The 129,648-nt window shown below is 46.6% G+C and overlaps 3 protein-coding genes, 1 non-coding gene and 2 pseudogenes across 15 annotated transcripts; 3 read left to right on the top strand and 3 right to left on the bottom strand.

Annotated features, from left to right (window-relative positions):
* Positions 1 to 2,459: 2,459 nt before the first annotated feature.
* On the bottom strand, positions 2,460 to 4,110 carry LOC120680592 (annotated as a pseudogene).
* Positions 4,111 to 40,231: 36,121 nt separating this feature from the next.
* On the top strand, positions 40,232 to 40,338 carry LOC120684133. The gene has a single exon (XR_005679115.1). It is a non-coding gene; the product is annotated as a small nucleolar RNA R71 (small nucleolar RNA).
* A 12,410-nt stretch (positions 40,339 to 52,748) lies between these two features.
* LOC120683001 (uncharacterized protein K02A2.6-like) lies at positions 52,749 to 65,702 on the top strand. Of its 2 annotated transcripts, none has more exons than XM_039965015.1 (2): positions 52,749 to 61,133; positions 65,033 to 65,702. In XM_039965015.1, the coding sequence occupies exon 1, from the start codon at positions 59,323 to 59,325 to the stop codon at positions 60,319 to 60,321; it is 999 nt and encodes a 332-aa protein (XP_039820949.1). In that variant the 5' UTR covers positions 52,749 to 59,322; the 3' UTR covers positions 60,322 to 61,133; positions 65,033 to 65,702. The 2 variants fall into 2 exon arrangements, with proteins under 2 accessions (XP_039820949.1, XP_039820948.1); XM_039965014.1 differs by having other exon boundaries at positions 52,762 to 56,873; positions 65,033 to 65,632.
* A 1,328-nt stretch (positions 65,703 to 67,030) lies between these two features.
* On the top strand, positions 67,031 to 85,119 carry LOC120681825 (protein MICRORCHIDIA 2-like). Of its 11 annotated transcripts, none has more exons than XR_005678102.1 (22): positions 67,031 to 67,291; positions 67,403 to 67,532; positions 67,607 to 67,696; positions 68,416 to 68,450; positions 68,562 to 68,640; positions 68,787 to 68,876; positions 69,204 to 69,279; positions 69,371 to 69,464; positions 69,547 to 69,675; positions 70,719 to 70,817; positions 71,643 to 71,747; positions 71,824 to 71,973; positions 72,261 to 72,353; positions 73,549 to 73,600; positions 73,679 to 73,790; positions 74,103 to 74,302; positions 74,912 to 74,976; positions 75,894 to 75,976; positions 77,350 to 77,392; positions 77,476 to 77,582; positions 79,888 to 80,105; positions 84,800 to 85,119. XR_005678102.1 is itself a non-coding variant. In XM_039963456.1 (21 exons), exons 2-20 carry the CDS (start codon positions 67,412 to 67,414, stop codon positions 77,578 to 77,580), a joined length of 1,821 nt encoding a protein of 606 aa, XP_039819390.1. In that variant the 5' UTR covers positions 67,031 to 67,291; positions 67,403 to 67,411; the 3' UTR covers positions 77,581 to 77,582; positions 77,978 to 78,389. The 11 variants fall into 11 exon arrangements, 9 of the variants coding, with proteins under 9 accessions (XP_039819390.1, XP_039819385.1, XP_039819386.1 ...); XR_005678103.1 differs by having other exon boundaries at positions 79,888 to 80,117; XM_039963456.1 differs by lacking the exons at positions 79,888 to 80,105; positions 84,800 to 85,119 and adding an exon at positions 77,978 to 78,389.
* Positions 85,120 to 88,845: 3,726 nt separating this feature from the next.
* Positions 88,846 to 96,081, bottom strand: LOC120680639 (UDP-glycosyltransferase 92A1-like). The gene is made up of 3 exons (XM_039962143.1): positions 94,960 to 96,081; positions 94,893 to 94,902; positions 88,846 to 89,443 (listed from the first exon to the last, which is right to left on the bottom strand). Exons 1-3 carry the CDS (start codon positions 95,990 to 95,992, stop codon positions 89,050 to 89,052), a joined length of 1,437 nt encoding a protein of 478 aa, XP_039818077.1. The 5' UTR covers positions 95,993 to 96,081; the 3' UTR covers positions 88,846 to 89,049.
* Positions 96,082 to 99,108: 3,027 nt separating this feature from the next.
* LOC120682827 lies at positions 99,109 to 103,175 on the bottom strand (annotated as a pseudogene).
* Positions 103,176 to 129,648: the final 26,473 nt, after the last annotated feature.

The raw sequence follows: 129,648 nt of genomic DNA, 5'->3' as shown, positions 1-129,648 counted from the left end.
ACTAAAACAACCTATCTAGATGTGCAACTATGGTTGTTCTAAGTGAAACCCCTATCCCAAAAGAGTTTAGCAACCTATAACCTTTCCTATCAAGAAACCACTCTATGAAAGTAAATGCACACAAATTGCTAGTATAAAATGCGGAATCTTAAAGAGCGGGATAGGAGATAGCAAACTCTTGACGCGGGTGTTTATCCCGTGGTTCGGTTAGCCACAAAGGCATACCTACATCCACGTTGTTGTAGCACTCACTAAGAGTATTGCTACTCGGCCACCAAGTCTCTTCCGTGAACACAATCACGATTACCTTGGCCCCGGGTTCCACTAAGGAGCTTCTCCACAAAAGATGGGGGTCTCCACGTCCCCCGCACAAAGTGTCGTCGCCGCTCCACACCAAGTCGGAGGGTCGATGACGTGCCGGCGAGCCACCAAGGCTCCAAGGATACCGGCGTACCTAGGTACACGTTTGGTTCACTCAAGAACCACAGCACAAAGGCTCAAGGCCTTGCAATCTCACTCACTAAGAGCTAACCTTTACACAACACTCTCAAAGTGTGCTAAGGACTAAATGATCAAAGTGTGCTAAGGACTAAAGGATATGATCACTAAGCTCTTGTATGGCTTGGATGTGTTCTTGGATGTGTATGAGTTGTCTTGGGACTCCAGCAATCTTCAAATGGCCGGGGGAGCTCATATATATAGGCCACCAACTCGAGCTAGTCGTTACTAGCCGTTAGCCAGTTTCTGCGTAGGCATCGGAACATCCGACCATAGGGCATCGGTTCTTCCGGTCACTCACAGGCTGAAACTAGCCGTTGGCTTCTCTGATGCTTCTGCAACTGAGTTGGCCACCACCGGTTTAACCGATGACCTAGTGTCGGTTCAACCGATGACCTAGTGTCGGTTCAACCGGTGCCTCTTGATCTCCAGTAGCCGTTGCCCTTGCTGACGTCATTGCACCGACGCCTTGCTCCGACGCACCACCGGTCAACCGGTGCTGAAGGCTTGGTTCCTGCGGGCTTGACATCGTCTCTGAAACATAGTACATCCAATGCACCGACGCTTGTCTTGAAGCCATCGGTTTATCCGGTGCTGTACTTCTTTCTTCACTTGATCTCCAGAGGCTCACAGGCTTGTGCCAAAGCCAGGGCGTCGGATCTTCCGATAACCATCGGATGCACCGATGCTATGGGCATCGGTTCTTCCGGTGCTACTGGTTTCAGTAGAACTCGTCCAATTCAGCGTTTCTTTGAGTTCTTTCTTTGTGTTTTGCTTTGCATGGCCTTTTTACTTCATCCCTGGGATCTAGAAATGTTCTCTTAACAAAACCATTAGTCCCATTGATTGCGTTGTCATTCGATCACCAAAATCACTCGAAATGGCATAAATGATGCCATATTCATTACACCACCCCATAGGATCATCGCTTTTTTTTTTTGCCAACCACAACCAATAAACCACCACCACCAGCCGAGGAGTAGGGTATTACACGATTTGGCGGCCCCGAACCTCGTAAAAACCTTCGTGTCCCCCGCGTGCCTACCATCACGTTGCGATCTCGTCGACACCCGCCGAACAAATACACTACGCTGGTATCCCCGTCGTAGGCTGTTGAACGTGCTTTTTCAACAGGCAGGCCCTCCTCATCCTCCCTCGCCGGCGCGCGGTAGGTGGCCGCCGGCTGCTCACGACGACCGTAAGCGCGGAGGGCGGCGCTGCTCCTCCCGGCAACTGGAGGTGCGGCGGCCGTCTCTAGCAGGCGCGTGGAGGTCAACGGGCAGCGCGGGCACCGCGCCCCTCCACCTCCTCCTCCCTCACTGGTGCGCGGAGGGCGGCGGGCCCTCCTCCTCCTCCCTCGCTGGCGCGCGGCGAGCGGCTGGCGGGTGGAGGGCGTCGCGTGGCCAGCGCACAGTGTGGCAATGGGGCACGACCTCGGCGGCGACTCCCGGAGCGACGTGCGGGGTGGCGGCAGTGACGCAAGTCGACGGTGGCATCTCCCGCAGCAATGCCGAGGATGGAGGAGGACGCGTCGAGGATGGAGGAGGGGAGGAGGAGCTGGCCGTGTCGTGACCGTCGTCTCTCTCTCGATCGGCTTCTCTTACGGCGATTAACGGGAGAGACGACGGAAGGTCTAACAGAGGGTGACGGTAGGGCCATGGAGGGGACCGAAAATAAAAACAGGGTCATAGAGGGAAGTGTGAAATTTTCAGGGCCATAGAGGGGATGGTCATTTTTTTAGGGCCATATATACAGGGAATTTTCCCTAGATTATATGTTGGGATTGTTCATTAAATTCGTGATCAGAACAGAGCGTGCCATGCTTGTAAGATGTATCTCTGGTTATTTGTCTCGGATGAACTCCAGATTTTGTTGGCCACATTGTGGCAGATGATTGTAACCGTATTCAGAATTAATAAAAAATTCTATCTTTGTAGGGAAAAAATTGCACCCAAACTAAGTTAAAATGTTAATGAACATAGTCTTATCATTTTTTCTATGAAAATTTTCATCCAACTTATGTAACAGCCATGTGTGCATTTGTTATTACAAGTTAACCAAAGGCGAAAGGGATGCGAAGAAATGGCAACAAGTCGCACAGTTGGCATCGTTGTAGTTCCATTATATTATTCCATGCTGCTCCAGTGGTCCTCTTATTTCCCAGCTAGGCCCGGCCGGGAAAAAATTGAGACTGCAGCAGCGCGGAGTCATTTCACGAACGCCTTCATCTCCTCCATGAACGCCGGCATGTGCTCCTCCTCGACGCAGTGCGTCATGATCCGGGCGCCGGTCCTCGGCTTGGGCGGCGCGCTGATAAGGGCGACGGGCATGAAGGGGACGTTCGCCAGCTGCACGACGTGCGACGGCGTGCCCCAGGCCCCAGCCATAGGCGGCCTCCAGGAACCCCAGCCGCGTCCAGTCCGACACGAACAGCGGGTCGACCGCGAACCGCAGGTCGTAGGGATCCTGCTCCCCGACGAGCTCCCCCGACGCCCACCGCGCGAACTCGGAGCCCAGCCGCTTCTTGGCGTCCCGCACCATGCCCACCACGCCGGCCACGTCGGCGCGCTCCACCGCGGCGGCCTCGGCGGTCAGCGTCACCGGGTAGAAGCAGTTGCCGTAGAACCCCTCGGCGCCGGCGCCGTCCCTGCTGGGCAGGAGGTGGCGCGCGTTGGCGAAGAAGCAGAGCGTGACGCGCGCCGCCGGGTCCACGGTGAGGTACCGGAACTGGAACGCCCGCTGGAACGGAGGCGGCACGGCGTGCAGCTTCGGCGGGCTGGGGCACGATGTCGCGCGCCCAGATGGGGGCGACGCGGGGCTTGGGGAGGCCGCGGGCGTAGTCGGCGACGGCGTTGATGAACTGGCCGGCGCCCAAGCCGTCGGTGAGGGTGTGGCTGGAGCTCAGCCCCACCACGAAGCCGCCGCAGGTGAACTCCATCACCTGCATCATGAGCGGGATGTCGAGCGGCTGCACGCCAGGCGCGGCGTCCGGGAGCAGGTCACCGTCGTCCTCGTGGACGGCGAACGGCCGATGCTCGAGGCGGCCGACGTCCTCCAGGCTGCACTCGGCGACGGCCTCGACGAACCACGCGCCCTCGCCGGAGCACTCCACCCGCGCGTTGCAGGGCCCCTCGTCTCCGTCCACGAGCCGCCCGGCGAGCGGTTAGTAGTCCACCAGCGCCTTGCCCAGCGCGCCCCGGACCACGCGCGCCGGGGACGACAGCGGCTGTTCCTCCTCGGTTCCGCCGAGTGTTCCTCCGAGCTGAGGCTGCCGGGCCGCGAACACGTGCAGCGAGCGCACCATGTGGCGCAGCCCCACAACGCGGTCGACGGCGGACTGCTCCAGCGAGCCGGACGGCGTCGCCGCGGCCGGGCGCACGTACGAACGGCTCGTCCTCCACACGGGAAACCCCATCGCCACTACTCCACTAGCTCTCTAGGTGCGGACTTGCGTTCTCTCGAGTCTGGATCGACGCACGAGCGCTACAAGAAGGAGCGGGGCCTTCGTGTTCAAGTCAATTGCATATTTACTTGACTTGTGATGCGTCGACTTCCATCGTCTGAGGAATCGCATTGCTTGTGACCATCCCAAGGCAAGCCACATGCATGCTACGACTTAGTACTGTGTTTGTAAAATTTTATTTCCTAGTAGTCTAGTATATATAGCTGGCTAACGTGCTCAGTCAACTCTAGGGATGCCAGCGGGCTCCTCCGCGAACTCGTAAATAGGTTAAATTTTACGGTTCCCGCAAAGCCGCGAAAAAATGAACTGGTTCACAAATAGAAGCACTTGCACCCTTACCGTGTTTGGTTCTGGAACGAGTAGGGATGTGATGGTTCCATCTCTCGTTTTGGGGATGGAACCAACCCCTCTGATATTTGGTTGGAAAGGTTGGGTTCGTTCTTATTTTGTGTTTGGTTGGATGGATTCCACAAAAAACTTTTTACGACCCGAAGGTCGGGGTGAACGTGATGTCCAAAACTTTGACAGATGACATTTCATCTGAACCTCTGACCTTCTCTCGTAAGCACCTGAAGTGGATCGACGGTCAGATCGTGGAAAGTAAGGGAATTCTCCATGCTATGTCCCTAAAGATGGGACGTAACAAGGTTTTCCTAGACTTCCACATCTTCGATATCCCGGAAGGTGAAGAGTTTGTCTTGATTGGTCAGCCAATAGAGCCCCTTGTCAACCCAAATGGAGACCGAGCAATGCTCGAGGTCAAGGTTGGCAAGGAGAAGGTCCAGGTCAGCCTGGTCCCCAATAGAGCCCCTTGTCAACCCAAATGGAGACTGAGCAATGCTCGAGGTCAAGGTTGGCAAGGAGAAGGTCCCGGTCAGCCTGGTCCGCTCATGCAACACCATTGCTGAGACTAGGCCGGAGCAAGACCCATTGGAGGATGCAGTGAACATAAGCCAAGAAGAACTAACTCAGTCCATTCTTGAGGAAGATGTTTCACACTTCGTCCAGGAAACAGATCCGGCCGGCAAAAGTAATCTTGACGGAGAGGAGATTCCGCAACCTCCTCTACCTGAGCTGAAGCCGCTGCCCCCTGGTCTGAAGTATGCATTCCTCCACGACAACAGAGCGACCCCAGTTGTCATCAGCGACAAGCTGACATAGAGTGAAACTCGGCGGCTCGTTGCAGTCTTAGAGAAGTATCAGTCCGTCATAGGATACTCTCTCCAAGACTTGAAGGGGATCAGCCCCAATCTATGCACCCATCGTATTCCAATGGAGCCAGAACATAAGCCGTCATGAGAACATCAACGACGGCTTAACAATGCGATTAGGGAGGTAGTCATGAAAGAGGTACTCAAGTTGCTGCACGCGGGCATCATATACCCCGTGCAAGATAGCGAGTGGGTCAGCCCAGTACAAGTAGTCCCGAAGAAGGGAGGCATGACGGTAGTCCGTAATAAGAGGAACGAGCTCATACCTCAACGGACAGTGACCGGATGGAGAATGTGTATCGATTACTGGATGCTTAACAAGGCAACACGGAAAGATCACTTCCCTCTTCCCTTTATCGACGAGATGCTTGAACGGTTGGCCAAGCACTCATACTTTTGCTACCTCGACGAATACTCCGGTTATCATCAGATTCCTATCCATCCTGATGACCAGAGCAAAACTACCTTCACCTACCCCTATGGTACATTCGCCTATTGGCGAATGTCTTTCGGTCTATGCACGCACCAGCATCATTCCAAAGGTACATGATAGCAATCTTCTCGGACCTAATTGAGCACATTATGGAAGTGTTCATGGACGACTTTTCCGTCTATGGCAAAGACTTCGCTCAATGCCTTGAGAACTTGGAAAAGGTTCTCAAGAGGTGCCAAGAGACACACCTAGTTCTCAACTGGGAATAGTGACACTTTATGGTCAGAGAAAGAATTGTTCTCGGACACAGAGTGTCTGAGCGAGGAATAGAAGTGGACCGGGCAAAGATCGATGTTATCGAACAGTTGCCACCCTGTTGTCGGTCAAAACCCACCGGCGAGTAGTGACAGGCAACACGAGGAGCCGGGAGGCTGCTGGGGCGCTGGCTGGCACCGGTCCCTCGGTCAACGGCCCAGATCCTGGCACACGCCATCGCTTCCGGAGATGCAGGGCGTGCCACCTGATCTATACCCGATCAGGAGGGTGCGAACGTGCCTTTAACGATTTCCCTACAAGCACAGACACGTGTAAACATTAGTCCGAGCCGTGGTCGGCTCCTCGGGATGACTCTTGCATCGACTTTAAAGAGCCGATCGAATCCCGGTGTCAGATTGGATCTGCATATCCAGATGGTAATAGATAAAGCAAATAACTGCAAAAAACTGCTTCAATTAAATCTAGCTAATCTAATCCACGACGGTAAAAGCTTCACTGCTAGATCGGAACATCCTACACGTAGTTAGGCCTAACGTGCGTAAAAGATAACCGAACCTTGATCAGAAAAGAGGCCTAAGAACAAGCGAAAGCCGATTCCCGGATCAATCCCTATTAAGATCAAGGCAAAACATCTAATACGTCGCCGGATCATCCAACCCGTTTGCAAGGCCTAAACTAACAGATATTACGCCAATTCTTAATTATAAGAACTAACCATAACGGATTAGATCTACTAGATAAAAAAAAGCAGTGTGTTATCTCTACGCGACTAACTCTATGCAACGAGAATTTGTATAAGATTAAAACATGATCGCGTAGAGATGACATGATGTTCGTAGATGATGAGCAACAAAAGCACGATGAATTTACTAAAAATCATGCTACGAAAATCAGGATAACTAGCACTACTCGCCATCAAAAACGCTTCAGTACGAGTAATGCCAAGGTAAAAGCAAGAACAACGCTGCCCTGATCGCAAGAAGCGATTAGGGCAGCATGACGCTTACTTGGACGAAACCCTAGAATTAGGCGTGGCGGTGCGCCGAGAGTTGTTGTTTGCAAAACGTGATGACGTTCCTCTTTGACAAATGTCATAGAGTACATATTTTTAGTCCGGAGACTTGGACAACAATCTAAACTAACGTGTCCATATCGGACTCTATCTCTAACTCAAACTGAACTAAATCTAAAGATACATGGCCCACATGGCCCAAACGCTCACGCAGGAGCCGATTCGTAAGCCTCCTTTAATTTCTTCATTAAGCCCAACTCACTCGCGGCCCATTAATTAATCTGTTAATTTATGGCGATAACACATGCCCCCTGGTTTTGGCAATGATAATTCCAAAACCACTTTGTCGCTTCATCTTCCCGTCGATGCTCATTAAAACGCACTATACCCACCATGGAAGATGCAACATCTCTGCAACTGGCTCCTCGTGGAATGTGAATGTGCCGACTCATCTTCCATTTTTTTCTTATTTAATCTCACCCTGAACTGACTCCTTTCGCCACGAAATCATCTTCCTCCCTCAGCCAATAGCGCAGAAAACCCCAACTTCCTGTAGCCATGGCGATCTCCTCCTCCTCTGGCTCCAACTCAATCGGCTCTGCTCTCTCCCCCTCTTCCTCGAGTTCCTCTGCCTCTTCCCTCGACCCCATCTCCAAGAGCCGGGAACCGACGCCGGAGTATGATCCGACGGCGGCGCACGAGGCACTCGCTCCTCTGCATTGGGACACAGAGGAGTTCGACTTCGAAGTCGTCTCCGAGGACGACGAACCCAAGACCGACGACGAAGACCTCCGGCTCCTGTTCCAGGAAGAGCCGGAGGAGAACAGCGACGATTGCTTCTCCTAGGACGGAGCCGACTCCTCCTCGGAAGAAGAAATCGACTCCTCCTCTGTTGAGGAGGACCCGATGGCCGAAAGGGCCTTCCGGTTCCTTGGCTCCTCCGAGGAGGAAAGCAAGGAAAATAGTGATGGTGGCGGCGGCGGCTGGAGCGGCGACGACGAAGCCAGCAACGGCAGCAGCGCCGACGAGAGCAGCGGCAGCGACGACGACGACAGCAGCGGCGGAGACGTGCTGGCGCAAAGCCCCAAGCACCGTAGGCATTAGGCACCTACGGGTGGTAGGAAGTACTGTAGGAGTAGTATTGTAGCATAGATTGAGCCGAAGGATTCGTTCCTTTGTCAAATCGGCTCTGTCCCTTGTAAAGACTTTACCTTTAATGAATAAAGTCCCTCATCTCTTAGTTTCTTGCTCGGACAACCCTCCAAAAGCCTATGGCACCGCATCGAGCTTTACCAATAACCAAGAGCCGACGGAATTCAAAATTGGAAGCAACCAGTATAAGAACAGAACATCACCTCCACTTTGAACCCAACTCGAAACAGATATTCCAAATCCGAGCGCAATTCGAGAATCCCGCTTCATAAGTTTGAACGAAAACTCACAGCATCGAAAACTTGAACCAGAGCCCGCAAAACAACCAAACCCTAAGTATCTGAACCATGGCGGACTCTGAAGCTCAAACAGCGAGATCTCCAAACGTCGATACGGCAATCTTCAGCCTGAAGGTAATATTCAGCCCATCCTTTCAACTTTTTTCAGCTCATCAATCCTCCGAATAAATTAAGCTCTGAAATATGACACCATATACAAATTTTCGAATTTTTGAAACTCCAGGCTTCAGACATACTTTTGCCGCATCCTTCCAATCTCAACTCCTTTTTTTCTTGGTCAACGAACTTATGAAAATCCCACGGATCTGATCTCCTGTGAAGCGAATAGAATCCCTTTCATGAGTCAAGACATCAATTTAAATTCCTGGGCCGACTGCTTAAGAGCCTGGCCTAATCCACCTGAAAGCTGGATTACATGGTATAGCAGAGTAGCAAAAACCTATATGCCCTTGTGGCAAGAACTGAACATAGCTGATGCACTCAGTCTATCATTATCCCCCCCTAGATAAAGATGAAAACCTTCTGAAGACCATCGGCTATTTCTGGTCCGACGCTCTGAACTGTTTCCTCTTTGGTCATGGACCCATGACTCCTACTCTGCTAGATGTTACCATGATTATTGGCCTAGACATTAGGTCCCCTGATCCTGCAGCTCACAGAATGGTAGAAGTCCCCTTCAAACTTTCATCTAAAACAGACTGCACAAACTGGAGCACTTACATGAACCAGCACATGAAAACAAAAGGTCCAGTAGGTAAAAAGGAACACACAGCCTTTCTAAATCTTTGGTTAGAACATTTCATCTTCTGTGGTCCTTCCTTAGCCCCAACCAAGAATTATCTTTCTTTGGCTTACCATCTGGCCCATGGCAACCACACCAGCCTAGGCAAGCTTTTCCTTGGAGAAACATACAGATGTCTCCATTTGATGACAACTAGCTTGCTTAGCCAAAGGAAACTCAGAACTGGAGGCCCTTGGTGGTTCATTCAGTTATGGGCACAACTCTACTTCCAGCACCAGATTCCAAACTTTCAAAGCCTAGCCAAGAATTCCTTCCCTGACGAGAGTGGCAAGCCAATTAGATGCACCAGCTATGGCCAAGCCTTATTCAACCTCCCTGGCAGTAAACTGAACTCAACAGATGCAGTAAAATGGTTTAGAGTTTTCTACAAAGGCCTAGAGAATCCCCTCTACTTTCCATTCACTGAATCTGAAGCCTTTGAGAACCCAACCACCTTCAGGCTGGATAACTTTGCCGATGACAACAGCACTCGGCATCTATATTCTCTAATGATCCGACCTGGCTTCCTCCCTGTCGGCATAAACACTTCCAACAGAATCATCAAATCAGGTTATGAAACCTATCAACCAGTCATAGTAGCTCGGCAATTCGGCCTAAGACAAGTCCCTCCCCACTTCCATATTCATCACTTGGTGGAGAGTAGAGCCGATCTACCTGACGGTCTTACCAGTTCAAGATGCTACAACATGTTTGATAATCTCCACATTCCAATACCAGCCGATCTATCCTTTACTCCCTCGTCAACCGGCTTTAACACATGGTGGGGAATGTGGAAAACTCATGTATTCAGAAGAGCTTTAGGCCCTCTACTGCAACAAATTGATCCTGAATATACAATCCCCGAGGCAGAGGTAATGGCTCCATGCACCTATTCTTTCTAAGCCTTCTATTGCTTTACTTAGCTAACCTTGCTCACCTTGTTTACAGGAACAAGATGGTCCAGAACCCATGACCAGTAACGGGGAGCCATTCCACTTTCTCCCAACCGCCCCTGATGTTCTTTTTTGCAAGGGATCACCACCAATGAAGAAAGTGATAATGAATGTTCAGCCAGACTCACCCCAATCGGCCTCTAAGCGGAGACAAATCTCTAAAAGTGCTGCCCCCCGAGTCCCAACTAAGAAAAGGAAGATCTTCACACGACGAATCATCAAGAAGACAACACAGTCTCCCTCAGATCGATCAGAATCCAATACCAACCAGATAATTCACTCTCTGAAACTTTTTTGAAAAATTCCTTTCTTATGCACATGTACTCTGGTTGATTGTAATCTTTCCTCCAGGACACAGCTGAAGACATCCTTAGCACTGGAAGTCCATCACAACAGAGAACCGCCGCTCATGAAGTCGATACTGGAACAACTGAAGTCCAAGAACAGCGAGAACCACCCATCATCCCAGCAGAAATGCACAGTGAAGAAACTGCAACAGCCGATGTCGCTGTTGTTGCCCCAACTGAGCCGATCACACTCGGACCGACCATCGCTTCTTCCTCACAACAGGTAACACCGTATGAGCCGATTCTAAATCAGCCGATAACTCTGTTGATATACCTTGCTCCCAAAACTAACTCTGATATCTCCACAGGGCTTCAATATTTCAGATTTGCTCTCCTTTGACCCGGCATCAATGGGTTTGATCGCCCCTGGAGCGAAGGTACCACCACCGCAGCAGCCGATTGGCCTCGCGGATCAGCTTCAACATATCAAAAATCTGCTATCTGCTCCAATCAGTACCCTGGCCGATAACTCCAGCAAAATACAAAAATCCTCGAGCAGATAGAATCCCAACTCCCAGAGTCACTTCGGGTCAAGCTCTAGCCAGCCGGCCATCTTCCCTTCTTTCGGGCAGAGGTGAAAGCAGCGCAACAGAGGATAGAACTAAGGCATTCTCAAATTCCTCTGAAAGCCGACATCGCTGAAAAGTGCAAGATGCTAAACCAGAAGAAGGCAACTCTGGATGCCAAAGACGATATCTCTGCGAATACAAGGCGACTCAGCCTCCTGGAGAAAGAACTGGCAGAACTCGAAGAAAAAGTCTGCACCACACAGAGACTGATCCAAGAGGAGAAAGCCTCGATTGCAAACTCCAAGCAAGAAGCCCAAGAAATAACCGAGCAAATACGGGCAGAGTTTGCAGAAATCAACACCTTCAGTCAACAGATAGTAACGGGCGATGACAAAGACGACGAAGCAGTCATAGCAAGAGCCGACGCCATACGCGCAGAAGCCATCCATGCCATAGAAAGAATCCTGAACTAGTAGAATAATTCAGAAAACATTTAATGTCGCCTGTTACACTGAAACTTGTATCTATTAAAAACATCTTAAGTCGATGGTTACACATCGACTGCCTTGCTTCTCATATGATTTTTACTTGCTGGCCAACTCAACGTGTTGGCCTTTCTCACTTTTGCCCTCTTTTTTTTACTGGCCAACTCAACGTGTTGGCCTATCTCATTTTTGCTTTTTTTACTGGCCAACTCAACGTGTTGGCCTTTTATAATGCAGCCAGATGGATCTCATCGGCTCTTGTTAGTCTCCTTCCCACATGCTCGGAAAATATTTCTTGAGGTGTTGGCCATTGACGGCTACAGGAAACTTGACACCATCTAATTCTTCAAGCATGTACGCATTTCCAGGCAGGACCTGATCAACCTTGTATGTTCCATGCCATGTAAGAGACCACTTACCATACTTCCTGTCTTTAGTTCCTAATGGTAGCACTGCCTCCGAAACTAGGTCTCCAACCTGGAATTCTTTCGGCTTGACCTTTTTGTTGTATGCACGAGCAACTTTAGCCTTATTTTCCTTGATCTTCTCGAGTGACCAAAGTCTTAGCTCTATAAGATCCTCCACATTATCGCTCATCAAGTCTGCATACTCTTCAGCCGATAGATCATTCTGAAACTCAACACGCCTTGATCCGGCCGTGATCTCCCATGGCAACACAGCGTCTTGACCGTAGACCAGATGGTATGGTGACGTCTTGATGGATCCGTGACACGAAATACGATATGCCCACAAAGCCTCTGACAACACCTCATGCCAGCGTCTAGGATATTCATCGATCTTCCTTTTGATCAGCTTGATAAGGCTCTGGTTGGATGCTTCAGCCTGTCCATTAGCCTGGGCATAATACGGGGATGATCTGATCAGCTTGAACCCCGTGTCATCGGCAAACTTTCTAAATTCCTTCGATATAAAGACCGATCCTCCATCGGTCGTAATGGTCTGAGGAATCCCAAACCTATGAATGATGTGCTTTTTAACGAAACTGATCACATCTTTCGATGCCACCGACCTCATGGGTACCGCCTCCACCCATTTTGTGAAATAATCCATGACAGCTAACACCCATTGGTGACCTTTGCTAGATGGCGGGTTAATCTAGCCAATCATATCCATGGCCCAACCCCTGAACGGCTATGGCTTAATGATAGGATTCATTACTGATGCCGGCACCATCTGAATCTTGCTGAATCTCTGACATGCCTGACATCCCTTGTAATATTTAAAGCAATCCTCAAGCATGGTAGGCCAGTAATATCCCGATCGTCTAATTAGCCATTTCATCTTATGAGCCGATTGATGAGTACTGCAGGCTCCTTCATGAACCTCATGCAAGAGCCGATTCAACTCCGAAGGCCCCAAACATTTAAGCAGCAGTCCTTCCAAAGTCCTGTAGAACATGTCGTCCCCTATCAGAACATACTTCATAGCTTTGAGTCTTATCCTTCTGGGTGCCCCCCGAGCCGAATCCTTCAAATAATTGAAGATATCGGCTCTCCAGTCTCCAGGTTCTAGAAACTGAACCTCTACATCGACCTCATCGGCTATTTCCTTGTATCCGGAAGCTATCTGTGCCAAGTCATTGGCTTCACTATTCAAAGTCCTTCGTGTTCAGTGGAAATTAATGTACCTGAATTGTGACATCAACTCACAGCACTGCATCCATATCGGAAAAAGAAGCTCGCTCTCACATTTATATTCTTTCGTAGGCTGAGAAATCACCAGTTTCGAATCCCCAAATATTTCCACTGCTTCTACACCAGCTTCCAGGAGTAATTCCATCCCCTTGCGAACGGCCTCATACTCTACTAAATTATTGGTGCATGGAGTAGCCATCCTGATGGAAAAAGAATAAGTCGCCCCATGAGGCAATACCAAAAGAATTCCTACGCCGCACCCATCATCACAAGCCGATCCGTCGAAAAACATGGCCCAGGCACGTACAAAAAGTGCAGACACGTCAGTGTTGACCCTGTCTGCAATGAGATCCGCCAGTGCCTGACCCTTGATTGCCTTTGCAGGTTGATATCGGATATCGAATTCTGACAACGCAAATATCCATTTTCCTAGTCGGCCTTTTAGTATAGGAGCCGACAGCATATGCTTGATGACATCCGATTTACATATGACGATCGTTTCCGCCGAGAGCAAAATATGTTGAAGCTTTGTACATGTAAAGAATAAACAAAGGCAAAGCTTTTCGATCTCAGGATACCTGGTCTTGGCGTCCAACATGCACCTGCTGAGGTAGAAGACAACCCTCTCATGATCGTCATGTTTCTGAATCAGAACCGATGCGATGGAAGTGTCACTCATCCTCGGACTTGATCATCACCAGACCCATGAACGGCTCGATATGCCCAGACAAATTGGAGATAAATCATTTGACAAAGTTGATTTTGCCGATGAGATTCTGTAACTCCTTCATAGTAGGCGGCTTCATTGTCTTTACCGCTTCTTGACTCTTCAAGCCAATCTCGATTCCACGCTCATGTACCAGGAATCCTAAGGCACATTTCTTCGGGTTCATTTTGAGCCCAAACTTCCGAGTCCGCTCCAAAACCTTACGCAAATCTTCCAGATGCCCCCCAGCCGATGTGGACTTGACCACAACATCATCAATGTAGATTTCTACCAGCTTGCTGATGAGATCATGAAAAATGTAATTCATGGCGCGTTGATACGTTGCACCAGCATTTTTCAATCCAAAGGTCATAACCAAGTACTCGAAGAAGCCGACCGCGCCTGGTACTATGAACGCGGTCTTGCTTATATCCTCTAGGGCCATGAAGATCTGGTTGTAGCTAGCCGGCGTTACCATCCATAAAGCTCAGCATTTTATGACCGGCAGCGGCGTTGATCAATGTTTCTGCCACGGGCATCGGATATTCGTCCTTTGGCGTCGCTCTGTTGAGGTCTCTAAAATCCACGCAGACTCTCCATCGGCCATCCTTCTTCTGTACAGGGACCACACTGGAGATCCATTCTGCATACCTAGATGGCCTGATGAACCCTGCGTCCAACATCTTTTGCACCTCTTTCTTAACCTTCTCCAGGACTTCAGCCTTCATCTGCCTTGCTCGTTTTTGAAACAGCCGAAATCCTTTCTTAAGCAGGAGCCGATGTTCGACGATGCTTCTATCCAAACCAGGTATTTCAGTATAATCCCACGCGAAACAATCCCGGTATTCCTTCAACAGTGCTATCATCGGCTCATGCAGGCTCGGGTCTAGCTTCTTGCTGATAAATGTTGGTCGCGGCTTATCCCCGGGACCGATATCAACTTCCTCCAAATCGTCAGCTGATGTAAACCCATACCCCAACTTGCCGTCGCCTGTAAAATCGACTGTGGACGCAGGCGACTCATCATCATCTGCCACGTCGACAGCAAACACGGGGAGATGACAAAAGAAAATTTTCGGCCGACCGCACGGGCCGGCCGTCTCTATATTACCCATTAATTAACCAACTACCAAAGCAGGCTAAAATCTGTCTGCAATGTAACAGTTTCGACTCTAAACAAGAATTGTATATTTTTTTTGGGGCCGGTCGCTGGGACCGGCCTCTCTAAACCTGCTAGGCTCCGTAGCGTGCCAGGATGTGTTTATTCTGTGAGGCCAGTGGATAAGACCAGCCTCAATCTGTTTTTTGTCGCTTCGATCCGATCACAGTCTTCCAGCGCGATCCCTGAGATCGGCTCTTGCCCTTCCGTGTCCCAGGCGTTCATGTCTGCGAGTGAAACCTCGCTAGAGTCATCTGCACGGACCACCTCCACCTCATCGCCATCCCATTGGACCAAACACTGGTGCATCGTGGAAGGAACACAACAATTGGCGTGAATCCAATCCCTCCCAAGCAGCACTGTGTACGTACTCTTACTGTTGACGATGAAGAATGAGGTTGGGACGGTCTTGCTGCCAACTGTCAACTCCACATTGAGGACGCCCTGTGCCTCCGACGGCTGGCCGTTGAAATCATTGAGCATCACGTTGGTCTTGATAAGATCAGCAGCAGAACGCCCCAATCGGCGCAGTACTGAGTTCGGCATTAGATTGACCGTGGTGCCAGTGTCGACCAACATCCTATTCACAGGCTTGCCGTCGATGAGGCCCTTGAGATATAATCCCTTCAGGTGATTGTAGCTTTTCTCCTTGGGCTTCTCGAAGATGATCGGCTGTGGGCCAAGATCCAGCTGCGCGATGGCCAATTCCTCCGGTTGGGGCGCCCGAAACTCCGACGGGAGCACGAACACCATATTCACATCAGCCGATGGCTTTTCATCGGCTCTTGGCTGCTTGGGGCGCTACTCCCTCCTTGGAGGGCGCCTTTCCACCCTTCGCGGGTGCCTGACTTGCTCCGCGAGATCCGAACGCGCTTTCCTCAGCACGTCGAGGTACCTTGCTTCTGCCTCCTCCAGATTGCGTAAGCGCTGCACTCTTTGCTTCTGTGAGCGGCTGAGCCCGTCAGGACACCATCGTGGATGATGATACTTACCTTCCCCTTCTAGCCCAAGATCATCCCTGGATGGACACTCAATATGGTCGTCGTGACGTGCTTTGGGCCCCAAGCGCTGGAACACCGACGTCTCGCCTGGCTGGCGTCCCCGAGGCCTGCACTCCAAGCAATCATCGATAGTAGGCAATCGGCTCATGCCGGAATTCCAACAGTACCTGAAGAACGGGCAATGCCAGTGGTCGCGTATAGCCTGGCGCCTCCCCAGTGTCATCCCTATGTGGTGCTCATACTCCTCCTCTTCCGATTCATGTCGGCGGCGCAACTTGTACTGATACTGGTATTTCTCCAGAAGCCGATTGGAAGTTGGGAGTTGATTGCGGATGTGACGCACTTGTTCTTCAGTAACATGTTGCTGCTCCGGCTTGTCTTCATCCTGGGGCCGTTTGCCAGAAGCGGCCTCTTTCCTCTGCTCGTCATAGCGGCGCATGGGTCCCGCCATGTTAATCTAGAACGCTAAGTTCTGGCCCTCAGGTCTAGAATCCGACAGCTCCACCACATTAGCTTGTGGGAATGGTTGACTGTCCACCTTCATCGTGTGTTGGGCCAGAATTAATCGGCCTTGCTCGATAGCCGATTGGATCTGCCGACGCAGCTCCTTACAGTTATTCGTGGCATGGGTGAACGAGTGGTGCCACTTGCAGAACAGCCTCCCCTGCAGCTCTTGCGTCGTTGGCAGCTTGTGATTCTCTGGGAGCTTCAACTGCTTTTCCTTGAGCAGTAAGTCGAATATCTGCTCTTCCTTGGCCACGTCAAAATCAAAGCCCTTCACAAGCCCCTTCTGTTTGACCCACTTGCACGGGACGGGGTTTTCCCCCCAGGTCCACTCTACCACAGCCACTTCTTGTTCCCCGCTAGAATCATCAGAATCATCTGCTTGAGCCATATTCACATGGCGCTTGAATTTTTCCTGGTACAGCTCAGGGTGATAGTGTTCATATGTCGTGAGCTTCTGTACCATGTGCGCCAGAGATGAATTCCATCTGAAAAGCCAGATCCTTGATCGGCTTAGCGAGCCCCAGAACTGCCAAATCGACTGCCTCCTTTTCTGTGATGCGCGATGAGTAGCATCGATTCTTAACCTCTCTGAAGTGCTGCACGTACTCCGAGACACTTTCCCCTCGCTTCTACTTGAATTGGGCGAGGTCGGCAATCCTGGCTTCAGTAGCCTTTGAGTGATACTGGGTGTGGAACTGATCTTCCAGCTGCCACCAAGTGCGGATCGAATCTAGGGCCAATGATGTGTACCATCCAAAGGCTGGGCCCGTGAGAGACTGACAGAAGAACCAAACCCTCAGAGGATCCGATACCGAAATCATCCCGAGCTGAGTTAGGTATCGCTCACATGCTCGATGGAGCTGGCCCCTTCTGACCCGCTGAACTTGGTGAACTCCGGGCGCCGATACTTGGGTGGTAATGGGATCAAGTCGTATTCGCTTGGGTACGGCTTGGAATTGCCGATCGCCTTTCTCTTGGGCAGAATGCCGAACTGATCCCTTAATATTGCGCTGATCTGATCCACACTAAGAACTCCTTGGGCCGAGGGCTCAGCACTCGGCCCGGTAGCGTACTTCGCTAGCCATGCCTGTTTCTCCGCATCTGCCCCTGAAGCTCCTGTACCCACCAGATGTCCCGAACGCGTTGGACTAATGCTGTCAGGTATGTACATGCACGTGTAGCCGTGCAGGATCTCCTTAGGCGGCTCGTTCAGGAACCGGCCCTCCCCGGGATCACTGCCGATCTTGTAGACGACGTAGACCGGCGAAGCCTGCGGACCTGGATTTGTGAGCGAATACGGTATTGGCGGCCTAGACTGAAGTGAGTCCTCTCTCCTGTGACTCCCTAGGATTGGTCCTGATGGGGAGTACTGGTTCTTGATCACCTCCTGGTCGACACGATGTGCCACACGCTCGAGCTCATTCACCAGGCTTTCTGAGTGCCGATGAAGCGTGTGAGCCACCATGTAGTTCATCTCCTGGCGCAGGGCTCTGGTGCGCTCCTCTAATGGTACGGACAAGTCAACGTTGTCGAGAGCGCCTTCGGGTGAGAACCCCTTCCACCTGATGCCGTGGTTGGGGGTCCTCTCGAAAGAGCCGATGAGATCGGCTCCGAACTGAGCTTTGACCTCATCATATTTCTGCTTGTGCTCGGGTGTCAGCTCTTCATACATGACAGGGCTGGTGATCGGCGCTTGGCTCTGAGGTCCAGTCATTCCAGCGGTGGACGTTGTTGCTGATGAGTGTCCCACCGGGCGTGCCAGAATGTGTTGTCGGTCAAAACCCACCGGCGAGTAGTGACAGGCAACACGAGGAGCCGGGAGGCTGCCGGGGCACTGGCTGGCATCGGTCCCTCGGTCAACGGCCCAGATCCTGGCACACGCCATCGCTTCCGGAGATGCAGGGCGTGCCACTTGATCTATACCCGATCAGGAGGGTGAGAACGTGCCTTTGACGATTTGCCTACAAGCACAGACATGTGTAAACATTAGTCCGAGCCGTGGTCGGCTCCCCGGGACGACTCTTGCATCGACTTTAAAGAGCCGATCGAATCTCGGTGTCAGATTGGATCTGCATATCCAGATGGTAATAGATAAAGCAAATAACTGCAAAAAACTGCTTCAATTAAATCTAGCTAATCTAATCCACGACGGTAAAAGTTTCAGTGCTAGATCGGAACATCCTACACGTAGTTAGGCCTAACGTGCGTAAAAGATAACCGAACCTTGATCAAAAAAGAGGTCTAAGAACAAGCGAAAGCCGATTCCCGGATCAATCCCTATTAAGATCAAGGCAAAGCATCTAATACGTCGCCGGATCGTCCAACACGTTTGCAAGGCCTAAACTAACAGATATTACGCCAATTCTTAAGTATAAGAACTAACCATAACGGATTAGATCTACTAGATAAAAAAGAAGTAGGGTGTTATCTCTACGCGACTAACTCTATGCAACGAGAATTAGTATAAGATTAAAACATGATCGCGCAGAGATGACATGATGTTCGTAGATGATGAGAAACAAAAGCACGATGAATTTACTAAAAATCATGCTATGAAAATCAAGATAACTAGCACTACTCGCCATAAAAAACGCTTCAGTACGAGTAATGCCAAGGTAAAAGCAAGAACAACGCTGCCCTGATCGCAAGAAGCGATCAGGGCAGCATGGCGCTTACTTGGACGAAACCCTAGAATTAGAGGTGGCGGTGCGCCGAGAGTTGTTGTTTGCAAAATGTGATGACGTTCCTCTTTGACAAATGTCATAGAGTACATATTTATAGTCCGGAGACTTGGAGAACAATCTAAACTAACGTGTCCATATCGGACTCTATCTCTAACTCAAACTAAACTAAATCTAAAGATACATGGCCCACATGGCCCAAACGCTCACGCAGGAGCCGATTCGTAAGCCTCCTTTAATTTCTTCATTAAGCCCAACTCACTCGCGGCCCATTAATTAACCTGTTAATTTATGGCGATAACACACCCCCGAGTAATGTCAAGGGAGTCAGGAGTTTTTTTGGGTCATGCTAGTTTCTACAGGAGGTTTATTAAGAACTTCTCCCATATAGCCAAACCCTTGACCAACCTGCTGGCAAAGGACGCCCCGTTCAACTTTGACGAGGAATGCCTCGTGGCCTTCTATACCCTCAAGAAGGCACTCGTATCCGCACCCATCATTCAGCCTCCCGATTGGAAACTTCCTTTCGAGATCATGTGCGATGCAAGCGACTACGCCGTAGGCGTAGTGCTCGGTCAGTGTAGAGATAGGCAACATTATGCTATATCCTACGCGAGTAAGACATTGATCGGACCCCAACTCAACTATGCCACAACGGAAAAGGAACTCTTGGCGGTAGTATTCGCCATGGACAAGTTCAGATCCTACTTGGTCGGTGCTAAGGTGATTGTGTACACGGATCACGCAGCACTAAAGTACCTTCTAACCAAGAAGGACGCCAGCCACGACTTATCCGTTGGATTATGCTCCTACAAGAATTTGATCTGAAAATAAGAGACAAGAAAGGAGTAGATAATTGCGTGGCAGACCATCTCTCAAGGATGCAAATACAAGGATCGGACCTCCTGATCAATGATTACTTGAGAGATGACACTCTCCTGAAGGTCACCTCATCCAGTCCATGGTACGCAAACTTAGTGAACTTTATGGTGACTGGATACATACCTCCGAGAGAAGACAAGAAGAAATTGATTCACCTCAGCAGATTCTATTTATGGGATGACCCATATCTGTTCAAAGTCTGCGCAGACGGTTTACTCCGCCGTTGTATCCCATTATGTGAGACCCACAAGATTCTAGAGCATTGTCACTCCTCACACTGGATTCTTTTGCAAAGGTTTGGCAAAGTGGATTCTTTTGGCCAAACATGTATGGAGATGCAAAAGAATTCGTGCGGCGTTGCCCAAGATGCCAAAAACACGGGAATATCAATTCCCGAGATGCAATGCCCCTGAAGAGCAATCTTCATATGGATATCTTCGATGTTTGGGGAGTAGACTTCATGGGTCTTTTCCCCATGTCGGAGCAATGCGAATACATTTTGGTGGCTGTGGACTACGTGTCTAAATGGGTCGAAGCACTTCCTTGTGTTGCGGCTGACTCGAGGAGCTCTAGAAAAATGTTTCAGGAAATTATATTTCCTCACTTTGGAGTTCCAAGAGTCGTGATCAACGATGGAGGCTCACACTTCATCGACAGAACCTTCAGGAAGTGCCTCAGCGAGCTAGGAGTAGACCACCGGGTTGCAACACCATACCATCCCCAAACAAGTGGTCAGGCAGAGACGTCTAACAAGCAAATCAAGAATATCTTGCAAAAGACGGTCAATGCCATGGGGAAGGGCTCGAAAAGCAAATTACCCGAGGCACTGTTGGTGTTTCTTATGCCCGATTAGAATAGATATTCTGCAAGCGCACAGAATCACCACTGTAGCACTTCACCTTGGAGTATTCCAGGGTATCGTATTTTTCCTCAGGGAAGCACTATGGTAAAGAGTATCGTAAATCGATTGACAACAGTACTAGCTTTATCGACCGGCTAACTAGACGGGGGTAAGCCAGATAGGTAGTGAGATAAGATAAATGGCCAGGCAATGACCAAGTGATACACGGAGACTCTAAACCTTAGAGAGGTAGCAGCTGGGAGGACAACGAGCGAGATAAGACACCTGATACACTTCTGAACTATCGAGCTAGCCTCTCTAGATCAGACTAAACACCCTACTAGTTCTCGGGAAAGCAGAGCTTACTTCGGCGGCTGGAAGAGGAAGGACTATAGAAAAAGATGAGAGGGGAGTCCAACGGCAACCTGCACTACTGCTATGAAAACACCCGAACATGGTGGACTACAAAGGACGAATATGGCTGTCACCACCTACAGACTACCACACACGGTTCCGTGGGGTAGAACACACTTTCTCGCTAACACTAAGGTCAGACACCACGTCTGCACTCGGTGTTAGGATTTCTCTCAAGGCCTTCGAGAGAAATCCCCCTCAACCTAGAGCACTAACTTGAGATACTCTAGTCCGGGCGAGAAAACCCGTAAGATAAATTCTCGATCACTAAGAGAGATAACTTAGCCTAAGCTAAAGGAAAACTTCCATGCTCAAGCTGAACCTCAGACTTGAGTAAACAAAAGACTATGGAAAGTAAAACTGACTCAGAAAAGTAAAGAAGATAACTAATATTAATAAAGTCAAAAGAAAGATACAAGAGCTATACCAGACTTCCGACGACTCCAGAATCCCAAGCAAGCTCGACTCGACTCTAACTCCCAAGCTACTAACCTACTCTAGAAAGTACAAGTGGAAGAGAAGAGCTCCAATGGTGTGTGTTGAAGTGATGGATGGTGCCTCCTTTTATAGTCTTCTCAAGATCGGTTCTGGCGGTTACTGCAGGTAGCATCGGTTGGAAGCAGGTAGTCTCGTTGCGCTTAACTTCCATGCCAAACCTCAGCTTGAGAGGCCTCCATGTGGGGTTGGCCAGCCACCCCTAGGCCGGCCGGCCTGGTGTTGCCGTCACGTGGCTGCCGCCTTTCGGACAACGGCTCTGATCCCTCCCTAGCGTCGGTTGACAGTTGGGTTTGCTTGATTGCTGTAGTTGCTAGGCCGGCCGGCCTAGGGGAGGCCGGTTGGCCTCCCTCTTGCCCATTTCAGCCTCTGGTTTTTCCAGGACTTCGCACTGCCTTTGTACAATCTCCAGGAAAGTGGGTTGCTGAAGTTCTTTTGATCTTGGGTTGTCTTGTAATTCTTTGGATGGATGTTGAAGCCTTTCGGTGTATCCATTTGAACCAAGGCCCAACCCTAGACTCTAAGCCCCTTGAATGTGTCACATTGCCACTAGTTCGAAGTCGGGGCAGTATCATTGGGGGTGCCAGGCTGGCCGGCCTAGGAGAGGCCGGTCGGCCTGGGTTTCTGCCCAAATTTGCCCAATTTTTGGTATACCTGCTCCTGCAATCTCAACTCATCCAAAACTGGTGGAACTCATTAGAAATAAATAAAATATGAATGAAACATAGTGTAAAGCTCATGTTATTTCCGAGAAGTTTACGGTTTAGAATGTGAAATTATGGCCGTCAACACCCCCCAAGCTTAAACTGAGGCTCGGTGGATCAGAAGTTGCATCAATGTTTACCCCCTTACAGGTACCTTGTGCACAACATATTACTCTTCCTGTATGTACTTATGAAAAGTTGGCTCATACCTAAGGTTCTGGAAGATGGGGCGTATTCGTTTTTTCATCCCTCGGTCTTGAGCGGTTGTTGGACTGAACAACCTTCACCGGAATGTTCCCTGCTACCTGTTCAGGTTCCCAACTCGGATTTTTGCTAGAAATTTTCAAAAGAGGTTCAGGTCTCCCAATGGTACTCTCAAGTCTCTCAAAGTGTTTGATCCTCACATATGGTCGAGAAATCTGACCATCTTCTTCTTATCTCTAAAGCTGATATGTGAAGTTTATGGGTAGGAAGATGTATGCATACCTTGGTTACCTGTATTACTTAGCTGAAGGATGATCCAAGCCGGGGTTGGTACTTAGCCAAATCCAGGTTTCATGGAACTTGGGGTTTTTGGAGGGTATGAAGTGGATGGAGTGGATGGCCTCCCATTTGAACTTATTTGAACTCCATAATTTGCAACTTGAAATGGAGAGTGAGCTTCTCTTTTTCTTTTCTTTTTTTTAAGAAGATAACTTCACTCTCCTTTGCTGATATATCTTGAAATCTTTGGAGTTTTGAATGGGAGGCTCTTGTGGAATGAACTGTAGTTTTTGAGATGGTAATTGCGGGGGAGCATAGCTGGCAAGAGTGGATGTCAATACCCGGAATGGATGACTGACATGCCAGCTATGTTTGGGCTAGCAAATGGTGGATTTTGTTGGATAAGGACCTGTAGGTGGCAAGTACCATTCCCGAAGTGGATGCACCATTCGACAAATCTCAAAGTAACTTCAGATAGCTCAAAATGGTTTATGCAATATAAGGCTCTGGATGGGTCATTTTAACTATGGGAAACTTTCACCAAAATTTTAGTTTTAAAAGAATTCCGAGGGGTTCCCTACTAGATCAGCAGTTTAAATTCCGGTTTGGGCTATCTTGAATCCCGCAACAACTTAGACTTCAGAAATTAAACTCATGCCTCCACACAACCAAATTTTCAGTGGAACTATTATGTGCCAACTAATTCAGGTACTAGGAGAGTAAAAAACTGTAAATAAGGCATAAGCAGAGTCTAAACAGAGCAACTATTCATCATTTCCAAAGTAAGAGCTCACACGGATTTCCACTCATATTTTATTCAAAACATGGAAATATTTTTGGGATTTTTGTTAAGAGATTATGTATTTATTACTACTATTATTATTTTTTTGTTTTTTGGCATGGCTACTGAATGGAAAGAACGAGTGCGATGACTTACCTGGCGGTGTGATTCCCCCAAGCTTCGATGAAGCTTAGCCCTCCTCATCGTTGTTGTTGTTCTCCTCCTCGTCGTCATCATTGTTCTGTTCGGGCGGCTGGTACTGCTGGTGCTAGTACGGCTGGGACAGCTGATAGTCCAGCCCAAGGTGGATGAAGATGTTCAAGACGTACTGCAAGGCAGAGGTCAACCCCCAGCTCTCCTGGGTGAGCTGGGTGTTGTGTGCCATCGTGTCCTGCATCTCCTGCTGCATCCCAAGTGTGCTGATGTGGTTCGAAAGGTCCGCGATGCTCCGAAGAATCGGGTGTCAGACCCGGGCCCACGAGACTGTGCATACCGCATAGATGTGAGGAAGATTCCGAATACACACGAGGAACGAAGAAACCGGACTCCTCCTAGGACTCTACTTTATAATCCTTCTAGGACTCCTATCTTGTAAACCGACAAGAATTCCACCCCTGGGACTATATAAAGGAGGGTCGGGTACCTAGATCGGCAGAAGATGAACCAACAGATAGCTAGATTGCTCAACAGAGCACAACACTCCAGCGCAGGGTGCAATATACCAAACACCACACAGGACGTAGGGTATTACGCTATTCCGGCGGCCCGAACTTGTCTAAATTTGAGTCTTGTGTCCTTGCGTTTACCTTAAGTTCCAGATTCGGCGATCTGCACCCAATCATCTCCTACCTTAGGGCATCCCTAGGTAGGCGAACGGTAAAAATACCGACCGTTGGCGTCCACCGTGGGGCCGATCGTCGCGATCATTGGGAGAACTTGAAGGACCTCATCAACAAAATCAATCTACTCGGCGAGTCGACAGCTTCTGCATCAACCAATCGAAGCTGCGATTTGATCCTTAATTCGGCTGCACCATCAAGATTGAGGCAGAGAAGCTGCCGTTCTTGTTGAATCTGAGTCTGGAAGCGGACAAATATATGCGATTGCTTTCGCCGAGATTGTGTTCGAAGCGAAGAGACAAGCAGTACACCTGCTGCTAACTACAAAATTCACCGAGTTGGAGTCGAAGCAGAACGTGCAACGGCTCTAATGCGGTGCTGCTGGGCCATCTGTTCAGAGGCATTAAATTCGAGGAAAAAGCGAGTTACGGTCGTGGTCTTCCTTGATAAAGAAGAGAGAGAAAGAATCACACCTCTATGGATCGAGGCAAGACAGCAGCGCATGCTAGTAGTCAACATCACCGCCTGGAGTTACGTAATTGGAAGAAAATCACTACATGCACACGGGAAGTGTTTTCTTCCTTTCTTATTTTCAATCCTTTCCTCCTTATAATTAGGATAATATGTATTCCTAATTATTTCTATCGGCTAACGTGTGTGTCTTGGCATGCATGCAAGGATCGGAGTTTCTTTGTCTAGCTCATGACTTCGACTCACGCTGCAACACCGACACGCCGCCATCGACTTCAACTACCTGGCTCAACTCCAGCTTGTGCCGCGAGGGCACTCGATGACTTGCCATCGACTACTTCGACCTGCCATCGACTACTTAGACTCGTCCTGCCATCGACTACTTTGACTCGTCGTCGACTGCTTCGACTACTTATCTCGACTAAAAAACTAGTGGAGAGTGGGCCTCGCACCATCAATAACTAGTCGGAACCAACTCCGACTAGTCGGCATCAGTCAAGCTAAGTCACTTATACCTTTTTCGACTTGTTTTTTCACAAGATCGACTGCTTTTTTGGGGTACGCCTCTCGACCGAAGTTATACTCGGGGGCTACACCATGATCGACTGCTTTGTGCGCAACCCGCGCTCTTGCCGACCTCTTTTTTGTGCGTAACCCGCACTTTTGCCGACTATTTTTTCCACAACCCGCACTCTCGTCGAGTGCTTTATGCGCGCCACGCATCTTATTTGTCGCCATGTCGACTTCTTCTCAATTTTTGTTGTCTTCTCTCAATGGTTGCTAAAGTACTCGAGGAGCATACGTTGTACGCCTATGTTCCTATGCGTGCATGCGGCCACGTTCCCTTCGCTATGGGCTACGGCTATCAGGGATCAGATACTTACACGTAATAGGCTAACTGCTCGGGGAAATTACATGACCGCAAGACACAAAAAAAGTTTTTATGCATTCTTTAATGCTGGGATTTTCTCCCGTTCTTTTACAAGCATTTTCTGCAATGCTGGGAATCGCTCCCAACTTGATATCATGTATATCATTTTACAACATATTTTTATATTTGTTTCACAGAAGATCGGGCCTGGATCGTGCTGCTGGCACATCCTGCTCTCAGGCTCGGGGGCTGTACACCAAAACTACTCGATGTGGCTTCCATGGCTTGCCTGGCTCGCAGGCTCGGGGGCTGGACGCTGCAAAACTACACGATGCTGACACATGTGAAGACCGGAGACAAGAAAAATTCTTCACTAGGTGCCACGACTTTTGGATACTTTATTCCAAATTTTGGAATTTGGATTGAAGGCTCGGGGGCAGCGAGACACTGTTCATGTGGGTGAATAGTAGCAAGTGTTAGGGTTTTTAGGTGCCACCCCTCCTCTGTTTATATAGCCCCTTAGGTGGGCTACCTTGGGCGCCCTCTTTTGGGCCTAAAAGGCCATTAGTGCACCTAAGCCCAGTCTAATTAGGATCTGATCCTTATCAGGCTTCTTTCCCTTAAGTGTGTGACCCTATGGGCTCACATGCGAATAGACATGGCCCGAGTACTCTTACTCGGCCCAATAGTAGATAGTTGCCTCTAGCAAGACATGTCAACAACTATACGCACACAAAGATCATATCAGACGAGCCGCCACAATATCATATACATGTTGTTCCCTTTGCCTCACGATATTTGGTCTAGTTTAAAGCCGACCACTCTTTCTCGATCCTGTGATTCGGGATCTTTGGTTAACTCTTAACCTCAGCATGGCCATGCATTTCCTGATCCGAATCACTCGAGGGGTCCAGAGATATCTCTCTCTTGTAGAGAGGGGCAAATCCCATCTTGACCGACTATGTCTCACAGAATGCTTCTTAACAGACCCGAAAGCCACCTTTATGACTATCCTATTATGGTGCAGCGTTTAATGGCTCCTAAGTAAGTCGGTTCACATCTTGAGTAGATACGACGATCTCATGTCTTAGGACACAGCGTACATATTGTGTAATGAGAAGTCATCATCTCGTGTTGAGTCAGTTCAGTCTCATGTCTCACATGAGCCCACATTATTAGTTTGACATCTCCATGTCCATGACTTGTGAAACATAGTCAATCAACTAATACATAAGCTAGTCTAATATTCATGTGTGTCCTCATATGAACTCTGACTAGGAACACTTTAGAATATTCATACAAGTAAAGAGTTTCACAAATACTTCACATAAGCATTAATCAATACAAGTTGTCATCCATGAATATTCAAGGAACACTTTATTAATCATGAATACAAGGAAATATGATTGCCTCTAGGGCATATTTCCAACAGTCTCCCACTTGCACTAGAGTCAATCCAGAATGTATCTAACACCCATTGCTCTTGTGTGCCTCTCATGCTTGGGCTGTGGAAGAGGTTTTGTCAACGGATCTGAAATTTTCTTGTCCGTGTGTATTTTGCATATCTTGATCTCACCCCGATCGATGAACTCTCGAATGAGATGAAATCGCTGCATTACGTGTTTGCTCTTCTGGTGATTCCTTGGCTCCTTGGCTTGCGCAATGGATCCACTGTTGTCACAGTAGAGATCCAGCGGGCTAGAGGCATTAGGGAACACACCAAGCTCAATAAGGAACTTCCTTATCCAAACATCTTCCTTTGCAGCTTTCGAACCTGCGATGTACTCAGCCTCTGTCGTAGAATCGGCCACCGTCTCCTGCTCGGAACTCTTCCAGCTAACAGCACCACCATTTATTGTGAACGCATAACCTGATTGGGACTTTGAATCATCTTTGTCAGTATGGAAGCTAGCGTCGGTGTAACCCGTTACAACGAGCTCTTCCTCACCTCCATAGACCAAAAACACATTCTTAGTTCTTCTTAAGTACTTAAGAATGTTCTTCACAGCTGTCCAGTGACTCTCATCCGGATCAGACTGGTATTTGCTAGTAACTCTTAGAGCATAAGAAACATCTGGACGGGTACTTATCATTGCATACATAATAGATCCAATTGCCGAAACATATAAAACTTTGCTCATGCGATCCCACTCATCAGTTGTCGTAGGACACTGACTCTTGCTAAGATGTATGCCATGTGACATAGGCAAGAACCCTTTCTTCGCCTCTTCCATGTTGAACTGTTTCACCACTTTGTCAATATAAGTATCCTGGCTTAATCCTATAAGCCTCCTTGATCTATCTCTATAGATCTTGATGCCCAGTATGTATGCTGCTTCTCCTAAATCCTTCATCGAAAAACTATTTTTCAATTAAGTCTTTACGGACTCAAGCATAGGAATATTATTTCCAATCAGCAGTATGTCATCTACATTCAGGATTAGAAATGCAACATAGCTCCCACTTTCCTTCTTGTAAACACAAGCTTCTTCTTCGTTTTTAATGAAGCCAAACCCTTTGACTACTTCATCAAAACAAATATTCCGAGATGCTTGCTTTCATCCATAAATGGATTTTTGAAGCTTGCATATCTTTCCAGCGTTGGTCGGATCGACAAAACCCTCGGGCTGCATCACATACACATCCTCGGTAAGATTTCTATTAAGGAAAGCTGTTTTGACATCCATCTGCCATATTTCATAATCGAAATATGCAGCAATAGCTAGAATAATCTGAACAGATTTAAGCATCGCCACGGGCGAGAAAGTCTCGTCGTAGTCAACTCCTTGAACTTGTCGAAAACCTTTTGCGACAAGTCGAGCTTTATAGATGTGAACATTTCCATCCATATCTTTCTTCTTCTTATAGATCTATTTGAACTCTATGGTTCTCACACCATCATGCGGGTCTATCAAGTTCCAAACTTGATTTTCCTTCATGGATTCTATTTCAGATTTCATGGCATCTTGCCATCTCTCGGAGTCAGGGTCTGCCATCGCCTTTACATATGTCGCAGGCTCATCATTGTCTAACAATAATAATTCCCGCGTTCTGACCTTCGTGGTTGCGGAGGTGCTTCTATTGCCATAGGCATCTCAACTTGTTCAGCTACATTAGCGTCACTTGTAGAGTCTTGTCCTATTGGCTCATCTCGAACTTCTTCGAGTTGCACCATTCTTCCATTTTTCTCTCCTTTGAGAAACTCTTTTTCTAGGAAAACTCCGTTCCAAGCGACAAACACTTTGCCCTCAGATTGAAGCATCCCCTCATAAGAGAAGACTTAAATGTGATACAAAACACCAGTCCCAGGAGGCTGATGCCACATTTATTACATCAGATGGTTCAAAACCGTACAAACCTTGGAGGACACTCGATACAGATGATAATAATAATTAACCAGGCTACGACATAACACCAGACCGCGAACCACATAGGGTCTACTACGGGCTCAGAGTACTGCGACAGCGGAGGCATCTCAACAGGGCCGGTTCCACAGGCAAGGCTGGGTGTAGAACGATAACCCTACTCGGCGTCGTCTGGTACGAAGTCCGGGTCTTCTTCTGTAAAAAGTAAGAGTGGGGTGAGTACAAACGTACTCAGCAAGTCCAACCACACCCACGGAGGGGTTATAACAGAATAATATGCATAGGTAAATCAAGGATAAGGTTACGGTTTAATTTGCAGAAAAACGATATTTTATGCAGGGGTTTATTTTATAGAAAACCATTTAGAAATCAGTTTTTGCAGTAACACAGAGTTCAGGCTTTAAAACTGCTACCGGACTCCCCGTCCGTCGTAGCACACAGCACAACTGCCGGACACAATTTCAAAACAACTCACACCAGCCCATCCCAAAGAAACACTAGTTATGTGACCACACCATAACTCGCCCAATACCGTGGGCACGGATTATTCGAATAGATTCTTAACTCTGCAGAGGTGTGCAACTTTACCCACAAGTAGGATACCACAACTCGAACACCGTCGTGTCGGTGTAGATCCCAACATAGCCATTACCCACCATAGCTAAGCCTGACTAGCCATCACGGGATGCACCAAGGGGTCATTGACCGTTCACTTAGGTATAACCGGGCATAAGTCACTCGAGGCTTATCCCTTTTCCTTAGTCACCCGTTGCTCTCAGCTCTCCTGATGGCTATCACACCAACTAGTGGGATTTATGCTACGCCGTTGCCCATTCAACGGTCGAGTGGTTTGCACGTTAAAGGAGTTAGGTGAGATGACACACCAACTCGGTCCTTAGACACGACAAGATGGATATCTCCCTTCTTTGCCCTGCCACACAGGCATAAGCACACCAATCGGCAATTCACACAGAAATGCCGTCCATCCCATCCATACTCATCTTTCGAAAATCCACATTTTATTCCCTTCCCACACGCACACATTTTCTTTATCAAATAAATTATATCATGAGTAGAGTCCTAAGCGTTCTAATATCGATTAACGTCCAAGCAAAATCAGACATTAATCTAGGTGGTCAAGGAATAGTCGTCACAAATCAAGGGGTGGCTATCCAACCGTGTTTTCATGCAAGTAAAATATATGCAACTTTATAAAACAGGCCATTGGGTCGTGTTTATAAAAACTAGGACAGAAACATGCATCAAAGGATGGGATTGAACTTGCCGTTTTCAAAGCCTTCGGGGAAGTCCTGTCCTTCGGGCTCGGGGTCGCGGAACGGGTCCTCGTTCACCTGCTCACAGCACTGCTCGGCAACGGGTTCTCCTTCGTTTACTCCGTGGTCTACAGCGCACACAAACAAGCACACAATCAAAACAAAGTCTTGTCGTCGAGCTCGAAACGGGAACACATGAAATATAGAGCATAGATTGTTATTTTTGAATGGTTCCTGGGTAGTATGGCCACCACTGAGCTAGGAGAGGCGGGGTAAAATTTTAGGTTAAACCGGGGTCGTTAGGCACATAAAATGATAGGTCAGGGGAGCGTTTAGACCCTAAACAGGGGTCCAGGGACCTAATTGTAACTAAGATTAAGTAGGCAAGGGCTTGGTTTATATTTTAGAAGTTTCTTGGGTTAATCTGAAAGGGTTAGGGGCTTAGCTGTAATTAACTTTATATGGTGGGGGTTTATTTTGGGAATATAACAAAAAGGAGGGTGTTAATTGAAAAAGGGGCTTATAAGGTTGGGGTTTCTTTGCTGATTAGAGGAAAGGGGAGGGGGCTCAAGGCAAAACTGCCTTTCCCCTTCCTCTCGCTACTGGAAACAGGGGAGGGGTGGGTGGTGCACGGCGGCGTCCGTCGCCGGCGAGCCAGGGCGCGGGAACGGCCGGGAAGAAGGGGAAAAGGAGGAGGAGGGTGAAGAGGTTCGATTCCCCACCTCGGCTCGAGCTGGGGTGGAGCGAGAGGGCGGCTCCGCGGGGATCGACGGCGGCGGCGGGGGTGAGTGTGCAGCGGCGGCGCTGCAGGGCTGGGGAGGGAGTTGGGGGTGGCGGAGGAGGTCGCCTGGGTGACTGGGGTGCTCGGAGGGTGCCCCGCGGCCTCTTTTATAGACGGCCAAGGCGGTGGCGGTGGAAGTGGGGTGATGGCCGACGGGGGCAAGCTTGCAGGCGGCTTAATGGCGTGGGGGCGGCGAGGCGACGCGACGGCACGGCGCTGAGAAGCACTGGCGGGGCGTCAACGGCGACAGCGGGCGGGGCGCGCGCGCGGGGCAGGATGGGACGCGTCGGGCGGCAGCCGACCGGCGCAGGCGGGCGTCAACGATGGCGGTGTGCGGCCGTCAACGGCGGTGTGCGCGGGCGCGCGGGTCACGGCGCGGCCGCGTGGGCGTGCAGAGGCGGTCCGGCCGGGGTGAGCTTGGTGCGCGGTCGAGCGGGCGAAGGCCGAGTGTGCGCGCGTGAAGGCGGCCGGGCGACGTCGCGGCGCGGCGCGCCGAGCGCTGTGTGCGGGCGCACGGCCGGACAGGGGCGGCGTGCGCGCACGCGGTCGAGCGGGCCGAGCAGAAAGCGCGGAGCGGAACGGCCGAGCAGGGAGGGGCGACGCGGTGGGGTCGCGAGGCAGAGGGGAGCGGCCGAGCGGGCGGCGCTCGGGAGTAGAGAGGGAGGAGGGCCGAGCGCGCGGGGTAGAAGGAAGGAGAGAGAGAAGAGAAATAGAAAATGGGAAAAAGAAAGGGATAGAAAAAAGAAAAAGAAAAAGAAAAAGAAAAAGGAGGGAAGAGGGAAATGGAGAGAGAGGGAGAGCGGGATTCGCGCTGACGCGATGCGGCCCCGGCTGGCCACGCGCGGCTGTCGCGCGTGCTCGGCGGGATTCGCGGCGCGGTCTACGGCCGGTCGGCCACGCGTGCGTCGCGCGGAGAGGGGGAAAGGGACAATGGTGTTCGGGACAGAGAAATGATCTCGGGATTTGGCATTTAGGGTTCATGGTTTGAAGGGGAAGTCGAGCTCAACGACGAAGCAAAATTTTAGCGCACGATTTATTTTGGGTAATTTTCGGGATGTTACACAGATCGATTGTAGAAGTAATACCCTAAGGTCTCCTTTGGGTATCCCACGAATATGCACTTATCCGATTTGGGTGCAAGCTTGTCAGACTGGAGTCGTTTGACAAATGCTTCACAACCCCAAATCTTTAGAAAAGACAAACTGGGAGTCTTGCCAGTCCATATCTCATATGGTGTCTTATCTACGGATTTTGATGGCACCCTATTTAATGTGAAAGCTGTTGTTTCTAGAGCGTAACCCCAAAACGATAACGGTAGGTCCGACTGGCTCATCATTGATCGAACCATGTCCAACAGAGTTCGATTACGTCGCTCAGACACACCGTTTCTCTGAGGTGTTCCAGGCGGCGTAAGTTGTGGAACAATTCCGCAACTCTTTAGATGATTGCTAAACTCGTGGCTTAGATATTCACCTCCACGATCAGATCGTAAAGCTTTAATTTTCTTACCACACTGATTTTCAACTTCACTCTGAAATTCTTTGAACTTTTCAAAAGTTTCAGACTTATGCTTCATCAAGTAGACATAGCCATATCTACTCAAGTCATCAGTGAAAGTTATGAAGTATTGGAATCCACCTCTAGCAATCGAGCTCATTGGTCCACATACATTAGTATGTATGAGTTCCAGTAAGTCCGATGCTCTCTCTGGAAAACCTGTGGATGGCGTCTTGGTCATCTTGCCCAGCAAACAAGATTCGCATGTCTCTTATGACTCAAAATCAAACAAAGTTAGAAGTCCATCCGAATGGAGCTTCTTCATGCGTTTCTCGCTTATATGACCGAGACGACAATGCCACATGTAGGTAGGATTCAAATCAGCAAGCCGAGGCCTTTTAGCATTAATATTATAGATAGGTGAATTATCAAGATTTAAAACAAATTGCCCATTCACAATGGACGCAAAAGCCACAAACATATTATTCTTAGAGATAGCACAACCATTGTTTTCACTCGCAAAAGAATAACCATCCTTCATCAAACATGAAGGAGATAGAATGTTTCGACTCAAACTAGGAACAAAATAACAATTGCAAAGCTCCAAGACAAATCCTGACGGTAGGTAAAGTTGTATCGTCCCGACGGCCACAACAGCAACTCTTGCATTATTGCTGACGCGGAAGTCAACTTCTCCTCTTTCAACGCTTCTACTCTTTGTTAGTCCCTGCATCGAATTGCATATGTGAGCAACCGATCCGGTATCAAATACCCAAGAATTAACACAAGAATCAGCGAGGAATATTTCTGTAATATGAATAACAAACGTACCTGAGGTGGAAGAACGGTTCTTCAATGAGGCGAGGTACATCTTGCAATTCCTCTTCCAGTGTCCCTTCTCGTGACAATGAAAGCACTCATTATCTGCAGCTGGTCCAGGTTTAGCCTTGGGTGCAGGGTTTGGCTTAGGGTTCGCAACCTTAGCCTTGCCCTTCTTCTTCCAAGAAGAACCTTTCTTCTTGAAAGCAGGCTTGTTCTGGACAGCCATCACATGGCCGCCGCTTGTGCTCTTCTTGATGTCACTCTCTGCTGTCTTGAGCATGCCACACAATTCAGTCAGGCCCTTTTCAGCCCCATGCATATGGTAGTTCGAGATGAAGTTCCCATAGCTTGGCAGTAAAGAGGCGAGAATGAAATCAGTGGCCAACTCTTGGCCAAGTGGGAAGCCCAGCTTCTCCAACCTCTGTGTGTAACCAACCATCTTGATTACATGCGGACCCACTGCAACGCCTTCTGCCAGCTTGCTCTCTACAAAGGCTTTGGACACATTGAACCTTTCAGTCCTGGCATGAGTTTGAAACATGTCCTGAAGCGCCACGATCATATCGTGTGCCTCTTGGTTTGTCTCGAACTGCATTTGTATGTCAGGTTCCATGCAAGCGAGCATAAGGCAGCTTATTTCAAGGTTGTTGTCACAAGCCTTTCCGTAAGCAGTCTTTTCCTCAGCAGGTGCATCATCAGAAGGCTCTTCTGGTAATGGGGTATCTAGAACATCTTCCTTTTTCTCTGCCCTGAGAACAATTCTCAGGTTAGTCCCATTTAGTTTGTCCTTCTCAAGGACCGAACGCAATTAAAAGGATTGGGTGTTATTGCGGACCATGATCTACAACAAAATAATAATGCAAAACACTAAGACAAACATATTCATGATGGAGTAAATGATATTAAGCAATTAACAGAATTTACTCCCACTAAAATCAATATCCCTCTATTGATTCTTAGCGATTCAAGACCCACAACTATCAAGTCGACTAGTGAGCTTTAGCATCACTGCTAGAAGACTAGATAGATCGGTAAGCAACTCTTTGCTAATCATATTACATATAACTCTTGTTGTTAGGTGACATCTCCATGTCTCGCTCCCAACCTTTATGCCCCTAGGTCCTTAACCATTAAGATGACCTTGTCAAGCTAACCAACCCTTTATGCGTGCATGTATCCGATACAGCCTGTCTAGTCAAGGGAAACCAGTGGCGCCCTAATTTTATAGACCCACCACCAATCGTACAAGACATGTGACAGTGCAAGGTTTAGTTGGTAGGGCATGATAGCTCGAAATTTGTGAGGGATCATTCTCCTTCTACTATAACGCACGTAGTAGTAAAACGTCAAGAACGGCAAGCACATAATTGTGAATCAGTATGGCCCTTGTTCTTCTGGTGATCTCCATCTCCATAGAACTTGTTCGCCATGTAGACCTCCATCTTCATGGAACTTGTTCACCATGTTGATCTCCATCTCCATGTACATGTGCACCATCCTTCTTGTAATGAAAACTCCAAGAATTAGAACTTGCTATTACACCAAATAGCTAGTAAATAAAAGTACATCCAGAATTTGGATCATCACAGGTTGGCACGCAGGCCATTACATCAAATGCAACAATTCATATGGATCCGGCCGAATTGTCATAATCACGACACGCAGGCCATGAAACAATTACACACATGCATCACATACACATAGAGGCCATACCGATCACAAAACCTGCAAAACAGAGTTATGCGATTCCGACGTCCAAAATTAAAATGCCGAAAACTCTATCTTCTTGGCCGAATTTCGCAAATCTAAATTTCGCGAAAACAGAAAAGCTGTTCTGAACCAAGTCTAACTTTTTCTGTAGATACAAATCGATATAAAATTTGCCTAAATCCGAGTGCTTATACAAAAGTTATGACTGTTTTACTGTAAAACACGCTTTTGCAACAAAACGGAATTCGCAGTAGATCCAATTTACTGCCCTATGCATCTCATGCATCTGGCTTATGCCCTAAGTTTCGATTTGACCAATCACATTGATCTCCAACCGCAGCGACCGGGTTTATGTGCATCACTTAACTCCGATGGCGGAAAACCGACCGGTAGGAGTATGTCGTTGCACAACCTTCGCAGCTAGTTTACGAAACTAGGTCATAGATCGATATGAAACTACGCATATCTCCATATGCACATATCCGAATCTATAACGAGACAGCACTGGATCTTGATACCACTGAAGGAATATGGGGTAGCAAAAACAAAAATTTTCTACCACATAAATAAGGATTACTGCAGTTATAGATCACGGGATTACCACTAGACGTGCGGTTGCGGAACTTCTGTAGTGCGTCGGTGTAGTGCAGATGGAAGCTAGTAGTGCAGTTGCGTGAAACACCTCACGAACAGCTCGTCCTTGTGCAGCAAGCGCAGCACCTTCACAAAGTCCACACGTACGGGAAGAAGCTTCGCACTCCGGATTACTAGATCCACGAGAACGAACTAGGGCTAGATGCACGAGGAAGAGGAACAGGGAGGGGGGAGCTACTGTAGCGCGTCGTTACTGTTCATGGTAATGTTCATCCGCATGAATAGTAGCAAGGGTTAGGGTTTTTATGCGCTACCCCTCCTCTGTTTATATAGCCCCTTAGGTGGGCTACCTTGGGCGCCCTCTTTTGGGCCTAAAAGGCCCATTAGTGCACCTAAGCCCAGTCTAATTCGGATCTGATTCTTATCAGGCTTCTTTCCCTTAAGTGTGCGACCCTATTGGCTCACATGCTAATAGACATGGCCCGAGTATTCTTACTCGGCCCAATAGTAGACAGTGGACTCTAACAAGACATGTCAACTACTATACGCACACAAAGATCATATCAGACGAGCCGCCACAATATCATATACATGCTGTTCCCTTTGCCTCACGATATTTGGTCTAGTTTAAATCCGACCACTCTTTCTCGATCCTGTGATTCGGGATCTTTGGTTAACTCTTAACCCCAGCATGGCCATGCATTTCCTGATCCGAATCACTCGAGAGGCCCAGAGATATCTCTCTCTTGTAGAGAGGGGCAAATCCCATCTTGACCGACTATGTCTCACAACATGCTTCTTAACAGACCCGAAAGCCACCTTTATGACTACCCTGTTATGGTGCAGCGTTTGATGGCTCCTAAGTAAGTCGGTTCACATCTTGAGTACATACGACGATCTCAGGTCTTAGAACACAACGTACATATTATGTAATGAGAAGTCATCATCTCGTGTTGGGTCAGTTCAGTCTCATGTCTCACATGAGCCCATATTATTAGTTTGACATCCCCATGTCCATGACTTGTGAAACATAGTCAATCAACTAATATATGTGCTAGTCTAATATTCATGTGTGTCCTCATATGAACTCCGACTAGGAACACTTTAGAATATTCATACAAGTAAAGAGTTTCACAAATACTTCACATAAGCATTAATCAATACAAGTTGTCATCTATAAATATTCAAGGAACACTTTATTAATCATGAATACAATGAAATATGATTGCCTCTAGGGCATATTTCAACAGTAAGAGACATAAGAAATTCCATGGTCAAGAGATGCGAACCTGGCTCGACAATGTCGGCGAAGTTCTCCCATTCAACGGCGATGAAAGCTTGGTTCATGTCTTGCAAGAGTCCCGTCATGATGAGGAAGCGGGTTTCAAATCTCTTGGCATGGGCATAAGTTTGCCTCTTCAGCAGCTCGAGTGCTTGCCGCTCGTAGTCATTCTTGTAGACGATCTGCTCGACCATCGTCAAAATCCTGATGCGGAAGCGGCTTTTTGGGACTGCGGGAATTTCTTCTTCTTCCCGGGATGCATGCGAGCAGTGACCGGAGTCGACCGACATGTTATCCCAAGAAGAAGAGGAACTCCGCGAGCTTCTCGATCTTCTCGAGAACGCCTTCTTGACCTTCTCCTTTACTCGGGTTATCATGATGCCTGCAAAAGGTTAGCATGAGCAATACCCGAAGGAAACAAGAAGTTAAGAGGAGGGTTAGCGTTAGTCGTTAGTTGTTAATCCTTCTTGCGGGGCGTTAAACCACCACAAACGTTCAACGTTCAGCGTGCCATGAATTTATTAAGAAGGGAAATATTTTTGTGTTTTCTGGTTTATGAACTTCACTAATTACTACTCAAGTTTTGTTTTTATGTGAGCTAGCACTTGAGTTCTTCTCCTAATCAACTCAAAAGAGCTCAATTAGGCAAGAAACTCAAGGAAGAGAGAAGGGATTAAAGAGCTCAGGCTGGGACATGAGTACCTGAGCTTCTGGTGCGTCGATGAATGTTGCCCAGGCTGGCTTTTATAGCCGCGTGCAAAGGCCAGGCCGGCCGGCCTGCCCTCGGCACGTTGAGTGCCTGCCCCTTTGTCCCTTGCTTCGACCTTAATTAGAGTCTCCACTCCCTGCTGGTTTCTGTCAAACACAATGGAGGTGGGGCCGGCCAGCCTAGAGCTCGGCCAAAAAATTTCGAATTTTTTTTGTGAAGTCCTACTGATGCAAAACTTTCAAATTTTAAGCATGGGTTGGTTAAAATTCAAAACATGATTATGCAAGTTGAAAAGAAGTTTATGCAAGGAGAAATTTAAACTATCCTATATGCAATGCAAGTGATGGATATGTGCCACGTACCTCATGGCAAGGGCTCGGGTTTTGAGTCCGGAGCCGGACTCTCCATTCCTTCAGTTCGATTGTCGTCACAGGATGGAGTCTTGGGTGATGACACCTTCCACCACACCTTCTTGGGTGCGGGTTGCGTTTCGACCTTCACTTCTTGTGATGCCAGAAATTTCTTATGCTAAATTCGACGTTTGGCATTCTTCTGATTGTGAAGCTTGATCTGCTTCGCTTCCTCTTGAAGTCAGAGCTCCTCCTGAATCCGCAGATTCTCCGCGAATGCGATGAGGGCTTCAATGTTTGGAAGCGATGGTTTCTTCGTCTCTTTCTCAGGTTTCTTCTTCCTTTGGACCTATTTGACTTGATTGCATTGTTCGACCTTCGGCTTGAAGGCGAACTTCTCCTGCTGGCCATCGATGTTAAGCTGGATCTCTCCAGCTCTGACATCGATGTGGGCGTTTGCTATGCTCAAGAACGGCCTGCCCAAGATGAGTGGCGTCTTGGCGTCGACTTCCATGTCGAGCACGACGAAGTCGACGGGAATAAAGAAATTCTGGATTTTCACCGGGATATTCTCTGCTATTCCCGCGGGATAGCGGACCGTTTGATCCACTAGCTGCAAACACATAGCAGTAGGGGCAAGTGCATGATGGTTAAGTTTGTCATAAACTACCTTTGGCATGACACTGACGCTTGCTCCCAAGTCGCAGAGGGCGTTGGAGAAATGTTGAGCCCCGATCGAGCAAGTGATGGTGGGGCAGCCTGGGTCTTTCTTCTTCACCAGGAGAGGATCAAGTATAGCAGCGCTATACTCTTCCGTTAACTGCACGACCTCAGTGGTGGGTAGCGTCCGCTTGTTTCCAAGAATATCCTTGATATACTTGGCGTACGTGGGTACCTACATAGCATCAAGAAGTGGTATATTCACATATAACTTCTTGATTACCTCGACGAATTTGCCGAATTGTTCGTCGGCCACTGGCTTCCTTATCCGCTCCGGAAACGGTAAGGCAGTTGTGTCGTGATAGTCCCGTGAAGTTCTTGGGGGTTCCACGGGGTCTTCCTAGGTAGCAGGTGTGTTGGAGTCATCAGCCTCCTCCTGCTCTTTGTCTTCAACTTCGGTACGGCTAGCAGTTACAGTCTTCCGTTGCTTTCCTGCATCTTTTGGGAAAGGTGGCTCTTGCGTGGTCTTACCTCCACGCGTGGTCACCGCACTAACATTTTCTTTCGAGGGTACTTCCGGTTGCCCGGGTAGTTTCCCTGCATTAACGTTAGGACATGAAGATGCAAGCTGAGCTACTTGGGTTTCTATCATTTTGTTAAAGCCCAGTTGATTTTTATTAACATAATTGAACCCTCTAGTTGTGCAGCCATAGATTCTAGGATTTTGTCATTAGCAAGAAATTTCCTACTAATGTTATCATTTATTTGCTTTTGGCCGTACACTAGGTCTTTTAATGTGGGCTGAAAACTGTTATTGAATTCGTATCTTGTTGTTGACCGAAGGGGAGGTTGGGCTTGGAGTTCCAACCCTGCTGAGGACGAAATCCTGAGTTGGAATTATTGTTGCTCCCAACGAAGTTTGCATCCTCTTGAGTTAAGGGGCACGAGGTGCCTGAGTGCCCAGTCTCGCCACATGTTCCACATGTCATACGAGACTCCGAAACTTGATTAACCTCCTAGTGCGGAGATTCCAGCTTCTTCATCAAAAGTTCCAATTTGGCAGCTAACATGTCGATCATGTCGATTTGATGCACGCCCCTGGGACGGGCTGGCTGCCATTCTCTTTTCCAACTTTGGTTGGAATCTATCTTGTCAATCAGTGCCTTTGCTCCCGCAACATCGAGAGAAAGGAAGGAACCACCCGCAGCTGCGTCAACGTGGTCCTGGGCTTGCTAATTCAGGCCACAGAAGAAGTTCTGAATGATCAGCCACTCTTCTATGCTGTGGTGTGGGCATGCTTGTATGTACTCCTAGAGACGCTCCCAGACTTCCGAGATGGTCTCATCTGGCAATTGCTGAATTCCGGTGATCCTGTTCCGAAGGGCATTGGTCTTGCCTACTGGAAAGTACTTGGCTAGGAATGCATTTGAACAAGCTTCCCATGTCGTGAAAGCTTCCTTGTTGGAGTAGAACCACATCTTGGCCTTCCCGAGCAGTGAGAACGGGAACAGGCGAAGACGGATGTCATCCAGAGTAGTTCCTCTGGGGTTGATGGTGTTACTCACCTCTAGGAAGTTCTGGAGATGGGCATTGGCATCCTTGGATGCCTTTCCACAGAACGGACTTGCTTGGACCATGTTCACGAGTCCAGTCTTCAATTCAAAGCCGTCATTCCCGGCTTGGTTGACATTCAGTCCAGTAGGAATGTGGCTGCTGGACGGGGCAGAAAACTGACGGAGAGTCTTCTGAGCCATGGATGAGGATGCTGAGGTGGAGGGTGAACTGATAGGCCAAGTGAGTCTCTTCTAGGGTGGGACAACGCAGCGTCTCATAATTCTCCCAATTCTTTCTGGATTTGGGTGGAAGTTACTTGGTAGGTCGAAACCGGTCATGCACTACTGTGCATCGATCAAAAGATGGAGAGAGCAGTGGTAAGCCCGCTAGGGTTAGCGGCGACAAACTAATAGAGTTTATCAAACTATCTATGATATCTTTAGCCAATTGCTTCCCCGGCAACGGCGCCAGAAATGTTTGTTGGCGTTTCTTATGCCCGATTAGAATAGATATTCTGCAAGCGCACAGAATCACTGCTGTAGCACTTCACCTTGGAGTATTTCGGGGTATCGTATTTTCCGCAGGGAAGCACTATGGTAAAGAGTATCGTAAATCGATTGACAATAGTACTAGCTTTATCGACAGGCTGACTAGACGGGGGTAAGCCAGATAGGTAGTGAGATAAGTGGCCAGGCAATGACCGAGTGACACACGGAGACTCTAAACCTTAGAGAGGTAGCAGCAGGGAGGACAACGAGCGAGAAAAGACACCTGATACACTTCTGAACTATCGAGCTAGCCTCTCTAGATCAGACTAAACACCCTACTAGTTCTCGGGAAAGCAGAGCTTACTTCGGCGGCTGGAAGAGGAAGGACTACAGAAAGAGATGAGAGGGGAGTCCAACGGCAACCTGCACTACTGCTATGAAAACACCCGAATGTGGTGGACTACAAAGGACGGATAGGACTGTCACCACCTACCGACTACCACAATGGTTCTGTGGGGGTGGAACACACTTTCTAGCTAACACTAAGGTCAGACACCACATCTGCACTCGGTGTTAGGATTTCTCTCGAGGCCTTTGAGAGAAATCCCCCTCAACCTAGAGCACTAACTTGAGATACTCTAGTCCGGGCGAGAAAACAAGTAAGATAAATTCCCGATCACTAAGAAAGATAACTTAGCCTAAGCTAAAGGAAAACTTCCGTGCTCAAGCTGAACCTCAGACTTGAGTAAATAAAAGACTACGGAAAGTAAAGCTGACTCAGAAAAGTAAAGAAGATAACTTATATTAATAAAGTCAAAAGAAAGATACAAGAGCTATACCAGACTTCCAACGACTCTGGAATCCCAAGCAAGCTCGACTCGACTCTAACTCCCGAGCTACTAACCTACTCTAGAAAGTACAAGTGGAAGAGAAGAGCTCCAATGGTGTGTGTTGAAGTGATGGATGGTGCCTCCATTTATAGCCTTCTCAAGGTCGGTTCTGGCGGTTACTGCAGGTAGCGTCGATTGGAAGCAGGTAATCTCGTTATGCTTAACTTCCATGCCAAACCTCAGCCAGAGAGGCCTCCATGTGGGACTGGCCGGCCTCCCCTACGCTGGCCGGCCTGGGGTTGCCGCCACATGGCCGCCGCCTTTCGGACAACGGCTCTGATCCCTCCCTGGAGTCGGTTGACAGTTGGGTTTGCCTGATTGCTGTAGTTGCTCGGTCGGCCGGCCTTGGGGAGGCCGGCCGGCCTCCCTCTGGAGCATTTCAGCCTCTGGTTTTGCCAGGACTTCGCACTGCCTTTGTACAATCTCCAGAGAAGTGGGTTGCTGAAGTTCTTTTGATCTTGGGCTGTCTTGTAGTTCTTTAGATGGATGTTGAAGCCTTTCGGTGTATCCATTTAAACCAAGGCCCAACCCTCGACTATAAGCCCCTTGAATGTGTCACATTGCCACTGGTTCGAAGTCGGGGCTGTGTCTTTGGGGTGCCAGGCCGGTCGGCCTGGGTTTTTGCCCAAATATGCCCAATTTTTGGTACACCTGCTCCTACAGTCTCAACTCATCCAAAACTAGTGGAACTCGTTAGAAATAAACAAAATATGAATGGAACATAGTGTAAAGCTCATGTTATTTCCGAGAAGTTGACGGCTTAGAATGTGAAATTATGGCAGTCAACAGGCACTATGGGTTTATAGAACGGCTTACAAAACGCTGATCGGTATGACACCGTATCAACAAGTCTATGACAGGACTTGCCATTTGCTAGTTGAACTCGAGTATAAGTCCCATTGGGCTATTAAGAGGTGGAACATGGATCTCCAATCAGCCGAAATCAAGAGACAAATCCAGTTGGCTGAATTGGATGAATAGAGGGAGAAGGCCTACCATAGCTCTAAACTCTACAAAGAGCGAACAAAAAGATGGCATGATAAGCGTATCAAGATCAAACAGTTCAAGGCGGGAGACAAGATACTCCTTTTCAACTTTGCCTGTTTGGTCATGGTAAACTTAGAAGCAAGTGGGAAGGCCCCTTCTTAGTATTGAACGCCGCTGACCATGGTGCCATAACCCTCCAGGACGATGACGGGAATGTTTTCAAGACCAATGGCCAAAGATTGAAAATATTCCTCGAGCCCGAAATTCCCGAGCTCGAAGAAGTAGATGTCTACGAGCTTACCGAAGTAGAATAATCATCTACGGTCATCGTCGTACCTTAAATGTGCCTTATCATAGGTTAGATTTTCCTTCCTATTTCTTTCTTTCCATTTCTAGACCAAACCACATAAATACCCGAGAAAGGAAAGGAACCAGAGAAGCCTCCAGAAGCCCAAGGCCCACACCTGACAAGGTGGGGCCGGCCGGCCTACCCTAGGCCAGCCGGCCTCGCTCTGCAGCTGTTCGGCCTCATCCTCTCGTGCAACGTTCCCTGTGGTTCAAACCTCCTGATCCTAGGTATTCGGAGTTTGATGAGATGATTTAAACCGAAAGGCTCCCCTCTCTTCCTCAGTTCAGAGCCATTCACCAAATCTCATCCCGAGCCTTGTTCCTTTCCCCGAGATCACCACCATGGCCTCGCAAACTTCTCCCAAAACTCCCAAATCCGAAGCCATGGACACACCCACTCCCAAACCACCCTCCAAATCAAACCAAACCAGGGCTTCATCGAGCAGCGTCAGGATTCTGGAGCCGGTGGAGATCGCCGCTTTCTCGCCATCACCGCCGGCTGGCCAGGGGCGCCAGCTCTAGGCTGGCCGGCCTATGGGGGGCCAGCCGGCCTCACCCCGAGGCCGTCTGTCCCCCGGTTCGATGGAGAGCTCGGTCCAGGGCCCGGTGTCGAGGGCCCTCGTGCGCTCCCGCACGCGCAGTCTGACACGATCAACCACGGGGGTTCTTTCCCCTAGGAAGGTCATGACAAAGCGTGCGGGGACATCGTCGGTCGGGGCACGTGTTGCGCAGGTCGCTGCACTATAGATGGTGCAGCAGGACCTATCCACATACTCCCCGGAGTACACCCCCGCTAGCCCTAGCCCTCCACGCCACCGCGTGACCGGGGCAAAGGTCAGCAGGGGTAAGGTGCTCACTCCCCCGTTGGATCGTACCGACATGGATCTTCTGCCGAGTTCGGTGCGTCGCCACATCCGGCCGCCACCGATTCATGGACCGATCGAGATCCACGCCTACACCGACTCCGATGACGATGACGAGGAGGAGGAAGAGGAGCCCAATGACGTCGCTTCACTCCGTGAGCAGCTTGCTGCTCTCCAACTACGCCTCAACAACATGGACGAGCGCGTAGCCAAGACAGAGATAGATAGGATGGAATTGGGGGATAGGGTGGATACCCTTCGCAAGGCGGTCTGTTCTAAGATCAAACGCCTTGCGAAGGCGACTGGGAACGAGGATCTCTATAGATCCCCGGATCCCAAGTAGGTGTAGGTTTAGATTAGTGTTAGATTGGGTGCTTTTACTTTCTTTATTTCCTCCATTTATTTGTTTTGTAACCAGCAACACCCCCATTTCCCTTTTTGAATAAAATAAAGTCTCAAGTTCCTTCCTCTTAGTGTTTATGTGGTTGGTGCACATGTGTGTGCCAACCACGCCCCCCTGCTCTCACGTTTCACCATTGCGCAGCAAAATTAAATGAGGAAGGTGAACACAAGATGTCAGAAAAATTCGGATGGATTCCAGAGAAAAAGCAAGCCGGGTGGCTTAAACCAGGCCGGCCGGCCTGGGACTTTCGGAAAAATTACCAAAACACCCTCACTAGAGCAGAACAGACTGACCCTGAACCTGTGCAAAAAGGGTCACCGAGGGTGGCCACAGGCTCAGGCCGACCGGCCTCTCTTAGGCCGGCCGGCTCCACCTGTCGGCCATCCCCTGGCCCCCTTCACGTACTCACGGTTTGCTACCTCTACTCCCTGTTCCTTCCTGGTGTCGTTCAATTTCATTCAAAATCTTGCCAACTAAAATCAAATAAAACACTTGGATGAAATGACTAGGAAGAGTTGAAATCTTTTCACAACCATGGTATGCTAAGATTTATTTCTTATGCAAGTATCGAAATGCCTTCGGAACTCATGTCTAGGATCACTTGATTGCTTGCTTATTGCTTTCTATGATATATTTCTTATGCAAGTATCGAAATGCCTTCGGCACTCATGTCTAGGATCACTTGATTGTTTGCTTATTGCTTTCTATGATATAATGACATGGAGTTATGTTAGTTCTTGACTCAAGGTCTTGGAAGTTTTCAAGTTGAAAAAAAAATACAAAACCAGGCAAAACTCTTATGCTCAATTTTACCAGTACCCATTCCAGAGCCACACTTATGAAATCCAGACACATAGCTATCCTATGCATTGTGAGCTTTCTCAAGTTGGGTGCCTCCAAAGAAATTTAGATTGATTCATCTTCTTGGGATCATTCTTATACAAGTCCATCAAGTCGAATCCATGAAATGTGGTTGCAAAACAGTGCTACACCCCCCTGAAAAGAAAGAAAAGGGTGAACAACATTCATGCTTTGTCTAAAAAAAAGAGAAAGAAAGAAAGAAGGGGGAGGTGTGTAGTGCTATACACGAAACCACCATGGATTGTATCCTCATCTATCACTTGCACTTGACCCATGAGATAAACATCTAAATTGCTAAGAGACACCAGGTTTGATGTTGCAATATAAATGTATGGATATGCAACATCCTTCACTTAGCTCCACATAATCTTTTGGAAGAATTAGTGAAGTATGAACAAAATTGAGTGAATGAATGACTTGAGCAGAAAGAGTATGCCTTGGGTTTATTTAAAAATAAAAATCTTCCAAGTACTATGAGACAGGGCTAATCATTACCTTCATCGATTTATTCTGGAGATCAATAGGTGAACATGAAGGTGTTAGCCACCCGAAATCTGAGGTATAAAAGGAAAGTCTGAAATAATTCATATGCATACTTGCGTTTGTGAACCCCAGACCCTGCTTGATCCTTAGGAATCTTTATCGACCCCTTTTGCTCGGGAGGAGCAAAGTCTAGGTGTGGGGGTGTGTTGGCAGTCGATTTCGATGATTTTTACTGCCAACATTCCTTCGAATTTCATGCTTTTGGAACTATATTACTATAATTTTTACTAACATTAACAAGTTCCACAAGTTTTGATGATTATTTGAAGTTAGGAACAACATCTGCAAATTTGAGCCAAAATGGGGTGGACCCCAGGCCGGCCGGCCTACCCCTGCCACACTTGGCCAGGAGACTTCGTGGAGAGTCACTTGAGCCCAAGGACAAGTCATAATAAGATGGGTTCTACGAGATTCACAAGCTAAGGCTGAAAGGCCTGAACCAAGTTAAGTGGAGGTCAAAATCAGTGACAATCCGAAGAACCAGAGCCCAATTCAACTTGTGAAGCAATGTGGGCCTAGAGAACAACAAGTCGGTGCAACAGGAGCCTGAGCCGAGCCAGAGCCAGGCCGGCCGGCCTAGGAGAGGTCGGTCGGCCCCTAACTATCACCGTTGAAGCTATGCAACCATTACCGACCTCAGGAGGAGATCCAGAGCGTCCCTGCAAAGGCGGTGGCCACGCGGCCACATCCCCAGGCCGGCCGGCCTAGGGGAGGCCGGCCGGCCCCACTTGGCGGCCTCTGAAGCTCTACCTTGGCGTGAAAGACAAGCATAACCGTCTTACCTGCGTGCAATTGACGCTCAGCTCAGTACCGACCTCAGAGTAGTATAAATAGAGCACCATACCCCTCTTGTAACACACACCATTCCATAGAGAAAAGAGTCTCTTGTACACTTGTGTTGAGTAGGAAGAGAGTGAGGTGAGTGCTCTGGTGAAAGCCGAGCTGAAAGGAGTGGACACGAGTTATCTCAGTCTTACTCCACTTTGTATCCGCCTCGGAGGAATTTATTGAGTAAGTTTCTTGTCTCAACTTCAGTTTCTCGCTAGCTTTACTTTCTGTCTTAGTTACTTGTTAAGTACTTACTTTGATCTGCGGGATCCTTAGTCTGCGTAAGTAGCAAGTTCTGCTTATTTGAGGTTGTTTTCTATCTAAGTACACGGTAGGAGCAAGTAGCTCGAGAGCTGTGGGCGTGGTGCCCAGACTTGGTAGCTACCTTAGGTTGTGTTCCACCCTACGGATCTGTTGTGGTAATTGGTAGGTGGTGACAGCCCTATCCGTCCTTTGTGGTCCACTACGTTCGGGTGTTTTCATAGCAGTAGTGCAGGTTGCCGTTGGACTCCCCTCTCATCCATTTCTGAAGTCCTTCCTCTTCCAGCAGCCGAAGCAGATCAAGTTAGTAGTTAGCTCGTTAGCTAGTCAGAGTAGTAGGTTATCTGGAGTTAGGCCCTCTTCCCTTATCTTCTTCTCGCTGGTTGTGTCCGGTTGAAGATCTCTAAGTTCAGTCGAAGCTTTACCGTTCCTTGGATTCGATATCCTAGGTATACTCCCTAGTGAAAGCTATAATCAATCTCTGTGTGTTTGCGGAGTAATTCGTTAGGCTAAGGTGTGCCAACACCTTCTAGAGAGAATGGTTGTTCTTCGCCAGCTTCTCGGTGACGGGATAGCCGAGCGAATGAACAACAGACAACACGGAGGAGGTGGCCATGGATGATGTCGGTGAAGAACCGAGCTCTGATACCATGTGGAAATGGTTGAACAAGATGCCTTTCCTGGCTCTCGGCTCCATGTTATATAGATGCTAGGAACAGCCCCTAGCATGGCGTTTACATCTTGTACAACAAGAACAAGTTACCATCTACTTAGATTACAAGTCAACAACAACCTTATCTATATATCCTATAACACCGGAGCTAACCAACATACATCTTAACACGGCCCACCCCCACAACACAGCTCGGAGTGTGATGGTGTCGTCGGGCATGAAGGGGTGGACGGGTGGTGGTCGTGATGGACCTTGCCGAAGAGGGGAGGAGAGGCCTACGGAGTAGCTGATCGGAGTGTGCACGTGTCAAGCCACGCAACCACATTCTTCCTGGACATGCACAGGCGGAGGGCCTGCGACGCTGCGGCGCTGACGCATGCAGCACGCCAAGTCACCGCGGGCCGGCAGAGCCCTCCAACGCCCGCACTAGAGCAGGGTGCGGCGTTTGCGCCCATGCAGCCGAGGAGAAATCAGCAACCACCTCCAACGATCCCCTCGAAGAAGTGGCAAGGAGCACGAGAGGAATACGGCTCTAGACAGCGAACCTTTCTCCGCTGCTGTTATCCTCACCATCCAGGTAGTGGCGGTGACAGAGGGTGTCACACCCAGTTTCAAAGGCAATACCAGATGCATATATTACATGTGCGCCAGGATCAAAGTTTACACACATGTAACGACTCAGTAAATACCAAAAGACAGTGCCAAAATGTAAAGAGAGTATTATAATTATTACATGACCTAAAGTCCCATAATCTAAACAAATAAGTGAGTACTAGCAGCGGAAATAACACGGACGTCTCCACAGGCAGTCGACTGGAAGCACGCTTGCCTAGAACTCGTCGAATTCTCCAGGGAAATCCTCAAATATCTCGTCTGAGCAGCAGTCCGGGTAGTGTAGATGCAAATAAATAAACACAAGCGTGAGCACATGTCGTTTAAACACAAGCGTCGAATAATAAACATGCAAGACTTTATAAGTGGAAAGGCTGATGGGTTTAAGCAGTTAACATTTTAGTTGGTCAAATTTTTATTAAGCAACTTAATTACTAGCAAGTATAAGTGTATACCAACCCACAATTAATGTAAAGTATCCCCAACATAAATTAAATGCACAATTTAAATCCATCTTCCATAGTTTACTCATGTGAGGGTCCAGGCCGCTCATGACCGTGAGCACGGCTAACCGGTTAGTTTTACACTCTGCAGAGGTGGCACATCTTTACCCACAAGTCATGTTTCCCATATTGCCCAGGTTTGCAAAGCCCTTAAACACTTCCTTTGGTGAGTGGCTTGGGATTCACTACGAGGTCTTTACAAAGATTCCCTAGTGCGGACTGCTCGCTAGGTTACATGAACAGCGCAGTGTATAAAGCTCCCTTAAGGGTAACGTGTCTTAGCTAAGCCCACAATCCAAATGAGCAGGTCTATACACCAACTACTGAGACCCTCTAGCCCTTTTCAGGTAAAGCATATCGCACACTAAGGTTTCTAATTAATTGACCAAGCTAGAGCCATATAGCCTTGTGGTTGCACTGTTGTCCTGGGTGGTCACTCCATGTTCCGATTAATATTTATGGTCTTGTAATTGAATCATCACAGTTGAACATAGAGCATAAATAAGTATTCATGTTGTTTAATACCATCCCAATTAAGCAAACTAAGCAGCATCTGCCATCAAAATTAATTAAGTAACCCGGCTACAAGGTAAGGGTAAAAGAGTCTAGTCATCCTTGGTAGAAACCCATCAAAATTAATGCAAGCAATAAATAAACAGTGTAATTGAAATACATGTTGTATAGGTAACACGGGTATGCATCAAGGACACTTGCCTTCCACAGGATCCAGAAGCTGCTCAGAGTCTTCAAAGCCTTCACCTTCAGCAAACTCCTCGAACTGCTCGTTCTCTTCGCATCACACAACAGTACATACAAGCACACAAAGAATAAAATAAGAAAACAGTACACCAATTAATATAAAAAGTAAAAGACGACATTACAGAACTATTGTACGTGTAACAACGATCGCGTGAGCGCAAGAATCGCTTAAAACGGAGTAAAAACGAGAAAGTTATGGCCAAAACGGGGTTTTAGGGGTTTATTTGCGAAGAAATTAAAAGGACTGGGGCTCTGGTAAAAGAAACCGAGAGCCTAAACATAAATGAACCTTATTTACAAGGGCTAGGAAGCAAAAAGGTAGCCCCTGGACGGCGCATTAAATTTTACTAAAGAGTAGGGATTTAAATAGAAATAAAAGGACCTTTTCATAAATATTTTTGTACCAAGCTGGAACGCGGGTTGATTTTCGAAAAGCTGGGCGTCACTTTTGCAAAAGAGGCTGTGTTGACCGGTACCTTGGGGTTTGACTCGAGATTGAAATATATCTGGGCCGTCCGATTTGGATCTGGCGGCTCAGAGGCAAAGGGGCGGCTGGCAGCGGCGCTGAGCGCCGGCGGCGAGCCAGCGCGGTGGCGGGGTTGCCGGCGCATCACGAAAACGCGATTCCGGCCGGGTTTTTGGTTCGGGTTTGGTTGGGGAGAGAGAGAGCGCGACGGCGAACTTGCTTAGGGAATCGGCACGGCAAGGCGGCGGCCGACGAAGGCGTGCGGCGGCGAAAGGTGGCGCTGGCGGACGGAGGCGGCTCCAGCGAGCGATTTTGCGTGAGACAGAGGGGGAAAGAGGGAAAGGAAGGGCCGGAGAGCTTCTATACCACACGGCGGAGATCCTGGTCAGTGATGGCGTCGTGGAGAGGCAGCGGAGCGGCGGAACGGCGGCGGCGGCTCCGCGCTCGGCGATGGCGACGGCACGGCTAGGGTTTTGAGCGGCGATGGCGGCTGCAGTTTGGGGAAAAAGGGTCAAGGGGGGTCCGCGCAGGGTTTAAGTAGGGGGGCGGCCAACCTCGGCGTGCGGGTTGGGCTCGGGGTGCGTGCGGCGCGCTTGAGCGCGAACCCGAGCTCGGCTCGGCGAAGAAGGCGGACCCGACAGGCGGGTCCTGCCTAGCAGCGAGCGCGGGGGAGGGGCGCTGAGTGGGCCGCGCGCGGGAGAACTCGGCCGGAAGCACGGGCTGGGCTGCGCGGGAAGAAAAAGAAAAAGAAGAGAGAAAAGGTAGAGTGGGCCGGGCTAGAAACCAGGGAGGAGAAGAGAAAGGTTTTTGCTATTTTTTTAACGAAGACAAACTCATTCAATTCAAATTTGAATTCAAAAAACTCAAATTCAAATGAGCAGCAAGCAATAAAACTATGCACGGCAGCATGAGATGCACAAAGCCTATTTAACTTTATATTTTTTATGGCTAAATAAATTATTTAAATTCATGATAAATGCTCTAAAGACAAGATAAATTGAATAAAACCTTAACGAGCCTATAATTAAATCAATTCAATTTATTTGGATTCCTGAATTGAAAAAAATTAGGGTGTTACATAGGAGCACTATCCCGACGACCATCAGCGCTCGCTCTGCATTTGGTGGTTAGCAGTCCTGGTGGTTAGTGCATGCCCTGAACGGTGGCTCCCAGCTTGCCATACGCGATGCCATGATGGTGACTTCCTGATGTGCGTGGCTGCTACTTGGTTTTGCCAATTTGGGGACCGAGAATGACAGCGTTGACGATTTCACGGAGGCCGTTAGGAAGAGGAGAGAAAGAGAAAGATCGAGCTGGTTGTCTTGCTGCTATATTGGGAGAAGATGAGAGTGCTTGCTGGCGATGTGAGGGAGAAGAGGAGGGGCTTAATGGTAAATTGGAGATTAATTAGTGGCATGAGGTCTTGATTGAATTAAAGGAGCCATATTTTGGGGTCAAAATAATTTATTTTCATTCTTAATTTCTGTTACAAATGAGTTATATTCTTTTCTAAAAACAAATTAAGAGGCACTTAGAATCCTTATAAAAAAATATAAAAAAAATAGGAGATAGAATAATTCAAATGACTGTAAAACTATATCGTTCAAGCAATGATTTTTTTAATGGAAGCATGAAAGAATTAAAAATGGTGGATTTCATAGTAGGGATCAAAATTGATATGTGATTTTCAAAATTGAGGGGTTTCTTTTTATATAATTGACCCGTAGCAATGTATGTGCATTCTTGTTATATATATCTCTACTATATCTTTAATTTTATCTATTTATAAAGAGCGGACCGTTTTTGTGATAAATTGACTTTTGGTCCATTACGTGTCGTTGACAAGTGGACTCGGAAGAACCAAAAGTCCAAAACTACGTAGAATTGGTGTTTGATGAGTAATACCATATACAATTTCTAAAGTAAATAATTATTTCTTGGTCTGTTAATTGGAATTTTAATCGGAACATGGATAATCAATCAAAGTCCTAATCAGAATCGGACAAGTCAATCAGAATTCCAATCGAAATCCGGACAATCAATGTCTGGCGCGGGCACAACACAAAGTTGATATATATATATATATATATATATATATATATATATATATATATATATATATATATATATATATATATATATATATATGCAAAATTTATATTTCCGTGGCAACGCACGGGCATCCTGCTAGTATAGATTTAATACTCCATGCATTTAAGATTTTTTTTTTGATGTGATAATTTTAGAATTTTGAATTTTGCAACTAAACAAAACCTTAAAAAAACTCTAAAACTTCAAACCAATTCCAACGGCAGCTCTAAAATTAAGAGTTCTTTACCTACGTACCCTTATATTAAGTACTCGTGACTTCTATACCCTAAAAAATGAATTCGCACCTCTATACCCTCGCGTTTAGTTTTGTTTACCCCTATACCCTTCTGTCCATGTTCTGTTAAGATTTAATGGTAGAGAAACCCTGACAGATAGGATCTACCAATGGAAATGACCATTTTACCCTTGTCCTTTCATCACTGGTTGTTTCTTTCTCTGTTCTCTCGCGTGCGCACACACCTCCCCAACCCCGTAGCAGATCTGCACCGCCGGCCAGGCGCCGCTGTGTCATGACCCGTGAGCGGGAAGAGTTTGAAATCGCCGTATTGGGCCGGCACTCTTGTATCTGGGCTTGGCCCGTTATCTTGTAACCGTCGTTGGGCGCTATAATAAGTCGGAGAACCGATAGGAAACGGAACACGGTTATCCAGTAACAGAATTCATTCCCCGTCTGTTCCCTGTTCTTCTTCCTTCTTGCTCTTCTTCTTCGTCTTCCTGGAATTCTTCTCTTGGATTCTCCCGTTTACCCCCTTTTTTGTGTTATCGCGGGCAAGTACGTGACAATTGGTATCAGTTTGGTCGATCCTCGGCACGCCGCCGCCGCTTTGCCTTATTCCTGACCCAATCCGCCTCACCGGCGTGAGAGGTCCGCTCGCTCTGTTCTTCCCGAACTCCGGCGACCACGCCCCGCCCACCGACTCCCAGTTGGCGGCGGCCACCGCATATCGATGGTTAGCCCCTTCCGGCGCCGTCGACCACCCCTCACCAAGCCACTTAGGTTGTAGTAGTGGAACGAGTGCGTTCTGACCATTCACGCATCCTCCTCGATCTGGCGCCACGCAAACCTACCAAGTTTGAAGCGCAGATGGCTTCCGCCATGGATGATGTCACGAAGAAGCTAGATGGTGTTGAGTTGATGGTGACTCAGTTGATGGACAAGCTGACCGGCTTGGAGACCTGGAAGTCGACGACCGATGCGGCCATGGAGAGCCTGCTCTCTCAGGCAGAGAGCGTCGTCTCACGTCTTTAGCGCCTGGAGACCGCTCCCCTGCAACCCACTTTGCCGCGCGTCCTTCTACGGCTCCTCCTCACCCGCAGCCTCCCTGGCTGCCTCAACTGGATCTCAACCTGGCTCCACGACAGGAGGCGCGCCAATCTGCGCCGACCTGGGAGCGGCCCAATGGGCACCGCGCCGCCACAAATCACCAGGATGGAGGCGGTGGGATCCTTGGATCTCAGCCGCCATACCCGGTCACGTGTATGATCCCTGACCCCGCCCCCTCGCAATTCATGAACTCGGAGTCTTCTCGCTATTTCAGTCCACGTCCTCCCCCTCTTCCGAAACTTGAATTTCCCAAATTCGATGGTGACAATCCTAGACTCTGGTGTGACCGCTGTGAAATGTTTTTCGAGGTGTACTCTATCGCGGATCAACTGAAGACAAGATTCGCGGCGCTGAATTTCAATGGCGCAGCAGCGTCGTGGTTGCAGACTGCCGAGCGCCGAGGCCGCGAACTCAATTGGGACAAATTATTTCAAGTGGTGTTCGACAGGTTCGATCATGATCAGTACCAGTTACAGTTGCGGCAGTTGGATAATCTGCGCCAGACCAGTTCAGTCTCGGAGTATCTTGAGAAGTTTGAGCAACTATCGCACGGTATTCTCTTGTACAATGATTCTTATGATGATACATATTTTGTTGTACAATTCTTGGGCGGCCTGAAGGAGGACATCAGAGCTGCAATAGCTCTTCATCAACCCAAGGATGTCCAATCTGCCAGCACTTTGGCCTTGCTTCTGGAAGAGGAAATAGAGAATGCTTGGAAGAAAGGATTTGTTCGCTCCGATCACAAAGAGATTTCCAAGCACTCCACCAAATCTAGTTATTCTGATAAAGTCAAGCTTCCTGCTAAGAAAGAGGATTCTGACAAGGAAGGCAAATCTGACAGAGATGACAAGCTCTCAGCCTTGGTAGCTCACCGAAGAAAGTTGGGTTTATGTTTCAAATGTGGTGAGAAGTGGTCCCATACTCATAAGTGTCCCCAACACATTCCTCTGCATGTTTTAGAGGAAATTTTGGATGCCATTGAACTAGCTGAGGACAGTTCTAATGATGATTCTGACCCCTCTCTGGATTCTGAAACTCCTGTCATGGCAATCTCATCTACACCTGAACCCCGACAGGCTTCCAGGAAAACCATGAAGTTGTTGGGTACCATTGGTAAACAACAAGTGCTTATTTTAGTAGACTCTGGAAGTATTGGTACATTTGTCAGTCATGCTCTTGTGCACAAACTGAAGCTGAACTCTGAACCTTGTGCCGAATCACATTACAAGTCGGCTAGTGGGGGCAATATGGTCTGCAATCAAATGGTTAAGCAGCTTCCTTGGTTAGTACAAGGCCACACTTTTCTGTCAGATGCCAAGGTACTAAATCTTCAGTGTTATGACATGATTCTCGGAGAAGACTGGCTAGAATCTTGCAGTCCCATGTGGGTGCATTGGGGTAAAAAGTTGATGAGATTCACTCACAAGAGCAAAAGGATTTCCCTAAAAGGAGTCACTGATGACACATCTAGATGTTCAGCTGTCTCCTCAACCACGCTCCAAGGTTTGCTCAAACATGGGGCTATTTCATACTGTCTCCAGTTAGTGCATACTGATGCTCAATCTGAACCAGTTCGAGATGCTACTGTCTGTTTAGTTACTGAGTCAGCCGAGTTGGACATACATCCATCCATCCAGCAAGTTATTGATGATAACATAGATTTGTTTGTTGAGCCTACTACTTTACCACAAAGAAGGGAAGCTGACAATCAGATCCCTCTTCTGCCTGGTGCCCAACCAGTTTCTGTCAGGCCTTACAGGTATTCTCCTGCTCAGAAGACAGAAATTGAAAATCAAGTGAAGCAAATGTTGCAGAATGGCATTATCAGAATCAGTTCTAGCCCCTTTGCTTCCCTAGTTCTTTTGGTCAAGAAAAAAGATGGTACTTGGCATTTTTGTGTGGATTATAGACATTTGAATGCTATAACTGTCAAGAACAAACATCCCTTACCTATTGTTGATGAGTTGCTTGATGAGCTGGCTGGTTCAGTATGGTTCACCAAATTAGATTTTCGTTCAGGGTATCGTCAGATTTGCATTGCCACTGGAGATGAGCCCAAGACAGCTTTCAAAACACACAATGGTCTATATGAGTTCTTGGTTATGCCTTTTGGGTTGACAAATGCACCAGCTTCTTTTCAGAGCCTGATGAACACAATTTTTGCTTCTTTGATGAGAAAATGTGTTTTGGTGTTTATGGATGATATACTGGTATACAACAGAACTCTTGAGCAGCATGTTCAGCATCTGACACAAGTTTTCCAGATTATCAGAGACCACAAGTTTCTTATTAAGAAGTCTAAATGTGCTTTTGCTCAGCAGAAGATTGAATATTTGGGTCATATCATATCTAGTCAAGGTGTCTCCACTGAACCTTCAAAGATTGTAGCAGTCCAACAGTGGCCAACTCCAGTTTCCCTCAAAGAGTTGAGAGGGTTTTTGGGCCTGACAGGATACTACAGGAAGTTTATCAAAAACTATGGTATGATTAGCAAGCCACTCATATTACTTCTTAAAAAAGGAACACCATTTGTGTGGACACCTAACACTGAGCAGGCATTCCAACTATTGAAGCAAGCTCTCATTCAGGCACCTGTTTTGGCTTTGCCTGATTTCAGTAAGCAATTTGTCCTCGAAACTGATGCAAGTGATGCTGGATTTGGTGCAGTACTGATGCAGGAAGGGCACCCAATAGCTTATCTGAGTAAACCTTTGAGTGGGCCCAACCAAGGTCTGTCTACCTATGAAAAAGAATGCATGGCAATATTATGGGCAGTTGATAAATGGAGATGCTATTTATAGCACAGGCAATTTGTCATTAACACATATCATAAGAGCCTGTTATTTTTGACTGAGCAAAAGGCCACCACAAAGTTACAGCAAAAAACTGTATTAAAACTGATGGACCTTTCCTTCACTATCACCTACAAACAAGGAATCACAAATGCTGCTGCTGATGCACTATCTAGGTGTCCTAATCCTGACACACTCTGTGCTATTTCTGAAACTACCGCCATTTGGCTGGACAAGTTGACTGCTGGTTATCCTGAGGACCCCCAGGCTAGTCAGTTACTACAAGACTTGGTTTTGTCCAATGGAACATTGAACAACTACTCTCTGCATAATGGAGTAATCAAATACAAAGGCAGAGTTTGGGTTGGAAACAATGCTTTGGCTCAACAGCATATCATGCAGGCTATGCATAGCAGTGGTATAGGTGGCCACTCTGGTATTCAGGCTACCTACTCTAGAATCAAACAACTCTTTGCCTGGCCCAAGATGAAAATGTGCATCCAGAATTATGTTAAGGCTTGCCAAGTCTGCCAGAAAGCTAAGGTTGAGCATGTCAGGACACCAGGTCTCCTAGAACCACTTCCTGTGCCCACACAACTTTGGACAGTGATCAGTTTGGATTTCATTGAGGGTATTCCTCAGTCCACCAGGTACAATACTATTTTGGTTGTGATAGATAAGTTCACCAAATATGGTCATTTTCTTCCACTGGCACACCCTTTTACTGCTCTTCAAGTGGCTTAACTCTATCTAGCCAATGTGTATAAGCTACATGGGTTGCCAACAACGATCATCTCTGATCGGGATAGGATTTTCACCAGCACAGTGTGGCAAGAATTATTCAAGTTGATAGATACTCAATTGGCTATGAGTTCTTCCTACCACCCCCAAACAAACGGCCAAACTGAGAGACTGAATCAATGCTTAGAAACCTTCTTAAGATGCACAGTCAACTCATGTCCCAAACAATGGAGTTAGTGGTTGCCATTAGCTGAGTTTTGGTATAACACATCCCACCACTCAGCCTTGGGTCAATCTCCTTTTGAGGTATTTTATGGCCACCCTCCTCGGCACTTTGGCATTACCAATCTTCAGTTATGTTGATTCGTGCTCAACAGCGTATGAAACATCAGGCGGATAAGCACCGTTCAGAGCATTCCTTTTCTATGGGTGATCAAGTTTATCTCAAGCTGCAACCTTATGTTCAGACATCGGTGGCCAACAGAACCAATCAGAAGCTATCATTTCGCTTCTTCGGTCCATATACAGTGCTTCAACGCATTGGCAATGCAGCTTACAAACTCGACTTGCCTGCTGATGCTAAGATTCATCCTGTGGTGCATGTGTCACAACTTAAGCATCATATTCCTCCAGCTGCTGAGGTAAACCCAGACTTGACATCTATTTCCACTGATCCATTGGAGCTGTTGACGCCAGAGAAGGTGCTAGATGTTCGGCTGGTGAAGAAGGGGGCTTCTACAATCAAACAACTCCTGGTCAAATGGTCATTCTTGCCACAAGAGCTCGCCACTTGGGAAGAAGAAACGGATCTCCATCGTCGCTTTCCAAGTTCATCAGCTTGAGGGCAAGCTGGATTTTAACCCGGGGGGAATGTCATGACCCGTGAGCGGGAGGAGTTTGAAATCGCCGTATTGGGCCGGCACTCTTGTATCTGGGCTTGGCCCGTTATCTTGTAACCGCCGTTGGGCGCTATAAGTCGGAGAACCGACAGGAAACGGAACACGATTATCCAGTAACAGAATTCATTCTCCGTCTGTTCCCCGGTTCTTCTTCCTTCTTACTCTTCTTCTTGGTCTTCCTGGAATTCTTCTCTTGGATTCTCCCGTATACCCCCTTTCTCTGTGTTATCGCGGGCAAGTACGTGACATGCCGCCGGCCGCTAGGACGCTGCGCCAGCGCCGCACGCCCGCGGAGCGCGCGCACTGCGCAGGGCCGCACGCCCAGCAGGTGTGCCCGCACGAAAGCTGCGCGCAGGTGTTGTGCCGCCTGCAGGCCGCCGCTAGCAGGGGCCTCCCACCGGCCACCTAGGCTCCCCAGCCGCTGCTGCTGGCCTCGTGGGAGGTGCCGCTGGCATAAAAGATGTTCAATTTGCACGGAGTTAGAAGGCCCTGGCGACCTAGCCTTCTCCCTAGCGACCTAGCCTTCGACTGTGGCCACCCGGCCGCCGGCTCCGGTGAGTCGGCGGCCCTCTCCCATGCCTCCTCATGTCAAGCTCGCTCCTTCAGTTCGTCTTGCGCTGCGCCAGTGCAAGGCCAAGGATGGAGGTGCAACTTCCAACCCGGCAAAAGATTGTTACTTGCTCCAGCGCGCGAAAGAGGAGATTGAGCTTCTCTCCTGCGCTAACCTTAGGGCTTGCATGGGGAAATTTTGGGCATCAAATTCAGACTCTGAGTGTGAAGATCTTGAAGATGCTGAGGTGCTAGCTTCGGGCCGTCGTGAGTCTGCAGCGGCTGGTGTTTCTTCTTCGGGGCATTCCAACGTTCAACAGGAGGCTTCAATTCCGACGGTGACGCCTTCCTCCCAGCAATCCAGGTCGGGTTCTCAGTCGGCGGCGCTTCATCCGGCGGTGCCGCCGTGGAAGAAGGTGTGGAAAGGCCCTCTGCCGCCTATGTGGATCTCGCCGGCGAAGACATTGGGCGACGTCATCCATCCGGCATTGGCGGCGGCTGGCGGCAGGAGGGGGCAAGGACTAGCAGCGATCCGCTATTCCCGTCGGTCCCAATTTCAAATTCACCGTCCCTCTCCAAGTGAAACACCACTTCGGGTTCGGAGGCTAACCGGACTGGGCCTAGACTTCTCTTCGGGTTTGGGCTGAGGAAAGAGCCTGCGATCGTTCGGCCTACACGTTCCTTGGTCAGACCGCTTCTCGTTCCCGATACGCATCTGCGGAAGACCTACGCCGCCTTCGTCATGGTCGGCGGGGAGGGTGCTCATGGCCGTCATGCGCGAGGGAGATTTGGTGCCCATGGACGCAATCCGTAGGGACGCGGCACTCCAGGCCGCGGTCAAGCCCCTCCGCCTGCAGGGGGTGTGGGCGCGGGACACCCGGCCGGGGGAGGCGCTGGTGGCAACCAGACCATGCCCAGTGGAGGTCCAGGCGGTTCCCAAGGCAACAGAGGTGGCAGGCATGGGGCGCCCCAACCTGCGACGATCCATACTGGCAACCCTAATCCGCATCGTGGTGGGGGACGTGGCCAGGGGGGTCGGGGTAGGCGTCGAGGTGCTTCGGTTGTCGACGAAGACCAGGCAAGTGGTGCTGCGTTGGTTGATCCCGCCGGTGATGCTGCTGAGCCGGCGGATCGTACACAGCAGGCCAAGCAGAAGCGGAAGCGCAAGGAAGAGGCAAATTTCAAGCTGGATTGCACGATTTGCGCGGAGGACCACTACACTAGCAAGTGCCCGCAGCTCAAAGGGCCTAAGCCATCCGTTTCATATTGCGGAGCCACTTCCGATGGGCTAGGTTTCTTCTGTATTCAGGCGGCTCGACCTTTTCATACTGTTCCTATGGCAAGTGCAAATGTTTTCGCTCTGATCACTGTGGAGGAGGGTGCAGTCTCGGCTGAGTTGCTTAAGTCCGAGTTGGCAAGGGTTATTCCGGTTCGCTGGGATTGGGCAGTGCAGGAGCATGGTGTTAAGGCTTTCTTAGTGCCCTTTCCTTCTAAGGTTGAGCTGGATCGTATGGTTGCGATTCGCACCTTCATTACCAAGAACAAGGAGGGAGTTCTCATCTTCGAGGAATTCGATTCAGAGGTCGAGCCCATCAAGGTACTGGACCAAGTTTGGCTTTCTGTGACGAATGTTCCTACTCCGCTCCGTGCTTTTTTACCCCTTTGGGCTGTGGGGTCAGTGGTCGATGCCACTCAGAAGGTGGATATGAATCACCTTCGTCTTACTGGAGAGGTTCGTATTCTGGTGGCTGTTTTCGACGTCAAAGAGATTCCAAAAATGGCGGATATCAGCATCAATAGAAGCATCTATCGAGTCTACTTCAATGTTGAGGAAGTGGTAGATGATGATCCTTTTAACCCAGAGGATGATGACTTACTGGGTGATGATGCTGACACCGGAATGAAATGATGGTTCGCAAGGCGGTTTGGATGGTAATGGTGATCAACACATGTCAGATGCCCCTCAGGATGCAGCTCCATAGCCTGAGGCACCTAATGATCAACAAACTGGTAAAAAGACCACATGTTTTTCTCAGCAAGAAGCCGCCCTAATTGATGAGGTCCTTGACAAAGCTTGTGAGAGTTTACTGGAGGAAATCAGTGTTAAGGTCATGGTGGAGGCAAATGGCGAGGATAGACCCTATTCCCCGCCAACTGAGGAGGAGTCTGTGAGGTTCCAGGCTTTGTTGGAATCTTCTCAGCAGCTGCATACAAGGCCCCAGGAGAGAGGTGTTGATACTATTGTACACTCTAGTGATGGGAGTCTTCCCGTCGCTGCTTCTAGCTTTGTGGTGCAGGTACCTTGCGAGGTGGAGGGTTCCTTGGTTGCTGTCCTGTTGCGTGCGGACGGCGACTAGGACCTTTCTATTGGAGACACTGCGGCAGGGGCGGTCCCCCCACTCTCGGCGGGAGAGGGAGTGCCGCTTACCACCCCTTCGCCCGCGGGTGGGAGCCATGGGCCCCCAGTCCACTCTTCAGCGCCGGGTGGGGGCCACGAGCTCACCGCCTCTTCGACCACGCGGATGGGCTAGGCGACCCCCGCCTCTTCTTCGTTCGCGAGTGGGGGTCAGACGCCTGACGTCATCCCCACTTTAGCTCCTGCTGCAGCTGATCCGATCAAGACCACCAAAATCCGAAGGAGCGTCAGGAATAAGGACAAGGCGGATGAACACACCCTACACAAAACTTCACGAGTGGCTGCAAAAGAGAACCTTGAACCAGGTACATCTTTTACCAGCTTTTCAGATTCGCATGCTATTTCAAACCTTGGTAGGGTAGGCTTCAAATTAGGCCATACTGATGAAATTGTTAAAGCTTCTTCTGTCAAAATTAAAAATCTAGAAATAGATAGGATGGTGGTTCTTGCTAATAAGAAAAAAATGTAATGTAAAATCGACTGAATTACTAGATGAGAGTGATGATGAAAGGGATGCTAGACTTGATGCAGTTCTCAGCCACACTTGTGGTAATCTAAATGAGAACTTGCAAGACCTGGAGTCGGATCACATTATCGATCTGTCTCCGATCCATCGGAAGAAAAGGTCTAACACTGCCAAAAATTTTAAACATGGCAAAGTCCCAAAAAACCAAAAACCCCTTCCCAATTTGTGATCAAATGAAAGGGGGTTTTTGGAATAGTAGAGGTCTAGGTAACTTGGCTGAACATAGGGTTTTGTCTGATTTGGTTAAGGAAGAGCAAATCAGTTTCATCGCTCTTTCCGAGACTGGTAGGGATGATTTTCCATATCGTATTTTAAAGAACCTCTGTGCGGGCCGGGACTTCCTTTGGCATAGTATGGCCCCTCATGGTCGATCTGGAGGTATTCTACTAGGTGTGGATCTGCAGGTTTTTGATATTGGAGCCATTACAGAGGGAGATTTCTATGTGAAATTTACCTTACGATGCAAAAGCGATGGTTTCAAATTTGTGCTATATACGGCGTATGGCCCAGCACAATATCAAAACAAGCAGGAGTTTTTGGTCGAATTGGCAAACACATGCTCAAAGGAGACTCTTCCGTATTTAATTGGAGGGGACTTCAATATTATGAGAAGGCCGGAAGATAAGAGCTCCGGGGTGTTTGACTTCAAATGGCCAAACTTGTTCAATGCTGTTATCGAATCTCTTGATCTCAAAGAGATTGTTATGTCTGGGCGCCAATTTACATGGGCGGGTCCTGGTGACAATCCGACTTTTGAGAAGCTTGATAGAGTTCTGATATTACAGATTGGGCAGATAAGTTCCCGCTATCGACGGTGGAACCAAGAGATTGAAATATTTCAGACCACACTCCTCTAATTCTTAATACTAGTGCATCCACACACCACTCTAACAAGTCCGCTTTTAAATTTGAGAGAGGATGGTTGATTAGGGATGGTTTCTACGAAATGGTTGTAAGCATTTGGCAATCAGAAACGTCTGGACGTACTCCTCTGGAGAGGTGGCAGAATAAAATTCGTAGGCTCAGACAGCATCTTCGAGGCTGGGCCAAGCATACGGCAGGAACATACAGAAAAGAAAAGAAGAAACTTCTAGCTCTATTAGAGAAGTTAGATAAGAAGGCTGAGATTACCTCTCTTTCAGATCAAGAGGTTAATTTTAAACACTATTTGAAAGAGAGGCTAGTTCTTCTTTTGAGGGAGGAAGAAATTAAGTGGTATGAGCGAGCAAAGGTGAAAACACTTCTACAGGGAGATGATAATACAAGATTCTTCCATCTAGTAGCTAACGGAAAACACCAAAAACAACATATTTATAAACTTGAAAATGATCAAGGAGTTGTTATTGGTGATGCCCAGCTTAAGAGCTATACCACTCAGTTTTATAAGGACCTATTCGGGTCTCCGGATGTTTCGGATATTACACTTGAGGAAGATCGAATTCAGGATATTCCACAAGTGACCCAAGAGGATAATGAGATGCTCACTAGTGAATTCACTATGGCTGAAGTGAGAAATGTTGTTTTCCAAATGGAACACAACAAGGCTCCTGGTCCTGACGGCTTCCCGTCTGAATTCTATCAAAGTCTTCTGGGAAGTAATTAAAGACGACCTTATGGCTTTTTTGCGGACTTCCATAACGAGGATCTGAACCTCTTCAGTCTGAACTTTGGAATCATTACGCTAATTCCAAAAATTTAGGAGGCAACGAAAATTCAACAATATAGACCCATTTGCGTCCTTAATGTTAGCTTTAAAATTTTTACTAAAGTTGCTACGAATAGATTGAACAATATTGCCCAAACAGTAGTGGGTCCTATGCAGACTGCCTTCTTGCCAGGCAGAAATATCATGGAAGGAGTAGTCATTTTACATGAAACTATCCATGAAATGCATACAAAAAACAGAATGGGGTCATTTTCAAAATTGACTTTGAAAAGGCCTATGACAAAGTAAAATGGTCTTTCCTTCAACAAACGCTACGCATGAAAGGGTTTTCTCCTAAGTGGTGTAGATGGGTTGAAGGGATGATTTCTGGCGAAAGTGTGGGGATCAAAGTCAATGACGAAATTGGTCCATACTTCCAAACTAAGAGAGAGCTCCGTCAAGGAGATCCTATGTCACCCATTTTATTTAACATTGTTGCGGATATGCTGGCTCTCATCATTAAGAGGGCAAAAGACGATGGTCAAATAAGAGGTGTTATACCTAACCTTTTGAATGATGGTTTGTCTATCTTACAGTATGCCGATGACACCATCATCTTTATTGATCATGACTTCGAACAAGCTAAGAATCTTAAACTATTACTTTGTGCTTTTGAACAGTTATCCGGGTTAAAGATCAACCTCCACAAGAGTGAAATTTTCTACTACGGAGTAGCTAAAGAGATGCAGGACATGCCGGAAATACCCTTTTAGATATTTGGGAATTCCTATGCATCATAGAAAGCTACTAAATTCTGAATGGCGAAAAGTTGAAGAACGTTTTGAGAAAAAACTCTCTTGTTGGAAAGCTAAGTACCTATCTTATGGGGGTCGTTTGGTTTTGTTAAATTCGGTACTTAGTAGCCTACCCATGTTTATGATGTCTTTTTTTGAAATCCTAAAATGTGTACTAAAAAATCTTAGACCATTTTAGATCGAGATTTTTTTGGCAAGATTCTTCCAATAAGCACAAGTATCGACTTGCCAAATATGACATTTTATATCGCCCTAAAGATCAAGGGGGACTTGGTATCTTAAATCTGTAGCTGCAGAATAAATGCTTGTTGGCAAAATGGTTAGTTAATTTGCTTAATACTAATGGTATATGGCAAACCATACTAACGAACAAATATCTAGGATCAAAATCTCTCACGCAGGTGCAGGCAAAGCCTTATGACTCTCATTTCTGGAGAGGTCTTTTGAAGATCAAAGATGAGGTTCTTGCCAAAGGCTCCTTTACAATTAAAGACGGGCTCCTTTACAATTAAAGACGGGAGCAAAACTAGGTTCTGGGACGATGTATGGGAAGGGCAAATGCCATTCAAAGATAAATACCCATCACTTTACAAGGTTGTGAGGCATCCTCATGCGACTGTGGCCAGTGTTTTGGCTACAAGGCCTCTCAATTTATATTTTAGGAGGGCGTTGGTGGGTAACATAGTGGAATGGCAAAACCTTCTAGCTCAGATCGTGCATATTCAACTGGTGGGTGGGTCGGATATGTTTAAATGGAATTTGACCAAATCAGGGACTTTTACTGTTCGATCTTTGTATCTGCACTGTTTAGATACACAGCCGACTTTTAGACATAAGCTGATCTGGAAATTGAAGATTTCTCTAAAGATTAAGATTTTCCTCTGGTTTCTTCAAAGGGGGATACTATTAACTAAAGACAATCTTGCTAAGAAGAACTGGGCAGGAAGCCAAAAGTGATGTGGATGTAATAGTAATGAAACTATAGAACATCTTTTCCTGCTTTGTCCATATGCAAGAATGGTTTGGAGGATTATCTTTTATGCTACTGGTTTAACGCCATCTAGATCAATTCGTCATATATTTAATTCTTGGCTTTCTAATCAATCTAAAAAGATTAGGAATATCATCTGGGCGGGGGTTGCTGCTGTTTGTTGGGCGATTTGGAGATGTCGCAATGATATTATTTTTAACAAAATCAAAGTTAACTCGATTTTGCAGGTCATCTTCAGGGGAACATATTGATTTCGTTTCTGGGCTCAGCTACAGCATGAGGAGCACGCCAAGGACATTTTCTCCAGCTTGAGCAGACTTCTTGAGACAGTTGCTCTTGATTTAGTAAAAGGAGGGTGGAAGCATGTCTATCGCTTCTAATAGTTCTGTATCTTTTTAGAGACTAGTGTGCCCTTTTTAGTTTTTTGCAAACTTTGTTTCTTTGGCTGTGTATGTCTTGTCATAGAGGCCGGATTGGTTATTCTTTATTTAAAATACATTTGAAAGTTTAAGGCAGGTAGCTATTGCTAGGATTGCACATTTTGTTTTTTTTAATCTTAGAATTGCACACGGGATGGAAGGAGTACTATTTTTTTACTATTTTATTACACGGGCCTTTTAGATTAGACTTCCGGGTTTATTTTTTTCTAAAGTTTTTTTTAGTTTTATTATAGCTAAAATTAAAAGAAAAAGGCTACACAGGCGGACTGCGCCCTTCCAGCACCTCCAACTATTTAAATAATCACAAAGATATACAGGTTAACATCAAGTTTACAAAAAAAATATACAGGTTAAAAAAGCTCATGAGGAAAACACCTCCTTTATATAAGAGCAAAATTGTCTTTTCCTAACTCTATTAGTCTCCGTTAAAGCTTATTTCGTCCAGAAAAGTATAGGGGTAAACAAAACTAAACGTGAAGGTATAGACATGCAAATTTATTTTTCATGAATATGGTGGTCACGACTCACGAGTACTTGGCAAAGACTCTAAAATTAACAAGTCCTTACCCGTATGTTTGGTTGAAGAGCGGGACGAGCCAGGTCGGAGCGGACCCGTCCCGGCAGTTGTTTGGATGGATGAGTAGAGGGTTGGGTTGGCGCTAGAGGGGAATATTCCCTCCAGATGCGGGTTCACCCCGTTCCTCAGAAAATGGCGGACCGAGTGAACCCACTCCCGTCCGTGAGCTCCGTCAGCACCCGCCGCCCGCCGTCCCCACCGCCTCATGCCGCGCCGCCCGCCGCCGAATCGCCTCCGACCCGCGCCGCCCGTCCTCGTCGCCCGCGGCCGCCTCCGACCCGCGCCGCCCGTCCTCGTCGCCCGCGGCTGCTCGCGCCCGCGGGCGGAGTGCGTCCGTGGCGGCCGAGCTCGCCCGCGGCTGCCCGCGCCCGCGGCGGCTCGAGCCGGCTCGCGGGCGGAGCGCGTCCGTGGCGGCCGAGGCCGGCGGCGGCGGAGCTCGCCTGCGGGAGGAGCAGGGCCGGTGCGCGCGGATCCGGTGGCGGTGGCGTGGTCCGGGCGATGGGGTGAGGAGGCGCTACCGGGGGGGGGGGGGGGCGAGGTGGCCGGCGGCGGCGGGACGGGGCGCGCCGGCGGCGGCGGGACGAGGCGAGTGGAGAGAGAGGAGATGGAGAGAGAGGAGTCTGACATGTGGGGCCCACTAACAGAGTTAGTGTTGCCATCCAACCCGTATTCCAATTCCCTCAACCAAACATGTGATGGTTTGACTACATCCCAAAATCAGATCTACAACCAAACAATGGATAGGTTGGCTCCGTTCTCAAAATAAGAGTTGGAGCCAACCCAACCCACTGATCCCGCAACCAAACACACCGCCAGCGGGCGCGAGCCGCCGCGGACGCACTCCGCCAGCGGGCGCGAGCCGCCGCGGGCGACGAGGACGGGCGGCGCGGGTCGGAGGCGGCCGCGGGCGACGAGGACGGGCGGCGCGGGTCGGAGGCGATTCGGCAGCGGGCGGCGCGGCATGAGGCGGTGGAGGCGGCGGGCTGCGCGGCAGGAGGCGGCGGACGGCGGGTGCTGACGGAGCTCACGGACGGGAGTGGGTTCACTCCGTCCGCCATTTTCTAAGGAATGGGGTGAACCCGCATCTGGAGAGAATATTTCCCTCTAGAGCCAACCCAACTCTTTACTCATCCGTCCAAACAACCGCGGGGAGGGTCCCCTCAGACCTGGCTCGTCCCGCTCTTCAACCACATACGGTACGAGTCCCCACCCAAGCCGCCATCCGCCGCCCGAGCAGGCTCCCCGAGCGGCCAACGCACCGCCGCCCGTAGGTGGCCTCCACGCTGCGCCCCTCATGCTCGCCGCCCGGCAGCCCGCGCACTGCCACTGGTTGACGAGCCGTGCCCTCGCCGGCTCGCCGCCCTCGGCCTACCGCGCGGCCGCCCGCCGCTCGCGGCCTTGCCCCTCGCCCAGCGCGGCAGCCGGCGGCCCTCCGCGCCTCACGTCCCTCTTTTTCGGGTGGATTTCGGGTAGCGATTCTCATTACCAGAATTTTTAATTACCCGACCCGATTTTCCCGAATTATCTGGGTGCCCAGGCCTACTTGCTATGTGCTAACCCTAACTTGCAAGGGCCTGCAGGTAGTACCAATGCCGGTAGCTATGACCGGCGGCTCAAGCGGCGGCGGAGGGGGTCGAGTCCTTGATTGCCGCAGTTTCTGGAAGGCCGGCGCGTACGAGGCCCCCGCCGCCCCCTCCCACGAGTTCCAAGGTTCCTCTCTCTTCATCGAATTCGCCATCCTTTTCGTGTTGCTGCTTGCTCATGGTGTTGTTTTTTGGTGTCAGATGCCCTAGAGACAGGGGACTTCGACCGCGCCCGCGTGCACCCTAAGTTCCTCCACACCAACGCGACTTCCCACAAGTGGGCTTTCGGAGGTTGGTGACACAACGCTGTTTCTCTAGCCTGTTCCATGATTCTTTGGGTATTGCTGCTGTGGTGTTGAAGTGGGAATCCAGGGCGTCGGTTCTACAGTATAGGGTTTCATTCTTATTATTGTTAGGTCGAGGGGGAGAATATTATGCAACTGAAAGACTCATCCCCTGATTGATGTTGGTATGGCACTGTTGCTGCTGCACACAGCAATCGTAGTTGATCTTGATGGAAGAAATTTTTAGCTGATTATGTAACTTTGGTACTTATATTATTTGATGAGTCTGTTGTGCCAAATGAGATAAACGTAAGTTTGTTAGGGTGAAGAGTAGTCCCCTGATCGATGGGAATGCGTTAGGGAAACACTGCAGTGTTTCTTGTTTTGTGTAATTGTGCCTGATTATATTATGTACAAAGCTTTTTTGTGACTTCCGCTGAGTGTAGAACTTATTCATAATCCAATGTGTAATGATCATGCTGGAACTAATAGATCCGATGCAAATTGTGCTCTAGTTTTCTTTTCCATAAATGGCAATTTAGCACTTCTAAGAGTTCTGGCAATTCAGCAACTTCCCGTAACAGATTCATCCCAAATGGTGTTCTATTGGAAAAATAGTTACAGCTAGATGATTCAGAGATGGCATTCTTTATCTTTTCTGTTCGGGATATCTGTGTGACCTGTCAATATTCCCTTACAGTTTGTTTCTTCTTGTTTCTGTTGCAGCTATAGCTGAACTTCTTGACAATGCAGTGGATGAGGTTTGTAGTATCTTCTGAAAAAATACATTTCGCTCAAAACTAGCTGAATTTTCTCAGTTTGTTATTGGTATATGTTGCGATGGCAGTAACTATTTTTTGACATTGTCTCAGATAAACAATGGTGCAACGTTCATAAAAGTGGATAAAAGCATCAATTCGAAAGACAATAGCCCAATGCTAGTTTTCCAAGGTACTAAAAAAAAAATCAAAATCCAGTATAAAGTTTGTTGTTGGAATACAATTAGTTTTTTATAAGTGGAATATAATCAGTTGGACAGGATGGGGTAGATTAGAGTCTTTCCTATAGTAATTTCTGCTAACATGGGAGTTTCACAGATAATGGAGGAGGTATGGATCCTGAAGGTGTTCGTCGATGCATGAGTTTAGGATTCTCAACCAAGAAATCTAAGAACACTATTGGCCAGTGTATGTATTATTTTGTTTAAACTTGATGATTTATGACCTAGACTACATGAAAACACTTCCGTATTAAACAACATCTTCCATCGAGTTGCGATTTTGTTGCATAATTCAAATCTCAAACAAATAGATCTTGTTTGCTGAAACTTATAGACATCTAACACCTTACATTGAAAGAAAAGGCTGCTATGCCCTAGCTGCTGCTGATTTTTTTAGTTCAAGCCACTTGTATAATTTTTGTTGTTATATCTAGCTGCTCTGTAGTTCTGTGTAAAAAAAAAGCTCCTGTTACTCCTATCTATCATTACTTTCTTACCTTTTTCTACTGCACAGATGGAAATGGCTTTAAGACAAGCACAATGAGACTTGGTGCAGATGCGATTGTTTTTACTCATGCAATCCGTGGAAGGTAAATGTTCTTAAGAAAATTTGGAATTGATTTTTTGTACGATTCATGGCACTTCTGAATCTATTCTGTAATTATTAATGATTTCACATAGTCTGTTCTCCTGCAGTAATGTTACATTGAGTATAGGTTTGCTCTCTTACACTTTTTTGAGGAGAACAATGAAGGATGACATAGTTGTCCCAATGGTATGTGAAATTTTCAAACGGTATATGTTTCAAGCAATGTTATTTGTCTGTCGGGGTCTTACATTTTCCATTACTGTTGCAGCTCGATTTTAAACTCCAAGATGGGGACATTGTACCTTTGGTGTATGGTTCACAGGGTGATTGGGATAGTAGCTTGAAGATAATACTTGATTGGTCTCCTTTTTCTTCAAAGGAAGAACTTCTGCAGCAGGTGAGGCATATTCGTTCCAGGCATTTAATCAATCTGAATCCAAGTACTGGTCTTTTTCACAAATGAGTAACTGTGGTCCTGCACTAGAAAGTAGCTAATATATTTTGGATGGAGCTATGTTTATCCCAATTATGATCAAGTGCTTCTGCTATGCGACTCTGCAGGACCCTGTAAAATTGAGTTGTACTCTGGATCAGCTGATGACACTCATCAGAATCGTAGTTATTTAAGTTGTACGATCCTACAGTTCTAGACAACTTTGTAACTTTTTCATCCACAAAAGCCAACTTTAGTGGTCCATATACGATGCTATTGGTTCTTTATTAATTGTGAGTGGAGTTACTTGCTTTCACAAATTAATCTCCTTGAACAAGAATTGGATATATGAATGTAACCTTAATTAAGCAGGTTATATTAAATTTATCATATCAGTTGGTTAGGACTGCCTGATATATTAACCAGGCTTATTGTAGTCATATAAGCAGCATCACAATCCTCTAGCCTCCTGTTGTGAAACAGAGGGATTTCATGCACATCAAATATCAAATTTAGAACCAAAGCAACCTACAACGAATCATTTTACTGGATGATACATCTAGGGGTAGCACCACTGTGACATATTGACATTGAGGAATACAGTTTATTTACTTATTTATTTATTTATTTTGCGAAGTGGGTGTATGTTTTTTGTTATCTCTTCTTGTGCCCTCACTCGGAATTTCTTTTGTTCTCTCCCAAAGTGGCGCCCAGGCTTGTTTTTTCATCAGTGCTATTTCCTATGTGGCATGCAGCAATGCTCTATGTGGTAGCAATTCTTTATGACAAGCTAAACTGGTTCTCTTATCAGGCTTGTTTTTTCATCAGTGCTATTTCCTATGTGGCATGCCTGCTCTATGTGGTAGCAATTCTTTATGACAAGCTAAACTTGTTCTCTTATTTTTCTGAGGCTATTCAATAAGCAAGTTCAGCATCAGTTTCGTTCTTGCTGATAAGCAACTTTTTCTGTATACTTGTATATTGACAGTGTTCATATATGCATTCAGTTTCAGGATGTTGGTAGCCATGGAACTAAAGTGTTAGTGTATAATTTGTGGATGAATGATGATGGCCTTTTGGAACTTGACTTCGAGGATGACGATGAGGTGAGTGTTCATATAATTTTTGATTGCAAGTATACAATGGCTCTGCATATTGTTTTGGTCAGGTGCCTTTAGGCAGCAACAACTGCAACACATGTTATTGTATTCTTTCTTGGTTGTATTTTATTTGCACACAGGAGGCCTGTAACAGAAATTAGCCAGATTAGACATGTCAAATATAATTCTAAAATTTGCTATAGGGGAAGATATCTAGTTTTACTTGGTCTAATTTGCTATAGCCCTGTAAAAAGTAACTATAATTGTCCTGGGGTTAATATATTTACTTGGTGAACTATGTTCTCTAAGGAAACTAATTTTTGCTGTAGGAGTCTGGGTTCAAATGCAAAAGCATTTAGTTTCTCTTTGTGTTGCACATGTAGGTCGCTAAACTTGCAGTTTATAGCACCCAAAACATGCAGTTTACTTCTCTGCCCCCTTGAACTTGCACCATTGTCTTTGTCTGACTTGACGCCCCAAATGGAAGTAAAGTGGCTTAGGCAAGACTATCACACATGTTTAAGGGGGTGGTGAGAGCATTGTTTGGGAGCCAGGTGTCAGGTGTGATAACTATGCAAGTTCAAGGGCTCAGATAGTAAATCAAAAGTTCAGAGGGCTAGGTGAGATGATCATTGATCGCACAAGTTTAGGGGCCTCAAGTGAAATTCCTCTTTAAAAAATGTCACACATGAGAATCACGAAATCGACATTGATTTTAAACTATGGTTCTTGCATTGCATAGCCACTTTTCTGTTCTACTTTTATTACCCCCCCTGCTTGTTTTGAACACTGGGTTATTCATATCCTTATCTTCTGATGCCAATTTTTCAGGACATATTGCTTAGAGATCAAGGTAGTGCAAGTGGGGGAGCCTCAAAGGGCCAGAAAGAAATTGTTCAGCAACATATATCCCACAGACTCAGATTTTCATTGCGAGTATGTTGTTTTTTTTTCTAGTTCTGGATTTTTTCCATCTTTATTACTGGATGGTAACATGTTTCTCCTTGCGCAGGCTTATACCTCCATCCTTTACCTCAAGAAGTTTGATAATTTCCGAATTATATTAAGAGGAAAACCTGTTGAACAGATAAGGATCACTGATGAATTGAAGTTTAAGAAAGTTGTCACTTACAAACCTCATGCTGCACATGATTCCCAAGTGGTAATTAATATTTTTTTGCAATTTCAATCCCTGTTATCTTGTTTCTTATTTATACCATTTCTCTCCAACTAGTAATTGTGCTCATGATTTCTCTCCAACTAGTAATTATCCTCATGATTGCATCACAGATATGCAGTTTGGTTGTATGAGTGGGACAAAAGTTAGAAAAGCAGTCACTTTCTTCTTTTTCTTTTTTTCTTTTGGTCATGAAATGGTTACTTCAGTTCTTTGAAACTAAATTTCTTTTGTTTGTATCCTTGCTTACTATGTTTCAATTGTAACTGTAGGTCTCAGTGAAAGTTGATGTTGGCTTTGCAAAGGAAGCCCCTATTCTGGGCATTTTTGGGATGAATGTCTACAACAAAAACCGTCTTATAATGGTAACATCCAACCCCACCCTCCAACAAAGATCTGGTTACTTCCCCCACTTTTTTATGGAAGTCTGATTTTATTACACGTAGGGATGCAAGTGGGTACCCAATGGTGTTTTCTGGGTTAGCTAATTAATTACGATGGCATGCCACTCTAGTTCATTTCTCCTTCCAAATTATTTACATATAATGCCATTCTAGTTCATTTTATCAACTTTTTGGGTCTACCTAATGACCCAAAAGTTATTTAACTTGCATCCCTAATTACACGTCTTGTTGCTAAGATTGCAGCATTTATCTAAACCCCTTGTGTGTGTTGTGTATTGGGGAGGGGATGTCTCAGCCTCTCCCAGTGTATGTTTTTCTTTCTTAATGAAATGACATGCAGCTTTCCTGCATTGTTCGAGAAAAGAGTCAGTATTTTAGACCAACATTTCTCCTAACGTCCAATAATGCGCATTGTTGTTTTTAGGTCTGAGTAATTTCACATAATTGATGTATGAAGTTTTGTGCAAGCATGCCAGCCAAGCATACACTGTGTATATCTACCAAGTAATACTTTTAAGAGGTCCATTTTCAGCTATCGATAGGCAATAAAGGCTTCTTGTTTGAACTTTCCAACTAATCAGCTACAGCTTCCTGAGATTTCAATTAGAATAGGAATAAAACTAGAGAAAGGATATAATACATGCCCATTTGTTTTACTATTCTTTTCAGTTATCTCTTTTTCAACAATCGCAGTTTGCATTTGCTTGCATGTGTAATCCTGGTTGATGTCTTCATACTGTCGCAGAAATCTTTAGCTCCATTTTCAAGGCATTCAATACGACAATATGCGATTCAGATATATGCTGATGTCCAATCAATGCTTTATTCCCTCAGTCCTATTGAAATATCGAGGATTTTTTTATTTGAATGGTATCTAGACCTGTTATGTTAGGGATATCAAGCTTTCTAGCAAAAAGTTTTGATATGTCCTGGCAGATGTAGTAGTTTCTGCAATAATTTTGCTGATTTTCTTCTTAACAAGAATTGTCTATGTGCTCCTCGTCAATTCGATGTATTATAATTGTTTGGCTAATGGTTATTTATAATGTGAAATCAAGGTTCCAAGCTGTGCAAATCATCTTAAATGCACAGTTCTCAAATATTATAGCCAATTTTTGATTGGAGCTAAGGTTGTTAACCTTTCTACCTTTTACAGCCCTTCTGGAAGGTCCTTCAGGAGGGATCTAGTAGAGGGAGAAGTGTAGTTGGTGAGTTCCATATGTTCACTACTGCATTTATTGTTATTTATGTTATTTCTCTATGGGATGACAAATGTCACGATTCAGGTGTACTTGAGGCAAATTTTATTGAGCCAGCACACGACAAACAAGATTTTGAGAGGACTCCACTATTTAATCGGCTAGAAACAAAACTTAGACAAATTATTGTTGATTTCTGGTAAGTGCTTTATGCTATTTGGTTCAGAGCTTTCCTTGTGCACTTCGACCTTCAAGGAAAATAGGCATTTTTTCCTATATTTAATAATCTCTGTGTATACCACGTGTCCTTGTCCAATACTTACTAAAAAGGTTATGTGGTCACATTGTCATAAGCAAGCATTTAACTAGTTGCAACACTCCTGGGAACTGAGCACTGTATCGTATTTGATGTTACAACTTGTACTGGGCAAAGGATTAATATATTGCAGAAAGGAAAAATCTTTGCTCATTTTTTGCAAATTAAATTTGTGTGTAACCTATGTATTTGCAGGAAAGAAAAGTGTCATCTGATTGGTTATCAGCCAATGGATCCACATTTAAGATCCCAGTATAAGGCCACCCTCAAAGATTCAGGTGGTCCAGCTCAGGTTCACCATAAAGCTTCCAGTGCCCGGAGGACTAGAGGGCTGTCGTCAAATTTGCTACCAGAGACATATGACGACATAGCAGCTGTTGGGTTGGCAAATAATGGTGCTCAATACTAGCTTTTTTTTTGCTTGTACTAGTATTTTACTGTTTTATGTGTTATTTAATTATTATAAAATCAAATTATTTTTCAGTTATGGGTTTTTATGAACCTGACACTGTATGCCCCCTTTTTATTTCCTACCTTAGTGAAATGGCATGCATCTCTCTTGCACCGTTCGAAAAAAAATACTATATGCTAAACTGCCAAGTGGTCTCCAACAGCCCAGCTATCTGATTATTGTGGAGTTCATATGAGAAGTTCTGTTGGGCCTTGTCCTTGGCAGCATGATAATTGATAACATCTGAAAAAAAACACATTTATGGAAACCATTTTATGCCTTAGGGGCATCAGCAAGTTTATTATGGCTGTTGTGTTATGAGATACTTTCAGTGGCACCCATTGTTTGATCTGTTTATCATAATTTTTTTGTTCCATTGTTTTCTTTCTTTTTACTGTGCTCATCTTAATTCTTGCACTTGAAATGGCGGGTTTTGTTTATCATAGACTTAGTTCATGATTTCCTTGTTTTAAGCATTTTTTTACATGGGAATAACTAATAACATATGGATTTTTTAATCTTATTCATGCTCTTGCTTTGTTCTTTTGGCCAGGTTCTCATTTGCAGTCATCTGGACAAGCAGAAGAAAACAATATGGAGTCAGAAGGCTTGGATGAGGTCTGTTCTTTTTAGGCTTTTAATTGAGTTTGGTTTCTATTTAGGTGCCTTTATCCTCCCATTTCTTTATATCACTATAGCTCTTGTGAAAAATACACTGTTAGCTGCCCTTTGGATCAATACCTCCATTGCTTTATTGATTTTGTGGTAACGCAGAAACTAATCAAACAGACGACTGAACTTAGGCGTCCAGTTGATTGGGTAGGAATATTATTTTTTTTCCGTCAAGGTGCATGAGGGCTGTTTTCTTTGTATTAAAGAGAGAAGAAATGGTACCAGACTCCAAGGGAGTTGAAACCTCTTTTCAACTCTATGGTGTGCCTGATTCCACCTGTCAGTAAACAACGTGTCATCTGGGCCTGAGTGTGAGTAGAGAGGCTGATGTGTGATAAAAGCTGTGAAAATGCCAACTCTCTCTATTTGACATGTCAGTGAGACCATCCTTTCAGATAACAGTATGGTTGTCGATGATTGCCCAAAGTATAGTGATAAGTTGTGTAAAACATTTTGGTTTTGTGATAGGTGCAAAGAAATGCAATTTAATGAATTCTTTAGGCTGCTGGACATACTTGTAATTTGTGAAATTGCTAAATTTATTATTGTAGTCTCTACCTAGCACAATTAGGAATCCCAGTGCTCCTACAGCCTTAGTGGGTGGGGTGGGGGTGGGGTTGGGGATGGGGGTGTTTGGGTCTATGTAAGACTCTTCTTCTATTAATACAGTGATACACAGCCCTCCTGCGTGTTTGAGAAAAGGAATCCTAGCGCGCTGGGTCACTGGTACTGACCAGAGTGTTACAATGACATTTACTTGATTGCTTTTTTTATGTACAATCCTTAATCAATCATGGCATTCCTCCAATTAAAATTGCTATTACATCTAATGATTTCTATTTTTTTATTTTTGCTGCATTCAGGATCTGGTAGAGTTTGGCTCTGGTGTTCTCGATCCCAATTTTATTGAGAACTTGAGTGAAGAAAACATTGCGCTGTTTTCAAGGTAAATTTCTTTACTTTTGGTTCATGTGGGAATTCGAACAAGATATGGTCCTTATGAATATTATTATTGCAACAGTAGTCGTAGAGTTTCTGCATGGACTTTGCAATGCTGATCTTGTTAAAATTAAAATTTAAGTGTGATTTTGATAATGAATACATCCTCTGTCCCATAATATAGCTACTTCTGTAGTTTATCAGACATATTAAGGAATAAGGATGGAGAATAAAGTCTATATTACCCTTCTTTAGTTACCAAATTAAGAGAATAATTAAGGCTTTCCTATTTAGCTTGCATGCAGATCTGCATATAACACCCTCCATATTACAACTTTATGTCCTGTCCATTTTGCATATAACACCCTCCATTCTCTGCGTATCATGTTTCTCTTATAAATAACCATCCAATTAAATCCCTAATTTAGCTTTGTAAACAGCCATGGACAGAATATTTGCCTTTATGGTACCTGTATGATTGGCATACTACAGTAGTACAGTGTATAATTAGGGTGTATCTTGTTCGCAACTTACTGTTTATTTTGACTGCCACAACCGGGGCCTATCTCACACATCAAAACTCAGCTTTTTATTAACTTTGCCGCCACATTATTTTGTGCTAAGCCACTCTTTACCAAGCCTAGTAGCAGCAAAGTTACTGAGGAATTAAAACATGCACCTTGGTAAAAGGCAGGACTACCGAATGGAGTACTGTTTGCTTGTTTTTGGAGCACCATTTTTTTTCTTGAACGTGCAGGATAGCTTTTGGAAAATATTTAGCACCGCAGAATGTTCACCTCACTAGTAATGGCATTATAAATTTCACGCGGTGTATTTTTTTTGCATTACTACTTAAAGCCACCTAATCAGACTGTTGTGTGGTAATTTAGTCGTCCGATCTTGATAAAGAACGTTGCACCCAACATAGGTTATAAGTGACTTCCTGAATGGCTACGATACTATTCCAGTTATATGATATATTCTCTCCACAGGGGCGGACTTTGATCAAGTCCATAGAACAATATATTAACATCTACAATACCAAATAATTATACAATCACAATCAAGACATTCATGGTGGATTTAATGAAACTAATTTGATGTTCTAGATTTTAGCACATTTTTATAAACACTTGGTCAAGGCTAAAGAAGTAGAACAAAACAAAAACGTCCTACTAAAGAAGTTTACAGAGGACAAAACATAAACAACCTATCTTTTGGAACGAAAGGAATATGTTTTAAACAGCTAGACGATCACCATAAACATAAATATCATACACTGTTCCGTTGAATAACATTTAGTTCAGCCATGGGTTCAGGTAATACTGAGGTAACCCATCCTTGTTCTTTGCTTGCTGAAATTGAAAAAAAAAATTACAGGCGTGAAGAGCTTCGACAACGAGATACACAGTTGAAGCGGAAGGTACGCATGTCACGCTGAGCCATTAACAAGCGAAGTGAACATATCATCTCTCCTGTTCAGAGCTGGATGCTGTTTCTTTGTAGATTGGGGACCTGGAGCATGAACTGGAGGAAACAAAAAGGAAGTGTGGTCAGCTTGCTGCGGAGCTGAAGGTGCGGAAGAATCAGCTGAATCTTCCTTCCATGTGAAGGTTAGTTTGGTTACCTCTGACAACATGTTTGCTCTAGGTGCTAGGGTTTCAGTTTTTGTGAAGGCTTGAATGCCCTTATCACCATGATCTCTCTTGTTCAGTTACTATTATTTCTAAATCTCTCACTATTCAAAATTTCTAGTTGATCAACTTTTATTTCCTGAAGCTGCTAACACATGAGCAGCTAACTTGTAGGTGCATATCAGTGTGTACCGACTGGCAATGTTTGAAATTTGCCATCTGGAAGTTAATGAAATCTCCGTCCTGTTAGCACTCTGAAATATAAATAATTCATCTTGTTTGATTTGTGGCAGGTCTAGAAATTTTCTGGGGCTCAAATAGAATTAGCTAGCTTTTACTCCCAAAACTGATCTGGTTAAGGCCCTGTTTGGCAGAGCTCACAGAGCAGCTTCTAGGGTGAATCCAGGACAAGCTCTGCTAAACAGTTTTTCTGAGAAGTGATTTTATGCTGATTATGTGAAGTGATTCTTTGAAATAACTAAGGAGCTGGGAGCAGCTGAAAAAAAGTAGCTTCTTATGATTTACTGCTTACACTGGATCAGTTTTTCATAAAGTTAATCTTAGAGAATCAAATAGAATTACTTTCAGCTAGTGAATCACTTCTCTCAGAGAATCAGCTCTCATAGAGAATCAGAATCAGATGGAGCTCTACCAAAGTGGCTCTAAGAGTGTAGATTCAATTTGAGTTTGAAAATTTTTAAATTCTGATGATGGGCATTTATTTTGGTACCAAATAGACGTTTTTGTATGGTAGCTGTAATCGAGAGGGAGGTTTAGGGGTGGCAATCAATCAGTTTGTTTTTCCTGGTTAGTTCCAATTTTTTGACTCAAGTAATAAAATGAGTTTTGTGCATCGTCAGTTCATCGTAATTACCATGCAATTACAAATAAGAATTTGGTTATCACTTGAGAAATACTACCTTTGTTCTTAAATATATGATACACTTTTTTCGCTCGTTTGACTGTTCATCTTTCCTATTTTTTTTTATACATATACATATAGGTAAATCTACAAGTCAAACTAAAGTATATCTAATGATAGATCTAATGATATTTATTTTACTTTATTTGAATAATTGAGTAAGTAAATATTGTTGGTCAAAATTGAGAAAAAAGTCAATGGTGTTATATAATTTAAGAACGGATGTAGCATGGAATTAAGGGTCAACGTGTCCTAACTTGATCTAAAAATGCCCTTACCTGCTTGCTTTTCTTTAATGAACAAAGGCACTCAATTATTTCATGGTTAAAGTACTGATGACACATAAAGTGGTTCAAGGAGGTCATGTCTAGTTTTCAATCTACAACTTTGATTTTCTTGCCTGTTCTTTGCATCTTGTTCATTTTGGGCCGCCTTGTAACTGATCACATGAAGTACTGACGACACAAGGCATATTTATTGGGGCATCAAATGATAAACTTAATCAATAATGCCAACCGTTGTAACTTCAAATTTCGTCTTTGTTGACACCCAAAGTTGGCACGACTAAGGTTTTTTGGGCAATCTAGACAGACCGGTCAGACCTCTCATATGAACCGGTCAGACCTCTCATATGAACCGGTCAGACCTCTCATATGAACCGGTCAGACCGGTCTAGACAAGTTTGTCAAATTGCAAATTGGACTGCACCATTGTGTAGATCTCGTCGAGACAATTGAAATGCATATATAGAACGTCCAATTCGGAGTCCGGATGAGGGAGTTATGCCTCCTGGAAGACCTGCACCCCGGTCTGACTGGTCAGACCGGTCCAGGGCGGTCAGACCGGTCCGAAACGCCCAGTCCGAGTTAGGAGTTGTATTTTGACACGGGGTTTGATAGAATTCCGACTCCTAACGGGTACAGACCTCCCCACCCTATATATATGAAGGGCCACGGCTGATTGAGGGTAATCCCAATTGATTCACACATTTATCCTTTACCTTTTACCTCCAAACCCTAACTTTTCAGATCTCATCTGCTGTTCTTCGCTCGTCTCTACGGCATTCGAGGATGTTTTGAGTGGCCTGCAGACCTCAGAGCAACCCTATATCCACGAGCTCCGACGGGGTCCCTCCCGAGCTCAAGATTTTAGGTTTTCGCGGATCTCCCTGGAGTACCGGTCTGACCGGTCGCTACAACCGGTCTGACCGGTCTGTGCGCAGGGAGCCCGTTGGTGAAGATCGTGTCGATGATCCGCGCGTTCTAGCGCTTTCGAGTGTGTTGGCGCAAATTAGTGTCAACACACTTTTTGGCGACTCCGCTGGGGACAGATTAATCTAATTTCTAAACCGATCTAATCTAGTTCTCAAAGAAGATGGGCGTCATCACCGACCTCGACGAAGGCAACATCTCCACATCTATCGACGAACTCAGCGATGAGGAGCGCCAAGAGTACTTGGTGGCCAGGGAGCACTTCAAAGCACAATTCTTGAAGGGATTCAAAAAAATCAGCAAGGCCAGGTCACGAGGGTTCAAGACTTCGTGATGCCCTCCTTCACGCTCAAGAATAAGCAAGTCGAGGTAATAAGCAATGTAAGCACTTCATCTTCCGACTTGTTTAGCCAATTATCATCTATTATAGATAAGAAAATTGCTGATATATATAAGCCCATGAATGATTTAAAAGATCAAATAGATATCATGAAAAAAGGCAAATCCGTAGATGATAATTGTGTTTTCCAAACTGCTAATTCATCGGCTATGCCAGCATCTGTTCAAGAACCACTATATGGCATGCCGACGAACTATTTTGCAGGGCAAACATCACCATTGCAGCTAGTACAACCGAATGCGGCTGGACCGGTCAGACCGGTCCAACAGACCGGTCAGACCGGTGCGATGGTGGTCAGCCCAGTAACATCTACACCGAACACGCCTACTCTTTGCTCGGCAATCCTTAGCCGAACCAATGAGATGACAAATTGTGTGCAGCCTTCTCCTTCACAAGAATCTGGTTCTCCACATGAACCGATTTTTGTTAATGTACATGAAAATTCTGCGGGGCATGCACCGATAAGTTCGGTTCAGACGATGGTACAAGATAATCCTATAGAACATCGTCTTGCTTCTGTAGCACAAGCATCCACGAGTGGTAGATGCAAAGCCGATCCCGCTAGGTTAAAAGAGGATCCGGCTAGTGCGCCCGGAAGGAGGTACTCTTAAGGTTAATAAGTCGAAGGTGCAGGGGAGTTCTACAAAGCAGAAGCTCACCTTCGCTCAGCTACTGCACAAGTACACAAAGGTCGTTCCAAAAGATTGGCCACTAAAAAAAGAACCAAGTTGACCTCCGCGTCAAGGAAAGCGTTCTTCTCCTAGGGGAGAATCCAGCAAGCGTAGGGGTGACAGCACTATAGCGTTCCCTCCTCAGAAGATGTGTACTACCACGCCATGGGCGTCACCGACATCGGGTTTTTCTTGGCCTACATGGGGGCATGAAGGAATTTGGATGTATTGTTATCCGATGCTATACCCACCATCTCACCACAGGGAGGAGGATCACAGAAGGCATGTGTTCGGCAAGGTTGCACGACCAGTGCATGACTGATTGAGATCCAACCAATCTGGTCAGAGGCGGCAGCCTGCACCGGTCAGACCGGTCGCCACTGACCGGTCAGACTGGTCTCATCAGAGGCCAGGCAAAGCTCATTCTCCGAGACAGGTTTACCGTGTCAAGGAGAAGAAAGAAGAGGTACAACCCACTATTGATCTAGAGAAAACTAAAGCCGATGATGTTTTGCATATCGGCAATATCAAAGTGGTTGTCAATGATGCGGGTACAAGACCGATGGTTTTTGGTAAATCGGTCAATCCTCCTGTCCAGAGGCCGGTCATGGATAATGATCATGAGGCCAGCAGCACTAATTCAACATCAAAGTACTTTCAATAAAGTGGTGTCCTCCAGGGTTGACTCGTACTCAAAGACGAAAGTTGCAGCGCCTACGTGCTCAGGAGAAGAAGGACCAAGAGTTCAAGAGGCTGAGGGATAAACAATTCAACAACTACAAACCTATGGTCCCTCAAGGAAAGGTATGGAGAGTCAAAGCAGTTGACCAGCCAGCACGATCGGTCGAACCGCCTCAGGCGGCCGGTCTGACCGGTACAAGCGACCGGTCTGACCGCCCGGAGCAACCGGTCAGACCGGTTGAGGTTGCAGTAGAACAGAAAGCCGAATTGGAATTGCCTGTTTCGGCTCTTTGCGATGCAGAAACACCACTAGCATTCTCGGTACAAGACAATGAGGAGCTAGTGGAATATGAGACTACACCAAAAGTACAACGATATGGAGCTCAACGACATTTAGGTGCTCGGGGGGGGGGGCAAAATATTGGCAAATGATAATTTATCTCATGAAGTTTCTATGCAACAGATCAGTTTGCAAGGGGCTCTCAAGACTTTGATTATGTATTTGTCTTGAGCTGATTGAAAATTGTAACATCAGTAGATAAAAGCCGAATTATAAATTTTTCAATTCGAGCTAGAAAATTGGCAAACTGTTAGTAATAAAGCATGTTGAGGCTCCTACCTGCGAGAAAGACTTAGAAGTTCTTGGGCAAGGTGAATTTCTTGAGAAGATTTATATCTAACTTGTCTAGCAAGATCGATGCTTTTACTCCTATCCTTCGGTTAAAGAATGAAACCGAATTTACTTGGGGGGCAGAACAGCAAGAGACTTTTGAAAAGATCAAGGTTTATTTGTCTTCAACACCTATGCTCAAGACGCTTAGGAGAGAGGTTCCTTTCAGGCTTTATGTGGCTGTTGAAGATAATGTCATTAGGGCTGTTTTGACTCAAGAACCAAAGACAAGGAGTATGTCATCATTTATATAAGCCGACGACTTATTGATGCGGAGACAAGGTATACTTTTACTGAGAAGTTATGTTTGTCTCTCTATTATGCTTGTACCAAATTGAGGCATTATCTACTATCTAGTACTTGCATAGTAGTATGTCAAACCGATGTGCTCAAGCGCATATTACAAAAGCCGATTTTAAATGATAGAATCGGCGCGTGGGCTTATGATTTAGTTGAATATGATTTGTCTTGTGAATCCTTGAAATCTATGAGGCCAAATTGTACCGGATTTCATTGTTGAGCATCGGATTAATGATAAGCATGATTTATAAGTCGGCTATGTTACTTGCACACCATGGAAATTACATTTCGATGGATCGGTTTGTGATGATGGTCAAGGAATTAGTGCTGTCTTGATTTCTCCATGTGGTGGTATTTTTGAGTTCTCAAACCGATCAAAAGAGGATTACACAAATAAACAAGTTGAGTATGAAGCGATCTTATTTGGCTTGGAATTTCTGCAATTTATGGGCGTGAAACATGTTAAAGCCTTTGGTGATTCACTTTTGGTGGTGCAACAAGTATTCAAGGTATGCTAATGATACAATGGATATTTAAATGCATATCTTGACAAGTGCCTCAATGTTATTTCTTTCTTTGATGAATTTATTATAAGATATATACCAAGGGAAGAGAATGGACAGGCCATTGCTCTGGCTAAACAAGCATCTGGTTAATCAATTATGAAGAAATATTTTCATATTCGAAAGCCGATGCAAGCAAAGGCCAAGTTGCAGGTTCTGGACGAACCGGTCCGACCGGTCGATGCAACCGGTCTGACCGGTCATGAGACCGGTCTGACCGCCCAGATTACTGGAAATACCAATTCGGCTATGAAAGGTGATTCATCACTAAAGCCGAAGATCAGGACTGGAGGGTTCATATGATCTCCTATCTAAAGATCCTGATCGTGATGAAAAAGGGATATTCAGCGGATGACACTCAAAAACATTTTAGTCAATGATAAGCTCTATCATTGAATAGTCAAAGATTTATTTCTTAAATGTTTGAGCTAGGATCATGCCAGAGTTGCCATGAAGAAAGTTCATGAAGACGTTTGTGGTACACATCAATCAGCTCCCGGGATGAAGTGGTTGTTTGATAGAGCTGGTTTGTATTAGTATACTATGAACTTTGATTGTTTCAAGAAGTATAAAAGGGTGTGAAGAGTATCAGCGGTTTGGTGATTTACTATTGTCGCCTGCTGTGATGATACATCCTATTATCAAATCATGGTCGTTCCGAGGCTGAGGATTGGATTTCATTGTTCAAATTAATCCTCCATCTTCGAAGAGGCATTACTTTGTGTTAGTTGCTACAAATTATTTTACTAAATGGACCGAAGCAGTTTCTTTGAAGGACATAATTCACAGCCGAGGATGTATATATTCAGGCTTGTCTCACTTATACAAGATGACATGGCCGATATATGATATCGTCCTTCAAAGCAAGACATGATTGGTGCGTATGTGCTTCTCGTTGTTCAAGTGCATTTTTGGGCTTGGAGATATGTTTCTTAGTACGCAAGCTTTACTAAGAAACATGGGGGCATATGTTGACACAAAATTGGCACGTCTAAGGTTTTCTGGGCAATCTAGACAGACCGGTCAGACCTCTCATATGAACCGGTCAGACTGGTCTAGACAAGTTTGTCAAATTACAAATTGGACTGCACCATTGCGTAGATCTCGTCGAGACAATCGAAATGCATATATAGAACATCCAATTCGAAGTCCGGATGAGGGAGTTATGCCTCCTGGAAGACCTGCACCCCGGTCAGACCGGTTAGACCGGTCCAGGGCGGTCAGACCGGTCCGAAACGCCCAGTACGAGTTAGGAGTTGTATTTTGACACGGGATTTGATAGGGTTCCGACTCCTAACGGGTACAGACCTCTCCACCCTATATATACGAAGGGCCACAGCCGATTGAGGGTAATCCCAATCGATTCACACATTTATCCTTTACCTTTTACCTCCTAACCCTAACTTTTCAAATCTCATCTGCTGTTCTTCGCTCGTCTCTACGGCGTTCGAGGATGTTCTGAGTGGCCTGCCGACCTCAGAGCAACCCTAGATCCACGAGCTCCGACGGGGTCCCTCCCGAGCTCGAGGTTTTAGGTTTTCGCTGATCTCCCTTGAGTACCGGTCTGACCGGTCGCTACAACCGGTCTGACCGGTCTATGCGCAGGAGCCCGTTGGTGAAGATCGTGTCGACGATCCGCGCGTTCTAGCGCTTTCGAGTGTGTTGGCGCAAATTAGTGCAACAGTCTTTAATAAAATGGTGACTTAACAACAAGTGGACATTTTTTTTCTGTTTGTTAGTAAGCAAGCTTGATTTATTTTGCGATTGCAAAAATGCAGGGCATATTTAGGACTGAGGACACATGACAAGAACCAATTCTAACAACGAACTGGAAGGAGTTGAGAATTAAGTGCTGATGAAACTATTATTTTGGTTAGTACAGAAGTAGGCTGACTAGTTGAGCTGAAAAAAGGTGTGAGATGTAAATTAATCAAGTGTAACAGAATGGTTATGTAAATTTTGACGACTGATTCCTACTGTTAACTTCCATTGCACGATGTTAGTAAGGCCTATGTTCCAACCTTTTGAACATCAGGTCCAACTAAAATCAGCTGATGAGCAATTCAGAGTTACTTGATAGAAGGAATTCTCAGCCATACACCATGGGGTTTTCCATTGGCGTTTATATTCGATTTTATGCTGTTTCCCTGAAACATCGGATCAGCACGATCTTGCTGTCAGACTTTCAGAAGTTAATGTGTCTGTTGTTTGCTGCATGCACGGACATTTAGATTACTCGATTCTTTAAAAAGTAACCCTGTTAAGCATGCAAGAATTTGCTTGGTGATTTTGATCTAGAGTGAACTTACATGGTTTGGTGACTTCAATCAAATCAGTAAGGCACGGTTGCAGTGTCTGTTCTCTGCCTAGGGTCAGTCAGGATAGAACAAACGTTGACAAAGCCAACTTGTCTCGTCGTCTCCTCCAAATCCAGCATGTAGTCCAGCATGGCTCGGTGCTCTTCATCAGAGTGACAACACTGGGGATATAGTTCCTGAAATTGCATAGCCAATATTGTGCTGAGGCTTACCTGAAGTACTTTGGATTTTGGCTGCAAAGGATTTAGAAGAGGTGGACGACTGGTGATTTTGAACAAGATTGCACACATAAAATTTAGCAAAAGTGAAATGAAAGAAATTTTATCGAATTGTCGGTGACGGCGATGGTTCCTCCTGGGCGAAGGACCGGGAATGCTTCCTTCACCAATCCTGTTATTGGCTTATTGCTCGTGCTGGGCACTCATGGCACTGCAGGTTTTTTAGATGTGGCATTGGTGGTGAATTATATTCCGTGCACTTGATCCTCTAAAGAGTGCCCTTGATTGTTGTGCTGAAGAAAAATTTGCTCAATTTACTCCCTTGAATTATTTAATTGGTCCAATATGTCTAGTAATTAAGATTTGACATTTTTGTTTCTTTATGCATAATTTTGTAGGGTGAGATAGGATATCATAACTAACATTAAAAACATATTAATATTTTCCATGATTATTTTAATGTGTTAGAAGAATAATAACTAAATCACCTGTAGAAAGTACTTTTCTCTAACATATCATGTCCTTTGTTGCCTTATAAAATTTGAGCATAACATACGCAAAGAAACAAAAAGAGATGGAAAGTGTTGGATTGCTGGGTAGCAAATTGACGGTTTCCCTCTAAGATCTTGTTCAGTTGCAAGGGAATTGAATGCAAGGGGGAGGGATTAAATCCCCGACAAGTCAAATTCCCCCTCAATTCCTTCCAATTCCCCTCAATCCCCTTGTGGAGAGGATTAACTGAAGAAGACCTAAAGAATGTTTTCGGATAGTGTTTTCAAACTTTGTGATTAAGGTGTAATTGCCTCTAAGACATCATATCGTTTCTAATTTTAAAGATTGAATGGCATATATAATCATTAGGACTAATGTGTTTTTCAAGATGTATATTTGTAAGGATTGATTAGCCATCCAAATGACAATAAAAGAATGTATGAAATATTCGAAAGCATCTAATCTAACTGATGGCAAAAGTTAGGGAAGAAAAAAAAATCCATGACGAAACGAAGTCAAATTACTTGACCAGAAGCTTAACCCTTGAGCTAACTGATTTGCCAAATTAAGTTCTTCCTAGGCAAGACAACGAAGACCATTTGGAAGAGGCAACTCGAAGATTAATAACGTGTGGCAAAAGTCTGCGGAACGACCATCCTCAAGTTACTTGACCAGAAGCTTAACCCTTGAGCTAGTATTCTCTTGCAAGGACTCCAACGAGAATCAGAAAAACGGTAATGCTAATAGTAGGACGTCCGATAGAAGCAAAATATCGGACAACCTACTCACCCAGCACATCAATGTTGCGGTGCGAATATTTTACACGTAATTTCGTTACGATAGGTATGAGATGGTGTTGCAACGGGTAAGGTACTCCAACCTCAATGATGGATGTTGTAGTGGACTTGTCACGTGATTTTTTTTTGTTACGATAGGCATACCATAATGTTGCAGCAATAGTTGATTACTAATACTGCAGTTAGCATTTTAGTTGATTGTCGATGTTGCACTAGTTGGTTCAAGGTTGTTCCATGGGGCGGTTTGTGATGTTGTAGTGGTCATTTTTAATATGTTTGAGATGTGAGATGATGTTGCAACAACTGTTTTAGGATATTGTATAAATTTATTCTACATGTTTCCATAGTTGATTTGCTATGTCGCATATTTTAAAATAATAGACTAATTTTATTTATTCTATTTTTTTGAAAATTTTCATTATTGCAATAGTAATTTAAATATTGCAATTATAATCTTTAAATGTTGCAAAGTGTCGATGTTATAAAACTCTATTTTTGCGGCGTAATTATTAGATGTTGCATGAAACATTGTGTCATGTTACGGCGGGAATTTTCTATCATAAGATTGGATGACGAATTGTTTTTATATATTTTTTGTAATGTTGGAAGCAGTAAATTTGAATGACGGAACATCTGATAAATTTGAATGACGGAACATCTGATGGAAAATTTACCATCGACGTCCGAGCGCTAGTAGCTCTGAAAGCAAGACCTTTCCAACACCCTTACACGGTTACACTTTACAATTGTGAAAAGTAACCAAATTATGTGCGTGTACAGAGTATCATACTCATTGTTGGGGTGATAGCGATGGCAAGTCCATGCTTAGAAATTGTAATATATATGTTCTCAGTTTAATATGTATTTGATTAGATGATAGGTACACATAAAAATAGTAAAAAAACGGTATAAAAATCCGTGAAGCGGACCCGCCACCACTGCCGAGCCACTGCTGTCCCGAGCCCCCTCCTCTAGGGTCAACGGCCATAAAAATCGTAACAATCAGGAAAATTAAGTTCCGCCGCCACTCCCCTCCCCTAGCTCGCCGCCGCTACCCAACGAAGCAGGAGGAAGAAGGGAAGCTGTAGGTGGTTTCAAGATATATATATATATATATATATATATATATATATATATATATATATATATATATATATATATATATATATATATATATATATATATATATATATATATATATATATATATATAGTCTTTTCGGCCTCCCTCAATTTTGGACCGAAATTTGTTTTTCCTTTCTAGACCACAAAACCGGTTATTTAGACTCCTCGAACTTCCAAAACCGTTCGCGCGACCTCCTTTGAGCGGTTTTAGGATGACGTGGCAGAGGTTTTCTCTTTTTCTTTTATATTTATTTTGACTAAATTTTTAAAAAATCATATTAAATTATAAAAAATCATAAAATAGGAAATCCAATTTTGTTGGACTCCACATGAGTAGATCTATGCAGTGAACATATTATATAGTATACTTTAGTATAAATTTTTTGCTGTAATTTTATATATATATTTTTCTGTAATTAATTTATAGATACAATTTTCGTTGTCTAATTATAGTGAAATATTTATGGTGGGCTAATTATTATATGGTGGAGCTGTAGTAAAAATTTTATGATTATAGGATCATGTATGACTGAGATATAGATTTATCTAAGTTTATCTATAGATTCGTCTAAATTTATCTAAGGTTATATAGATGATTAGCGGCTTGACACAGCAGAGAGAGAAAAAAACCAACAGCAAAAGGAAGGGGATGAAACCCACGAAGAGCACGGAGCAGAACGACAGCAACTGCGAGACGGAGACGGCGGCGGCGGGGCACTACGCAGGACGCCGTTGCCGGGCACCTGCGACTACGGCGTGGAGGCGGAGGAGGAGGACAAGCAAGTTGAGGCGCTGGTGGGCTAATAAATATGTAGGCTGGGGTGGCTAGGGTTTAGCTGGGTTCTCGTGAACCTTCTGGGGAATTCCGTCTGGGCCCAAAGGCTAGATTAGGCCCACCATGTCTTGATGTCCAAGTGGGCTCAGGCGTGGAGTACTGGACCGGATGGAGTTCCAGCCCAAGACTAGGTCCAAACTCCAAAGAAATAAACAGAGGAGAAAAAAATATGCTTACGTATATAGCAAAACAAGAAACATACTCCAAAACTGTACGATAAGCTGCAACGGAAGACTCCATCGCATCAACAATGCACGACGTCGGCGAAGAACTTGTCCATCACTTTCAGCGACGACCCTTCGCCCATGCTCTCCCTCGCCGCCGCGATTACCTCCCTCAACTCCGCCGCCCTCCGCCTCATCCCGGCGCGCTCCGCGGTGTCGCCGAGCACCGCCTCCACCGCCGCCGCCAGCTTCTCCGTGCTTAGCGCGGCGCGCGCCACCTCCACGCACACCTCCATCTCCTCCGCAAGCACCTTGGCGTTGTAGAACTGCTCTGCCGAGAGCGGCCACCCAAGCAGCGGCACGCCGCTGCCGAGGCTCTCCTGCAACGAGTTCCACCCGCAGTGTGTCAGGAACGCGCCCGTCGCCGCGTGCGCCAGGATCTCCACCTGCGGCGCCCAGCACCGCGCCACCAGCCTGTAGACTTCAACTCGCCGGCGCCCGTCGCTGGAGACGATGAACACACCCTGGAACACTCAGAGAACGCACGCACACACGCGAGATGGCAGTAGAAACACACGGTAGTTTTGGTGCCCAACTGACAGGCGTTTTTCATGTATTGATAACAAATTTATACTCCAAATTACAACTGAAAGCAAGTGGCTAAACTGTGCCACGACGCTGCGATTCCCACGCCTCCGTTTTGATCGCGCCATCCCACGACCTGAAGACTAGCTCCTCGCCTCCACTACCCCTAGGACTCAACGGAAAGAAAGGAACACCACTGCATGTGTTCATGCAGATGCTCTGTACAACGACGCTCTCATCGTGGCCAACGGTGAGCTCCTTTATTCTAGCTAGGCCATGCACACGACCGAGTCTGGATTATCCAACAATCTCCCCCTAATCCATACTCGGCTCACTTCAGCTTGACGACACCAATCTTGTCGCGAAGTTCACAGAACCTCGCTCGCCCCAATGACTTCGTCAGGACATCAGCAAGCGGCTCTTGAGTGCTCACATAGTCCAGGCATATCGTCCCTTCCTCCACAGACTTACGAATATAATGGAATTTTGTATCAATGTGCTTACTTCTGTCATGTAGGACGGGATTCTTGCTTAGGGCGATTGCTGATTGATTATCCATCTTCAGGACAGGCGGCTGAACCTTGACACCTACAATGTCGCTCAGCAGCCTGGCAAGCCACACAGCCTGACATGCACCCACTGCACCAGCCATGTATTCAGCTTCACATGATGAAAGAGCCACCGCCTTCTGCTTGTGGGACTGCCAGGAGATCGGCATCTCACCCATGAAGAAGATCACCCCAGTAGTGCTCTTTCTATCATCAACATCTCCCCCCAAATCACTGTCACTGTAGCCCACTAACCTGTTGCAGCTATATGAACATTTGGGGTAGACAATCCCATAATCTACTATCCCTGCAATATATCTCAGCAAATGCTTAACTGCTACAAAATGCTCCAGCCTAGGGTTCTCCATGAATCTGCTGACATACCCAACAACAAAAGAGATATCTGGCCGGGTGTGAACCAAGTACCGCAGACTGCCCACCAAGCTGCGATACATTGTTGCATCAACTTCTGCTGTTGTGCCCCTGTTGGACAGTTGGAGCCAAGCCTCCATTGGCGTATGACAGAGGTTACAGCTTTGCATTCCAGCCTTCTCAAGCAGCTTCCTTGCATATGCTGCTTGCCCAAGAGTGATAGTCCTTCTACCCTGCTTCACCTCAATCCCAAGATAGAAAGAGAGGAGTCCCAGATCACTCATACGGAACACATTCCGCATCTCCTCCTTGAACCCTTCAACAATTTCTGAGTCTGCACCCGTGATGATAAGGTCATCTACATAGACTCCAACTACCACACGTGAAGCCTCCATCCCCTTTGTGTACATGCCATACTCACTGTCACATCGGGTGAATCCGAGATCACGGAGACTCTTGTCAAGCTTCACATTCCAGGCGCGAGGGGCTTGACGCAGCCCGTACAGTGCCTTGTTCAGCTTCAGCACTTTCTCCTCATGTCCGGCAGCAATGAACCCCGGCGGCTGCTGGACATACACCTCCTCCTCGAGCTCGCCATTGAGGAACGCTGACTTGACATCCATGTGATGCACAAGCCAACCCTCCTGTGCAGCAACAGCAAGCAGCATCCGAACTGATTCCATCCTTGCGACAGGGGCGAACACCTCACCGAAATCCACGCCTTGCTGCTGCACGTACCCCTTGGCGACGAGCCGAGCTTTGTGCTTGACAATGGTGCCCTGCTCATCGCGCTTGACCTTGAAAACCCACTTCAAGCCAATTGCCTTGTGACCCCGGGGCAGCTTCACTAGCTTCCATGTACTGTTTTGCTCAATGGACACCATCTCCTCCTTCATGGCCTTGAGCCAGCACTGTTCCCCTTTAGCTTCCTCAAACGTGGCCGGCTCCCCATCACCAGCGGCCAACAGCAGCTCCCCTTCAGCTGTTCCTCCCCCTGCATCCTCCAGAGGTGCTGCCCCTCTGGCATAAATGTCGTCGAGCAGCCTGAAACGCAGGGGATCACCAACATCGTTGTCGGCATCGAGGTCGAGCCCTTGGCTTGGTGGAGACACGAACTCCACCCCTCCTGGCTGCTGCGGTGACGAGGCATCCCTACTAGACATGTTGGCTCCACCCGGCGTGCTCGGCGTCGCGCTCCGGATTGAGCCGACCGGCACGCTCGGTGTCGCGCCGCGGCCAGTACCTCCCGGCATGCTCGACGTCGTACTCCGGCCCATGCTCTGTGTAGCTGATGTCGAGCGTGGCGTTGACTCGATGCTCGGTGGTGCCCCGCCCGCACCTGTAGCGCCCGGCACGTAGACGTACTCGACGATGAACGGGTCGCCGCCGACACCGACGACACTGTCGATGTTCTTCTTGGTGCCGCCCTGATTCCAGTTCCACGCGCGCCCTTCCTCGAACACCACGTCCCGAGACACGTGCACCCGATCAGTGACTGGGTTGTAGAGCCGGTAGGCTTTTGTGCCCGGCTCATACCCAATGAACACCATCGGCGTGCTCCTGTCGTCCAGCTTCCGCAGATGGCCTCCCGTGTTCTTGACATGTGCAACACAGCCAAAGGTACGAAGAAAGTGTACGGCAGGCTTGGAACCATACTAGGCTTCATACGGAGTCTTATCCTCCAAACTTCTTGTCGGCGCGCGGTTGAGGACGAAGACGGCCGTCGTCACAGCTTCACCCCAGAAGCGGCCAGGGATGCCCATCGCCTTGAGCATGCACCGTGCCATCCCCAGCACGGTTTGGTTGCGGCGTTCCACCACGCCATTTTGCTGCGGCGTGTACGGCGCGGTGAGGTGTCGCTGGATCCCCTGACTGGCACAGTACTCCCCGAACGCCCGCGCTGTGAACTCCCCGCCGCGGTCAGTACGCAGCGTTCCCAGCTTGTAGCCGACCTCCGCCTCAGCCCACGCCTGCAGGCGGATGATCGCCGTTGCCGCCTCGTCCTTGGTGGCCAGCAGCACCAGCCACATGTACCTGCTCATGTCATCGACGGTGAGCAGGAACATCTTTTTGCCACCGGGCGTCTCCGGCGTGATCGGCCAACACAGATCGGCGTGGACCAGCTCCAGTTGCCGCCTCGCCCTGAACTTGCTTGCCGCCGGGAACGGGAAGCGACGCTGCTTGCCCACCAAGCACCCGTCGCAGACTTGATCAACTTGCTCGATCCTCTGAAGGCCGCGCACCATCTCCCCCTTCGACAGCTTCTGCAGCCCCTGGAAACCGAGGTGTCCGAATCGGGCATGCCAGCGCCACGATGCCTCCTCGGTGTGCACCGCCAGGCACACTGGCTTGTCAACGGTGAGGTTCAGGATGTAGAGCCGGCTCGCCCTGCGCTGCACCGCCGCAACGAGCCGTCGCCGTGGATCCCAAATCTTCAGTGCGCCATTCTCCAGCAGGATCTTGAAGCCTTCTTCCTCCAGCTGGCCCAGGCTGATGATGTTAGCCGTCAGCCTGGGGATGTGGTACACACCGGTGAGCCGCTGGTGCTCCCCCGTCTTGCACCTGAAGAGCACCGTCCCGCGGCCCTCGATGTCGACGGTGGATCCGTCCCCAAAGCGAATGGATCCGCGGACCACTGAGTCGAGCTCCGCGAAAGCCGATCTGGCACCCGTCATATGGTTCGTCGCACCCGTATCGAGGATCCAACGGGCGGTGTCACCGTCGCCCTTCTCCCCGAGCTAGACGTAGAGTTTGTCTTCGTTGAGGTGCACGGCCACCGCCGGCGCTTCCTGCGTGATGGGAGGAGACGGAGAGGGATTGGCTTTCTGGGCCAACACAGCAGCGACTAACAAGCTATGCTCCTGCTCCTCTTCCACTTGGGCTGCATGGGCCTGCAAATCACGTTTCCGCTTTGGGCACTCACGGGCCCAATGCCCCTTCAGCCCACAGTAGCGGCACTCGTCGCGACCGACGTCGCCGTTCCCACCGCGTGCGCCATCGTCGTTGTGGTTGCCGCGCGCGCCATCGCCGTTGCCGCTGCGCGCGCCGTCGCCGCGACCGCCTCGCGCGCCTCCCTTCTTCTGGCCTCCACCGCGTCCAGACTTGCCGCGGCCTCCACCACGGCCGCTCCGCTGGCCTCCCCATGAGGCGCTCGAGCTCCCTGATGACTACCCCTTGTCAGCGCCGATGTTGAGCCGCTTGGACAGTCGCGCCACCAGCTCGTCCTCCGTCAGGTTCAACTGCGCAAGGCCGGTGCCGCCGCCGGTGAGAGCGTGCCGTTCCTCCGCGGCCTTGAGGCGACCGACCAGCTCCTCAACCGGGACATCCTCCACGTCGAGGAGTGTCTCGATCGACATGGCGATTTGATGGTACCGCGGCGGCAGTGCCTGAAGGAACTTGCGGACGACCGTCACCTCGTCGACCTCGTCGCCGAGAGTCCTCCGCTGCTGCACCACCCCATTGATGCGCACGGAGAATTCGTCAATCGACTCGCCATCCTTGAACACCAGGGAGTCGAACTCCCTGCGCAGTGTGTCTGCCTTGGCCCGGCGCACCCTCTCGACGCCAAGGTTGGCCGTCTTGAGGTCCTCCCAGGCCGCCCTCGCACTGAGCTTGTTCGCCATGATCTCCTGGAGCTCTGGCGGGACAGACTTGCAGATGGCCTCAAGTGCCATCAGGTCGTCGTCCTCGTCGACGTAGCCGTGGTCGACGGCGTCCCAGAGATGCCGGCCCTTGAGCATGAGCCGCATCACCGCCGCCCACGTGCCGTAGTTGGTCTTGGTGAGCATCGGCCATCCGGCTCCCCCGATGTCCTTGATGCGACGCTCCACCGTACGCTCCACCACCACAGTTCCGTCGCGGTACCGCGGGCGCGGCCGGCGCCGCGGTGGCGACGGCGACTGCCGACGGCTCCCGCCCGGCGGCGTCCTTGACGCCCCGCCGAGGTTGGGCAGCGACGACATGGCTCCCCGGTGTCGCAACCGGCTCTGATGCCACGTGTAGACTTCAACTCGCCGGCGCCCGTCGCCGGAGACGATGAACACACCCTGGAACACTCAGAGAACGCACGCACACACGCGAGATGGCAGTAGAAACACACGGTAGTTTTGGTGCCTAACTGACAGGCGTTTTTCATGTATTGATAACAAATTTATACTCCAAATTACAACTGAAAGCAAGTGGCTAAACTGTGCCACGACGCTGCGATTCCCACGCCTCCGTTTTGATCGCGTCATCCCACGACCTGAAGACTAGCTCCTTGCCTCCACTACCCCTAGGACTCAACGGAAAGAAAGGAACACCACTGCATGTGTTCGTGCAGATGCTCTGTACAACGACGCTCTCATCGTGGCCAACGGTGAGCTCCTTTATTCTAGCTAGGCCATGCACACGACCGAGTCTGGATTATCCAACACAGCCCCCGCCCGCCTCCGCCCTCTCCCTAAATCCCTCCGGCAGCCACTCATTATCCAACACAGCCCCCGCCCGCCTCCGCCCTCTCCCTAAATCCCTCCGGCAGCCACTCTGGCCGGAACTCGACGCTGACGTCGTCGGACCCCGCCGGCGGCCGGATCACCCACACGAACCTGTGCGCGCTCAGCTCGAGCCCCGCCGCCAGCTCCATCATCTGCGGCGCGCCGATCGTGTACTGCGACCCGAACAACACGTACAGCACGGAGCCCGGAGGCAGCTTGTCGAGCCAGGCCAAGATGGCTCTGCCGTCCTTCGCTCCCGGCGACTGCGCTGGAGCCGGCGGCGTGGCGCGGAGCAGCGGGCCAACGGGGTATATCGGGACGTTGAAGAGTTGCCGGAGCATCGCTAGCCCCCTGGGCTCGAGGTTTTCCGCCGTGTTGACGAGCAGCGCGTCCGTGTGGGCGAAGGCGGCGACCTGCTTGCTCACGAAGGTGGACCACGCGTCCGTCCCGTCGCCCGCGGCGAGGTGGTCGGTGAGCTGGGAGCGGCAGACCGTGACGTCCGGGAACGGCGGCAGCAGGAACGCGTCGTCCTCCGGGAGCGGCACGCTGCTCCACAGCGAGAAGTAGACCGCGGCGCCGTAGCCGCCGGTGGTGAGCACGGCGGAGTGCGACGCGCTGGCCTCGCGGGCGACGTCCAGCGTCCAGCCGAGGAACATGTCCGCCATGACGTGGACTTCGGCGCCGGGGTCAGCGGCCCTGAGCCCGGCGACGAGGTGCTGGAACGCCGGGCGGAGGGACTCGGAGGCGGCGAATAGGGTGATGAGCTGGTGGGAGACGATGCCGGCCGTGGTGCAGGCGCCGGCGGGGAGTCCGTAGCCGGCCGGGTCGAACGGCAGCGCGTGGACGCCAACGTCGCCGCCGAGGCTGTCCGCGGCGAGGCTGGCGCGGAGGGGCCCGGCCGTCCCGGGGGTGGCGACCACGGTGACGCGGGCACCGGGGCGCGCGCGGCGGGCCAGCTCCGCCAGGCAGCGGAACGGCGCGAGGTGGCCCTGCGCCATGAACGGGAACAGGACGACGTGCGCGCGGCGCTCGGCGGCCACCATGGCGAGGGGAGGGCCTCGGGGCCGGGGCGCGGCCGTTTTTGATGATCGGCGGCTTTGTTTAGCTCTTCTCTATATCAATCAAGGGCCAAGCTCGTTTGGTTTTGTGTACATCGACGTGTTTAGCATCCGACTCCGAGTGGAAAACAATAATAATTCACGTGCACGTTTTACCTCTTCATTTTACGGACAAAAATGACCCTGAAAGAGTCGGAAAACCATTGGACAATGCTCAAGTTAAACGTGCTTTCCATCACCCGTGCCAACATTTTCAGATGGGATGACTCTTTCCTGACTTTTGGCCCCTGTCAGATAGATGGGCCTAGCTCCACGCGCTAGTGACACGTGCGAAGTTGGAAGAAGGAACACTGGCGAGTCACACGCTTGCCTCGCCGGAAGGGCGTGGTGCGGTGTCAATGGTGGGAATTGATTCTTTTGAAATTGTTAGGAATAATGGTGCTACTTGATTCTTCGGAATTGATGGCCATTTTTAGGAATAATGGTGCGAATTGATTCTTCAGAATTGATTGCCATTGTTGCGCGTGCACAAGTTTGTGCGAGCATGTCTCCAGAATCTCCTTGTCTACGTGATCCTTCTCGGGGTAGGCGGGATGTAAGGTTTTTAGGGAGCGTACGACTACGCGACTGCTTACTGTACAACTATTTCTTGTTACAACCAGGAGGTCGTACGACTAGTTCCTGCTTCATCAAGAAGGTTGTTCGTGGGACTGTATTGTGCATCTTTTTGTGCAACGACGGCTCCATTTGGTTCCCTAGCGTTAGGTAGCACCAGAAATTTTGACTATTAATTACGAGTGTCAAACTAAGTCAATTTACAAAACCAATTCCAGAACTCCTGCGCTAGAAACTCTGAAGAATCTAATGAGGTTTTTGACCACATAATTAGAGAATGGTTACTGTAGCAGAGGCGGAGCCAGAGGCAGGAGCTACCGATATTAGTTTTATTAGAGATCAGTGACAGCACAGTGAATGAATAGTGTTGAATAGTGTTTTCTCATTAGTTTTAGGGAAAATCGCTGTTGTCAGCTGACATCAACGCTAACACGTAGCTCCGCCTCTGTACTGTAGCATCATTGTAGCCAATCATCGATTAATTATCATCATTAGATTCGTCGTGAAAAGTTACACACATCCCTGAAAAGGTTTTGCAAATAAACTTCATTTAGTACTCTATGCATGCGAGATTTTCTTCTCGACTTGCGTGCGCTAAGGGAATGCTAGAGAAAACAAACAAAGCCTAAGTTTGGCTTTTCTCTAGCAAGACCAATCAAGTAGCATGTCTATTCCAGTTGGTGCTGGCGCATCCAATGCCTTCGACAAAGGATCGCTATCGGATTGGGATTCCAGCAAGTCCACCAGGGGTGTGCCCGGAGGTAGATTTAGATGAGAGATTTTGGAGTCAAGAGCTTAATGGTAACACAAAGACACAAGGGTTCAACAGATTCAGGCCGCCGAGAGAGTAACACCTACCTCCTGTGCTCTGAGTTGTATTAGGGTTTCTGACGGTTGGCGATATCTAGTATCGGTGTGTTGTGATGTATCTTTTTTGGTCCACCACGACCTCTTTATATAATCTAGGAGTCGTGGGTTACAATTAAGGGTTTAGATCTTCTCGGGTTATTTACAAGGAAGAAATAAGAAGGTCGGTTAAGATCCCTAATAATATGGACATTATGTTTCAGCCTTCGTCCTGATCCGTAAAGAACTCTTTCGTCGTCCAGCCGAGTGCTTGTCCGCCGATTAGTTATGCAGCGTAGTCGCTGGATATAGGGATCCTACTCGACAGGGAGGTACCTGGAGCTACCTCCATCACCCGCCTGAGATATATTCTGAACATCTTTTGGTTCATATTTTGTTTTACATTCTTATTTAATATGATATCAAACTTGAGCACGAACACGTGTACATGTCATGTTGTCAAAGACTACCTGGAACTTTTAATGATTAAAATGTTAATTCTCGGAAGTAAAGTATCCCATAAAATGCTTATATTTCTAACAATCCAAAAATCTTATTGTGTCAATAGGCAAGGTAGCAAACTTAGCTCAAATTCTGATACCAAATGTTTTCAACAGAAAAAAAAATTAAGAGGTGGTGTGATAGGATGATCATTTGGTGGACCACAATGAACATCTATCACGTCGCATAGGAGAAGCCCGAAATGTTTGAGACTCCGAAGGCAGAGCAAACTTTCATGGTAGCTGATAACCTATTTTTGTTGTGCTGTGATTAGTGTTCTAGTTGAAGGCCTGGTGGATATCTATATCTCGCTACAGCCTGCTAAAGAATTGTGGGATGCGCTTGAGGCCAAGTATGGCGTTTTTTTATGCTGGAAGTGAGTTGTATATCATGACACTATCATGGTTTTTAAGTCGTTGCTTAGGCGTCGCCTAATCGTCACCTAGGCGTCCAGGTGCAAAATGAGAGGGCAGCACATGGGATCTCATATATGGATGTAGAAGGGGAGTGGCGGCAGTAGTGAGGAAGGGGAAGGAAGATCTAGAAGGGGGCGGGGAGCGGCGACAGCAGTGAGGAAGGGGAGGGGAGATCTAGAAGGGGGCGGCACCGCGGCAGCAGTAAGAAAATGGAGGAGAGATCTGGAAGGAGGCGACTCCAGCAGTGGATGTGGAGAGTAGAATAGGGAGGAAGAAGAGGCACATGTAGAAGAGCAGAGCCAGCCCAAAATAGTTCACGATAGTTAGGAAGGGCTTTTATGGGCTGTATGCTGGGCTGGGCCTTTTTTGTTCCTTGTCCTTCTTTTATATTTTTTTTCATTTTCCCTTTTATCCCTAAACCATGTTTGAGCGTCAATTTTGAGCTTTGACGCCAAAGGTCGACTGCTCTGGTGCACCGGAAAACGAAGTGGGCACTAGTGCAGAGTCTGTTCCAAAAAAAAAACATTTCCTACCTTTCAAGCATTTGATTTCCCTCTTCATTCATTCACTGCTTCGCGCCATCCCGGTGTTCTGTTCAAGCAAAAACTCGAAGCATGGGCTCGATCCGCTTGTTCTCGCCGCCCCCCCAACACACCCACCCTGATCCCCACCCACTTCTCATTCTAACTACTCTGAATCAAGCAGAAACCAAAGCTGCAGCAATTCTACCAAATCATAGAACATTGCAAACAAGTATACCCCCCATGGAAGAATTCACAATGCAGTCGTATAACACAGCATTCCAAAACCAACTCAATAGCCTCAACATGTATATGGCGCCTTTTAATTAACAGGTGACCAATAAGTTACATCATTGGCGCCATGGCCTTCTCATCCTAACTTGGCTGAGCATGCTCAACAGGACAGAACATGCATTGTACCCTTTCCAAGATCCATACAAAGGTTTACTTCTTCAGCTCCTTCGCTTGAGAATGCCTGGCAAATCTCCCCCAACTTTCTACATTGCTCCTTCGCACAGCCTTATGCTCTGGATTCCAAGGCAAGGATGATCTTCTTCCGAGGACCCTGAACAAACACTCATCACGAGTTCAACTTCTTCAGCTCAAGATTATTGTGGCAATAAATGAAACAAAACTAACTGATGGTTTACTAATGATGGGTTTTTTGTTAATTAGTTATCAGATAAATGCAAAATGGACAGCAGGCTCCAATAACTTCAGTATAGGCCAACACACATTCCCCAAATAAAACAGCAAAGCTTATACGTAGTGCAAGGTGATATGAATAATCAACAAAAATTGTATGCTAAAAAAATCAACAAAAATGTCGACCATCCATATATTCTAGCAACTCTTATTTAGGATGAAAGACTGCCATTACTCTTTAAATTAGGAACGAGGAGCCAATAATTCAACGGTAAAGCAAGCAAACTCATATTCAGAAAGCAAAGATCAATGTAAAGTGCTTACCATTGGAATGCCCAAAGCCTTCAGATCACCGTCACTCATATGCCTAAGGGCTGCCATGTCAACCTTGTACGATAGAACAAATATTAACCCAAGAAAAAAACATCAAAGAGAACATGAAGAGTTTTGGCAGTTCAGAAATTTAGTCAGACCTCCTCTGCCTGGAAGGTAATTGAATACTTCTCAAGTCCAAGTGAACTCAGGAAACTGTCAAGTGGACTTTCAGTCTGCAAAGAAGTCCCAAAAAGAAAAGATGTTGAAGTTGAATGTAAAGCGCAACACTGAATTCCAGCAACTGTTTAGTATCATGTAAAGAGTCAACTCCTCCACATCAAGGACACTCCAAACCGAAATCCAAGACACAGCACGCTAAGTTCATAAGAACAATTAATTAATTTTACACTACGTGGAAGCAAAAGTTGAACCATTTCAATCCATAATGTTACATAACCTTACTCCAAAGAGAACTAATCAGAATACAATGATAGCAACACTCAGTTACTTATAAATCAATTAACAGGACACAAGCATCAAACAAACCATTAGAACTGTCCTTATTACAAATTCTCTATTTAGAAACCTATTACAACCCTTTGATCGATGATACATTTATATTCACAAATGAAGATTGTAGGGGAAACAAAAGGTGTAAAGAATGCTCACCACTTCCTTACAAGCATCTAAATCAGTAAAATAATAGTTATCTCTAAAATTGGTAAAGATAAAATGATATATAAAAAAGTTCAACATTTTAATGCCCCCCCAGCCCCCCTAAACCAAAGTTCATGTTTCCAACAAGAAAAGATACATATGCTCAAATAGCAATGGCTAGTGGACTCTCTGACTTTCATTTCATACACATAATTCGTTGCAAGAGGATAGAAGGGACACATAATTCGTTGCAAGATGATAGAAGGGACACATAAGTTCATTGCAAAAGCATTGGAGGGAAACTGAAAAAAGAAGGTAAATGCAACAGAGGTCACTTTTTTTTATATGTAGTAGTAGAATGTAGCAAACACAACCCAAAAAATAGTACCACATTACAGCATAGTCCAAAGGGTCCAAACATTAGTGCTGGAATTTGGTAAATGAATAATGACAGCAATAAATTTCTTCCAGCTTTTGGCCAAGAAATGAAATTCAGAGCGTGTGGAGAGCTGAAAAGATGGAACTGATATACTCTGGGCCTATGGCAAATATTGCTAGTAGTATACATACCTTTGGCTGAGATGTCTTCTTCACTGAAGGCTGTTTTGATGCTTTCTTACTTTGTCGTGCAGGCATTTCATCAGCTGCTTCACGCCTTGAGATTTTGACGACTTCTGATACTGGCTTTGGCTTTGGGGGGTCAGCATTCGATGGCTGTGGGTGCATTGTTCCAGACAGCTTCTCCCGTAGATCACGCACACCAGAAATCGTTGAGCTGGTAAAGCCTTGTTGAGAACTTCTCCTCTGAAGCTTCAATCGTAAATCCCTTGGACCGATTGAATCTTAAGACAAAGCACATATAGGTATGTCTTAAATGGAAACTATGTATAAAATAGATTGCCATATAGTGACAAAAAAAATACTTGAAGCTGGTTCATCATCTTCTCGATACAGATCATGCTTCCATTTGTCATCTATCTGCCGTTGCCTACAGAGCAAAGTAGCAAACAATTTATAATGATCCTAGAGGTTATTTACATAGACAGTTAAGTATAGTGCGCACAAGGGAATAACACAAAATAAGATTGTGAGCCAATCACGTTTTAAAATCCTGGACATAAGTATAACCCTTGTTGGTGTGAAAAGGAGCTTAGCTCAGGTGAGAGAACCATTCTGAGCTGATTTTGGTCTATTAGAACCATAGAAGCTGGAAGTTGAAATAAAGATTGATCAAGATTTAGACGCAACACAAACGACATAGCAAGCCTCAGTTAACTGCTGCCCACCCAGATTAATAAAATTTAGCTATAAAATGAATGTAATTTTAAAACGCTGGATCTAATCAATATATCAGACATCAGCAAGTGAGAATGCTGATTGTCCAATACTTATTCTGAGACCATTTATATGAGCCTTAAACACGTCCATAACTTATGCTGAATGTACCAGTATGGCAGTATGAACAGATCAGCAAGTGCGAAAAAAATGAACCATCAAATTGCTCATGGTACAGCCATATTAAATTTGAAGGGTTCTTTTTGAGATGGAAAAATGTATCCTACCAAAATCATAAGGCATAACAAGCACAAGTGGTTGATTCTTAAACAGTTTACATATCAACTCCATAATTCACTGCTACATGTATGAAACACTTCCTTCCAAAATTTTTCACAAGTCAGCATGGAATAGTTGTTTGGATTGCAGCTCCTGAAAATCCACTGTAAATGACAGTGTTCACAGACGTTCTATTACATGAAAGTAAATGGCTGAACAGAAACAAGAAAAGGTGGTTCTGTCAGCCACTGATAACTAACAAACAGGAACCAATGTGGCTCCATACCATCATGAATCCATGGTATCGTTACAGATCCACAAATATTCGGGTTCATGGAAGCCCATGTTCCATGTAGCTTCGAAAGCAAAATTGCTAATTCTCATTTTGAGCATCAGCAAGGAGGAACTAGCTAAACAGGACAGTTCCTGCGTGAAATTGTCATCATCAAGATGACACTACAACAGTAAACATTTTCTTTTGTTCCAACTTAGATAACAGCACAAATTATGAGCCACTCAAATCCACACTAATTTAATCCCGAACATTGCCTAAAGCCTATGGACACAGCAAGAGCACACGTGAAAGATTCGAACAAAGCAACCAAGCTAAAGGCACCACCTTCTTCAGAACAGAATAGCCAAAACCCGCGCCCTAACCTAATCCCTGTAATCCTCAAGCACACGGAGAAGCCCGGGGTAGGGCAGGTTTCCAATCTGGTGACGCCCACTACCAACGCGATCAGGGAGGTGAGGACCGTAGCCGTAACAGGAGCGGAGCAAGGATTAGGAGCGGCGCTGCGCCTTACACTGACCTCTTGGACGCCATGTGGCGGGCACGGCCGCCGGCGCCAGCGCCGGCGGGGAGGTCGCCGTCGAGGCGCTCATGGATTGAACGCTTGCGGCCGGTGGACATCTGGTCCGAGTACATCTCTCTCTCTCTCTCTCTCTCTCAGGGAAGGTGGACAGCGGCACAGGTCTAGGAACTAGGGTTTCGTGCCGGCGCGGGGGTGGAGCACTGGAGGACTGGAGGCAGGGGAGAGGGAGAGGGGAGACGGCAGAACAGAAGGGCGAAGTGGGGGAGGGAGGCGATGTGTTTGTGGTGGGTCCACCTGTCCGGAGCAAATTGTAATACTACCATACGAATTTAGGATGGTTTTTTCGTGTGTATGTTAGTATATATAAAAAAATATTTTTGGCTTTTTATAGGTATGTTAGTATATAAATAAAAAATATTTTACAATTGTTAACGTAAGATCGGATCTATGCGTGACCATATGAGAGGATCTACGAGATCTATATCGCTCCGTAGTACAAAGTTCACTTAGCGTCGCGTAGGTGTTTGACGTATCAATCAATTTGACCTGTAATTAACAAGGATCGAAAATGTTAAGTACTAAAATGTAACGGCTGGTGTTCTGAATCTTTCCACAGGGATATCGGCTAATAGCGATCGGCTAAGGAATAACCGATTTATCGATGCAAACAGTGTTAAAAACTTAACAAAACTTATGATCAACACTTAGATCTAGATCCAATCGGCTATAATGATCAGTATGTGGAGAAAGCCCCTAGATAGGATTGATCCAACCTGGATAACTGTTATAAAAGCTAAAACAAGCTAGACTAAATGGATTAATCTTACAATAAAATTTTTTATTGATAACTTGTGAATAAATTAGATCTAGATAAAGCGAGACATTGTAAACCTAAGATCTATGATATTCGATAACTTTGAGCAAAACATATAGAGGAAGAAGCGAGGCACCGTCAAAATTAGGCCTATCCACGTTACTCCACACAGAACGTACCAACAAACTAGAGATCGAAGCCGATGCAGCCCTACTAGCTGGGAGGAACTCGTAAAAATAAAAAGCTACTCCAACTAGGATTTGCCGAAGTCGCCGATAAGGAAAAGTAAATGCAAGGTAATTTAAAAGGTTTTATTTGATTGATGATAGTTGTTTACAAAAACTCTGAGATTTGCTATTCTCTGTTCTTAAAGCGTTAAGGCGAGGCACGGCGAGCGACCCCGTCTGCAAGGCGAGGCGACACCTAGGCGGACGCCTAGGCAAGTAAGGCGACGCCTTACCCATATGCCGCAGGGAGGAAATGAAAAGAAATAGGAAATAAAAAGAGTAAAAAAGACAAAGAAGAGGGCAAAGGCCCAGCCCAACAATAACATCTCCACCCTCCAGAACCCTCTCCCACTCGATCTCATCCCGACGCCGCCGCCGGCCTTCTCAGCTCTCCCTCTGCCCAGCACAGCCCTCTCAGCTCTCCCTCTCCCTTCGCGCCGCCGGCCCGCCCTTGCTGCTCCGCCAGACGCCGCCGCCGGCCCCGCGCGACACCACTATCGGACCCGCGCGACGTCGCCAGGCCCTCGCGCCGCCGAAGCTCGTCGGCGCTCCCTCTCCCACCTTCCTCACCATGCTCAGGTAGGCTGCCACCCCCTCCCTCTTGTTCCCCTTCCCCCGCAGATCGTCGAAATCCTTCCCCTCCTCTTCCTCTCCCTCCTCCCTCACCCTCCCTCTCAGTTTTCTTCTCTTTTGGCATGGCGTCGGCGGACGCCTTGGATTTTTGAGTGCCTGGACGACTAGGCGTCGCCTAGGCGACGCCTTAAGAACAATGTTGCTATTTATAGCCCGAACTAAGACTCCAAGTCGATAACAACAACAAATGACTTGAAAAATAAGAAACAAATTTTCTAAAACAAACAACTCCAACTAGACTCGGACATGACACAATAACTTGCTGACGTATACCATCAGCCCAACCTTTGCTCCATCAGCTACGATGCTCTATTGGCCCACCAGCCCATTCGCTTGCCTTGCTTCTTCTGCTTTGGCATTGCCCAGCCTCCATTGGCCACTTTCTTTGACACGTTTCCAAAAAATGGTGTCAACACATGCCCTCCAATTTTGGAATAAAAATATTTTTTTCAAAATTCTCAAGCCATGATCGTCTTCTGCGCGTGCGTCATCAACACCAATCCTCGAACTTCGTTCTGGTATTGGTTCAAATACCATCTTTGCTCTTGACTTTTCAGCTTCCATCTTTTTAGCCCTGCCCTTTTATATCCTTATCGAATCCATCAGCGGATGCTTCGGCTTCTTCAGTCGATTCATCTTCCTCTTCGAATCCATCAGCGTGATGCTTCCGGCGAGTGGAACATATCATTCTCTATCTGTCGCATCTCTCCTTCTTCCTCCTTCCAATTCACTTCTCCTCAGCAATGGCAGGCAACAAACGTGTAAGGGAAGGCCCCTCAAATCCACCGCTGTAAGCATCTAGGCCCTCAAGGTATGTTTCGGTGATTAATGACAACCATTATTGTGACTAATGAGTTTGTGCAGCTTAATAGATCATTATCGCTCATTTGGTCATATGTCAAAAGAGGCCCCTCAATTTCATTATTCAAAAAGGCGATCTCGGTATTCAACTCAATTTTATGTCAAGACTAAGGATCTTTCTAGTCCTAAGTGTCATAAGGTTGAGAAGGACACTTAGGTTAGTATAGGTTTTATAGTTTTGTAGTGATCGCACTATTAAGAGGGGTTAAGGCTAAGTAACTTGAGCATGGACATGGTCATTTGAAAATGGATGCACACTATGGTCACTCAGGTTTCTAGAAGTTCAAATAAGTGGTTCTCAAACTATATCTCAAGAATATTTGGATTTCATTCAAGACTCAAATCAGAAAAGACAAAATCAGAAAAAGTCTATACACCGGTTTAACCGACGCTCTCAATTTTCTATACGTCGGTTGAACGAAGTCAGCAGAGTCTGGACAAATTCAATACACCGGTTAAACCGACATGTTTGAATTTAACGTCGGTGCATTGGTCCAGAGTTGGTTTTTCCAGGGAAATTCAAGTTCTATTCACCGGATTAACCGACGCTGTTTGAATCAAGACGTCGGTGCAATTGACCAGTGAGATGGTTTTTCAGAGGAATTTAAAAGTTATACTCACCGGTTAAACCGACGATAGGTTTGAGTTAACGTCGGTGCAGTTGTCCAGAGACTTGGTTTTTCAGTGGTTCAGTGGACAACTACACTCACCGGTTAAACCGATGCTACGTCGGTTAATCTGCCCCAGTTGTAACGGCTAGTTTTCAGAAGAGGCAGTTTACATTCACCGGTTAAACCGACGATGACAATGGGGGGTACGTCGGATTAACCGGCGCTACGCAGTTTTCTGGCAGCTTTTCTCCAACGGCTCTATTTGTGTGAGCTGCCTATATATACCCCTCCAATGGGTCATTTCAAAAACTCTTGACACCAGGCAACATCCATACACTCATACTATAGTCAAGAGCCACATTGAGCTTCATCATTCACATACTTGTGCATTCAATCAATCAAGAAGCAAGATTAAGGACTTGAGTAGAGAGAAGCTAGTGTGCATCCGTTCTTGGTGATCGGTTCTTGCTCAAGTGAAGGCCTTAGCTTGTTACTCTTGGTGATTGGCATCACCTAGGCGATCTTGGTGATCGAGGTGTTTCTCGCGGAGCTTGCCAAGGATTGTGGGAGCCCGGAGAAGAAGATTGTACGTGGCTTGATCTCCACCACGCCGGGATGGTGAACGGAGACTCTTAGTGAGCGCCCTCGTCTCGGTGACTTGGGAGGTGACAATACTCTTTGTGAGTGTCACAACGTGGATTAGGGGTGTGTGCCAACACATCGATACCACGGGAAAAAATCCGGTTGTCTCTTGTCCATTCCTTTTATTCAAGCATTTTCTTTCATGCAATTTACTCATGTGCTTGACTTAGAGATCATAACTTAGCTCTACCTTGCTAGGCTTTACTTTGTTTTAGCTCTCTTAGCTTGTGTTAGAAGCTTAGTTATCCGGTTGGTGAATTGGTGCCCTACTAGCATTGCATAGGTTAAGATTGCTTTACTTTGTTTTAGAATTTGAAAAAGGCCCAATTCACCCCCCTCTTGGTCCATCGATCCTTACAATTGGTATCAGAGCCTCGTTGCTCATTTGGATCATTAGGCTTCACCGTCTAGAGCTATGGCCAAGATGGGTGGTTCGCCGCCTCACTTCGAGGGCAAGAACTTTGCCTATTGGAAAGTTCGCATGGCCGCATACCTTGATGCGATTGCCCCCGAAGTATGGTTGGCAACTAAGACCGGGTTCACCGGAACTCCCACCACCGAACAATTAAAATGGAATGCTAAGGCTAGAAATGCAATTTTCGAAGCCATTAGTGAGGAAGTCTTTGCTAGAGTTAATGGCATGGACTTAGCAAGTGATATATGGAAAGAACTAATTGAAATTCATGAAGGCTCCACAAAAGTCCGTGAACAAAAATATCACTTGTTTAGAGCTAAGTATGATTCTTTTAAAATGCTAGCTCATGAAAATTGCAATGATATGTACTCTCGCTTGAATGTCATTGTCAAGGACATTAATGCACTTGAAATATCCAAAATTGACAGTGCCTCCATCAATCGCAAGATTCTCATGCTCCTCCCGAAGCCCAAGTATAACATCATCAATGCTATGCTTCAAAAGGAGAATCTTGACACAATGGAAGTAGGAGAACTTGTGGGCGAAATTCGCGCTCATGAGATGAGTATCCTTGGTATGTCCGAAGAGCCAACTTCAAGCAAATCAATTGCTCTAAAGACCAAGGCAAACAAAGCCCGCAAGCTCAAGATGATCAAGCAAGATTCAAGCTCAAGCAATGAAGAAGATGATCATCATGAAAGCTCATCCGATGTTGAAGATGATGGAGAGCTTGCTCTTATGATGAGGAAGTTCACCCGCTTGAATGACAAGATTAACAAGAAAGGGTTCAACTTTGACTCTAAGAAGGGAATGTTCCGGCCAATGGATGTCAAGAACAAAATTTGCTACAATTGTGGAGAAAAAGGTCACATCCGTCCAAATTGCCCCAAGCCGGACAAAAGAAACAAGGATCACAAGAGCAAGCATCGCCATGATTCAAGCGATGATGAAGAAGAAGAAAGGAAGAACAAAAACAAGAGACTTGGGAAGAAAAAGAGCCATGACAAGAAGACCAAGCTCTTCCCAAAGAAGAAAGGGCACACCAAGAGAAGCTTCTTGGTGGAAAAACAAGAGTGGGTGACCGATGTCTCATCAAGCGAAGATTCAAGTGATGAAGAAGACATAGTCACCATCGCCCTCACAAATGAAGAACCATCACTACCTCCACCTCCAATGTGCCTCATGGCCAAAGGTAACTCTAAGGTATGTGAGAGTGAAGATGATAGTGATGATGAGCTTGACCCTAATGAGTTTGCTAACCTCATTAATGAGTATACATCCGTCATCAAGAGGGAAAAGGGCAAAGTCAAGATTCTTGAGAGCACTCGTGCAAAGTTAGAGCTTGCCCACTCTGATTTGCTTGGCAAGTACAATGACTTGCTCAAAAAGCACAATGAGTCACTTGTACTTGCTAAGCAAGTTGAAGAGAGCCACAAAAAGCTTAAACAAGAGCATAGGGAGTTGGCTCATAAGTATCAAGAACTTGAATTTGCCTATGAAGCAATTGACCCAAGTCTTGAAAACTTTGCTCATGAAACTATTGAGAAGGTCAATGCTTCTACTTCATGTGATGACCTACTCATTAATGCAAATGCTACTAATGCTTTGCCCAAGCTTGCACCTTCTAGGGAAAAGGAATTGATGGATCAAGTTGCAAGCCTCAAGAGTAGTGTGGAGAAGCTCTCAAGAGGAGAATACATCCACAAGGAAATTCTCTTCAACAATGCACGTGACTATGGCAAGAGAGGTCTTGGTTCATTTCCGGAGCCAAATCAAGGCACTACTCCTTCTCCGGAGATCAAGATAAGCTTCATCAAGGAAGTTGGTTCATATTGCCAACATTGCCAAGTCACCGGGCACCACACTAGGGAGTGCACTTTACCATCACGTCCTCTTCCTAAATTACCCAAGAATTACTCTTCAATGTTTCAAAATAACCATTTTCTCTTGAGTAAAGTGAAGGGCAAGGTGAAGGCCAAATTCATTGGCAAACTCACTAAGGAGTCAAAGAAAAAGCTCCCCAAGCAACTTTGGGTCCCAAAAGCTCTTGTCACACATGTGCAAGGCCCAAAGCTTGTTTGGGTTCCTAAAACTCAAAAGTGAATTCTCATGTGTGTAGGTGAACTACAAAGCCGGTGGAAAAACATTGGGTACTTGATAGCGGTTGCTCTCAACACATGACCGGCAATGATAGCATGTTCACCTCCCTTGAAGACCCCGGCGATCATGAACACGTCACCTATGGTGATAACTCAAGGGGAAAGGTTTTAGGTTTGGGTAGAATAGCAATCTCTAAAGATTTATCTATTTCTAATGTCTTGTTTGTAGAAGCACTTAGTTTTAATCTCATTTCTATTGCTCAATTGTGTGATCTTGGACTAACGTGTACCTTTGACAAGAATGGTGTTGTAGTAACTCTTGAAGAAGACAAGTCAATGGTATTCACGGGGTTTAGGCATGGCAACATCTATTTAGTGGATTTCTCTTCAAAGCAAACAAGCACCATGACATGCCTCTTCACCAAGTCTTCTCTTGGGTGGCTTTGGCATAGAAGAATTGCTCATATTGGCATGAGCAACCTCAAGAAAGCCCACAAGAGAGGGATGATCACCGGCTTGAAGGATGTCACCTTTGACAAGAACAAGCTATGTAAAGCATGTCAAGCCGGGAAGCAAGTTGCAACACATCATCCCATCAAGACGATGTTGTCTACCTCCAAGCCGCTCGAGCTACTTCACATGGATCTCTTTGGTCCAACTACATACAAGAGCATTGGTGGTAACCTCTATTGCCTAGTAATTGTTGATGATTTTTCACGTTACACTTGGGTTATGTTTCTAGGCGATAAGGGTGAAACTCCGGAACTCTTCAAGACATTTGCAAGAAGAGCTCAAAGGGAGTACAACTCCCCAATTGTGAAGATCCGGAGTGACAACGGCACCGAGTTCAAGAACATGAAGATTGAAGAATGGTGCGATGAAGAGGGCATCAAGCATGAGTTTTCCGCCACCTACACGCCTCAACAAAATGGAGTGGTGGAAAGAAAGAACAAGACTCTCATCACCCTAGCTAGAGCAATGTTGGATGATTATGGCACGTCCGAGAAATTTTGGGCGGAAGCAATCAACACGGCGTGTCATGCATCCAACCGAGTGTATCCTCACCGACTCCTCAAGAAAACTCCATATGAGCTCATCACCGGGAAGAAACCAAATATATCATACTTTCGAGTCTTTGGTTGCAAATGCTTCATCTACAAGAAGAAAAGGCTCGGTAAGTTTGAAAGTAGATGTGATGAAGGTTTCTTTCTTGGTTATGCATCAAACTCCAAAGCATATAGAGTATTCAATCAAACCTCCGGGTTAGTTGAAGAAACATGTGATGTAGAGTTTGATGAATCTAATGGCTTCCAAGAGGAGGTTGTTGGCTATGAAAATGTAGGTGATGAGGAGATTGATGAAGCTTTGAAGAAGATGTCCATTGGGGATATCAAGCCGGAAGAGGTGCATGAAGGCAATGATCAAGGGGGAGGATCTTCCTCATCTACACCAAGCACCTCCACGGCGCCCCAAATGGATGAAGATCAAGAAAAAGATGATACACAACCTCAAGAAGATGTGCCAACGCCAACACCCCAAGTTCAAGAACAAAAAGAGCAAAGTGTTCCACCACAAGCACAAGTCACACATGATCCACCCCAACAAGCATCCACGCAAGTACCGCTAGTGAAGCATGGTCGCATCTCCAAGGATCATCCAATTGGTCAAATCATTGGTAGTCCATCAAAGGGAGTAAGAACTCGCTCTAAACATGCTTCATTTTGCGAATATCACTCGTTTGTTTCTTGTATTGAACCCACTAGCATAGAGGAAGCGCTTGAGGACTCGGATTGGGTGATGGCCATGCAAGATGAGTTGAACAACTTCACCCGCAATGAAGTTTGGGTCCTCGAAGCTCCTCCGAAAGACAAGAACATCATCGGCACCAAGTGGGTCTTTCGAAACAAGCAAGATGAACATGGGGTGGTGATACGCAACAAAGCAAGACTTGTGGCAAAAGGGTTTTCTCAAGTCGAAGGTTTGGATTTTGGTGAAACTTTTGCTCCGGTCGCAAGACTTGAAGCTATCCGTATCCTTCTTGCTTACTCTTCACATCATAACATTAAGTTGTATCAAATGGATGTGAAAAGTGCATTCTTAAATGGCGTTATTAACGAACTTGTTTATGTTGAGCAACCTCCCGGGTTTGAAGATCCGAGGAATCCTAACCATGTTTATAGGTTGCACAAGGCACTCTATGGGCTCAAACAAGCTCCAAGGGCTTGGTATGAGAGGCTTCGTGACTTCCTAATCATGCAAGGCTTCAAGATCGGGAGGGTGGACACCACGTTGTTCACAAAAGACGTCAACGGGGATCTTTTCATTTGTCAAATTTATGTTGACGATATTATCTTTGGCTCAACTAATGATTTACTAAGCCATGAGTTTGCTACCATGATGTCTAGGGAATTCGAGATGTCCATGATTGGCGAATTGACCTTCTTCCTTGGTTTTCAAGTCAAACAAATGAAGGAAGGGACATTCATCCATCAAGAAAAGTATACTAAAGATATCTTGAAGAAGTTCAAGATGGATGAGTGCAAGCCAATCAAGACACCCATGGCAACCAATGGGCATCTCGACTTGGATGTGGACGGTAAACCGGTTGATCAATCCCTCTATCGTTCTATGATAGGGTCTTTGCTTTACCTTACCGCATCTAGGCCCGATATAATGTTTAGTGTGTGCTTGTGTGCCCGCTTTCAAGCTAACCCAAAGGAGTCACACCTTTCGGCTGTGAATAGGATCCTTCGGTATCTCAAGCACACTCCTAGCATAGGCTTGTGGTACCCCAAAGGCGCTAGTTTAGATCTCTTGGGATACTCGGATTCGGATTTTGCCGGAAGCCGTGTGGATCGCAAGAGTACCTCCGGGGGTTGCCACTTGCTTGGGCGTTCTCTAGTTTCTTGGTCAAGTAAGAAGCAAAATTCCGTGGCTTTGTCCACCGCGGAAGCGGAATATATAGCGGCCGGTGCATGTTGTGCCCAAATCCTATATATGAAGCAAACCCTTTTGGACTTTGGTGTGAAACTAGATAGGATCCCACTCCTTTGTGACAATGAAAGTGCCGTAAAAATTGCCAAGAATCCGGTTCAACACTCTCGCACAAAGCACATTGATATTCGCCATCACTTCTTGCGTGATCACGAAGCCAAGGGGGACATTTCCCTTCAAGGTGTGAGATCCGAGGAGCAATTGGCGGATATATTCACAAAACCTTTGGACGAGAGTACCTTTGTTAGGCTAAGGAATGAGCTTAATGTGTTAGATGCGGCAAACGTCATGTAAGTTGCCATGTCATATAGAAAAATGCATACATATAGGACACTTGTCTAACCATGGTAAGATAGTGATGAGCAAGGGTTTAGCTAGAGGTGGTGGTCCACTTGTTTTCCTCTAGGCTTGTAGAAAGGCTCATCATGAAGAAGCTTCCCGTGGGTTCAAACTTGACAAGTAGATCTTAATTTCTTGTTATGCATTTCTTGTCATATAGATGTGCACTTCATGTTTACTATACTTTCGCATGTGGTTGTAGCTTGCATTATCATTGCATGCGTAAGGGTCACAAAGGAGATCACTTGATGAAAATGAGACTTGTTTTCATATACAAGATCTTAATTCATGAAAAGTGAAAAGAGCAAAGTGTTAGGTGCGTTATTGCCTAGTGAGCAATGTCATGATGAGTTTGAAGTTTTCTATCTTCAATATTCCTATGACATGGCTCATACATTTTATTTGGCGCTTTGTCTCTCTTGCGGCTTTTCCTTGTGTTTGAAAAGAAATTTATTTAAGCAAGTGTGCTATTCTATTTATTTTGAGGGGTAAAGTCGCCTATGCAAGTCCATTAACTTGAGTTTATTTGAATCTTATAAGTTTATTGGACTTAGCATAGAAGAGTGAGCTGAGAGAGGGTTTTCGGGTTCACCGGTTAAACCGACGTTCAATGGAGCATCATCATCGGTTTAACCGGCGTTACTAAGTTTTGTCTCAGCTCAGTCAAGTTTCAGGCGTTCAACCGGCGTATACAAAAGTCAGAGCATCAGATCAACCGGTGATAGTAAATGCAAATGAGACCTAGCAATCAACCGATGTTTTGATCTATCAACCGACGAGTACACTCTTGACATCATCGGTTCAACCGGCGTTCAGTTTCAGATCTGCAGAAGCCTCGGGTGAACTACACCGACGCAATCAACCGGTGATCAAAACCTAGGCGTCGGATCGACCGGCGTTAAGAAAAATCGTGGGCCCGCCTGTCATATATGTCTCTTGCCCGCGCTGCCGGCCCCTGTTTCTCTTCTCTCTTCACGCCGCCGCCGCCCGACTCGTTCCCCTCGCGCCGCCGCCTTCCCTCCGCGCCGCCCGCTTGCCCTCAACCTCGCGCCGCCGTTTGTCTACGCAGCCGCCACCACTCCCGTGCTCGCCTGCACGCTCACCGCGCCGCCCGCGCAACCACTTGCGCCGCCTACGCACGTAGCTGCCGCTCCTCACCCGCGCCCGCGCCGCCATCACGCCAGCCGCGCTCGCCTCAGTGCTCCAAGCGCCGCCCGCTCAACCTTGCCAAGCGCCGCCGTGCTCCACGCCTCCACGCCGCAGCCGCAGCCCCACGCCGCAGCCGCAGTCCCACGCCGCAACAGCACCCGATCAGCGCTCACCAGGTGCTCGACAATTTGCTTGTTCGAGATGGGTCGCGAAAAGAGAAAGGGAAAAGAAGTTGTGGTCGAGAAGCCCGCTCGCAAGCGGACTCGTGCAGAGAAGGAGGCCGAGAGGGCCGAGATGGTGGCCAAGGCCGCCGAGGAGCAGGCATCAGGTCGCGCTCGTCCGTTTCAGATCAGGGAGGACCCCAGAGGCAGAGGCAGAGGCAGAGGCAGGGGCATGGGTAGAGTCAGAGGTGCCAGGGCCACCAGAGCCGCGACGGCAGCAGCAGCAGAGTCAGATCAGTCAGATACAGCTGCAGATTCAGATTCAGAGGCAGAGCAGTCCGAGCAGTCTCAGGGGCAGAGCACACAGGAGTCACCGACTCTACGACGGTCTGGCCGCACTCGGCAGACATCCCCAGCAGCAGAGACTTCACCAGCGACCGAGCGTCGCACTGGACCGAGGACGCGAGGAGGTCACCAGCCACAGGAGCCTCGCAGGTCCACAGCTGCAGCAGCAGCAGCTCGTAGAGCCGAGGCCCTAGAGGCCGAGCGCGCAGTGTTCCGTATGGACACTGTTGTGCGTCTGGAGCCAGGTGTGCTGCTCCAGAACTTGAGCAAGGCCAATGCGGCGAAGGTCAAGAGGCTCAGGTGGAGTGTTCAGGAGGAGGACTGGTTCCTCGTGACCCGTGACAGCCGAGTCGACCGTAGGTTCTGGACGCTTCTTCAGGCCAGTTTCTACGAGACCTACCAGAGGCGGGGTCACAGGATCTTCCCGCACAGAGTGCTTGACTGGGTGTCTCTGAGGACAGCCGCAGGGGGAGCAGATGTCAGAGAGCACTTCGCTCACTTCAGGGGCCTACCCAGGTTACTCCAGATTGAGCAGAACAGATATATTGAGGACTGGGTCAGAGTCTTCTATGCCACGGCCTGGATTGCTCCCGAGCGTCGAGCAGTACACTTTGTTTATGGAGGCCAGGTCTTTGGTTTGTCGAGAGCGACGATAGCAGGGATTCTCGGAGTTGACTTAGTTGACGTCTCCCTGCACGAGATGGTTTACGGAGATGCAGATCCACCGCGCAGAGCGATGATTGGCGGGATTGCACCTTCTCATGAGGCGATCTCTCAGTGTTTCCGCCAGCCGTTCCCTGCCTCCTACGCCAGAGTTCCCAGCCTGCTGACCCCAGAGGCATACGCAGTACACATGGCACTCCGGAGGACTTTGCTACCGAGGAGTGGCTACCCAGAGGGGTTTACAGGACTGCAGCAGCTCCTGCTTCTACACATCCTCACTCACGAGCCGTTTGACATAGTTGACTTTATTCTGGCTGAGATAGAGGATGTGATCACAGACGGGATGGGTGTGGTGCGACAGTTTCCCTTTGCACACTGGATCAGCTATATATGTTCTATGATTGTGCCAGCAGAGTCACCCATCAGCGCTCCCTACCGTCACGACGAGGCTCCCCGGTTCCCAGTTTACCGACCGACAGCTCCACAGGACCGGAGGAGGGGCAGACAGGCAGAGAGAGCTGCCATGGCACAGTTGTCACCAGAGGCACAGGCCCGTGTGGCACAGGAGGACGAGGCACTGCTTGCCGCCGAGGCACAGCTTCCCGGAGGAGAGGATGAGATACACTGGTCTGAGCTTGAGTCAGACTCCTCCGAGGACGTAGAGTACTTCCCTGCAGCAGCCCCAGCTAGTCACGACCATGAGGCAGGGGGGTCTAGAGAGCCAGCTCCAGAGTCACCAGCAGCTGCTACAGTCTCTGAGTCTCAGGTGACTCAGCCGTCCGAGCTCACTTCACTACTACAGCAGCTCGTGACCCAGCAGAGGGAGGACAGACTTGCACAGGAGGAGGCCAGGAGAGCCCATGAGGCCCAGATTGCTGCTATACAGAGAGAGGCCGCCCGAGAGCGGGCTGCGACCGAGGAGCGTTTTGTCGGGCTTATCGACAGAGTTTCACAGAGGACAGACGCTCAGTTTCAGCAGATGCAGCAGGGGATGATGGCGATGTTTGGGATGATCTCACAGCTTTACTCTCACACCGGACTCGCCCCGCAGCAGCCAGGACAGCCAGGCCTTCAGGGTGTTGGAGCACCTCAGCTTGCCGTCACACCAGCTCCTCCTCCTCCAGCTCCTACTGCAGCCCCAGCTACTACAGCGACACCGGAGACCACGTTCTCGATGTCAGCACTCTTTGGGTCTGCCGGTCGTCCGCTCTTTTCACCACTGCCGGCGACCACACTCTTTCAGGACTCACCGTCAGCGGTTCAGTCGGTCGCCCTCCCTTCCTCACTTCAGGCAGCACCTTCAGGGGGAGGAGCAGTAGAGGAGTCCCTGCTTCCACAGTCGACGCAGCCGGCAGCCTCAGCAGTCACCTCTTCACATATTGATACTTCTTCTGCTGACCCGGTTACGACTTCTACGGATCCTCTACCAGGCAGTGCCAGCACGAGAGCCTCCACGACAGTCACCCCCCCAGTGAGCTCAGACCCAGACCAGCAGCTTCCGTCTGTCACCGAGGGTGAGAGTTCTCCGTCCGACGACGACGACCCGGACCGCTTCGTCGCCGTACCACGACAGCACGACCCGTAGCTCGCCTTTTGGTGCTTTGATGCCAAAGGGGGAGAGGTGTTAGGGGGAGCACCAGAGTTAGGGGGAGGGTAGAGCTAGAGAGAGCTCGTAGTTATCAGGACTTTGATTCTTTGTATCACATTTGGTGTTAGTTCATGGATATGTACTTTTGTCGCTTGAGTATGCCGTGCTTTGAGACATATCTATGAATTTCGTTTGAGCCGTTGAGCTCTTTGGTTCTTCTTTTCGAGTTCGCTTGTGTTTATCCTGCTTTATCTTTCTCGCTCTCTCGTCATTTATGTTTGTGTTGTCATCAATCACCAAAAAGGGGGAGATTGTAAGCATCTAGGCCCTCAAGGTATGTTTCGGTGATTAATGACAACCATTATTGTGACTAATGAGTTTGTGCAGCTTAATAGATCATTATCGCTCATTTGGTCATATGTCAAAAGAGGCCCCTCAATTTCATTATTCAAAAAGGCGATCTCGGTATTCAACTCAATTTTATGTCAAGACTAAGGATCTTTCTAGTCCTAAGTGTCATAAGGTTGAGAAGGACACTTAGGTTAGTATAGGTTTTATAGTTTTGTAGTGATCGCACTATTAAGAGGGGTTAAGGCTAAGTAACTTGAGCATGGACATGGTCATTTGAAAATGGATGCACACTATGGTCACTCAGGTTTCTAGAAGTTCAAATAAGTGGTTCTCAAACTATATCTCAAGAATATTTGGATTTCATTCAAGACTCAAATCAGAAAAGACAAAATCAGAAAAAGTCTATACACCGGTTTAACCGACGCTCTCAATTTTCTATACGTCGGTTGAACGAAGTCAGCAGAGTCTGGACAAATTCAATACACCGGTTAAACCGACGTGTTTGAATTTAACGTCGGTGCATTGGTCCAGAGTTGGTTTTTCCAGGGAAATTCAAGTTCTATTCACCGGATTAACCGACGCTGTTTGAATCAAGACGTCGGTGCAATTGACCAGTGAGATGGTTTTTCAGAGGAATTTAAAAGTTATACTCACCGGTTAAACCGACGATAGGTTTGAGTTAACGTCGGTGCAGTTGTCCAGAGACTTGGTTTTTCAGTGGTTCAGTGGACAACTACACTCACCGGTTAAACCGATGCTACGTCGGTTAATCTGCCCCAGTTGTAACGGCTAGTTTTCAGAAGAGGCAGTTTACATTCACCGGTTAAACCGACGATGACAATGGGGGGTACGTCGGATTAACCGGCGCTACGCAGTTTTCTGGCAGCTTTTCTCCAACGGCTCTATTTGTGTGAGCTGCCTATATATACCCCTCCAATGGGTCATTTCAAAAACTCTTGACACCAGGCAACATCCATACACTCATACTATAGTCAAGAGCCACATTGAGCTTCATCATTCACATACTTGTGCATTCAATCAATCAAGAAGCAAGATTAAGGACTTGAGTAGAGAGAAGCTAGTGTGCATCCGTTCTTGGTGATCGGTTCTTGCTCAAGTGAAGGCCTTAGCTTGTTACTCTTGGTGATTGGCATCACCTAGGCGATCTTGGTGATCGAGGTGTTTCTCGCGGAGCTTGCCAAGGATTGTGGGAGCCCGGAGAAGAAGATTGTACGTGGCTTGATCTCCACCACGCCGGGATGGTGAACGGAGACTCTTAGTGAGCGCCCTCGTCTCGGTGACTTGGGAGGTGACAATACTCTTTGTGAGTGTCACAACGTGGATTAGGGGTGTGTGCCAACACATCGATACCACGGGAAAAAATCCGGTTGTCTCTTGTCCATTCCTTTTATTCAAGCATTTTCTTTCATGCAATTTACTCATGTGCTTGACTTAGAGATCATAACTTAGCTCTACCTTGCTAGGCTTTACTTTGTTTTAGCTCTCTTAGCTTGTGTTAGAAGCTTAGTTATCCGGTTGGTGAATTGGTGCCCTACTAGCATTGCATAGGTTAAGATTGCTTTACTTTGTTTTAGAATTTGAAAAAGGCCCAATTCACCCCCCCTCTTGGTCCATCGATCCTTACAACCGCCTCCACTTCATCGTTGGCAAGGGTAGGGAATCCATCATTCTTTTCTCCCCAATCTCTCCGGCTCTGACTCATTTGACTTTGTAGGGATGACGAGGCCTCCAGCGCCCTTCACCGGCGTGCCCCCTGGCTCTGGCGAGCTCTTTCCAGTGACTCCGCCAGACAACAGTGATCTTGCTCGGCGTTACCTCCAGGAGAAGAAATGAGGCCCGTGATCGCTACTCCGAAGCGACCCGTGAGGTCGTGACTCGAGCTCTACCTGGATGCAACCTAGGTGGCGCTATCAGCCGCCGAGGGAGAAAGTCTAGCGTTCGCGCCCAGTTAGCTGATGCTGATGCCAGGGTAGCGTGTAAGGTTTTATCCTAGGCAAACCATCCTCCTTCAATGTCATTCTCGTTTGATCGATCCACTTCTCTTTTGCCAGCCTTGGAATCTCAACTCCAGGCCCTCCATCAAGCAGCAGCCACTGCCACTACCGCGGTAAACGCTAGGGGCACCACGCTCAACGACCGCCTGCATGACATCCCTTACCGCACTAGGGAGGTCACTGGCCATGGAGTCCGCCAAGGAGCGCAGTCGCCTTGGCCATGGTGCAAACCCTGCTCGGGCACGAGCTCCATAATGTGCAGCTTGTCTTCCTTGAAGGCGAGGCCCGAGTAGATTTTGAGGAGCTCGTTTACAAGCTTGACGGAGCCGCTGGTGTCAACAGCCTTGAAGTTGATGTCGAGGGTGTAGTCAATAAGGACTTCCTTGGCGATAATTAGGTGATATTTGTAGTAATCGCCCCTATGTAATTTCCGATCTTTGATCGGCTTCTGTAATATATCATGATTAAGGCATCAGCCTTTCTTCAATCTGTGATGTCTCTATCTGATGCATGATTAATCTTGAGATTATGGCATAATGTTTTGCACTAAGGGTGACACTTTTCATATCAGCCAATAAGGCAACAGATCTAAACGGTAGATGATCGGCTCACACATCTACTCATATACATGGGGTGGTACTTCTTAAGGAATTTCCCGTTCAATGCTCTGGCAAATCTTTCTCCTTCAAGTGTTTCTAGGGTGTAAGCATTTCTAGGAACACACTAACTTATCCGATAAGGCCCTTCCCATGTAGGAGACCATTTACCATATTTTTTATCTTTGGATCCTATCGGTAGAATCAATTACCAAACCAAATCTCCTTGGGAAAACGGTTTGATCTTGACCGTCTTGTTGTACCATCTGGTCACTCGCGCTTTATTTGCTTCAATATTGATCAAAGCTTTTAGCCGATGAGAAGCTAAGTCCTCCAACTCATCCTTCATCAAATTTGTATATTCACCGGTTGTTAGCTCGTCTTGCAAAGAGATACGCCTTGAACCAGTTGTAAGTTCCCATGGAAAGACAGCATCATGCCTATAAACCAACTAATAGGGAGACACCTTAGTAGCTCCATAACAAGCTATCCGATATGCCCACAAAGCTTCTTTTTTTAACGTCTTATGCCACTGCTTCGGCTGCTCGTCAATTTTTCTTTTGATCAACTTTATAATCCCTTTATCAGAGAATAATTTAGCAATTTAATCCCCATACTGGTAGCAAACTCTTCGAATTCCCATGAAGTGAACGTAGTACCTTGATCAGTCATGATGGTCTGAGTAATACCAAACTGATAGATTATATGCTCTTGTACAAAATCAATCATGTTCTTGGATGTCATAGTCTTCAAAAGAATTGTTTCAACCCACTTAGTAAAATAATCTGTTGCCACCAAAATAAATTTGCGACCTATACTTGACAACAGATAGATCTAGCTGATCAGATCAATACCCCACCCCCAGAAAGGCCATGGCTCTATTATGGGATTCATAGCTGACGCGGGGGCTCTCTGTGTATGACCCAATTTCTGACAATTTGGCAACCCTTGTAATATTCAAAACAATCTTCAAGAATTGTTGGCCAGATGTACCCTTCTGATCATCCACGTCATCTTATAAGATGATTAATGTGCTCCCACACACACCTTCATATATTTCACCCATTAAAACCTTAGACTCTTCAACACCGAAGAATTTAAGCAAAACACCATCAATCCTCCGATAGTACAAATCATCCTCAAGCAGAACAAATTTAATAGCCTTATACTTCAACTGTCTAGAGACTTTCTGTGAAGGAGTCTTCAATGATTTCTAGCCTCTTGTCATCGACCAATATTCTATAGTCAATATTTCATATATGGGCCTATAACCAGAAGTTTGTGCAAGCTTATTGGCTTCCTCGTTATGCATCTTGGGGATATGCTCTATTGAAACCACCTTTAATTCTTTCAACAATTCAAGACATTCTTCATGGTAAACTCTCATAATACCATTACCGCAAATCGTATTTCCCAATTAACTGATGGACAACAAGCATAGAATCCCCAAATATCTCAACTACATCAGCTTTGATCTCTCTTAACAATTTCAATCTCCTGAGCATAGTTTCATAGTTTGCCTGATTATTAGTTGATATATAGTAGGAATCGGCAATGAAAATTCAAAGCTTGCCTCTCGAGGCGATATAAGAATAACAGCCATGCCACAACCCTGTCCACAGGATGACCCATCAAAAAATAAAGTCCACGGAGCTGGTGGCACAACTGAAACATTTGGACCATAGTGGTGGGTGATAAATTCACCCATGACTTGCCCTTTAATAGATTTAGCCGAGTCAAACTGTAAATCAAATTCTGATAAAGGTAGAATCCACTTCTCAATTCTCCCATTTAAAATAGGCAATGACAACATGTATTTAACAACATTGTCTTTGCAAACGACGATACACTCAGCCAATAACAAATAATGTCTAAGCTTGGTACATGAAATATACAAACATAAACATAATCTCTTGACGAGAGAAGACCTAGTTTCTACATCCAAGAGTCTTCTGTTGATGTAATAAACTACATGTTCCTTCTATTCAAACTCGTGAATAAGGCCTGATCCTATAGCACGCTCATCAGCTGATAAGTATAACTTGAAGATGAGACGATAAGTATAACTTGAACAGCTTGTGCTCCTGGGGAGGAATCAACACTGGAGGAGACATCAAGTATTGTTTCATATTGTCAAGAGCTTTCTGTTTGATGAGAACATCACTACATCGGATGTGTACACATTGAAATTCTAATCGCCTTCAAGTTGGACTTTGTTTCCTTCTCGGATTCCAGAAACAGTCTGCACCAAAAATAATGTCACGGACACATATGGAGTCCGTTTTGGGAGTTCTTTATACGTCCGGAAAGATAATTTCATAAACTTTCCAAAGCCTCCAGATTTAGGTCCATATTTACTCGGAATCAACAGCAATTAATGAAACAAGGCGACATCCAGAATCTGCTTGGGTGCCGCGCCATCACTTTTGGGCCGAGGGCCCGTGTATCATGTTGGAGCCCATTAGGGGCGTGACCAGAGGGGTATCCACGCCCTAAACACTACATATTCAGTAGCCGCCGCCACATTAGGGTTTTGGGTTTTGTTTGAGTTTAGTATTCCATTGAGAAACTGAATCGTTCATTGTAACTGTGTCGATTAGTCCTTTTACAGTGATCCAGGGCCCCCTGTTCTTGTTCTTCACGACTGTGTCGATTAGTCCTTTCATGCTAAGAGCTTGAACCTCGTCAATTTAGATTCACTTCATATATATTCGCAATTTTAGATTGCATCTTTACCGTGTTCTTGCTTGTGTTCTTCGATTCGCTTGCAGGATCATCAATGGAGTGCGCTTGGTTGATTCTCGTTGGAGCAGCAGTGTAACAGTTGTGGGTTTTGAATCCTCACTGATTAGAAGCCTTGATCGTGATTTGAATGTTCCAAAAATCAAACTTATCTACCTCTCGGAAGATCGCCGCGCGCGACTCTATCACTGTTGCTCTTCCCCCCTAGGTAAAATCCTGATCGGCCTTAAACATTCTCTTTGAGTTCTTTGAGTAGGCCGCAACACAGGGAAGTGCTTCAACCTATTTGAACACATAGTCCACTGCCACCAAGATATATTCGCACTGCTCTGACATAGGAAAGGGACCCATGGAGTCGACTCCCCATATGTCGAATATTTCCACTTAGGTTGCTCTTTGGTGGCGTAGCATCTCGGGAATTAATATTCCCATGCTTTTGATCGCCGCACAAATTCCTTAGCCCCTCCATACGTGTTTGGCCAGAAGAATCCACTCTGCCAAACCTTAGCATGGGTCTAGAATGCTCCGTAATGTCATCCATATGACGAGGAGTGACAACACTAAAAAAATTTGCGGATCTCACATAGTGGGATGCAGCGACGGAGTAATTGTTGGCGCTTCTTAAGTACCCATTTTATCCCTTGTTTATCCTTGATAATGGAATGAATTTAATATCAAAATCACTAACCATCCTAACCCCAGCCTAATTATTGGTCATTTTCACATTTGCACATATATTTTGGAGGAACTTCGTTTTTGCAGGTTTTTTGCCTATTTTGGAGTATGAAATGACGAGGCTCGTGATCGAATGCTAACACGGAGAAAGACGAAGTCCAAAGCCCAAAGGAAGGACCAAAGCCCATGTTGATTCGAAGCCCATTCATGCACATCCATCCTCCAAGAGAGCCCAAAGGACCAAGCTCACGAAGATGAGATCAAGATAATTCGAGATTAAGCAAAGCAAATGAAGATTTAAGGAAGGATTCCCTATCCTATCCTTTCCTCGAAGATATCAAATAGATAATGATGTCCAAAGGGGTTCAATCGTGAAGGACATAAACTCTAGAAGATGCGAGGAGTCTACACGCGAAAGATGAGACCGAGGCGAGCCCGAAAGAGGGTAGGCCGGCCGGCCTAGGCCCATGAAGCCAGTCGGCCTAGCCCGTTTCCGAGGCGGTTTGGCCTCCCCTTCGACCGGTGGCTTCCTCGGCTCATAAATAGCTCGCACCTTATTCAACTCGCGGCATCCATCCACCCAGAACTCGACAAAAACCTAGGGCCAAGACCGGAGGGAGACGACGGCCGCCGCAAGTCTTCGAAGTTGTCTAGGAGATGGCTTAGGCCGCCCCTAGCCGCCATGGCCACCCTGCGTGGTTGTGTCATGGCGGAGTTCATGAGCAATGTTGGGGTCATCAATGGTATGTACTCGGTGGTGATGATCTAAACACTTCTATTTTATGAGTAATGTTCTTCATGTCATCCGTTCTATTTAGTGATCAAGCATCTCTCGGGTTGGCGCTTGGGAGTACCTCTTGTGTTGATCTCATTCTTTCTTTGGTGCACTTAATCTAGATCTATTATCGAGATAGATCTCTTGGGGTGTTCTTGTAGCCGTGGTGGCTAGGGTTCATGCCGGACATACCAAAGGGGGTTCGACACACCTTCGTGCCTTGTAACTACTCTACCGAAGGGATAGTGCTGTGACAGGGTGTATCCTTGCGTAAGATTGGGGTTATGGGGGGTCAACTCAGAGGTCACGATTTAAAGAAGCTTTAGATGAGATGCATGATTTACTTACTCAATTTGCTAAAAGGACTACAACTAGAAGACGAGCAATCGGTTTAGTCATAACTTTGGTTTTGCTCCATCTTTACCGATGTTCATGGATGAGATCAATCTAAACTTCACTCATATTTTATAAGGTTACTCTTTTTATATGCAATCAACGCTTCATGTTAGGTTACACCCGTTAGATTAGATGGAAAACCCTAGCAAGTTCATTACCGATCCACGGATTGATAAACCTTGGGGGAATACTCTAAGGGAAAAGCTACATGCGATCCGTGCGCTTGCGGTACAAAAATTGGGGCGCTAAGGAGCGTCAACAAGCTTTTCTGGCGCCGTTGCCGGGGATCGGCAACTCAAACCCTAGGGCGATCTATCTAGTTTTTTGGACTAACACTAATTTTTATTATTGCATATACCCTTATTTTTCTTGTTTGTGTCCTTGAAAGCAGGTAGAAAAAGCTAGACACCAAACTTGGACTTCGAGAAGTCCATAATCCACTTTAACAAATTTCAACAATCGGTAACAAGATGATCGAGGAGCCTCGACATGGAACATCGACAACGTCCACATCGACATGACGGCAACAACATCAAGATTCGCTCTTTAGTGGTAGGTGCTAACTTTTGTTAGTGGCCCAGCATCCGCTATCGAGTCCCCACTCCCCAAAGCAAAAGATGATAAATAAGGTACGCCGCCATGTCAATTGATTTTAAAGACTGATGTTTTTGGGAAGAATTGTTTATTCAAGCAATAGGTATGAAGCATGCCCGCGAAGAAAATCGTGCGATCATCATCATCTATGAGGTGTTACTATTGTGATGAGTTTTTCATCTAAGATCAGAGAAGTACCATGAGCAAATAATAGATTATTTTGAAGCTCCATCAAGTCTTCTTTCCAACGGATCAAGAACTGTCAACTTTGGAGATCAGTGTGAAGAGTTATGGTAAAATCTTTTAACGCTGCGCATTCTGAAATGTCTCGGGACAGAGCGTGGTGCCGGAGTAAAACGACCATAACTTCTTCATCCGGAGTCCGTTTGGGATCAATGACCACTCATTGAAAAGGTAATTTCATAAGGCTTTCCATGGAGTAGAATTTTGGTACATGTTATGTGCAGGATGATCAAGGAATTCAATGAAGAAGAGGCAGCAACAAACAATTGAGAAAGTGATGACGATGTCGCAAGATGTTTGGAGGACCTTGTGCACAAAAGTTGATGATTTGAAGTTGACCAACGCTGGAGGTAATAAGATTAGAGGAACCATGATGCCACCCATCTTCTCCATGGGATGCTCAAGAAGCTTCTAGTCGAGTGCAATCAAAGAAAGAGACCGCTCTAATCATCGACACAAAGCACGGAAGCCTCCTTCGATCCCGACACCTTAGGCAAAGCAAGAACCATGGAGACAAACCATTGGAGCCATGCTACTCACTGGTGAATCAATGGTGATGACCATGAAGCCAAGGGACGCACGACACTACGCTCCAAAGACCACATGATGGAGATCATTGACATCTTCGGATGGATTCACAAGAAGATATTGTTCTCATCAATTTCCAGCTCGACCTCAGAAGAAAATAGCAGCATATTTTTGGATATTAAAAATCTCCATGAATTTCCCGTTCCAATGAATTAAGAACCAAGTCAATCGGAGATTCCTACAAGCGGGTATGGCCAAAACATTGAAGGGTGTGCACTCTGGAAATTCCTGGACAGCACGCAGCGCCAAAAGTGAAACGGGCATAGCTCCCTCGTTTGGACTCGGTTTAAGATGAATGACCACTCGTTGGAAAGATAATTTCATAAACATTTCAATAGATCTATATTTTAGTATATGTTATGTTGAGTATACAGGAGAGATTCCACGAAGAAGATGCAGGAGCAACGCGATGAGAACAAGATAGAGAAGATGACGATGACAACAATGAAGGGGAGCTTGGGCGATGCTTTCATCAAGCGTATATGATATAATTCAGAGGCTTGGAGCAGAGGAAGAACCCCAATGACATTGGCAAATGAAGGCACAAGCGGTCGACCTTCGACAAACGAAGATGTTGCAAATAAACCACGACGGATTATAAGAGCGCAACATTCAACACATGGAGATGTGAGAAGCAAACCACGACGGACCACGAAGAGTGCATCAAGATGAAATCTAGCACAAAGCACCACATCTCCAATGAGTATGAAAAAGCTCCGAGGCTAAGGTATACATTGAATTCTCAAGCTTCTATTGGTTTTGTTGATAATCTTTAAAAATCTCATGCTCGAACCGATAATCGGAATGAAAGTTTAAATTCTATGCCTTGTTCTTTTCATGATAGGCTAGAGTTTCTTGATAATGTTGATTTCATGATTAAAGAACCTCTGCCTAATAATGAGCTCGGCGCTATGCAAGAAACACATGCTGCATTTAATTACACCATGCCTTGTTAATGAAATTTAATTGAGGATGTGATTATGTTGCATATGTTTACAAATAATTGCAAATCTCGATCTTGCTTTGCGCTCGGTCAAGCTCATGACCCTAAAAGAGCACATGTCGAGAGAAGCCCCGAATTTCACTAACCATGTAGGACATGAAACTCAAATGATGAGGAGGGAAACCGTGCCCAAAATTTTGAACATCATCATCAACATCTTCAAGTTTCAAGAACGGACGTTGCTAAGCCTCATCAATTTTGTGCACAAGTCCAGAGATTTACAATGTAAGAAAGTTGAATATTCAGGATCTCCATCAAGTCCTCGGTTCAACGCATCCATGATCGATACAATTGAAGACCCACGGGAGGAGCTATGTCTCAAACATCGGAGATGCACGTGCTGAAATCAGCACGGGGCAGATTGCAGTGACGGGAAAAAGGGGCATAACTCCCTCAATTGGAATGCGTTTTGGGCAAATGAAGACTTGTTGGAAAGAAGATTTCATGCACCTTGCATTGGATTAATTGGTTGGCGCAACTCCCAATCTGGACAGAGAGAAAAATCCGTGAAAAGAAAGGTAGCGACGAAGGACAACAAAGAAGGAGGTGACGATGATGTGAGAGACGATTGGGCAAGTTTTCCATTAAGCGTGATTGATCATGTCCAACATGGGAAGTGGAATAAGAGCTGCATGGAACACCTTCACCTCTTGCATGTAGGACCATGGCTTCGCATCAATTTGAAGGTAAGAAAGTCGAGCTCTATGACTTTAAATGAAGCGCTTTGCGGGAGGCAACCCGATCTTTTATTATATATATATATATATATATATATATATATATATATATATATATATATATATATATATATATATATATATTAATATGACCGTCTACATTGCACTCTTTAATCGGAATATCAAGTAACATTGTACCATTGCTCTAACAAAAACCACAACTTCATGTTGTTCATTCTAAATGTTATTGAGGGAGCACTTTGTTATTTGATCTTGGGAAACTTGTAGACCTTTTTGTGTGCCTATTAGTGTTTTAAGTCTTTTTCTTTGTGTCTTTTTAGAGAGATTTATGAAGCATTGCACCACCCTTTGATTCTAAACTTGTGGCTAGTTAACTTAGGCTAACTTTTTGTTTTGTTTTAGACCACCTCATCATGTCATATCATTTTGTTCACCCACCCCGTGTTGCATTGCATACCATGTTGTTCATCTCACCCTTACATTGCATTGCATGTTGCATTTTAAAAAAAAACTTTTTCTAAAAAACATTGACTAGCCTCGCTTTTGAGATCCTAAAACCCTTAGGAAAACAACTCATAGAGCAATCCTAAAACCATCGGTTATATTTTTCATTCAAAAAAATCTAATTTTTGTTTCTCTAGTTTTTTTTTAAAACATCTTAGATAGAGTTTCTATACCCAACACTCTCTCTTCAAAATTTTTGTTTTAAACCAAAAATATAGGAAACCCATAAACCTACTTCTAAAACCTTGTTAGCTCGGTTGCTTGGTCCTTTTCGATAAATAACCTTTTCATTGACAAAAGTCTCACTTCTTATGAAGTGTCACGGAGGCTTTTTGTTACTCTTAGCAATTGTTTTTGAATAAGCTAGTTGCGGAACAACATCAAAAGGTCCTTTCAACCTTGCTAACACTTGTTTTTGCTAACTTTTCATTTGCACTTTGCATCCATTCCATTGTTCAGGCTCTCATTTTGCTAGCTTGGTCTCAATCTTATTGATGTATGATTTCCTATCCATGTAATGCTTATCATGATAGCATTTACCTTTTGCAATCGTGTGTAAACATGATGTTTAAACTTGTTTGCGAACCTCCATCTTTAAACTATTTTGACCAAGATAGCAATCCATTTTGTTCTCATGTTGCATTAGGTTGATTTATAAGCTTTGCAATGCGTTTTACCTTTCTTGCGTCGTGAAGAATTTTTAACCTTGAAATGACCATGGTGTTTTGACCTCAGTTATATCTTTATGGCTATATAGAAAATTAAGCAACCTAGTTGTAAACATGGTGTTTAGAACTTGGTGCAAACATTGTCATTGTTTTTATATCTTCCTTTCATCTGCATTTACACTTGCACACACGTACACTCATCAAATTTCGCTAAGCTAGCTATCCCACAAGTTGAGATTCTAGGGATGGTTGGTTTGTTGGCATTTGTCTCTACTCCCGACCGTCACTCCAGGGGTAGTGTGTGCACTTGATTGTTTTGCAGGCGTGACAAAGCGTTCCCATGAATCTGTGATCAAAGAAGAAATCAAATTCGTCAACATCTCCAAAGTTCGAGAGCAAGACCAGCTGCTTTCATCAAATTTTGCACATGGACAGAGATGTACAAGGAAGAAAAAGTTGATATTCAGAAGCTCCATGAAATTCTTATTCCAACACATCCAAAATCAATGAATTTGAAGACACGTACAAGGAGATATGGCAAGAACATTGGACGTTGCGCGTTCTGAAATTCGTCGGGACAGATTGCAGCGCTGGGATGAAATGGACATAACTCTTTTGTTCGGAATCAATTTTGGGCGAATGAGAACTCGTTGGAAAGGAAAATTTATGCACTTCGCAATGGAGCAATGTTTCAGTACATGTTATTTTCTGAAAATTGAAAGAAAAAATCGTGAAGATGAGGCAGCAATGGGACAACGAGGAATTGAAGGAATCGACGACGATGTGAAGCAATGATTGGGACCATGACTTAGTACAAGAAGAAGTTGAAGGAAATTGAGGCAACAAAGGTGAAGACACATTGAAGATAGTATTCATACATATGAGAGAAGGACTTCAAGAATTGCAAGATGGTTCATCTTCTCCTTCCACGCCTAGCATCATGCTAAGCATGGGGGAGGATTTCATGGACAAGGAAGAAAGATCTCATGGAGTAAGATAATCATGGTTGCCACAAGATGCTCATGATTCTTCTTCCATGCTTAGCACAATGCTTAAGTATGGGGGAGGCCGCGCTACACTTCATTACGAGCATCGAGATGGACGGTAATTCTTCCTCAACTCTCTCTTTTTCTAAATGCTTGTACATATATGCCTTCAACCATAGATGCAACCTTTGTATATATCTCTCAACCTATCACATGGCTTCTAGGAGGACAACCTAGTTTTGTTTTTGTTTTCAATAAGTGTAGGATCACCACAATTTGTGCTCACCACATTGATACATTTTGGCAATGCTTTTTGCTTATGGAAAAATGATGAAAATTGCTTCTTTGTTTTACCTACACTATGTTGTATATGACTTGACC

The sequence above is a fragment of the Panicum virgatum genome, chromosome 7N, assembly GCF_016808335.1.
Source record: "Panicum virgatum strain AP13 chromosome 7N, P.virgatum_v5, whole genome shotgun sequence".
Taxonomy (NCBI): domain Eukaryota; kingdom Viridiplantae; phylum Streptophyta; class Magnoliopsida; order Poales; family Poaceae; genus Panicum; species Panicum virgatum.
The sequence above is the reverse complement of the archived record's forward strand: the minus strand, read 5'-3'. Positions and strand labels throughout refer to the sequence as shown.

Bases quoted from the DNA above. Each gene is read 5' to 3' on its own strand.
- LOC120683001 (XM_039965014.1), top strand. From the start codon at position 53,584: ATGATCCCTGACCCCGCCCCCTCGCAATTCATGAACTCGGAGTCTTCT.
- LOC120681825 (XM_039963449.1), top strand. From the start codon at position 67,412: ATGCCGGTAGCTATGACCGGCGGCTCAAGCGGCGGCGGAGGGGGTCGA. The intron at 68,451-68,561 runs GTTTGTAGTATC...ACATTGTCTCAG, and splicing joins TTGACAATGCAGTGGATGAG to ATAAACAATGGTGCAACGTT. The intron at 68,877-69,203 runs GTATGTATTATT...TCTACTGCACAG, and splicing joins TAAGAACACTATTGGCCAGT to ATGGAAATGGCTTTAAGACA.
- LOC120680639 (XM_039962143.1), bottom strand. From the start codon at position 95,992: ATGGTGGCCGCCGAGCGCCGCGCGCACGTCGTCCTGTTCCCGTTCATG.